Below are 144,179 nucleotides of genomic sequence, written 5' to 3'. Positions count from 1 at the left end.
AGCTTCAACCAACATAAGAGTCGAAATCAGCGCTGTCATGATGACCTTCCAACAAACTTTTCTCAGACAAAGTTGAATACCTTCTCCTTAGAAATATCAAACATGACTATCGCTCTACTTGAACTTCTCGCACAAATATTTATTAGCAAGATTCAAATTACCTTTGATCGTACAGGAGCTCGAGAGATTTCAAAAGAAAAACAAGATAAATGAAAATGTGTTGATATTTCCTTATTTGTCCTTTGAGATTTATCTGCGTTACAATACAACAGTTAGTTTTGAAAGTTCCAACTTAAAGTACATTGATTTTACTTTACCGATTCTTTGTTACCGATACCAATACACAAATAACTAACTCACAAGACATTCTTCAACCAAGGACTTTTAGACTAGCTTTTATGCATCACAACTATGCAGATAGACATATCCTTATATTTGTTAAGGGGATTCAAAAGTAATCTTACCATATGTGCTCCCCCTGAGCATCGATATGCCTAGTTAGAAGAGGAATTGTCATCACCGATGGATGATGACTTGGTTTCAAAATAACCTTCACTTTCTTTTCCTTCTTCCTTCTTGTTCCGTGTTTTTTTCATCTCATTTCTTGTTTCTTCAATTGTCTTCTTTCCTTTCAGGTCATTTTGCTCTTTCTTCTTGCTAAACCGGTTCTTGTCTTCAGACCAGTTGTAGGATCAGTTCCTGCACTCTCTGGCTAAGTGATCGATCTTATGGCAGTTGAAACATGCCATACCAGTTGTCCTCCATGGTCCTGAATTATTTCTCTGGCCCATTCTCATTCTACAACATGACTAAAATCACCACACATGGAACAGGTGGCATTGAACTGATTACTCCTTTTGTTAGGACTGACTGGTTTGAATGGTGATCTTGATACATTTGACTTGACCCTGCATTTTTAGATTTGTGTCCAAACTTATTGCATGTGAAGCAATGTCCATTAAATATTTTTCTATTTGACATACTGCTAGATTGATATCTACACTCATAAGCAGTATGGCCATACTTATGAAAATTATGGCAGTAACCATCAAAGGTGAAAATCTTCTTTTGACTAACTAGTTTGTTTCTATAGTCATTAGTTTTATGACCCAATTTACCACAATGATTGCAAAAGGATTTGGAAAACTTCATACCTTTCACTTCTGAATGGTTCCTTTTATCATCCTTCATATTTTTGGATTTGGATGATTCTCCAGTTTCCACAGGACCTGAACCGGGGTAACCAAGACCAGTTGTATCTGTAGACACCTAAATTTGTCATGTCTAATTAAATAAATATTTTATTTATTTAATTATCTAAGCCTAATTCTTCTATTAATTAAATAAATCTTTATTTATTTAATTAATTCATTTATCCTCTTCTAGCCTTATTTCTCATTTAAATAAATACATTTATTTATTTAAATTATCCCTTTCCTAAATTAAATAAATATTTTATTTATTTAATTGTCCTACTTCTTCTATTAATTAAATAAATCTTTATTTATTTAATTAATTCATTATCTTTTTCTACACATGACACATGTCATTCATCTCTTAATTCCTACACTACCTACCTCTTTCATTATTTTGGTATTTCTTATACCTACCCTCTAATCCTAGCCGACCTCTCTTTTTACACCTCTCAATCTTAACCCTCCATTTCATATTGTGTCTTCTATTTAAGGAGATGCTTTCTTCATTTTCAAACCCTAATGACTGATTTTGGAGTACTTGGCTACACTACAATTCCACTTGCAACCACATTCCGTTCTTTGTTGAGCTCTTGTGCATACAAAAATCCGAGAGCAAGTATATCAAGCAAGATCAATGGAGATAGGAAGAATGGAGATCAAAACCCTATTGGACATGTGATGGTATAATCTTTGTGATTTTTTTGAGTTATTTGCATTGTCTTAGGTTATCTTCATATGTTATGGTGGATCTTTTGTTCATTGTTAGGCTAGGGTTTAGTGGTTGAATCCATTTTAGTCTTTCAATATTGTTGTTTATTGTTATCCATTTTCACCATATACATTTTGGCACGCCCGGTGGGACTCTTGTCCCTTTGCATTTAACATTTTTGTTGCAGATTTTGCATTTTTGAAGTTGCAGATCGGACGATTTCGACGACATTTTAGGTTTTTTCCGCGTCTGCGAGTGTTCGGATCGCGTTTTTGTATTTCAGAGGCGTCTGCGATATCTTGGATCGCGTCTGTGTTTCTGTCATTTTCTATTTTTGCAGGTTTTCGAAAGTCGCGTCTGTGATTCCGAATCGCGTCTGTGCATCATCTTATCGCGTCTGTAGCTGAAAGAAGCGTCTGTGTTCTGTGGCCGCGTCTGTGAACTACAGAACCGCGTCTGTGTCGGACAGATGCGTCTGTGTCTGGTATAACAGCGTCTGTGCATTCTGTTTTGCAAATTTTTCAAGTTTTTCGATTCGGATTTTCGGATTTTGTACTTAGGGTTTCAGATCTGGTTTATTTTTGGCTAACCTTTGCAGATCTAGCTAACCTGGTTTGTGCAGCTTGCTTTGGAGACAAATACGTTTTTGTTGAAGGCCCCTTTTCACAAAGTCTTTTTGGGTTTTCTAAAAATTTACCTAACTTGTGTGCTTGCAGGAAGGGGTTATCATTTGAAACAACCCAAACTACTAACAATTTTGTTGCAGGGCCTTAGCTAGGGTTTTGTAATTTTTATTGTGTGCCTTGTTTCATAACTTAGCAAACACTTCAATTGGTGCACTAAAATTGAATCATTGTCTTTTGTGTCTTGAGCAATAGGCTCTTTTTGTTTACTCTTTAGAGGGCCTGTCTTCCCGTGTGGTCATTAGGACTACTAGTGAGAAGAGAACGACCCAAGTGGTAGCGAGGAAAACCCACCTCATCCAAACCACTATAATCAAATGTATTCATGGTGAAAACTATGAATAACGTGTGCTGATTAGTTCATACCGACACTATGTCTCCCCATAAACCCGTTTGATCAAATTTATTTGATCATTTGTAGGGCGTAACCCCTACCGGCTGGGAGCCTTCTGTATTTACAGAGCTGAAAGTGCCGCATGTATGGCCACACGAGCGGATGCCCTTACTAGCACCATTTTGTTTTAGAGGCCCAAATCCTTCTAGTTGTTGGGGCAGGAGGTCGGACCTCTGGTAGCGGCCCACACACATACGGTTCTTAGTAGAGATACAAAGTTCGCCATGGGGAGTTTTCATGGGGACTGATGCTTGGCTGACCCGAGAAGTGAGTGCCGAGGGTGGAGCCAGTGAGGTCAAGCATCTAAGTATCCGCTCTGAATAGCGTAGCCTCGGGGGTAAAACCCCATGTGGGATCAACAACTATTGTCTTGGCCAGCCATAAGAATTGTGCTTGACTTATGATAAACATTCAAACACTCAAAGACAAAACAGCAAAACATTGTGTCTTTTGTGTCTTCAAGTGTATGCAAAAACTTTTTACATCAAACAACACACTTTCTTGGAGTCATTTTGGAGTCTAAACACTAGCAAACATTGAGTCATCAACACTGTGTCCTCTTGTCATGAAAAACAGTCGAACAATCAGATTTGGTCACAACAAAACAACTTCACAGATAGGAAAGATTGCACGAAGGTTACAAAAACGCGTCTGTGTCTGTTCAAACCGCGTCTGTGTCAGATAAACGCGTCTGTGAAGTACAGAATAGCGTCTGTGTTTTTATCTGCGTCTATGTCTGGGAATCGCGTCTGTGAAGTATACAGGCGCGTCTGTGTCCACAATTGCAAAAAAACTGTTACAGTCCCGGCAAACATCAACAGGAAAATCTCAGAATCACGTCTGCGTTAAACAGAGTAGCGTCTGTGTCTTAAAACCGCGTCTGTGAAGTATACAGAGGCGTCTGTGTCAGGATTTGAAAATTTTAACAGTCAAACAAACAAAAGAAATCAGTTTCGGCATACTTGAGCTTCCTAGGTTGTCTCTTCAGATTTCATCTAGCCTTCAACCTGTCTTTGGGTCTCACATAGTCCATCATTGCTTCACATCTCATTTTACATTCATACTTGTCTAAACTTGAGTCAAAAGGTCACTTGCTTGTCCTCATCATACTTTGTCAACACACTACATACAACAACACTTTGCTAAGTGGTCCCTCATCAAGGTTTCTTACCTTTGGGTCTCATTTGGTCTTACTTAGAGTCAAGGTCAGCTTACCTCATCAAGAGAAACTATCCTCTCTTTGGAAGTCACACCTACTCTACTACTTACATACTTGGTCTTATACTTTGGGCATTGCAAGTACACCTCAAGATTGATTTACACTCCATACAACTCTTGGTCTTCCATACTCTTGTCATTTTCCGTCTAGTCTCTCACATATTGCCAAACACCTAGTTCATGGTTGAAACCCGTCTTCAAAAATCTAGGAGAATAGTCAAAGAAGCTCAAGAATCCGTAAACATGAGTTCTTATGAGTATGACAATGATGTCTTCTACAATCCAGAGCACACTACATTACTAGACATGAATGTTTATAGACACAATCCAAATGTGGAAAGCGCAAACGCTATAAACAACAATGCTACACACAATGACAATGTTGACAATTCTTCAATACTATCAGCAGACATACAAGAATCTATAATGGATCCTCAATTCAATAGATTGGTTGAAGAGATAATGAGGAGAGATCGTCAATATTTCCTAAATATGATGGCACAAAGTGGAGCTAAAATACCACATGATTTTGACTTATCTCAACTTATGGAAAGTAGACCTTCACAACAAACTCAACCTAATAGTGGAGGACCAAATAATATGATGCCGGAGTCACCATCAGCTTTGCTTCAGAAACCAGCAATCCCACATACACAAGCTCAAATGCATGATACTTACACTCAAAGACCATCATGGAGGCCCTATGCCCAAACACATACTCAAGATATGGGTCAACCAAGACAAATGGATACTCAAGGACTTCCTCAAAATTTTGACACAAGGAGACCTCATGCCAAAATTGGGGGCAACACAATGGAAAATGAAAGGCCTATTGAATATGGTTTATATACACAAAACAGATATGGGGTCCCTCAACAAGAAGTTATGCCAAGTGCTCCATACATGTCGCAACAATATAGACCTCCATATGGACATGTTTACAATCAGTATCATCCATACATGCAACAAGCTCCTCCTCAAATGGGTGTTTCAAACATGGGGTATGCTACAAGAAATCAATCTCCTCCCAAAAATAATTTGGAGCAACAAATTAGAGATCTACAAAAGAAAGTGGAAGACATGGGCACATCAAAACCCACATATACTATGAGAGATATATGCCCTTATCCATTTGATAAGAGCATTCCAATGCCTCCGTTTCCTCCGCACTTTGTAACACCAAAATTCGACAAATATAGAGGGAGAGGAGACCCCAAGGCACACATAAGACAATTCTTCACAGCTTGCATTGAGGTAGCGGCAGAAGAAACATACTTGATGAGGTTGTTCCCACAGAGCTTAGGAGATCAAGCTATGGAGTGGTTTTCTCAATTACCTCCCGGTATTAAGTCATGGGGCGACTTGGCAGAAGCATTCATTCAGCATTTTTCTTACAACATTGAAACAGATGTCTCAGTTACTACCTTGTGCAATACGAAACAAAAAGAAGGAGAATCTTTCGCAACATTTTTACAGAGATGGAGAAACTTAGCTAGCAGATGCTCTTGTGAGATCCCGCAAAAACAAATGGTGGAGATGTTCACACAAAATGTTAACAAGGCTATTGGCTATGATCTCAGGAAAGCTTGTTTGTCTACATTCAAGGATGTCATTGAAAAGGGCCTAGCAACAGAAAAGGTCTTAATTGAACAAGGAGTTATCAAACTATTCAAAGAAAACAAAGAGGACTTCAAAGGAAAGGACAAACCAAAATTTTGGAACAAGAACAAGAACACAGTTAATGATGGTGTTGTTGATGCCAACACAGTAAGACCAAAATTCGTCTTTTCTGGATCAAGTTCTACCAACAATCAAGTGAACAATCAAACGGCTGCTAAACCACGAAGGAATTACACTCCATTGGGAGAACCACTTGAATCAGTATTCAAAAAGCTTGTAGCAAACAAAGTGATCACAGTCCCAGATTTTCCTCCATATGAACCAAAGGTCAAACCAAATTGGTGGAATGATGATGAATTTTGCGAGTTTCATAAGAGCAAGGGTCACAAGACAAGTAATTGCCATCGATTGAAAAACATTGTACAAGATCTCATTGACAGAGGAGATATTGAGATTGAGGGACATTCATCTAACCAAGAGCATGAGGTGTTTAAGGAACCATTCCCAAAACATGACAAGGGAAAAGGCAAAGTCACAGATGATCAAGCCAATTACACTAGAGCATCTTACAATTATGATTCCACTATTAATCACATCTCAATGGACAATCATATTTCTACCATTACTATCAAAAATAAAAATCCTGAGAATTCTTCTCCAAGACCCAAAATTGTCCTAAAAGGTGTGGGATCTTTGTCCACATCTACCTCTAAATGTCATGTTACAACCCGTCGAGGTAAGATCACATTGCCAGGTACCTCTACTAAGAATACCAATCTTCCGTCAACTAAGCCTGAGTACGACCTTGTAGAGCAATTAGGGAAAACACCTGCACTCATCTCTATTCTTGAGCTCTTACGTATATCTCCTGCACATAAAGCTGTCCTTGACAAAACCTTGAGAGATACTGCTGTCCCTACTGATCTAAACGTGGACCAGTTTCAAGCCATGGTGGGATATTTATCCGTTCCACACTCCCTCACATTCACAGAAGCCGATGACGCCTCCATAAGTCAGCCTCATAATGCACCTCTACATATTGAAGCCTTCATACGTAAACACCGAATAAAGCGAGTCCTGATAGATGGAGGAGCAGGTCTTAATATTTGTACATTGAGCACCATCAGACAATTGGGATATTCTGACAAAGCTGTAAATTCTACAAACCAAATCACTATTAAGGCTTATGATGATGAAGAGCGTTCGTCCAAGGGCACGGTCATCTTACCACTAAGAATAGGGCCAGTCACAAAGGATGTGGTTTGTCAAGTCCTGGATTTAGACCTTACGTATAACATATTGCTAGGACGTTCGTGGATTCATGAAATGAGGGCAGTCCCATCAACATACCATCAGTGCATTAAGTTTCCTCATAATGGAGTCGAGGTAACGGTCAATGGTGATCCAAATCCATTCATATATTGCAATAACTTGAGATCACATACTGAGACTATCATTCCTAGCAATCGTGAAGCTACTCCTTCTTCAGCATATATTGATCCTGAGTCATTAAAGCCCTCGACATCCAAACAAGGTGAACTTAGAGCCAAGTTTCAAGACAAAGGCATGGGAGAATACACTCTGAATCAAACAATGTTCTTATGACAAGTCATGACCTCTCCCAAGGAATATGGGAGGCCACATCCTAATAAGCAAATCTCCATCATGCTACTCAAATGGGATCCTACCGTCTTTCAAAAATGGGGCGAACTAGAGGAAGAAAATTTATATAAAATGCTATATAAGGACGCTAAAGAGGATACACATGATCAAATTATAATACCCTGTGAGAACTATGGCAAAGGTTTCAAAATTCTACAAAGATTCGGGTATGATGGAAAAAGTCCTCTTGGACTACGCAAAGAAGGTGTCATGGAGCCTTTACAACCTGAGCTAACTACAAGAAGGGAACGCTCCAAGGGGCTTGGTTTTCTAAATCCCAAGATTCACAATAAAAGAACAAAACAGATATGGCAAGTCAAAGTGGCTGAAGTCCAACAAGAAGATGACTATTCTACAGATTCCAACGAATGGGAATGGGGTTCAGACAAATCCTTCAGCGACTATGAGCTCAACGAGACGTTTAGAGAGCCAGAGGAACCTACAGAGGAGGAGGAGTTTTACAAGAAATTCAGAGTTGGTCAAGAACTGACCCATAAGGATCCCGCACAAGCGTCGTTTCAAGGCCCTAGGTCAAGATCACATAGGATGAGGACACCTGTCCCTGAGGGTGCTACTAGTGATGATAATTTGGGCTCACTCACGATCGAAACTGATGAGGAGAGTGCCATTGACGACCTCGATGACTATCTTGACATACCTGAATATAACCACATCTTCACTATTAGCCTTGCGAACTCTGAAAACACTAAAGACCTTCCCCTCGTTCACCCCCAACTCATTGACTGGGATCATGACGGACCAGCACAGTTTGATACATTTCAAAATGACGAAGCTATTGTCGATTATCTTGGCATTCGCGATGATCTTCCTCCCGGAGACCACAAAGCAGGATACGCCATAGAGCTTAATAACATGGCATACTTTGGTGAGGGTGTCGGGCCTTCTAGTCGCAAAAATGTGAAAATAAAAACAAAACAAGGGTCTTATGGCGAAAACCACACTGTGGCGCTATCTGACTCTAAAAAAGTAAAAAGAAAGGACGTATCTGAGGGTGAAAACCTCTCTGAGGCGCCCGAAGATGGAAGGCTTGACATTCTCCCAGCATCATACGAGGAAAAATCATCCATGTTGGTAGAGGAGACTATAAAGACAAACATTGGTACAACAGAGGTTCCACATAACATATTTTTGGCTCAATCATTGACAGAGGCCGAGAAAGCAAGGTTCATAAGCTTCTTTAAGGAACGACAAGTCAACTTCGCATGGTCTTATGCTGATATGCCTGGACTAGACCCCGATTTAGTAATGCATCATTTAACAGTCAAACCGGGGGCAAAACCAGTAAAACAGAAATTGAGGAAAATGCATCCACAAGTGGCATTATTAGTCAAGGCAGAGCTGGAGAAATTACTGGATGTCGGATTCATACGCCCAATTGATTATCCTGAATGGATTTCCAACTTAGTACCTGTTAGCAAACCAGATCACAGCATCTGAATATGTACAGACTTCAGGGATATCAACAAGGCTTGTCCAAAGGACGATTTCCCATTACCAAATATTGATTTAATTGTTGATCTCACAACAGGCCATGAGATGTTATCTTTAATGGACGGATTCTCGGGATATAATCAGATCAGGATTGCACCTGAAGATCAACATAAAACATCATTTACTTGTCCATGGGGAACCTTCTGCTGGAATGTCATGCCCTTTGGGCTGAAAAATGCAGGTGCCACGTATCAACGAGCTATGACTACTATCTTCCATGATCTCATGCATGTAACGGTGGAAGATTATGTTGACGACCTTTTGGTTAAATCAATAGACAGAAATACACACTTGGACATACTTTCAGTTGCTTTTGATCGCTTGGAAAAGTACAAGGTAAGGCTAAATCCTAAGAAATGTGTCTTTGGAGTAACCTCCGGGAAGCTCCTAGGATTCATTGTGTCTAAAAGAGGAATAGAAGCTGATCCAGCAAAAGTCAAGGCTATCTTGGACATGCCGCCACCCAAGAATATCAGTCAACTTCAGTCTTTACAAGGGAGACTCCAGTCCATACGAAGATTCATAGCACAACTTGCAGATAAGTGCAATCCTTTCCAGCACCTGCTACACAAAAACATCAAGTTCAAATGGGATGAGAACTGTCAACAGGCTTTTCAGGCACTCAAAGACTATCTTTTGAACCCGCCAGTTTTGATGCCACCAATTCCAGATCAACCATTGCTACTTTACATATCAGCTACTCCAACAACACTGGGGGCACTCCTAGCACAGCAAATACCTGACGGCAAGGAAAAAGCAGTCTATTATATCAGTCGCACATTGGTGGGATATGAGCTAAACTACACACCAATCGAGCGTGCATGTCTCGTTGTGGTCTTTGCTTCACAAAAATTACGACATTATATGCTCACTCACAAGACTAAGTTGATTGCCAGAATTGATCCACTAAAATACCTTCTCAACAAAGCTACACTTACTGGGCGACTGACCAAGTGGGTAATGATTTTGAGTGAATTCGACATTGAATACGTGGACAGAAAAGCCATAAAAGGACAAGCCATCGCAGATCAACTGGCAGATGCTCCCATGATAGATGATGTTCCTCTACAGTCAGAATTTCCAGATGAGTCCATTCTAACAATATCACCTGCAAAGCCATGGCAACTATACTTTGATGGCTCATACACACAGCATGGGGCAGGAGCGGGTATACTCTTTATAACTCCCCAAGGCGATTCTATACCAAAGTCATACCGCTTATCATTTCCTTGCACCAACAATATAGCGGAATACGAGGCATTAACAACTGGGTTAAGAATTGCAATTCAGTGGAAGATCCAAGAACTTCGTGTTTTTGGGGATTCTCAACTTGTCATCCGTCAAGCAACTGATGATTATCAAACAAAAGATGAAAAGCTAATGCCTTACAAACAACTGGTAGATGATCTGAAACAGCACTTTGCAAAGATAGAGTTTGAGCAGATACCAAGAGAACAGAATCGCGCTGCTGATGCCATGGCTACAATTGCTTCGCTCATTGATCTGCCGCAAAATGAGACCTGCTATGAGTTCCTGGTTGACAACCTGCTGATTCCGTCATATGAGATCACTCCTACGGAAATGATATGTGTTGTTGGTCCCGAATCCCAGTTATATGGTTCCATATTCACATACCTTCGCGACAATATCTTACCTCTCGATCTATCGAACAACCAACGCCGCACTTTCATTCGCCAATCCTCCCGATACGTTATCCTAGCTGATATCCTATACCGACGAGGTCTAGATGGCACCCTTCTTAGATGTTTAGAGAGTGACGAAGCTCAGATTGCGTTACGAGAAGTGCACGAAGGGATATGTGGTCCACATACTAGTGGTCCTACCTTGGCCAAGAAACTCATCAGGACTGGATACTACTGGCCTACTATGGAAAAAGATGCATATCAGTTTGTCAAGAAGTGTAAGCAGTGTCAAATTCATGGAGACCTTATACATGCACCAGCACAAGAACTACAGCCACTTGCATCTCCTTGGCCCTTTTGTCAGTGGGGACTCGATCTCATAGGCAAGATTCACCCTCCTTCTTCCAATGGACATAAATTCATTATCACAGCCACAGAGTATTTCACAAAGTGGATTGAAGCTGTGCCTCTCACACAAGTTACTGGGAAACAAATCGCTACTTTCATCTTGAACTACATCATTTGCCGATACGGGATTCCTACTTCCATTATCACCGACAACGGGCGTCCTTTCAAGAACCAGGATGTTCGTGAACTTTGTGAGCGCTTCCATATCTCTCACCGTTTCTCCACACCATACTACCCCCAAGGTAATGGCCAAGCTGAGGCGTCTAACAAAATAATTCTCAAAATCCTTAAAAAGACAGTCGACGACGCTGGCCGTAACTGGCATGTCCAACTCAATCCCGCACTTTGGGCCTATCGTACCAGTGTCCGCACACCTACAGGAGCTACACCCTACTCACTTGTCTACGGCGCTGAAGCCATCTTGCCTATTGAGGTCGAGCTACCTTCTTTACGGGTCTCCTTGAGAAACATAATCAACGATGAAGACTACAGGGTCTCTCGCTTACAAGAACTAGAACTGCTGGAGGAACGACGACACACTGCTTTTAATCATCTCAAGGCTTACCAACAAAGAATGAGTCGCAGTTACAATCACAAGGTCAAGCCTCGCACATTTGAGGTAGGTGACTTAGTCCTCAGAGAGAACCCCAAAAATCAGCAAGACAGAGATAAGAAGGGCAAATTTGAACCCAACTGGCTTGGTCCTTACATCATCACAGCAGCATATGGATCTGGGGCATATTAGCTCTCAACTACAGAAGGTGAATCCTTGGAGGATCCTATCAACAGCATTCACCTTCGCAGGTTCTACACATAAGCTCTTTTTAAATATCCTAATGCAAAAATACAAAAAAATCAAAAAAGTTCAAAAATACAAAAAAATCAAAAAATTTCAAAAATACAAAAAAATTATAAAAAAAAAAAAAAATCGTTACTTGGTGAAAACCTGGCAAACAGGCGCCTTGTGACAACAAAAAAATTGAAAAATCGAGAAAAGTAAAGAGAAATAATTTCGTCCAACGGTGAAAACCACTTCGGTGGCGCCCTGGGCAAGTACCATGGTGAAAACTGGGTCACCAGCGCCATGCGCAGGGACTTTGCTCCTCCCTCTTTCGGGATTCATTTTCATCCTTTCACTTTGCACACACTCACAACCTATTCATTCACAATAAACTTACCCATTCCCATCATGGCTTGTTATTGATCTACCTAAGATTGGTTAGCCATCCATAACCCTCCCTTTTCACTCCCTTTTCCATCCATAATAAATCAGATCCTATCTGTGACTACGGCCAATTCCTACGTCTAGTGATGGGTGTGGAACTGAGAACATCACATGTCTCGAGGAGTACAGTTTCTTTCAAGCTTTCTTCAGTCTATCTGCGCCAATCCGTAATAAAGCAGCATTTGCATCGCCAGTCCGCAATAAATTTTCATCTTCTCCGCAATAAAGTATCAGTTTCATGGATTCAGTCAGTTTCAAATGAGACACAGCAACAACAATGGGCTTCAATAAATCAAATCTTTCAACAGACTCAGACAACATATGGTTCAGTGCTATCTATCCTTTTTGTGAAACTGAACATTGTGACCACAATCAAATAAGACTTAAATAAGTGACAAGAGACACTAAACTTGAGGACTACAGTGGATGTTGGTGTCGAGTCTTGGTTTTCTTTTGATTTTATCTTTTTGGTGACATGTCTTTTAGCTTTTCCAGGATGTCTTTGACTAGAGATTCTATCTCCAGGATGTCTTTGACTAGAAAGGCGAGGATGGGGTATCGTCACCTATTTGCATTTACTGTCTGTGGATTGTCTTTTAGTAATGCTATGACTTGTCCAAGGATATGAGGACACTGTGAGTCTAGTATGAACTGGGGCATTCCTTGTTTGTGACTGTCTTATCTCCATGCAAACAGGTACAATGACTTTCTGGGTCGAACAAATGCCTCGATTGTCATAACCTATTCTGCCATAATAAAGCTCAATGATGATAACGCACAAGAAGCTCTTTCACGTTCATATCTTCTGTCTTCCATCCCCCTTTCTTGATTGACTTCCATTGTCCTTCTCGACTCCGCGTAGCCCGCTATCACATGACTGAGTATAATGACACCACAAAAAAAAAACATTTGCATTTCATATAGTCGCATCTGCATCACCACATATAAGCATTTCATACATACATATAGGTATCACAATTACATCACATCCTGCATACAACACATGTTAGCACATCTCACATTTTCATTATGTAAATAATCATTTGCATTATCATATTCATTTGCATTACATACATTCACATTTGCATCATGCATCACATATACAACATAAAAGAACAAAAATATATTGCATTGCATCATATAAGCATCCATATCATAAAACATGTATCACATAAGAACATTTCATCACATAAGGTACGCATGCATATAGCTGCCGTAAAAATGGATCATCTCATATATAATCAAAATGTGTCATGATACAATGATGTCAAAAGAATCATATGGCTACAAAAGAATCACCCGCAGGTGTCTACAATACAACAATGGTACATCTACTGATACAATGGGAGCCCACTATAGCTATGAGGAACTCCCTCCCTCGGAGCCGCCTCGCCTCGACGGAGTCTGAGCTATAGATGGACCCGCCCCTGGATCCCCCTGTCTCTCTGGTGGTGGTGGAGGCCCCATGACCCCACCGCTGGATGCCTGTCTCTTGCGGCTCCCTCCTGTAGCTGTCGCTGTGCGCGACGATCTATGGAAACTACTAGCCCGCTGATCTGCTGGCACGGCTGCATAGTATAGATCCCTCCAGTAGGCGATCTCCTCTCCGGCTCGCAAAACATATGCGTAGCCTGCCCCTGCATCCTCTGCTGCCCGCCTACCTGCCCTCAGAGCTGTCTCGGCCTCTGTGTATCTCTGGATGGCCTGATCCCTCTCCCGCTCTGTGTCTCGGACCCTGATCCTGAAGTGGTTCCTCTCTCGAACCAAATCCTCAATCTCATCTGCCTGGCCCTGGCAGATCTCCCGCAGCCTCACCACCTCATCCTTCTCAGAGTCTCCGCTCTCCGCCTCCGCCTATGGCTCCTCCTCTACAGGTGCCTGTCCCTCAACCTCTGCCTGCACCTGTCCCTATGCCTGTATAGGTACCTGTGGCTGTACCTGTCTCTGTCCCTCTGCCTGCACCTGTCTCGATCCCTGTCTAGGACCCTGTGCTGCTGGTACCTGTAGGGGCAGTCCACCTTAACCCCTCACCACTAGAGCTGCCCTCTCCTGTCCTCCCTCCCTCCGAGGTGCCACCCGCCTCTCTCCCACCACTCCCCTCCGCCTTCGCCGACCCCTACCTCCATCCCCTCCTCCATCATCATCATCTCCTCCACCCTCTCCATCCAGTGGCTTTGCCGGATCTATCAACCTGGGAAACGGATGCTCTGCCCAATACGCAGAGTACTCTGCGTCCATCCTTGCATCGTCTACCTCTGGCCACATGTCCCATGGCATCGGCATCATCTCCACTAGCTGCGTCACCGCCTGATCATATGATAGCAGTGGGCCAAACTGCACCTGATCTCTGACCGTCCGGGCATACATGCCCGAGCCTCGTGGCATCCGCTGAATCCGCCCGAACTGCCTGCACACCCTATCAATCAGCTGCCTCTCTAGAATATAGGGCGTCCGCCCCATCAGATACCTGCTCCTAAACACATATGGTAGCTCCAAGGCATCGTCCTCCCACTCCTCGCACCCCAGGTACGGCCTCCAGATCACCATGTCAATATCATCAATGACTCGCCTCCAATGCTCCAATCTCCCAATCCGAGGCTGGGATGTGATCATGTCATACAGGTGCACAAAACTCTGTCCCTGTCCTCTGCCTCTGAAATGAATGGGCCGTGTGATGGGAAGGTGCTCATAGGCCCACACCTGCAAGAGAGTCACGCCGCAGCCCAAACCCACTGATCCGTGGTAGACAAACTGATGCAGCTCATAATACAAATGTGCCAGGACACATGGCCCCCATGCATATCTCGTGTGCTCTGCCATCAGCGTCTCCAATGCCCCTCCCCAGCCCACTGCCAATCCTCGTGTGGCCCTGTCTGGACACAAATATCCACTGATGACTCCCCCAACAACTGCCGGCAATGCTAATCCTGTGGCAGTCATGGTGTCCCAGACTACATGACTTGCTCGCATCTCCAACTCAGGATCCTGAAAAACCCGTCTCAATGCCTCCCTGTCACCGTCACGGTCGTAGGGAATCAACTCTCCATCAATAGGAACATGCAGAATCCTATATACATCCTCTAATGTCACTGTCATCTCACCCATCGGCAGGTGAAACGTGCATGTCTCTGAGTGCCATCTCTCGGCCAACGCAGTCAGCAACCCCATGTTTGCCCGAAACTCGGGCACATAGAGCATATGTGTGAGACCCATCTCCTCAATGGAAATCATGTCCTGAATCGACAACTCTGGTCGCAGTCTCTGATTCGACGGGAATCTCTCCCGTGACTCCAACATCGGCAAATACTCCTGCAGTCAAGCACAATCAATCTTGTCAGTTATCGTGGCATTCACTGTTTATCACAAAATGCTACTTGCTACCTAAATGCATCTGGTTATCTATCCTAGTGACACTCACTATTCATCACAAAGTGTTGCTATCTACCCTAAGTAGTGCTCCCTGTTCATCACAAAGTACTACGTGTATGACATTCCCTGTTCATCACAAAGTGTCACTCACATTCGCACTCCCTGTTCATCACAAAGTGCTGCCTATCTTGGTGCTCCCTGTTCATCACAAAGTGCCTGGATCTATCCTAATCTTTCTAGAGGACCTGCTTGAGTATATCCTCTCAGCAGCTTATCCAATCGACAGCGTATGTTCATCACAGAACTGCCGATTTGACCTAAAAGACTAAAACCATGCATTTAAACACACAAACGCACTTTTACAACACACATGCGCTTTTAACTCATAAACGCGCTTATAGACTGCACAAACGCGCTTCTGAAACACAGACGTGTTTTATGAACACAAACGTGCCTATGCCAGACACAAACGCGACCAAGGAACACAGACGTCCCTACATGACATAAACGCTCCTATAAATCACAAACGCTGCTACATTTCACAAACGCGTCCGCATTCAACACAAACGCGGTTCCAGGCACAGACGCGCCTGGACCCGACACAGACGCGCCTGTCCGACACAGACGCGCCTGGCACTGACACAGACGCGGTTGCACGTTTTTGCATATTTAAACTATCCTATTCCTAGCGCATTTATTGCTCCTAAACATGCATTTATGACAAAACTCGAAATGCGTGAAAGTACGAGGAGGTTTTCGGGTACTTACTGGCTCTCCTGCATCGGCTGGTCGCTGGAATCGGCGGACACGGTCAAATCTATGAATGAATGCCATCGCTGCTGACTGCTGCTGCTCTTTTCTCGCTCTGCACTGTGATCTTCTAAGGGTGTGGATGACAATGAGGATGTCTTTTGCCCGTGGTCTATCTTATAGCCTAGCCTAGCCCTTGTCTTCATTTCCCGAGTCAGTATTCTTCATCCTGTGACTTTGTCACTTTATCCAATCAGTCCATTCTATCTCGTCTTTCTTATCAAGAGATTGTCTGCACTCTTTCCAGACTTTTTCATCCAATCTCTCGAGGGGGCATATAATTCCTTATTCTGGGGCAACTCTGTATCAGTTCATCTTATTTTCTTTGAAACAACGCGACAAGCCGCATTGTCTCAAAGAGGGGCAAAATGTAGACACCTAAATTTGTCATGTCTAATTAAATAAATATTTTATTTATTTAATTATCTAAGCCTAATTCTTCTATTAATTAAATAAATCTTTATTTATTTAATTAATTCATTTATCCTCTTCTAGCCTTATTTCTCATTTAAATAAATACATTTATTTATTTAAATTATCCCTTTCCTAAATTAAATAAATATTTTATTTATTTAATTGTCCTACTTCTTCTATTAATTAAATAAATCTTTATTTATTTAATTAATTCATTATCTTTTTCTACACATGACACATGTCATTCATCTCTTAATTCCTACACTACCTACCTCTTTCATTATTTTGGTATTTCTTATACCTACCCTCTAATCCTAGCCGACCTCTCTTTTTACACCTCTCAATCTTAACCCTCCATTTCATATTGTGTCTTCTATTTAAGGAGATGCTTTCTTCATTTTCAAACCCTAATGACTAATTTTGGAGTACTTGGCTACACTACAATTCCACTTGCAACCACATTCCGTTCTTTGTTGAGCTCTTGTGCATACAAAAATCTGAGAGCAAGTATATCAAGCAAGATCAATGGAGATAGGAAGAATGGAGATCAAAACCCTATTGGAGATGTGATGGTATAATCTTTGTGATTTTTTTGAGTTATTTGCATTGTCTTAGGTTATCTTCATATGTTATGGTGGATCTTTTGTTCATTGTTAGGCTAGGGTTTAGTGGTTGAATCCATTTTAGTCTTTCAATATTGTTGTTTATTGTTATCCATTTTCACCATATACAGTATCTTTTGTTCTTTTCTGAGCCTTCAACTGTTTATCTACCTTCACAGATTTTTCATTTAATTTCCTCAACTTCTCATTTCTCTCATTCTCAATTTTCAACTCACTCTTGAGTTGTTCAATCTCTTTCATCATCTTCTCTTTTTTTTTCTTTTTTTTTTGTGTTGTCATGCAGATGCTTATGTATATATTCATTCTCCTGAGTGAGAATTATGATTTCTTCATCTTTCTCAATCATGATTGCATCATTTTCTCTCAGGGCATCTTCAACAAGTCTCCTAGATCTTTCAGCTTTTGACAGATCTTCTTCTTCCTCCCTCTTTCTTTCATCAACACTTCTGCTAGCTTCCAGTATCTCAATCATTCTCAGGGCCTGACTTTCATGTTCTCTTTTGAGATGTGTGACTTCTTCGATTAGCTTCTTGTTCTTTTCCATGAGTTTTGAGACTGCTTCTTTAGATCCACTCTATTGAGAGAGTTGATCTATGATGTCCCGACTCTCATTTAGCTGTTGAGATAATTCCTTTCTTTTTGCAAGAGATTTTCTCAGTCTCTCTTTCAGTTGAGCAATAATTTCGTTTGCTTCATCAATCTGCTTCTGATACCAGTATTCTTCCATGATCTTTATCCTCAAGATTTCAAGCTTCACTCCAGAGGAATATGGCTCTGATACCAATTGTTAGTCCCAACTGGTGCTGAGAGGGGAGGGGTGAATCAACACTTTACCGGTTTTGCTCGATTAATTTTTTTTAACTTAGGTTATCACTAACTTAACATTCATCAATATAAATAACTATTGCAGAAGAATAACCACGCATGAAAATAAACACAGTGATGCTAAGATTTATCACGTGGAAACCGAAATGGGAGAAAACCACGGTGTGAGTAGGAACTCACAATTTTTTTACTCTTTTGGAGTATGCCCGATGAAGAGCCATCCTTGTTAGGAGATTACAAATAAATTGTTAGGTGCCACCCGGTTAAGAGATTTTGTCTAAGGCATGTTAGTGCCTTATCAAAAGGTCTTAAAATCATCAATTAAGATGACACCCAGTTAAGGGATTTTTACAATGGGACCTATTAAAATCCACCTTGTTAAAGGGTTTTAGTTGCAATGGTTAGAGAGCAACACAATGATGATTTGCTAGAGTGGCTATTGATTAGCTTGATCAGATCACATTGACGAATCACACTATGTTTGCATCAGTTGTGTTTGTTCTGTACAACACTGATTTCCTAAATGCACCTTCAACTCTACCCTCTGTCGGTTTGTTGATCCTTGGATTCCACACTGTCAGTCCTCTATCACTTGGGTCACCACTCTATTGAACTCCACTCTGTTGGTCCTTTGTCACTCGACTCTGCACTCTCTTAAACTCCCCCTATGTACACTTTCACATTATCTCAAATTACCTTAACAACAACCATCTCAAGAATGAATTATGTGAATTTCGTGACCCTACAGTCTGTCGCCAACTTTCCCTCCAAAACATCCCATTGAAAATTTCATTACCATGCCTTAAATCACACCCCTGAAATCATTGCAGGAATCTCTGTCAAGACAGTCGAACATGTCGATAAGTCCGTTGGTTGACTGGAGAAGACTCCTAACTTAACTGAATGTTAACTAAACATTACCAGTCTGTCGGTTACAGGCTCTTTCGATGTATCAATCAAAATATGTCTAGTCGGTTTCCTCATGTATACCAGTTTGTTCTTTGCTTAGCCGGTGTACCTCTTCTATGCCGGTCTACTCACCGCTACCTGATCTACTTACTACTTGTCGGTCTACTCACTGCTTATCGGTCTACTTACTTCTTGCCGGTCTACTTATTGCTTGTTATTCTACTTGTTGTTTGTTGTTCTACTCACTGATTATCAGGTTTACTTATTACTGATAGACTGTGAAGACTTAAGAGATGATGTTGCCAACAATGACAACCATATCATTCACTGTTCATACAAAACTGCATCAGAATGCCAACATAAGAGGTACCCTAAGAGGCTGAGATACAAGAGCCAAGGAAGAAAGACGAGCAAGAGGTGAGTGCCTATCTTTTTGAAGCAGTCATCGGTGAGGAGGGACCTCAAGGAGATCATTCCAAACCTGCCAACAAGAGTTAACACAACGGAATCATACAGATATGATGGAGACAATGCATAACATATAGTTTTATTGCATGAAAGTCAATTACATCCAACCGATAACAACTGGGTTACAACATACTGGCACACAGGCTTGGTAGAATAGATCACACCGGTACCTTGAATCGAAAGATCTATCTTCTAGGCAGAGTCTATCTATATGATACTCCTTGATTCTCTCATTATTACATTCTAAAACACGATCACACACACACGCGCGCGCACTCACAAATATATATATGGTTCCCAAAGGATCTGGTCGGCCCAAAATGATTAAAACCCTAACGTGCAAAAATGAATGAGGTCAACCTCCACCAAGAGATTCCTCTGGAAAATCCAAAGGATGAAACGTAGAAGGTTGGTCACATGCCAAGCAACATCAAGATCAATGTCCAAGGCTCCACAAGCTTCGGAATGGGTTCTGGTAGATCATTATAATAGGTCCAAGGCAACTGGTAACAAGAAACTATCAAGGAAACCCATAGCGATATCTTGTCAGAAATTGATCCAAATGAGATGCGGTTAGAAAGCAAGCAGGATGATCAAGTCTTCAAGTAGAATCCAACTCCATGGGAATCGGTGAGCCAAAACTAGGACACACAAAAATAAAAAACTGAAACTGCAAAAAGAAAACAAATAGAAAAGGAAATGTTTTTGGTTGATGCAAGATTGTTGTGAACCGGGGATGCTCCTGCATTAGACATCTAGGGTTAATAAAAAGTGAGCCTCTCACTTTGTTGGGTTTAGAGGGAAACCAAGGCGGTCTACCTCTGCCTGAGAAATCCAAGATGAATCTTTCACTGGTCTGTTCTTCCAGTTCACAAGATATTCTTTGTCCCGACTGCTTCGGGTACTACGCCCAATCCTACTATCCAAAATCTCTTCAATTTGATCTGGTTCCTTCCAGGGCAATTGTTTCTCCAAGTCTGCAATATTGTCCTCACTGGATTCTGGTTCATGGTACTCATGAAGATCTGTAATATTGAATATAGGTGAAATACTTAGACTATCTTGTAGCTCGACCTCATATGCATTTCCAGAATTGAACTTTCTCTTACAAGGTCCAAACTTCTTCATCTGCAACTTATTATATGTTCCAACCGAGAATCTCTCTTTTCTCAAATAGACCATCATGTCATTGCCAACTTCAAATTCCTTATGTCTCTTCCTCTCATTTTCCTTCTCCTTGTATTTGTTATTCATGTATTCTAAATGTTGTCTAACCTGAATATGCAATGTTTCCATGTGATCTGCAAATTCTTTTGCTTTTGAACTCTTTCGGTCTTCACTGCTAATGTCTCTTAATTCTACTATTCCTTTAGGATGCACTCCGGTAACAATCTCAAAAGGTGTTTTTCTGGTACTTATATTCACTGAATTGTCATAGGCAATCTCTACTTGTGCAAGGATCAAATCCCAACTTCCGATTTTATCTCCCACTAAACATCTCAACAAGTTTCCCAAACTCCGGTTATCTACTTTTGTCTGTCCATCAGTCCGTGGATGAAAAGTAGAACTGAACTTCAAATCTATCTTCATCTTCTTCCAAAGTGTTCTATAAAAATAGCCAACAAACTTAGTGTCTCTGTCTGAAACTATGCTCTTAGGTAATCCATGCAATCTTACCACTTCCTTGAAAAATAGGTCTGCTACATGTAATGCATCTGATGTCTTCTTACAAGGTATGAAATCAACCATTTTTGAAAATCTATCCACTACCACAAATATAGAATCATTCCCTCTTGGTGTCTTAGGTAAGCCAGGTACAAAATCCATACTTATATCCTCCCAAGGTCTTACCGGTAATGTCAAAGGTTTATACAATCCCACATTCTAACTACTACCTTTTGCAACTTGACAAACTCTACAACTCTGCACATATCTCTTAACATCCTTATGAATCTGGGGCCAAAATTACTGCTCACTCAACAATGCAACTATTTTATCAATGCTAAAATGTCCAGCTAAACCTCCACTATGCTTCTCTTTTACTAGGTTCTCTCTCATGGAACTTTTAGGTATGCACAACTAAACTCCCTTAAATAACATCCCATCCTGAATGAAGTAATCCAACCATTTTCTACTATCAACCATAACCGGTTCTCTACATGTTTTCCAAGGTTCTACAAAATTCGGGTCTTCATCATACAAGGTCTTAAAATCTTCAAAACCTAATATTTTCACTCTCATCTTTGTTAGCAAATTCCTTCTCCTACTTAATGCATCAACAACTTTGTTAGATTTACCACTTCTATGTTTCAACACAAACGTGTAACTCTGCAAGAACTCTACCCATCTCATATTTCTCTAATTCAACTTACTCTAACTCTTCAAATATTGCAAAGCTTGATGATCTGTATACAACACAAACTCGTTAGGCAACAAGTAATGTCTCCATTTCTTCAAGGCTTGAATTATGGCATAAAATTCCTGATCATATACTGAATATCTCTTCTGGGCATCATTCAATTTCTCACTGAAATATGCTATTGCTCTCCCTTCTTGACTCAAAACTGCTCCTATTACTATTCCACTTGCATCACAATCCACTTGAAATACCTTATTGAAATCTGGTAAAGCCAACACAAGTTGCTTAGTCACTTTCAGTTTCAACAACTCAAAACTTTTGTTTGCTCCGATGACCCACTTGAATTCCTTTCGATCTCCCCTCATGGTTTCAATCATAGGATTACAAGCTGAACTGAAATTTCTTATAAACTTCCTGTAAAAACTAGCCAATCCATGAAATGATCTTACCTCTCCAATGCTTACTGGTGTAGGCCACTCAATAATGGCTTTCACTTTCTCAAGGTCCATCTTCAAACCATCCTCAGATATCACAAAGCCCAAATAGAATAGCTCATCCTTCATGAAAGTGCACTTCTTGATATTGATCAGTAACTTTTCTTCTCTCAACCTCTGCAAAACTTGTCTTAACTGCAACAAATGCTCCTCTTTTGTCTTACTGAAAATCATAATGTCATTGAAGTACACAATAACAAACTTACCCAAGAATTTCTTCAAAACCTCATTCATCAGCCTCATGAAAGCACTCGGTGCATTAGTCAGTCCAAAAGGCATCACCAACCATTCATCTAATCCTTCATTTGTCTTAAATGTGGTCTTCCATTCATCACCTTCTCTTATCCTGATCTGATGGTATCCACTCTTCAAATCTATCTTTGTAAAGTACTTTTCTCGACTCAAATAGTCCATTATTTCACCCATCATAGGCAAGGGAAACCGATATTTCACTGTGATCTTGTTTATTGCTCTTGAATTGGTACACATCCTCCATTCTCCATTCTTCTTATGTGCTAATATTGTTGGTACTGCACAAGGGCTCAGACTTTCCCTGATCAAATCTTTCTTCAAGAGCTCCTACACTTGTCTATTCAGTTATTCATTCTCTATCGGTGTTAACTGATGTGCAACTTTATTAGGCAAACTGGCTCTGGGAACTAAGTCCATGCAATGACTAATACTTCTAACAGGTGGCAATCCATTAGGTACATTATCTAAAATGATGTCCTCATATTCTGCCAACAAATCTCTTATCTCTGTCGGGTGTTCTCTTTCCCATTCCGGTCTCTCAGTCTTCTTAGGAATTAAGGCAAAACACACATTCTCATGTCTTAGTCCATCCACGAACTTCCTTCCATCTGCTAGACATATTCTGGTATTTGTACAAACTTCATTATTCAAAGGTTCCTCCAAAGGCAACAAGGTTTGCTTCATCCTATTGGCCACAATAGTGTATGTATTCTTCCTCCCATCATGCATTTCCTGTCTATCAAACTACCAAGGTCTTCCCAACAAAAGATGAAAAATGTCCATAGGCATAATGTCACGCAAAACTTCATCATGATAATTCCCAATTTTCAATTTTATTAAACACTATTCACTTACTAACAATTTATGCTCATCCCGAATCCATGCTATCTAGTAAGGCTTAAGGTATTTCAATCTCTCCAAATTCAACTTATTCACCATCTCTTATGAAACAAGATTATCCGAACTACCACTATTAATGACAACTTTACAACACTTACTGGATACCTTACATCTGGTCTCGAACAGGTTCTTCCTCTACAAGGGTTCTTTATCTTCTCCGGTATGACACAAAGGTCTCCTCATCATCAATAGTTCTCCATCTTCCAGTTCATTGTCTAATCCGGTGGGGTTCTCTTCCACCACTGCCGCACTTTCGGTAGCCTCTGACTTCTTACATTCAAATGTACAGTGTCCTTCTCCTCCACATTTAAAACAGGTTCCTCTAAATGTCCTTTTGTCTTGTCTTCCAAAGTTCTCATTCCGGTAACCATCTGGTTCTCTCCTCCCATGGAAATTTCTATCATCCTTCCGATATGAATTACCTTCCTTGCTCACTTTCTTGTCCTTGTTCTGATTCGTACTGGTTCCTCTTTCTCTAGTGTATCCTCTTCCTCCTTGAAATCTTCCTCCAGTAAACCTTCCACCTCTACCTCTCTGACTCTTCTCATGCCTTTTATTCAATTTCTCTTCAACCTTTATTGCATACTAGTAAGCCTCTTCAACACTCTCAAATTTGATCATACTGAGTTCATCTTGTATAGACATCTGCAATCCGTTCAAATATCTTGCAATTTGTTCAATTTCATCATCAACATGTTCGGATCTATTGTTCAACTTGTAGAATGCTTCGGTGAACTCCTTCATACTAGATTCCTTTTGTCTTAGATTCTACAACTTTCATAACAAATCTACTTGATAATTTGTCGGGACAAACTTTGATTTTAACTTAGCAATCATCCTATCCCATGTCTTAATCTTTTCTTTACCTCTTCTTTGCCTATCAACTTGCAGGGGCTCCCACCAAAGAGATGCATCACCCTTCAACCAGGTATAGGCATACTTGACCTTCCTCTCTTCTACAGTGTTTTCAAAGTCAAAATGCTTCTCCATCTCCGAGATCCAATCCATCAATTAATCTGAATCTGACTTCCCATCATATTCCAGTGGGGTAAAATGAGGTTTAGTGTTCGCCCTACTCGAAACCCTTAAAAACCTTTCCTCCTTTGGATCAACTACCGGTAGGTTCACTTGTTTTGTCGGGGCTTCATCTCCTTCATCTTTGCTCACGTCCTCAACATGCCGGCCTCTTCTTTGGGTTGTCTCCACAGCTTCTAACAGGCTGCTATTCCTCGCAACATCTCCATTACAACAGGGTTTGCATTCCCACGTGCTCCACCATTCCTAGTTCCTCTTCGCATCATTGATCCACGCTAGTCCTCTGCAATCGTAGGTCAGATCCGCAATCCACCACCCTACAACAAGATTTAGGACATGCAACCTCTAAAATGAACTTCGCTCTAATACCACTTGAAGCAGTCACCAGTGAGGAGGGACCTTGAGGAGATTTGTCCAAACCGACTAGCAAGAGTTAACACAACAAAAACATACATATATGATGGAGACAATGCATAAAGGATAGTTTTATTGCATGAAAGCCAATTACATCCAACCGGTAACAATCGGGTTACAACACATCGACGCACAGGCTTGGTAGAATAGGTCACATCGGGACCTTGAATCGAAAGATCTATCTTCTAGGCACAGTCTATCTATATGATACTCCTTGATTCTGTCATTGTTTCATTCTAAGGAATGATTACTATATATATATATATATATATATATATATATATATATATATATATATATATATATATATATATATATATATATATATATATATATATATATATATATATATATATATATATATATATATATATATATATATATATATATATATATATATATATGTATATATGTAGCATCCTAAAATTGCGACACTTGCAATTTCGACTGCATTTCGGTCTTCACGATGGCGACGCAACACGCAACCTGAATGGAGACCCCAAAACTCGCTCACGACACTGAAAACTGCATTTTTCAAGCACCCTGGCCCGAACCTCCTTGCACCCTGATGTCCCGGGAGGTGGGACCAGGGCGCCCAGCGCCCTGGTCCCTGGGTCCTATTTTGGGCCCGGTTTCCTAAGTGATATCGGGTCTTTTTTATTGCAATTTGGAAATATACTTCCCTGGTCGGCCTAAGGTCGGGAAAATCAGTCTATCAGCCCTAATTGACAAGTATATAAATGACATTTTCCTCTTTCGTTCGATATGATGGAAAAGGCGTGGAAACTATACTCAAGCATTCAAGCATTCAAGCATTCCTTCAAGCAATTGATCATTTCAAGTCTCCATTCAAGGCTAAGTGTTGCATTCAAGTCAAGGATTCAACCATTGAAGAGGAGATCACTTATTACATGCTACAACATACAACATACAACATCTAAACCTTCGCACATAAGGATACAAACATCCTTAGAACAAGATATTAGTACTTGTTTTACAGTCATTTACATTTACAGCTCTTGCTCATTTCTTGGTTAATTTCAAAACCGGGGTTTGACCTAAAGGCAAACCCCTAATCCCTAACCCCCCAATCGTCTTCGCTTTTCTGTGTGTAGGTTGCAGGTACGCGGCTGAAATTGAAGATCTGGAATCCTTGTGCAGAGACGAACAGATCCCCCTTCGTTTCGCGGATTTTTCGGAGGACCGTGGCGCCGGGCGCCATCGTCCCGACAACTTTTGCTCAAATTTGCAGGACAGCGCCGTATCGACATTTTACTGCTAATTCCAGGTCCGCAGCTTCATCCTATAACCCGAACTCAGTTTATAAGCGAATCTTTATGACTTTCTATGCATTCTTAGCTTAATTTCCTTAATCAACATTCTTTACAAAAGAGGGTAGCCTTGCTTTCCGAACCCTTGAAACTCATTTAGCATCCAATCTTGCATTGCGTGGGATTGGATCTTGTGGGTTTCAACCCCTCTTTTGAATGTAAAGTCTTCCCCCTAAGTGAAAACCCATCGAATCCTAGCGAACCTCCCTTCTCTCTCCTCGGAGTTAGAAGAGGGGAGACCAACTAGGGTTCGACCGCGATTTTCCGCTTTACAATATATATATATATATATATATATATATATATATATATATCGATCCAAAATGATCTGGTCGGCCCAAAAGGATCAAAACCGTAACGTGCAAAAATGAATGAGGTCAGCCTCCGCCAAGAGACTCCTCCGAAAAAATCCAAAGGATGAAACATAGAAGGTTGGTCACATGCCAAGCAACATCGAGATCAACATCCAAGGCTCCACAAGCTTCATAATGGGTTTCGGTAGATCATTAGAATAGGTCTCAGACAACCGGTAACAAAGGAACAACTAGTAACAAGAAACTATCAAGGAAACCGATAGCGATATCTTGCTGAAAATTGATGCAAATGAGATGCAGCTAGAAAGAAAGCAGGATGATCAAGTCTTCAAGTAGAATCCAACTCCACAGGAACCGGTGAGCCAAAACCGGGACACGCAGAAAGGAAAACTGAAACTGCAAACAAAAAACAAACAAAAAAGGAATTTTTTTTGGTTGATGCAAGATTGTTGTGAACAGAGGATGCTCCTGCATCACTTTTCCATTGCGAGCAGGGCAAGGGATAATTGCGAGGATTAGTAGATCAAATAGAGGGTGGTTCTTAGATTTCAATAACATAGATTCCTTTCCCTTGTTTGTGCCAAGTGCAGTCGTAAGAATAGAAGACATCGCCAAAGGTTGCATAGTCCTTAGTGGACAAGGAGGTCTACCTCGAGGAATGGGTTTGTCGTTAACCCTCAATGAAGGAGTGGAGGGAACATCACATTGCAATACAGGAGTAGACAATGATGAAGTAGAGACAAATGCAGGAGGAGCCAGAGATACAACAAGTTGGATCAATTTAGGCGCTAGCTCCTGCGTCTTATATTTATAAAATGTGTTATACAATATATCACCACAGGGAAGCATAGGCCCAATCAGAGCAAGCAAAAAATGATCAAGAAAAAATCCCCTAGGGCCACTAGTGGTTGGTATCTAGTATCTTGGACAACATGCACAATACTCTTGTGAGGAAATTTCAAACTTTGGTGTACCAATGGAGGGACTGCATCCATAGAAACTAGCCAGGGAATACCTAGATTTATCCAGAATAGATCTGACTCAAGGATAATAACAAACGTGCTAGATACCACCTTGGATCCCACAAGGACCATTAAGGTGGTGCACCCCAAAGGTAGAAAAAATAGCCCATCATGTGTTTAGATGGTAGCATGCCACTCATCATATCCTACCCGATGAAGTCTATTGATGAATAGAGCTCGTTCTGTAATTACACCAACTCTACACAAAGGGTCAACCATCCAACCTATGACAATGCTACCATTGATCTTCATAGGTATGTAAAGAGGAGTGGGCTTCCCATAATACAAAGCATCCAAAGGTGTGAAAGATATATCAGAACATTAGTACTCTTGTTTGGGGGCAAAATAGGAGTGATAGTGATCATGTTTACTTAAGGCTCATCATTCGATGCAAGATTAGATGAGCAAAAATGAAATTCAATGAATGCAACAAAAATGGATCGGTGTAGATTTGAAGCTCACTATTTGCCTTATTAACAAACTTATTAGATTTTTGCTTTTTATCGTTGACCCGGATGACATCACTATATGTATGGTCCTAAATTATATGTTGTTGATGCATACAACACTCAATGTCATGGCCAAGCACATGATGATATTGGTGAAAATTTGATCCATCTTACCAATAAGGGTAGGTCTATTGTTAGGAAGTGGTCTAATATTGGGGACGATAGCCATATTATCTTTTAATAATGTAATGGATGGAAACAGGGTTCACAAGTTTATGCATGCAAACCAGGGACAAGACCTATATTCATAGTGATTAGTAGTGGTTGTAAGGTTGGTAAGTTGTTGCTAGAGTTGTCACATGTTATATAAAATGGTATTGGAGATATGATTAAAAAGTGGAGTGTGCTAGCAATGGAAACATGGGGACCAAAACCAACACCAACACCAACACCAACATGAACACCGATATTAGGACTAGTGCCAACACCAGGGCCAATTCTAGTTCTAGAGCCGATATCAACACCCACACCAACACTGACAAAAGCAACCTAAGCAATGGAAGTGACAATAAAAGAGACAATGGTTGGATGCTAATGCACCCTAAGGGAGTTTGAGAGACATTGAGAGTTGGAATAATACCACCAATCAAAGGGTCAACCGTAGGACTCTATTCACCATGTGAATTGATACCTCGTGAATAGTGACACCAACACAAGGATTAGTGGTATTAGACTGATTATCTTAGGGGTTAGCTTCACCAAGAAGAACACGAGTCTCACAATCATAGTCAATGCCCTTAATACATCCAAGACCCTACAATATGAAATAAGCATTTCCCTCGGATTGTTAATGATAGAGGGAGCTCGAGGAAGGAGATTTTCTCGATTCAAGAATCCTTCAAAATACCTCAGGTTCTCCTTGAGACATTGAATCCAATAGGGTGGAACTGTTAGAGTAAATTCGTGGTCCACAACAAGAGAAGACCTTAGAGGGGTATTCATTAGGGTATTGTTTTGGGAGTTAGGATTTGAACTAAATGCAATAGAGCCTCCTAGAATAATACCTAAAGGAAGAGTTTGGGAAGTGAAAGGATCATTAAGGTCTGCTGTCCTAGAGAACATCAAACTGGGTCTACTAGGACTATAGCGATCTGGTGGGATGCTAGGTCCAGAAGTCCTCCTCACTACAACTCTAAAAGTAGTTCGGGTCATAAAGATCATGGACAAGCTCCATAACATTGACAACCTCAAGAATGCACAAGAGAGAGACTCAACACAAACATTGATTGTTTAAGTTTGTGAATTTTTTTTACAAGATTTTCAAATAAATTCCACATAAGAGCACGTTCACGTCAGGTTCATCAAATGTAGAGTAGAAAAATTGAACCATTGTGAATGGCGATCAAACCCCTCGAGGACTCAATTACCTCCTCTCCACTTAGAGAAAACCTTTGGGGTCCTTGGAACTCTAAGTTTACTCACTAATGATATGAATGCATACAAAACTCTTTGATGCTGAAATATTAAAATGTTTTAACTCTGGAAATTGAAAGTGTAGGTTACTAAGTCCGTCTAACAAGCTCTGTGTGCTCTCTATCCAGGATGCATGCGTAGGTCGAGGACAATAGTGTGACTTGCAAGTGTCCTGTATGGACGAAACATAATAGATCATACCAAAAAGTACAAAAACAACTAGACAATTTTTAAGCACTAAATGTATAAAAACAAAGACAAAGACAAAGCTTTAATTGAAATGAACCAATACAAAGACAAAGATGGGAGAGAGGATTTCACAAGAGGTTCAACAAATTAAGCTTCCAACCAGGGCTATTCCACTCTTCTCCAAACGTGTACATAAAATGAGCAAGGATGAAAATGTTGGGGTTGTAATTAAGAGGTTTGCCATAGTCACACCCTTATTTTAGTGTTTCCATTTCCATGGACAACCAAGATAGATGGATTGATAAATGATAATGAAAGAATGATAAAAGAGAATACAATATGGTATCCTAAAATGGAGATGAATAAATAGACAATGAAACGGGTGAGAGAGAAAGAACTCCACTTCAACACCAAAAAGCTGAAGCTTGCTGGAGGAAAGACAAACACAAATCCCTCAAGTGTGTGAAGCTTTGGCAATGGTGATAATGCAATGAAAGAGTGTGACAATGGTGAACAAGATACAAAAAAATTAATTGTGAGAGCACAATAAAGTTGCATAGGTTGTTTTGAGCCAAGAGAGCAATTTGATCGATTAGAAAGCAAAATGAAGGCCCGAAAGGCAAGATAAAGGGCCCAGTGAGGCATCCCAACATTGGTGGGTGCAAAAGGAGGTGTTACACTACCAAAATTAGTAGGTGTAACATCTGAACGACCACCTTCGGTTTAAATATTCATAGGATGAATGCACAATGTTTGAACGTCTCCATGATGCACATGTGTATTAGGATAAAACAATCCACATAGTCGAGAAACCAAACAAAAAGGATGACAAAGAAAGCTTAGCAAGTGGATGAGGTGGAAGCTTAGTCATCATTTTTGATTCAACTTAAAGCAAAGATGCCATGTGATATGAAATTTCATGAGGTGCAATTTACGACATTACAAAGACTATGTAGTTGACAATAGCCTTCAACCATTTTGGAGAACACATTGCCTTTTACAAGTCATGCCAATGTTTCAACTTTAAACTAAACGTTCTTGTATTTATTATTTTTTTAATCTTCTTTTTGCATCATCTTATTCTAAGCTTAGACTCAAAATTAAAAGCAATATGCGAATATTGAACAACAACATATGTCGACAAGGCTACTTCCATGTTGTGAATTATGACTGCACTCATTGGAAATGTATGCAATCAACGAAAGCCCAAGCCCACCCCACCATCAACATTTAGGCTAACATATAATTTACCCTAAAAAACCTTTTCTGTAAGATAAAATCCTGTTTTTCATAATTAATAGATTTACATAAAAAATATTGTATGCATTTTAAGATTGTATTTCAAAATTTAGATAAAAATACTATTTTATATATAAAATATTGTAAATAAAATTAAGACGTCTTCTAGACACTTAATAAATTATACTTTCTAACATATAAATAACCCTTACAAATGATAATCTATAATGTAACTATCTTAGTTGAAATCTCTAGATTACAATGTTTTCATTTTCATTTGAATCTCTTTTGCACGATGATGACTTTTGATACCTATATAATGTAACTAGATTACAATGTTTTCATTTGAATTTCATTTCCATGATGTTGACTTGTGATAGGTAACATATAATAGAGTTAACTAAGTCTATTATATAAGAGAAATTTCCCTAACTTAAAAGGATTTCTTTACAAAAGTGTACAAGAAAGATTATGTGATAAAATCACCCTTTAGAAAATGTAACAAAGCTTAAAAGTTAATGTATGGCAGGAGTAGGAAAAGCAAGGAAGCTCCCAATTATCCATCCAGAACGTGTATTTATTTAAAGGACGGCACGATCTTGCAAGGCCTCTGCAAAAATACAGGACCAGCTCGGTGCAGAGCTTCCGTATAAACATAAGTAAACAGGAAACCCCACACCGCGCACCGTCAAAACAAAACAAAACAAAAGCACCCACCATGGACACGACGGCCGCGGCCGAGCTTGGGGCCGTCAATAACAACTACTGGGCAGTTGCTCCGCAACAAGAACCGGACGACGATGAAGACGAAGATTTTGATGACGGCCGTGTGGAATGGACGACCCCGGATTACAGGCAGGCGAGCAACAGTAACCGCTCCAATGGCGGAGAGCCACCCCTGAAGAAAACGAGAAATGTGTCCGTGACGGCCTTCACACCGCCGCAACAAGGCTTCGATGCTTTCGAGCCTTCAACTGTGGGCGGAGGGGCGTCAGCGAACTCGGAGACGACGGGGCAGGGGGCGAGCTCGGGAACGCCGCCACCGCCAGAAGCTTCGGGCGCCTCTTCTGGTGGTGGCGGCAAGAGCAACAGCAATGGCAGGCCGAGCTTCGGAAAGATGTTCTTTAAGACGAAGTTGTGTTGCAAGTTCAGGGCAGGCACTTGCCCTTATCTCAACAACTGTAACTTTGCCCATGGGATGGAGGAGCTGCGGAAGCCGCCTCCCAACTGGCAAGAAATCGTTGCCCAGCAGGAGGAGTTGAGTCTGCGGGCTGAGCGGTGGAGTGGTGACAGCAGTAATCACCACCATCACCATCGTCAGCAATCCCAGATGGCTACGGTTGTACCGTCGCTTAGCCCGTCTGAAGCCGTTGTCCTCGGTGGCGGCGGCGGAGACGGAAACGGGGGTGGGTCTGGTTCGTCGCACAGGTTTCACAAGACTAGGTTCTGTAAGAAGTATTATACGGAAGATGGTTGCCCATATGGGGATAGCTGTAATTTTCTCCATGATGATCAGGGGAGGTCTAGAGAGAGCGTGGCTATCAGCCTGGGGCCCACCAGTAGCAATGGCGCTGTGAATGAGTTTGTTGTTGCGAATGGTGGGGGAAGTAGCAACGGTGGTGGTGCAAATGGGACGTCTCAGAGGCCCATGTATTGGAAGACCCGGATTTGCAACAAATGGGAGACCACAGGGCATTGCCCCTTTGGTGACAAGTGTCATTTTGCTCACGGTGTTGCAGGTAAGAATGGGTTTAGTTGGATTTTGTGATTGGAATTGGAATGCGTTTGTAGACTGTTGGAAGAGTGAGGATATTGGGTCTTTTTGCTTCCTATTTCATCTTTTTTGGGTGATTTGTTGATAAATGTGATATCTTAGGGTTTTGGGTTTTTGCTTCCATTTTTATGTGTAATTAAATAACAGAACTACAGAATAAACGAAGTCGTTTGACAATCAAATCCGTCATTTCTTAAGAGCAAAATTACATCAGCAAAAATATTTCAGATTAGAAAATGCCACGTCTTTTATTCTTCAATTTTTTGTATATAAAATGCTCAAGTATGCTCAAGTTATTAGAGTCAGCCAATGTTACTTTGCTCTCCTCCCCTGACAATTCCTCTCTTAATGTAATCTTGGGCAACACTCAATTGGAAATTTGAAAGGAAGGAAACCCTACATGTAATGGAATGTCTGCTAGAAAACAGATCATATTTTTGAGCCCTCTTGTAGTTTGTGTTCCTACAAATGCCGCTACCATCACGCTAAGAAAACTGATTTGATATGATATTGATTTCCTCTAGGAGACCACATACAGTCTATAGGACCCCCAAGAGCGTTTTGAACCACATGCAATCTATAATATCCTCATCACAATGCAGTTTGTACGTGCTAAAGTACATAAGTGCAACAGTGAACCAAAGATAGCTCCAAGTAAATGATCAGTTATAAGTTGATCCCGCTTTTTGAATGTGCAATATTCTATTAATAGCTATTAATAGGAAGTCCCTTGTCTTTCTCTTCTCGCCCGCACAAAATCAATGTATTTATGGACAGGTCTTCCTTGCATTTTGTCTATAGGTGTTGCAAGCAAATTTAGAATCCTCTAATGCTTCTGTTGTCATATTTCTGCTTCACTTGGGAAGGGAGTCAATAATTGTGTAAAGACCAGTGTTTGTGAATCATCAAGGAGTGAGATCAGTGTTTGTGAATCATCAAGGAGTGTTTGTTGTCATATGTTACTGCTTGCCTATTTTTGACATTTCTGTCCCCTAGGTTTGACTATCTTTAATTTCTTGATTATTTCTAATTTCTTTAGAAGTATCCAATTTGCTCACATTTGATAATTTTTCATGATTCTGAAACAAAAGTGCATCGAGTTAGAAATTTTAATTCTTTAAGATAGAGACATACCATGCTATTGTGTATAACAAACCTGGGTCCTAATCGCCCCAGTATATAAGGGGCCATTTTTATTTTAATGCTCGCCCTATTTGAACTTCTTTGTTTAAAATTTATATATTGAGAGGAAATTTAGATGTTGAATCACCATTCAAGTTATATACTATAATTAATCGGAAATTTTAGTCTTTAAATTGCAAAAGGAATGGTGCATAAAAAAGATATTGCCATCCACTCTAAAATTTCATTTCCAATATGATAAAAATCTCCTAAGATATTACACTTATTTATAGAGGTTTTGCCAGGATTTCTATAGATATTTCAGCAGCACATTTTGTAAAGTATACCTAATTTGATAGAGCTTGAAGACAATTGAATGAGTTATGTAAGTACATAGTAGAATATTTTTTGACAACAATAAAAAGGATTTTCAACAATTGGATACCAGATTAAGTCACATAACAATAAAAAGGATTTTTAACAATTGGATTCCGAATTGGAAGTTTAGGACCAGCTTATTTTTTAATGGATTTCAAATGTCCTTCCTTAAATTAATTATAAAACCATTTTCACCTATTTTTAGGTGCTCCCCAAAAAGTTCCTTAGAGGCACTAATTTTTTTTGTTGCCCTTTTTCAGTAACATAATTTGTTCGGCATAGAACACATGTATTTAGATCCAAACACGGGTCTCTGCTGTACACTTCTCTCATGCCATTCACTAATTCTATTTTATGAGTAAAAATCTTCAGTGTTGCCATATGTTAATAATTAATAAATTCCTTGAGCAGATGTTATAAATTTTGCTTGTAAGTTTTCTGCAGTTTTTGGAAATCCTATTTTGCAAATGTAGCCTCCCGACGTCTCTGAAGTGTTTTTTTTTTCTTTTACATTTGTGGAATGACATTCCATGGAACCATTTTGGGCTTTATAAAAATGGAATGTAGCCCCATCCATTGGGCAATCCTATAAGTGACAAAGAGTAGGTGTGGTTTATGATTGGAGGGCCGAGCAACAAACATATGTCTAGAATCTAAATTACATTCCTAGACATTGAATGATCCTGTGTCATTGGGTTCCAAAGTCTATTTTAATTAAATCAACATCTCTTAGGCCATTTATGGCATGCAACAAATAACCACTTTTAAGTAACATAAAACATGATTTTTGTAATTCTATCCATTATTTAGTAACTATGGAAACATTGATAATGTTGGTTTGAATTAGTATAGTACCTTACTAGTTCACATTTTAGGTCCTTTTTGTTAGATAGTTCAAATAACCGGAAGACAACTGAGAGTGGAGGGGTGAACCAGTTGACACAGATTACCGGAACCTTAAGCAATTAAATCTTTAATACCGGAACCCAAAAGATCAATACCGGAATGCATAAACCAAATATCGAAATAGCAGATAAACCAATTAAGCATGAACAACAATCAGAGAATAAATACCATCCACATGACACCAAGATTTGTACGTGGAAAACCCAGTAAAGGGGAAAACCACGGTGGGAAGCCTACCCACAGTCAGATAATACTTCTGCAGTAAGTATGTGAATTAGAATTGAGGGGCCTACACTTGCAGGAAGGCCAACAACCTAGAGCACACTGCTCATCACAAAAGGAGTTTCACTGACTACATAGAAATCCAGACTACAATCCGGCAGAAGGAATGAACTGCAAAGATAGCATCTCCTATGCTTGAATACAGTTCTGGTTAAGCTCAATACCGGAGGACTAAATCCTCCTACATAAACCCAACTCGATCACCAATGATCGACCAAAACCTCTGCCTGAATGATTATTACATTATTCGCTCATACACACCCTCACATATCCCATAATGATCTACAATGAGATCTTACATCATATATATACAAACCCTCGATCATAAACAATAAGGTCGACCACCAGACAATGAAACAATTACATAATTACAAAACATGTCGGCCAGAGACCAAACAAACAATATCCAACTCATAAGACATCTCAGAAATACATCGAGAGGTCCAATCCACACGTTACATTAAGCCGGTCCATAACCTAGGTAATATCGGGGCCCAATATAGGTCCATACACGCCAAAGCAATAATCCCATTCAACTAAGTCTTGAACACTATCACCATCAGCATCCTGAATCTTCACTAGAAGCCGCACCAACACCACTAATGCATAACATCAAAGATCTTCATCAAAGCTCCGTCGGTGAAACCCTCGCCGGAACAACAAACCAAGCTTTCTAGCAAATAGGATAGCATCCGATCACCAAATCCAAAACCAACTGACTGAACATGAATCTGAGTAGCATGAATAAGCCAATTTCATAACCCAAACATACTAGAGCATACTGGAGCATAATAATCCAATCCAACCAGAAACCAAACAACCTACCAGGACTAGAAGGATACCGGTAAAGCATCCAAAACAACTAGTGTTGACATCAATGACAACACATCAATGCAACACATAATCAATTCCTCCAAATGGCCAACACTTTTTACACCCCAACCAGAAACCAAACAACCTACTGGGACCAGAAGGATACCGGTAAAGCATCCAAAACAACTAGTGTTGACATCAATGACAACACATCAATGCAACACATAATCAATTCCTCCAAATGGCCAACACTTTTTACACCTTGTTACATAAGTTTACTTAGGGCATTTATAGGACGTTTACTTTTTATGACCCAATTTATAATGTCAAGACATATGTCATAATCTTATGTTGCCCTGTGTCTCACCCTTGCCTATATATACAAAGATTTCTCATTGTAAATCATGTATCATATTGCATACTTGAATGCTTTTATAGAATAGGATTATTCTCTTATGTTGGGGTTCTCTTGTGCTTTCATTGAAGCTAATTGATCTTGGGTGGCTATCTCTATGGACAAATCTTACTTGGTATTAGAATATTCTATTTTGAATCTTACATTCTATTAGAACTTGTGGATTATTTCTTGTTAGTATTCTAAGAGAACTAGGTTGCAAATCTTGGTTGCTTTTGAAAAGTCAAAGTATGATTTTCTTTTGTATTAAATGATAACATACCTATAGAATTAGGAAAAATTTATGGGGGTTCATTTTTGTGGCCTTTTATTGTAAGTTCATTTTTGGAGCTTGATGGAGCAAATTTGGGTACACCATTGAGTCTACAACATTCAAGAAAGTTAGTTTCACCTTTTGTTGCATTTAGTTTGGATACAAGAGGCTAGAACTATGAGGGTTTGAAGTTGGTAGGTGCATGCCAAATCTTGTAGGTACGTGATTCTTTGGAGCATTTTGGGTCTAATTTGACCTTGTCATTCTGTTTAAAAGGTCCAAGAATTTATAAAATGAGAGTCATTTTGTCAAAATTGGATACTTTGCTTCGATTCTTCAGAGAAATTTTGCTCCTTTGACCATACACATCACCTTGCAAACAATATTCTTTGGGTAGACAAGTGTTAGTAGAATCATTTAGGCACTTTTTTAACCATTGGTTATTTATTTTGCCTTTTGTTTTTCTGATTTATTTTGTGAATTATTTGTGCTTGGTATAATGTAGGGTATGGTGGCACAAATATGTGCGTAGGCGTTAGCAAATCGAAATCTCCAATATGCAGTGTATGGTGGAATTTCTGTGGCTAATATTCATGTGGGTTTATTTAATTCACGAGGGGAGCCCAAAGGACTTAGGCCCATGAGGAACTTGTCACACCCCTATGATATTGGATTTGTATGGCTATTCTATAAACTAGGAACCTTGCCATATAGACATGAAGGATTCCCTAGCAGAAGAACCTTTTGATGTGTTTTTCATGCACATGCGAACACAAAATAAAATACCCAAAAGTATCTTATCCTCTCTTGAACAAAGTTACTCAAATGCTGAAGATTAGCTTAAGGATCACTTGAGATAACTCCAAGGTTCTGGTATGTCAGGTCTTGATGTGTGAATAAGCACAGTTGGTTGATGTGATTGCTGGTATCACAAAGGGACACACGTTGAATTGTCTAATGCTTGAATCGCTGGAACTTAGATCATTAGATGTTGCAATCTTGTGATGCTCTTTTGTCCTAAATTAGCTTGAGTTGAAAAAAGAGCAAAAGAAAAGGGTTGAGAAAGTCTATTTAGAATGTAAGAAGATGAGTGAATGATTAGATGGAATCCTAGTGGGCGAGGTCTCACCATCAACTTGAACAATTTGACACAAGCTCAGTGCAATCTTCTAAGGACATTTCAAAGATGTTCAAATCACTATCATCAAACATTGCTCACCATTCAAGTTAATGCATAACAATGGATGCATAACAATTTGAGGTTAGGTTCTGTAGCGTCCTAAAATTGCGACACTTGCAATTTCGACCGCATTTGGGTCTTCACGATGGCGACGCAACACTGAACCTGAATGGAGACCCCGAAACTTGTTCATGACATCAAAAACTGCATTTTTCCAGCACCCTGCCTGATCCTCCTTGCACCCTGCTGTCCCGGGAGGTGGGACCAGAGCGCCCAGCGCCCTGGTCCCTGGCCCTATTTTGGGCCCGGTCTCCTATGGGACTTCGGGTCTTTTTGTTTGCAAATTGGAAAATAACATTTCCTGGTCGGCCTAAGGTTGGAAAAATAAGTCTATCAACCCTAATTGACAAGTATATAAACTACTTTTCCTCTCTCATTTTGGTATGAGGGAAAAAGGCGTGGAAACGATACTCAAACATTCAAGCATTCAAGCATTCCTTCAAGCAATTGATCATTCTAAGTCTCCATTCAAGGCTAAGTGTTGCATTCAAGACAAGGATTCAACCATTGAAGAGGAGATCACATACTACAACATACAACATACAACATACAACAACATCTATACCTTCGCATATAAGGATACAAACATCCTTACAACAAGGTATTAGTACTTGTTTTACATTACATTTACAGCATTTCTCATTTCTTGGTTAATTCCAAAACCGGGGTTTGACCTAAGGGCAAACCCCTAATCCCTAACCCCCCAATCGTCTTCGCTTTTCTGTGTGTAGGTTGTAGGTACGCGGCTGAAATTGAAGATCTGGAATCCTTGTGCAGAGACGAACAGATCCCCCTTCGTTTCGCGGATTTTTCGGAGGACCGTGTGCACGCCGGGCGCCATCGTCCCGTCAACTTTTGCTCAAATTTGCAGGACAGCGCCGTCTCGACATTTTACTGCTAATTCCAGGTCCGCAGCTTCATATCATATCCCTATCTCTGTTTATAAGCGAATATTTCCCACTTTACATGCATTCCTAGTTCAATCTTTCTATCTACATTCTTTACAAGAGAGGGTATCCTTGCTATCACAACCCTTGAAACTCATATAGAATCCAATCTTGCATTGCGTGGGATTGGATCTTGTGGGTTTCAACCCCTCTTTTGAATGTAAAGTCTCTCCTAAGTGAAAACCATCAACCCTAGTGACTCTCCCTTCTCTCTCCTTGGAGTTGGGGAGGGGAGAACAACTAGGGTTCGATTTTTCCGCTTTACAGGTTCATATCATTCCAATTGACCACGCAAGGCATACTTACAATCAGCAAGAGGATAGTGGTATGGACTAAACGGATTCCACACAAATGCATTCAACAAATTCTTCCATTCAATCTAAACAACATGAAAACAAATTGAGAAGTAAAGATCACGCAAGTTGTTGAAGTAACAAATCAAATTCATCTTAACTTCAATGAAATCAGTTGTTCTTTACAACAAGATTTGGCAACAATCTTTACCTTTTCCTAATCTAACTTCTATTCTAATCCAGCTATTCTTCTAAAACTAACTATTTGCTATTCACTATTAACCTTTACAAAACGAGGTGCTTGAGCTTTATATTGAGAGCTCATTATAATGAATGGTCAGGATCAAATCTCCATCAACGACCAAGATTTTACAATGAAAACCCTAGTTAGGGTTTGTTACAACAAACTCAATTTGGCCAATAAAATAATTACAACACTTTAGCATAACTAATAGATAATAAGGGTAGGTGCCCCGAAGTTTGTGACTTCATGGGCGAGTCAGGTACATTGAATCAAGATGTGTTGATGTGGAACTCTTTTGATTGATAGAGATAGTGACTGGGATGATGACTAGGAATCCACCTTTTAACTTGTACTTGTAGGCTTGATAGATCATCATGAAGGAATATTTCTTGATACTCAACATTATCCAGCTTCAGCGATGATGATGATGATCTTCTTACTTTGATTAACTCTTCTGAAACTATCCTCTTGAGGGCTTCAATCATGGAGGTGCAAGGTATAGATCTTGTCTTCCTCTTAGTTTTGAAGTATTAATGTTGCCTTGGAATGAATTCTTGATGGCACGAGTGCTTCTCTGCTTTGGAATTCCTTCCTTGTGACTCCTTTCATGTTGTTGGTGTTGTGGATCATGTCTTTGTGTAAGTGAATGCTTCTTGTGTAATCACCCTCTTGTGCTTGTTTATGAAGTTCCCTTGAGGATATCTTCCTTGTATCTTGATCTTGATCTTGAAATTTGATCTTTGAGAGACTTGTTTCTATCCTCCTTCAATGTGATCCCCTTGATTTCTTTCTTCATCTCTTGCGAAACAAACAAATGAGCAACAAGCACACATGATATATATCCTCTACATAACCTCCTAATTTGATATAATTATGTGATTTTATGTGATTTGCAGGTATAATAAGAGTATTTAGAGAGAATTCGCTTTAATGAAGGAGCACTTGAAGTTGTGGTTGCTCTAAGGAAGGGGCACTTGAAGTTCGCTCTCACCTTGATGCACATGAATTCTTGCTCTCACCTTGATGTATATGAAGTTCGTTCTCACCTGGCTGCTCATGAAGTGATCTTTGAATTTGCTCTCATTCATTTTTCTTCATTCATTGGGTTTCAGCATTGATGCAAACATGATGAACTGTCCTTAGGGAAGGCCACTAGAGGAAAGTCGCTCCCCCTGCCCAGTTTATGAAGTTCGCTCGCTTCCCTCAGTTCATGAAGTTACCTTCTATCTTGCCTATTCTCCTTTGATTCATGAAGTTTGCTCCCCTCCTTCAATTTGTGAAGTTCGCTTTGCTTCCTTAGTTCATGAAGTTCGCTCCAGGGGGCTTGAAGATGAAGTTCGCTCCAGGGGGCTTGATTCATGAAGTTCGCTCCCCTCCTTCAATTTGTGAAGTTCGCTTTGCTTCCTCAGTTCATGAAGTTCGCTTGAAGATGAAGTTCGCACTTATGTGTTTGAAGGTGAAGTTCTTATTAACACCAAAATTACTCTTTCCAGACATCAAATCAGCTCAAGGTAGTGGTCTTGTGAGCAATCTTGCAAGTTCGCCTTCAATTAGGGGCTCATTAAATTCGCTCTACTTAGCTCCACATGAAGTTCGCTCCCCTCCTTGTGTTCATGAAGTTCGCTCTCCTCCTTGAGTTCATGAAGTTGGCTCCCCTATTCTCAAACATGAAGTTCGCTCCTCGTGGGCTGGGAGATGAAGTTTGCTACATGAAGTAACCTTCTATCTTGCTTATTCATCTTCTTAGCTCAAAATCACTCCTCTCAAGCGTTAAATCGGTTGAAAGCAATGTTCTCATAAACAATCTTGCAAATTCGCTCCCCTTGGCCCGAACATGAAGTTCGCTCCCCTCTGTCAATTCATGAAGTTCGCTCCCCTCTGTCAATTCATGAAGTTCGCTCCCCTCTGTCCATCCCTGAAGTTCGCTCCCCTCTCTCCATTCATGAAGCTTGCTCTTGTATGCTTCAAGATGAAGTTCGCTCCACAAGAGGTGCACATGAAGTGGTTTGAAACTCAACACTTAGTGTTTACTCGCTCACCTTGATTCACTCCATCCACTCAAACTTGCAGAATAAGGCTCATGGAACAACTTCGCTCTCAACTAAGGGCCCTTGAAGTATCCCCAATCAGCAGTTTCTCACACTCTTCGGTTGAACTCATGACGGACTTAACTTCTCATGTGATCTGGATGCTATGAAGGCTAACAAACTCACTCATTTCACACCTCACACAAGGCTATCCACCTAACTCTTGGCTTCTTGACCTTCTATACCCTTCTAATGCAAAGGCTAATAGCTAAGGACTCAAACGCCATCCTAGAAAGCGGGAAAAAAAGTGGGGGTCCCCATTTGCAATGGGGTGATGTGTGAATACCTCACAACAGAACCCTTGAGAGTCACAAATCCTTTGATCAAAGCTTTCTAGACCCTTGTAACTGGTGGCGATTTTCGACTTAATCTGCCCATGTGGCAAATTCCTATGCTCTCTTATATCTAGTGGTGATTTTTGACAAAGCTACAATTTGTTGGACACTAAACTCCCAATAGTTGTTTCAAACAAAACCATGGTTTTGTAGAGTCATTTCTTGCCTAAAGATAATGGTTTTGACATGTGCGATGATGGTTTTATACTCATTAGATGGTTTTGTGCTCAGGGAGGTATACTCCATCCATGGAGCGTATCCTTTTGTTTGGCATATGATGGTTTTATACATTAGCACTTTCTACTCCAATTCTTACCCTCTCACCATTAGAGTTTTTACTTTTGCATATGATATTTAGATGCTGACATCTTAGGCATATGAGATCCTTTTTTATGAGTTAATGGCTAGTTACTTATGATCATATTGAGTATTTTGTTCTTATTGAAGACTATTGGGGCTATCTCCATCGAAGTAGATTATGAAGTTGCCCCTCCGAAGTGGCATATTATTATCAAGTATTTGTAGAATATTTTCTATTATATTTTTCTATTGTGCAAGTTGTTTCATTACAAGCTCATCTACCATCAAGCTTTTGCTCCATATGTTGACATGGAGAAAACTAGTCATGCCCTTTGCAAGGTTTGTAGTTGTGGAATGGTGTATTTGGGTACTATTTCCAATCTTTCCACTAGGGTTTGAAACTCTCACTCCAACTTTATGTATCATTTTTGTAGGAATAGATTCAACAATAATATGGAAGTATTCATAATCTTGATTGGTGGGTTTTTGTCATGTAGCCTTTCAAATTAATTCAATTTAAGCAATTAATAGCCTGATTTCACATGTTTCTTGGGCTCAGGTAAATTAATAAGAAAACAATAATTTTAATATATATTTATGCCATAGATGGAGTTTAATATCTTAAATTATTTTCAGTACATCTGAATATTAAAATTTAGTAATTGTTTTTCTCCAAATGAGGCATGCTAGAATTGAAAAAAAAACAAATAACCAAGATTTTTCGATGAGAGGAAACTGTAAATGAAATAACACAATAACAGACCTGTGATTCCAAGAGATGTGCAAATGTCAAGATGACAAGATTGCATTAGGAGCTCAAAGAGAAGTTGCAGAAGAATGACTGCATGCATCAATATACATGTATGTCAATATATGCGAAAAGAATGCTAAATACAAGTTAGGTAGTGAGTTTATATAGAACTAAGGAGAGAATGGAGGTGGCAAATCCAACCAATAGGGAGTGACCACCGATATTAAATTAAGCAATTGAAATAGTAAATGCTTTCTCCCTTTTAGGATGATGACACCTCCGCACCTTATCTTGTAGTTATTAATTAATTAAACTTACTTTGTTAACTTAAGCAAACTGAAGAAAAGTCTAGGGAAAAGCTATGCCTAAGCGAAATTAAATATCCCTCTATGAAAATAAAAACCTACACTAACAAGGTGTTGGATTTCTTGAGAGGCTCAATAATGTGGTCAGATGCCAAAAGTAGCAGATTCTATGATGGTTATGACAAAGTTGTAAGAGCAATTTTATTTTGGGTATGCAGTTGTGAATGGGATTTAAAATATAATTTTAATTTTATTTTCATCCCAAGATAGGCATTGTATTTTGGGGGCCAAGTTTGGTATAATTAATACTTTGTTTTTCATTTGGAGTTTTTCCGTTCATCTTCTACAACAAAATATCTTTGTATGAGCTTTTGGCTTTTACATTTTCTTCTTGGTTGAAAATCCGACGAAGGCTGGAGACTCTGGACAAAATCTCATTGGTTTCTTGGAGGTGATTTTATTCAGGAGTTGTATTGGTGCATACATATTTTCAGTTACTTTCAGTATTTTGTGGGTTGTGTGGTCCAGGTTGCAGGTGACGTTTTGGAGAGAAGTTGCTATGGTTTTGGTGTTGTGTGTTGTAGCTTATTTTGTTGTTGTAGAGCAGTTTGCTGTTTTTCATTTTGTTATATTAGATCAGCCAAAGGAGTTGGAGATAGTCTATTTCAGTTTGTAGCAAAATATTGAAGATTTGGTGTGTTTTATGCAATCTTTTCAATTAGTGTTTGTAAGTGTGTTTCCAGATTTTGTTGCTGTTGTAGTATATGCTGTTATTACTGTATATTTACATAAAAAAGTCTGTCTACATCAATAGAGGAAGAGCCAGAAATTTTTGTGCAAAGTTTGTTGAAATAGGGTGCAAGATTGATTAAGAAATTAGCAAGATTTTGTGCGTTTTTCTCAATATTTTCTAAAATGATTTGGGAACCTTTTTGGGATATTACGGTTTGTACTTCAAGTTGGCATTAGGCCAAGAAATAAGAATTTTGGTGGTCCTTGAGAAAAGATTTGGAAAGGTTTAATGCCTTTGTTATAAATTTTCAAAGTATGGACCCAAAAAACCTTAGCAAGAGGTACCAAATGTATTGTTGATTGATAAATAACTTATTTTGGAAATCATTTCCATTCCATGGAAGCTAAGGTTAATGGATTCCTAGGACTTCAGTATGCTTTTTCACCAAAATGTGCCCTAGATCTAAATAGGTTCCTCAATAATTAGAAGAGAAGGAAAGTGAGATATCTCCAACCTATATGATATTAGTGTAATATCCCCAACAATTTTTTTTGATTTTTTTAATAGTTTTACAAGCACACCAATAATCGTTAGGGATAGAATAATGAAATCTAAACCAGCTGAAAGGAACCCTACACCTTTTGATCATCGAGAGCCCAAGTTGGGAGGGTGAGAGCATACGGTGGCAAGGGATCGTTAGATGCAAACTTCTGAAAATGCTTAATACTATCGGCAAGCCAACCCCTTCCACATTCCAGCGGGTAAAACAAGGAAACTTGGTGGTAAACCAGCCAAGTAAACAAGAACACACTCAGCACAAATCACTCTACCGCGATATTTCAGTGGGAGGACTTATTACTAAACAAACTCAACTCGACTGCTTATGCAGCGGGAGGACAGTATTACAGAGCCAAATGTAGGCGGCAAGCCAGCGTCTTCCACTTTTCAGCGGGGGTTTGCTTTACAATCTAGAAATGGCTATTAGTACTACTATCCAGCCTTGCAATAAAGAGATACAATGCATAGAATAGAGAGATTATATTGTCCAATACTATTGAATACTTCCAAGCTTAACACACTTAGCAAACTCAAACATACCCATAGAGAAATAACACACCGTTGATCACTAAACTGAAAAAGCAATCTGTAGTATGCATAACATGCAAAAAACAACCACTACCAAAATCACTGTTATGCTCATAACTCGCCTAAAACTTCATTGAATGACATTAGAAAAGAAGCAAATGAAAGCCAAGACTGAGGTGATGCAACAAAAACCTCAAACTTGTACCACAAACACCACCAACAATCGGCAGACAAACCGAGGTAGCCAAGGAATGGTACGGCCAACAGCAGAAAATCAATTTGCAACCAAAAATCAGATTGAACACCAAAACACACGCCAAAACAGGAGAATGGTCGTCTCTCTGATACGCTGCCAACAAGCCAATACCCAAAATGATGGGTCGCATAGGCAGGGAGATACGATCAAATCTTCACTTCAGCCACACCAAACCAACAACACTGGAAAACCATTCCACACACTGAAAATCTGAAAATGCACACTGACTGAAAACTTCACCAACGATCCACCACTCAGGTAGGTACTATGTCTCAAATACGAAATTGGCAAAACTAGGGAGCCAAAACTCCGAAGCTCAAGTTCACCCACCATTCCGGCAGCATAACAATATGATTTCTTCAAGATAATCAAATGAGGAACCCATCCCTTGTATTTATAGATTTCTCGATTTGAAATTCAAATGCAAATGGCTCCCAAACTCATTTGAAATTCACTTCATTTCATTTCATGCCCCCCTCCAAGTATGGCGTTTACCCTCCAATCTCTCTAGTCGCACTTTTCCCAAGGAAATTGCCATGATATAACATTAACATTACAAGGCATAAAACACATTCATTTTTGATGCCATCAACTTAGGGAAATAAAAATTTGACTTAGGATAAATAATATAATATTCTCCTTCCTAAGTCATTCCTCCAAAATAATTAGTGAAATAATTAAATATTAAACTGTAGAATAAAGTGATAATCTTTAATTAATCAATTATAAATCGCCCACTGATCACTGCCAAATCAACCATATGAATTGGAGTGCAGAAAATACTAATTCTGGACTCGATTGGAGCTCTGCTCAAGATTGCCACAAATAGCTCTCCCTGGATTGATACTTACTAAAAATAGTAAGTCATGAAAACATCTTCGAAAGACATGCTCGTAGAACCCTGTGAGAGAGCTCGAAAAACCTAGAAAAACCTCAAAATCCTGTCAGTTGCCACCAACTTACTAAAAATAAGTTCAGAAATCACTTCGGAACAAAATGCATATTTTACCACTGTGAAGCTCTCGAAAAACCCAAAAGGAATCCTTAATCAGAATTGCAGAAGCCCTACTAGAAAAACATCAATTGGATCACACAAAGCTCCACGAAAATAGGAAACCCTAATTCCTCATTCCAATCAGCCTACGGGTCTTTGGAATAGGCCAATGGACCACTGATTATTCCTTACTGAGAAGGGGACATTACAGTCAGCCCTCCACAAGATTGCTTGTCCACAAGCAATCGTAAACCCGGATGCTGTAGAATCTCCTCATTTTCCCAAGTAGCATCCTCAATAGATAAGTTCTTCCATTTAATGAGGTATTCCTTGATCACCCTTCTTCTCAAAGAACGCTCCTTGAAGTCAATGATAGCGTCAGGAATCAAAACCAACTCTTTGTCCTCATCAAGTGGAGGCAACTCTACTGAAGCTATAATATTATGTCCAAGAACCTTCTTAAGTTGAGACACATGAAATACATTATGAATCCTGCTGCTTGCTGGAATTTCCAACTCATACGCCACTTCCCCAATTCTCTTGCTGACTCTGAAAGGCCCGTAGAAGCGTGGCTTCAATTTCTCAACTCCACTCTTCTTGAGAGTAGATTGTCTGTAAGGTTGGAGCCTCAAGTAAACCATGTCACCCACCTCAAAGGTGCGCTCAATCTGCTGTTGATCAGCATACAACTTTTGTTGATTCTGTGCATGTTGGAGATTGTCCCTCAAAGACCTCAAAATATCCCGACTCTATTGCATCATATCCTTCGCTAGGGGTTCTGCTATCACCAAATATCAAATCATCGAAGCTAGGACCTTCATAGCCATATAATGCCATGAATGGTGACATTCTGATGGACATGTGATAGGAGTAGTTGTAACAATATTCCCCTAGGTGCAACCATCTCACCCATGCGTTCTGCTGCTCTGAGACATAGTTTTTGAGCCACTTATTCACAATCTCGGTCTGCCCATCAGTCTATGGATGATAACTTGTGCTTGGAGTAAGCACAGTACCACATAATCTGAAAATCTCCTGCCAAAAGGTATTAAGTAACTTGCTGTCCCTATCACTTACAATGTTCTTCGGCAATCCATGCAATCTGAACACCTCTTGAAAGAACACATCAACAACTTGAGCTGCTGTAAATGAGCTGGTGATGGCAAAAAAGAAAGCAAATTTGGTCAATCTGTCCACCACGACATATATACAATCCTTCCCCATGGCCCGTGGCAACCCTGTGATGAAATCCATGGATATACTTTCCCATTTCTGACTTGGAATGGGCAAAGGTTGTAACAAACCAACCAGTAAAGTATTCTCGTCCTTGTTCTTTTGGCATGTATGACAGATGTAGTTCAAGACATCATTTTTCAATCCTTTCCAAGAAAATCTTTCTCGGATCTGCCTGTATGTCTTGAAATAACTTTGGTGACCAGCAAGAGGAATGTCATGGAAGGTCTGCAAAATCTTCTCCTTGAGCTTAGATTCAGGCACAATGAAGATGCTTCCCTAGTATAAAATCAACTCACCAACCAATTTGTACTTTTCATCATGAAAAGTACCCTCAATGATGCTGGTTGCAAACTGATTTTTGGCATAATCAGCAAGCAACAAGTCCGTCCAATCTGCAGTAAGCTCACACAAAGAGCTCAAGTGGGGTCTTCTAGACAAAGCATTGGCCACTATGTTATTCCTCCCCTTGACATACTCAATGTCAAAGTCATAAGCCTGTAGCTTACTCACCTATTTTTGCTGTCTCTCATTCAAGTCCCTCTAATGCATGAAGTGCTTAAGACTGTTATAATCAGTCATATCAACAAACTTACTCCCCACAAGATACTGCCTAAACTTCGCAAGAGCATGCATTATGGCAAGCATTACTTTGTCATATATGGAATATAACCTTTAAGCTCCTCTCAACTTCCTGCTTTCAAAGGCAATGTGATGCTTGTCTTGCATGAGAACCATACCAACACCTTCTCCCGATGCATCACATTTTAGCTCGAAGGACTTGGTGAAATCTGGTAAAGCCAAAACAGGGCACGAGCTCATAATCTCCTTAAACTGATCAAACACTGCTTGTGCCTTTTTTGACCATTCAAAGGCCCCTTTCCTAGTGAGATCCGTGAGGGGGGCAGCCAATTGAGAGTAACCCTTCACAAACCTGTTGATGTGTATTTTGTACACTACCAAACACAGAATAAAATACCCAGAGGTATCTTATCCTCTCTTGAATAAAGTTTCCGAATGCTGAAGATATCGCAAAAAGGATCAATCGGAGAAACTTCAAGGTTCTGTTATGTAGGTTCTCTACTCGTGGATAAGCTCTTTGCGGTACGATGTGATTTTGCTGGAATCACAAGGGGACTTACACTTGATGACTGAATGTCTGATTCGCTTTGAATATTACTGGAACACAGGATTTCACTAGTCTAGATTTTGAAAAAAAAAGGAAAAGGATGAGGGCGAGGAAAGGATCTAATTCTGACACTAAGAATGTAGGAGCAATGAATGACCTTTGATGAAATTCTAACTAAGTCTTGTTTTGACATACTGGGACCATCTCCATAAGGTTAGTGCGATCTTCGGAGGAAAACTTTATGATGTTCAGACCATTGCTACAGGCATAGACACCATCAGGCTAATGCATGTCAATGAAGAAGCGACAATTGAAGTTAAGCTTAAGTTGAATGATTCCAGTTGACTACACAAGGCAAGTCTGCAATCAACAAACTGCTAGTAGTATGGATATACAAATTTCACCATCAATCAAACACATTTCTTCCACTCATCTAATAACATGAAATCAAATCTGAGAAGTATAGAGACCATGCAAATTGTTGAATCGACCCATAGATTTCACCATTTCTTCAATGAAGTTCACAAGTCTTTTACAACAACATCTTGGCAACAATCTTTGCCTTCTCTTTCTATTCTACTTTAATTGTTATTCTATCAACTGACTATTCACTATTTCTAACTATTCACCTTCTAACTACTGACTAACTATTCACCTTTACAAATGAGGAGCCAGGGCTTATATAGCGCTCTCAATACAATTCAATCGCTTAGATCAATTTTAGATCAATGGCCGAGATTTTACAATGAAAACCCTAATTAGGGTTTGTTACAACCAACTCAATTCTGACCAATGAAATAATTGCATTATTTGGACACATGTCTTCTCTAGAATATTTGACCAATGGATAACTGGGGTAGGTACATCGAACTTTGTGCCATCTTTGATGAGTCAGGTACATTGAATCTAGACACGCTGAGGTGGACCAATCCGACTGGAGGAGTGATGACTAGGATGCCACCTTGTCTGACACTTGCAACTTGGTAGATATTCAATTTGATGATGCTGAGAAGCTAACTTTAGTTAACACTTCTGGAACTGTCTGCTTCTTCAATGAACCCTTGCTTTAACCTCCTTTGTCTTTGATGTGCAGGATGGATGGTGTACCTTTCCTTCGAATGCTGGATTGGAAGAGGCCGTCCCTGATGATGCTGGACCGGAGAAGGTCGTCCTTGTTGATGCTGGACTGGAGAAGGCCGTCCTTGTTGATGCTGGATTGGAGAAGGTCGTCCTTGTCTTGGCTTGATCTTCTTTCATCTGCAAGAACAAATCAAAAGATGATTAAGGACATAATAAATTCATTTCAACATAGTATTTCACACCTTAAATCATCAACAAAAGATATTAAAATGAAGTTAGTTCAAGACTCTTTTCAAGGACAGGCCCTATAAGAATTTCGCCCTGGACCCTCTGGATGGGTCAGGAGCGAAATTAGCATTCCTGGCTCAAATTGTTCTCACTTTGCAACCGTACTTGCTTAGATACATGCCCAAGGACGCCCTCATATTGAATCCACTTCTCAACTTGGCAACATTGGTTTGATCTTCACAAGGTCCAAAAAGGAGAATTCGCTCAAAAAACTAGCCAAGGACAGGGCCTATCCAAAATTTCGCTCTGGACCCTTTGGAAGGGTCAAGAGTGAAATTCTAATTCTAGCTCAAAATTCACACTTTTGATGGTCAAACATCTTTCCAAGGCATTCCAAATAGCTTCTCTCACCCTAGTCTAGGCCTGACTTAGCACAAAATTTGGAGAAAAGGATAGTTTTAGTGCTTTTCGCTTTGGACCCTTTGGAAGGGTTAGGAGCGATTTTCAAGTTTTGAGCATGTTCCTCCATCCTTTCAACTTCAATTCACCTCCAAGACTAAGGACACATTGCCTCACTCCTATCTAGGCCATAAAAATCAAAATTTTAACTTGTCTTGCAAAGAAAGTAGGTGATCCTAGGATTTTCGCTCTGGACCCTTTGGAACGGTCAGGAGTGAAATCCTTGGTTTGGGCTAATTTCCATCATTTTTCAACACCAATTAACTTCAAAAGGCAAGAACATGTCTCCTCGCACCCATCCAAGCCATGAAAACCTAACGTTTGACTAGACTTGCAAGGAAAATTTAAATAGGTGGTTTTAAGATTTTCGCTTTGGACCCTTTGGAAGGGTCAGGAGCGAAAATCACTTTTTGGCTCAATTCCTTCAAGTTTGATAATCATTGCTGAGGCAAAGTCATTCCTGAGGACCTCTCCCATTAAAACTCGCCCTAGTCAGCACTTGGCTTGACACAAAATTGGGAAAAAAGGTGATTTAGAGAAAACTCGCTCTGGACCCTTTGGAAGGGTCAGGAGCGAATTCTTAATTTAGGCTTATTCCTCCATCATTTCAAGTTGAATTCACCTCAAAAGGCTAGAAAACACTTCTCTCCAATCCAACCCAAGTTTGACATGATTTTGCAAGGGGAAATAGGTGATTTTAAGATTTTCGCTCTGGACCCTTTGGAAGGGTCAGAAGCGAAAATCTTGTTTTGGTTCAATTCCTTTAGTTTCAATGCTTTCTAGCAACTTGAAGTCACTCTTAGGGACATCTCCTTCTTGATTTTACCTTAGCCCTCACTCATCTAGCACAAAATTGATAGCAAAGAGAGGTTTTGAGAAAATTCGCTCTGGACCCTTTGGAAGGGTGAGGAGCGAAAATCTCATTCTTGACCAAAAATCATCATTCTTTCAACTTGAAACTTCATTGCAAGGTAGAATCTCACTTTTCTTCGCCCTAGGAACAAGGTTTTAAGCCTAAGAAAGGTCAAAAGGTAGGCTTGTAAGGAATTTCGGTCTGGACCCTTTGGAAGGGTCAGGAGCGAAATTTCCTTTCTTGGCTAAAATCCTTCAGTTTCATAGCTACCAAACACTCTTAAAGGCAAGATCATGTTCATTCTCCTTCTCATCATGCCTTGGACATCAAATTTTAGTCAAATAAGGAAGGAAATGCATCTTAGAGAGATTTTCGCTCTGGACCCTTTAGAAGGGTCAGGAGCGAAAATCAAGATTTTGGGCTAAATTCCTCATTTCTCCAATTCAAAACAACCTCAAGAGGCAAAGACATGCTATCTGACTTCCATCCATGCCATAAAAAAACCAAGGACTAAACCTCCTTCAATGGAAAAATATGTGTTTTTAGGAATTTCGCTCTGGACCCTTTGGAAGGGTTAGGAGCGAAATTCATCTTTTGGTCCAAAATCCTTTACATTTCAACACTTTCAAACATTTCCAAAGGTCACAAGATGTCCATCCTTCCCTTCAAGATGCCCTGCAAATCAAAATTTGGTCAAACTTAGGAGGAAATGAGCTTTAAGAGGATTTTCGCTCTGGACCCTTTGGAAGGGTCAGGAGCGAAAATCTCATTCTAGGCTAGATTACTCACTTTTCAAACTTCAAACCACTTCAAGAAGCAAACTTAGATCATTTTCCACCAGAGGAAGAAGGTTTCAAGGTCAAACAAGGTAGCAAATGAAGTTTATGATGAATTTCGCTCTGGACCCTTTGGAAGGGTCAGGAGTGAAATTCTCTTTTAGGCTAAAATCTTGCTCTTCAAAATCATCCAACTCCATCTGAAGGCAAGAACATACCAATTCATTCCCCAACATGTCCTAGAAACCAACACTTAGTCAAAATTTGAAAGGAAATGAGAGCTACAAAGATTTTCGCTCTGGACCTTTGACTTTTCCTATTCTCATCCTCTTTGGGAGGCAAACATAGATCCTTCCTCATGCATCTCCACCTTGGTCCTGACTCTTGCTAAAGGAAAAATGAGTGTTTTCAAGGATTTCGCTCTGGACCCTTTGGAAGGGTCAGGAGCGAAATTCACATTCTTGGCTAAAATCTTCACCTCATCCACCTTTACTCACCTCCTAAGGTTAGAACATGTCAAGACACCCCCAAACATGCCCAAGGAACTATGAAATTGGTCTTGACAAGTGATAAATTGAGGTGTAAAAGGATTTTTGCTTTGGACCCTTTGGAAGGGTTAGGAGCGAAATTCCTAATCTTGGCCAAGATCCTGACTTCATTTTCACATTTCTTCATTCAAACAAGTGTTTTTACCTTCATTCAAGCCTGGGAATGCGTTAGTTCTAGGTTTTGGTCAAAGTAGAATGTCTTATGGAGAATTTCGCTCTGGACCCTTTGGAAGGGTCAAGAGCGAAATTTGCTTTGGACCCTTTGGAAGGGTCAGGAGCGAAATTTGACATTTTGGTCTCTTCGTTAGGATCATTTTATGGAATATAACATTTAAGTATAAGTTCTTATACTTTAAGTTATATTCCATATATACTATCAGGATGTTTGAGAGTGGTTTCGGACCTCTAGGAGTTATACTGCAAAATCTAGTTTTTGCAGGATTCTTCAGTTTTCCAAACTTAGTCAAATTTCAGGATCAGGACATTCCAGACAGCCAAATTTCAGGATCAGGACATTCCACACTTAGCCAAATTTCAGGGCATTTGAAGATCAGGATGACATTCCAGACTTCATCACTCACCGACTTGACCTAGCTCAAGCAGAGCTTGCTATCCAGGGATCCCCCTGACAACACTCATCACACAAAGGCTAACAGACAAAACCCTAAAGCCTAGGAAAACAAACCCTAGAAAGCAAAAAGTAGGGGTCCCCATTTGCAATGGGGCGATCTGTGAATACATGACAACAAAACCTTCGGTAGAAACCACATAGACCCAAAAATCCCTTTAAATGTGTTATGTTTTCAGGTGGAGGCCAATCAATGATAGCCCTTAACTTTTCAGGATCAACCTTCACACCCTTTGCACTGATAATGTGACCAAGATAGAGCAGTTCTTTCATCCCAAATTCACATTTGGACTCCTTAGCAAACAGGGATTCAGACTCCAGTATATTGAGCACTTCATCCAAGTGCTCCTTCCAAGACTTGCTGAAGATGAGGATGTCATCAAAAAATCTGAGCACAAACTTCCTTAACTGCTTCTGGAAGATCTTATTCATGCAAGACTGGAATGTGGCAGCAGAATTAGTCAAACCAAAAGGCATGACTAAAAATTCAAAATGCCCAAAGTGGCATCGGAAACCAGTCTTCTCAACATTTGATGCCCTCATTTTGAATTGATGGTAGCCTGATCTAAGGTCAATCTTTGAGAAGAACACAACACCATGTAGCTCATCGATCCTCGGAATGGGGTACCGATTTTTGATGGTTTTCTGATTGAGTGCCCGGTAATCCACACACATGCGCATGGTCCCATCCTTCTTAACCAAAACTACAGCCAAAGGAAAAGGGCTCTTGCTTGGCCTAATATATTCCATGTCATGAAGCTCGTTAATGGCTTTCTCAATCTCATTCTTTTGCCTCTTTGGGTATCGATAAGGAGTTGTCATAACAGACTTAGTTCCCACTCCTAACTCAATGATTTGTTCAGTACCTTGCTCGGGAGGTCTACCAGGAGGTGGATTCTCAAACACCTTACTCCTTTTTGTAATCAAAGCTTGAATGCCATCAGGATAACTTCTTTTCTCTTCAAGTGATTTAGATGGCATGATCATACACTCGGGAAATCTACCAAGAGGTAGATTCCCAAAGACCTTACTCTTTTTTGTGATTAATGCTTGAACGTTTGCAGAGTAGTTCCCCTTTTCTTCAAGTGGACTTGATGGCATTATCAAACACTCTGCTGCCCATTCCACTTGGTCATGGCGAATCAGCCGCTCCATTCTCTTCAGTGATACAATTTTGAGACCACCATTAGACATTCCTCGCAACACTACCCTCTTCCCATCCGACATAAATTTCAATTCCATGGTTTGTAGATTTAGAGTGATCTCACCAGGAGATCTTAGCCATTGAATGCCAAGGACTGCATCATCAGTCCCTCCTATGCTCACCACAAAGAAATCATCTTGAATCTCATGATTTCCCAACTTCAAAGACATGTTGGAAATCATCCGATTGCATGATATGGTGGAGCCATCAGCTACCATGACTTTGAATCCTTCAACTTCTTCGGTCACTAGCCCTCTCTTTGCAACAATTCTTTCATCAATGAAGTTATGAGTTGTTCCTGTGTCAATAAGAGCCATGACATGGTGCTCTCCCAACACTCCCCTAACTCTAAAGGACTCATTCTTGTGAAGGCTCGAGAGTTGAGCAACCACACCTCTATCAACTTGTTCACTTTTAGGCCCTTCAGGAACCTCTTCATACTCACTGTCCTCAATTTCAGTCTGCTGTGAGGAGATTTCAGAATCTGATCCATCAGCTGAATAGGACTCCATTTGATGTAAATTTCCTTTCCCATGACACTTATGTCCTAGGGCCCAAGGTCCTCTGCAAGAATAGCACAAATTCTTCCTTCAGAGCTCTTGGCGGAGCTCGTCATCCATTCGAGAGGGAAACTTCTTGGTCTGATTTGAAAACTTCTTTTTATCCTTTCGGAAAGGAAAACGCTTGGACTGAAATTTAGTTTTAGGAGCAGCCAACTCCATACTCCTTGATTTCTTGATTGCTTCAGCTAGGGTCGGCAGATCAAAAGATTTAAGCTAACTTTTCAAGGGCTCTTAAAGTCCCTTCGGTGAATAAGACCACTAGCCTCTTCTCAGAAATACTATTGACCGTAACTGAAAGATTGTGGAATTCAGTTATGTAGTTGTCCAAGGAGCCTTGCTGTTTGAATTGTGCAAGCTCTCTAAATTTAACCTTTGGGTCCTTAGAATCAAACCTTCCAATCAACTTGTTTGTGAACTCAACATATGTAGTTATCAAATTGTGCCCAAGGGTGATCAACCCATGGTACCACCATTCGTGAACAACACCATCCAATTGTAGGGTAGCAAACTTAATGGTGTCTTCTTCGGGCATTGGCCTTAAGGACAAATAATTGTCCAACTTTTGGACCCAAGCTCTAGCTGTGCACTTATTGCTCCCATCAAAATGTGCTAGAGTGACTGTCCCAAGAGCTTGTTGATAATCTCTTGAAGTGGAATATCTGTTATTAAACCTCCCTTCCCTTCTCTTCTTCTCATTCATGAATTGATCAAGGGACAAAATGTCACGGATCTCCATGGGAAGTGATGCATACTACATGTAACATGCCCGTATCTCATCAGCTACTAGGATTTCTACCACAGGTGGCGGTGCTTCCTTTGGAAGGAAAACAGGTTGCAAGGGTCTTGACACCGAACCAACTAGTACTCCACCATTGTTACTACTATGGTTGCTGCCATTCCCATTACCTCCTGAATTGTTAGAAGTACTGGCATGGTGTCCATTGGTGTCTTGATTTTGACTTTGTCCCCCACCAGTATTTTGATTCAATGTGGCTAGCAACTGGGACATCATGTCCATCATGGTATCAAACTTTTTCTCAACTCTCTCCGCAGCCCCATTGGCACCATTCTGATCTGATGTTTTCTCTGCCATTGAATCCACTGAATCGACTGAATCAACCTCCTCTCTGTTTCTCAAGACCTCTGAAAAGGTCTCTTCCATTGGCACTGACGGTATCTGAAACTGCTGCCTTCTTTGTTCTCTATTGTAGTATCTAATATCTCTATCACTCATGGAGAACCCCTAACACACAGGCTGGCAGGAAGAGTGGCTCTGATACCACTGTAATATCCCCAACAATTAATTTTGATTTTTTTAACAGTTTTACAAGCACACAAACAACCTTTAGGGTTAGAATAATGAAATCTAAACCAGCTGAAAGGAACCCTACACCTTTTGATCATCGAGAGCCCAAGCTGGGAGGGTGCGAGCATATGGTGGTAGGGGATTGTTAGATGCAAACTTCTCAAAATGCTTATTACAATAATGGGTGGCAAGCCAACCCCTTCCACATTCCAGCGGGTAAAACAAGGAAATTTGGCGGTAAACCAGCCAAGTAAACAAGAACACACTCATCCCAAATCACTCTACTGCGATATTTCTGTGGGAGGACTTATTACTAAACAAACTCAACTCGACCGCTTATGCAGTGTGAGGACAATACAAAGAACTTACAAATCAACTCTACCACTTATGCAGTGGGAGGACATGAATGGAAATTAGAATCACTCTACTGCTTGTGCAGCGGGAGGACAGTATTACAGAGCCAAATGTAGGTGGCAAGCCAACCTCTTCCGCTTTTCAGCGGGGGTTTTCTTTACAATCCAGAAATGGCTGTTAGTACTACTATCCAGCCTTACAATAAAGAGATACAATGCATAGAATAGAGAGATTATATTGACCAATATTGTTGAATACTTCCAAGCTTAACACACTTAGCAAACTCAAACACACCCATAGAGAAATAACACACCATTGATCACTAAACTGAAAAAGCAATCTGCTGTGTGCATAACACGCAGAAAACAACCACTACCAAAATCACTGTTATGCTCATAGCTCGCCTAAAACTTCACTGAATGACACAAGAAAAGAAGCAAATGAAAGCTAAGATTGAGGCGATGCAACAAGAACCTCAAACCTGCACCGAGAACACCACCAATAACCGACACACAGCCCGAGGCAGCCAAGGAATGGTACGGCCAGCAGCAGACAATCGATTTGCAACCAAAAATCAGATTGAACACCAAAACACACGCCAAAACAAGAGAATGATTGTCTTCCTGCTACGCTTCCTACGAGCCAATACCCAGAATGATGGGTCGCACAGGCAGGGAGATACAATCAAATCTTTGCTAAAGCCACACCAAACCAGCAACACTGAAAAACCACACCATACTGAAAATCTGAAAATGCACATTGAAAACTTCACCAATGATCCACCACTTTGGTAGGTACTATGTCTCAAGTACGAAACTGGCAAAACTAGGGAGCCAAAACTCTGAAGCTCAAGTTCACTCACCATTCCGGCAACATAACAATATGATTTCTTCAAGATAATCAAATGAGGAGCCCATTCCTTGTATTTATAGATTTCTCCATCTGAAATTCAAATGCAAATGGTGCCCAAACTCATTTGAAATTCACTTCATTTCATTTCATGCCCCCCTCAAAGTATGGCATCCACCCTCCAATTTCCCTAGTTGCACTTTTCCCAAGGAAATCGCCATGATATAACATTAACATTTGAAGGCATAAAACACATTTATTTTTGATGCCATCAACTTAGGAAAATAAAAATGTGACTTAGGATAAATAATATAATATTCTCCTTCCTAAGTCATTCCTCCAAAATAATTACTGAAATAAGTAAATATTAAACTTTAGAATAAACTGATAACATTTATTAATCAATTATAAATCGCCCATTGATCACTGCCAAATCAACCATATGAACTGGAGTGTAGAAAATACTAATTCTGGACTGGATTGGAACTCTACTCAAGACTGCCACAAATAGCTCTGCCTGAATTGATACTTACTAAAAATAGTAAGTCATGAAAACATCTCTGAAAGACATGCTCGTCGAACCTTGTGAGAAAGCTCGGAAACCCAGAAAAACCTCAAAATCCAGTTAGCTACCACCAACTTACTAAAAATAGTATGTTCAGAAATCAGTCCGGAACAGAATGCATGTTATACCACTGTGAAGCTCTCGAAAAACCCAGAAGGAATCCTTAATCGGAATTGCAGAAGCTTTTCCAAAAAAACATCAATTGGATCACTCAAAGCTCCACAAAAATAGGAAACCCTAATTCCTCATTCCAATCAGCCTACAGGTCTCTGGAATAGGCCAATGGACCACTGATTACTCCTTACTGAGAAGGGGACATTACAATTAGGCTCATCAATAGAAATGTAGTGTCTTTGCAAAATTTTCTAGGCGTTTCCCTTAAGAGCTCTAATAATCTATTTGGCACATATGGTGATACCTTGGTGATGAATGTTAGTAAGCTCGAGCCTATTAGAGTCATGAGGGAGACAACAAAACTCAAGTTTGTGAAAACCTTTTTCTAGTTTTGAAGAAGTCCATGAGAAATCTCTTATGATTTTTTCAAGCATTTGACAATAAGCTTTGGAAGACACCCAATAGGATGACATTAGACATGGGTAGTAGCAAGAACTTAGAATAGACCTAAAATTTTCCTTAAAAGTGATAGTGGTTCAATGATCTAATAGGCCAAGATTTTTTCCACATAGGTAATAATAACCTACCACAAAGAGGAGGAATAAGCTTGAAAGGCAAAGAGGATGCCTAGGAATCAAAAAACCTTTCCATGATCCATCCATTTCTAGCCAAAAGAATCGAGTCTATTAGGTTTAGATAAAAAGACAACTTTTAGCATTTGAGTATTTTCCTATTGAGAGCTTGAATTAGAGGCTAAACAAAAAGTATCTAGACACCAAAGAGCCTATTGTCATTATCTTCATCTTCTAGAAGTCTATGAAAAAGTTTCATTAGCAAAATGAGCATTGGGAAGGGTGATGAAGGTAACTAAGTTCTATGAAACAACATGAACCAAGAGGTAACTAAATCCTTAATGTAGCTAGAATGAAAAATGTAGGAACAAGAGAGCATCCTTGTCATATGGAGCACAAAGCCCAATGGTGATCAACCACCAATTACAAACATCCTTTGGATTTCTAGCCTTAGGTATGAGTTATAAGAATTGCCGGGAATACTGGGCAAATCAAAGCAACAAAAGAGAGAGAATTGCAAAACAAAATGAAGGTAATGTATTGAGTGAGGCGAGTAAAATGTATAGGAAGGGACACATATATAGGAGAAATATTCTACCTACTACCTTGCCTACCATGCCACATAGGCAAGTCACCTAAGCAACCATCCTAAGTAGGATTAACATAGGTGAGGAGAAAAGTGGGTCCCAACATAAAGCCTAATAAGCTACCCAAGTACAACACACAAGTGCAATGCACCTCATAAAGAAGAGAAAACAATGTGTGAAAAAAATCCCTCCTTAACAAGGGTAAGAAAGATGTTCTCTAGAGTATGAGAAGTACAAAACCCCATGTGAGGAAAAAATACTTCCCATAAGAGAGGAGGAGAGAAACCATGAACCCTCTCTCAACCTAGAATCTTTTGTAGTGATGGTAGATGCCCGACATTCAATACTGTTAGTTAACAGATTTTGTTATCTCTAAAACTTGACGATATTGACTCCTAGCCCAGACGTGAGAACAATCTACTAACAACAGTTGGAGAAATTGTGACTGTTTCTACAATTTTGCTCTGAATTTGAGAGGTACAACTCCCTCTTATGATGTAATTTTGAATTTTCAGGGTATATTTTTAACCAGAAAGCAGGAAAGGCAAGCTTTACAAACTTTATAAAGAAAAGTAAGATGATATTATTCCCACATGATCTTCACAACAAAGTATGAAGAACAACTCTCACTAAATTTAAATATAAATCATCTACCAACATCCATACAAAGATCGCTACAAACAACAACATACACAATATCTACCTTGAATTCAATGTAACACAAGAAACTATTTTCCATCATAACACAAAGTTTACGACCAAAGAACAGGTATCCAAGCATTTGATGAATCATTCAGATCTAGATATAAGATGATAGAATCAGATATAAACTGAAATTTCTTTCGAAATAGCACAAAGTCTGTTCCAAACAAAATTCAAGTAAACTTTTCCAAGTCTGCAATGCTATTGTAAACTTAAAAACCAGATTGATAAAAAATTGGAACCCTTTCTACTGGTTACTTATCCCTTAAATAGTTCAACATCTAACTAATTAAGAATAACAGCTTCTTTAGGATAACCGACTAAAGAGAGTTTTAAAACATAACTTAAAAATAGAAAGGGTCCACTAGGACCAATAGTTTTTGAGCAAGGAAATTTGAAAATTAAACAAACTAACTAAAGGACAACCAAAGAGCCACGTCCTCATTTGCCTCTTCATCTTCTAGCTCTGCCACATCATCTACCGCCTCTTGGTGTTTTGCTGTTGCATCCGTTTCACCACCTTGGGATTCTTGTGCCACCTATGGGTTCATCCTTTTTCTGTATGCTCTAAAGTTGGAGAGAAGTGGTGATAACTCCTTGGTTGTAGGTTCAACTGTAGCTCCAATTCTGATCTTCCACTTGGCAACCCTTTGGCTAGCCTCGATAATCTTCCCTGGGACATCCTTGACTTCTTCCTTGATAGAATTCAACACCACGATTGCATCCTTTAGATGCTCCAGAGAATTGGATCCAACATTATTTGTAGAAAAGCTATCTTCCACTTTCTAGCGAAATGTTCTCTTCACTAACTCTCCTAACAGTTATTTTCCATCATCTCCAAATATGTTTATACCAATTGTGAAGTGGCTCTTCAGGCCTTGTTGGAGAGTGATATTCTAAACAATGGAGGTCGTGAGATAGGATTGTAATTCCTTTGTGACATGATGCTTCCAATCTAGCATTTCTTTCTAGACAATGATCTTATTTGTATCGGGATCCTCGATGATGTGTTCTGATGTCAAGACATTAGGAGGCAGCTTGGTTATTTCTTGTATTTCCAGGAAGGCAGTAGATATCCTACCAGATACTCTTTTTGACCTTTGCAGCTCAACTCGATGCATAGTGATCATTTCCTTAAGAGTATCATAGTTTCTCAAACCATGCTCGATAAAGACAACCCTTTTAAGACTACCATGCTAGCCCAATCATTGACTGCTTTGGTAATAGCTTGTGATCTCTTAACAAACTCTAACTTATCAGAATTGATAAATTCTGTGATAGACACTTCCGAGGATGAGCTGGTTGCAAAAATTTCAGGAGACCAAGCAGATTGAATGATAGAAGTGAGGGCGTCTACATATTGCGTGAGCTCTTGGCTCTTTTGGATAGAACAACAATAGAGAGTTTGGGATGGTAAATGTCACCTTCGGTTGTTGAGAGACCCATGTCGATTATGCTTATATTGTAACTCTCCTTCTGTGATTTTCTGTCCACATTAGGATCAACTATCTCTTACATATGGTGTTCTGTTTGTGGTTCTATGATCATCCCGACCATTTGTTTGGCTCTTTTGGGCTTAGGTGTTTCCCCCAATAGTCGTGTTCCCGTGTCTACACATATTTCCTTGATTGGCGAGTATTACTTTTTCTACTTTTCAATCGCTCCATGAAGTTTTTGTTGAACTTTTAATTGTCAAAGTATTAGTGGCAGCATTAGATGGCAGCACGAAAACATTAGACATAGGTGTCTGTGGTTCCATATCATCAGTTAGGGAGACTAGAGGATTTTGCTCCCCTAACTGATCAAGAAACTGAGCATCCTCTTCAGTAGAGCTTATTTGCATGGATGTTCTCCTCTTTTTTGATGGTGTCATGACACTTGTTTAATAGATAGATTTCAACTTCTAGTTTTTCTCAAGGGGATCATTATTTCCACTAGATTGTGAATCTGTTTGAGATACATAAGTCTCCAATGTTACTTTCCCTATAATTCTTTGAGAGGTCTGAACAGTAGCATCAGTTTCTCTAGGTGTTCCCTTATGTGATGAAGAGCCAAAATGAGTTTTGAGCTTATGATCTAACCAGGCATGTGATCTGCTCAGAATCTGAGAAGTTCTGACATTAACATCTGTCTCTTCTTCATTCTCTGACCATTGGAAAGGAGGTAAAACGACATCTTGATACAAATCATCTATCATATTTGAACCATCGTCTACAACATTTTCTGGGATCGAAGGGATAACATTGAAAACAACCATCTGACTTAAAGTCAGTCTCATAAAATTTCTCTTGAAAACTTCTTTCTCATTAGCACAGTCCTTCCAAAAGTCTTCTAGCTTTGGTACATGAACATATTGGGCAGCCACATAAAATTTTTGTCGGACATAACCTTTGCTATTAAAATTAGCTCTCATGGGCAGAGAGCAAAGACCAAACTCAGCTAGCAACTTATCAGAAAATTTAACAGATTCATTGTTTTTACAGGAAAAATGAGATAAACTCATGGGAAAAGAGTATCCTTTCTTTCTCATTTGAGCATATTTAATGTTCACAAATGTTATTTGGTGGCAAAGCTCCAAGAAAACAAGATAGTCGGAGGCATACCTGGGTAATTTCAAAGGTGCCTTTTCATAACCTCCGACTCTCAAATATGAGAAGCTTTTGAACTGACTATAGAAGCTGCCATAATTTTGAATCAGGATCATAACTTCCTCTGAAATTCTCTTCTCAGGATTTCCCTCAATATGTAAAATTCCCTAACAAGGGCTGTTCAATATAAAAATCGATACTTGTTTACACATGATAATGAACGTGTTATACAACTTAAATTATTTTTTTGCAAACATTGAAACATTGTAGATGTGGACAATCATAATTTTTTAGACATCAAATATTCCATCAAGAGCAAGGAAGGGAATTACTATTATGGTGCACCTTTTGTTTAAATTGTTGCTGCCGTTGGAAGTTCACTCGTGAAATGATAGCCTTGGATGCAAATAGTCCGCTGGTGTTTGAACTACCAGCGTATCCATACACATTCCGTATAACTTTCCGAGTTTCTATGGTGCGCGAAATGTGGTGAACAACCTCTGATTCCTTCACGTGTTCCCCACACACTCTGCTCCGTCCATTGTTCTGCGCAGTTCCTCCGACTTGTCACCCCACTGCGGAGAGAGCCGTTCCACCATTCAACCCGCGTCGAGTTCCTTAGCACTGAGAACGATGTCACTGCTGCTGAGCGGATTTTACACGCGCGGGAGGGTAATGTGCCTTAGCCTCGTCGTGCAAGCCTTTACTGCTTCACGTGAATGAACACGCATACTTGTTTCACAACCGTGAACTCTCCTTTACGCTACACTTTGCACATTCATTATTCCGTGAGACCAATAGGCCAGCCAATGGTTGACGAAAGGTTTGATTGCTTCGATATGTGTAATTACACACACACACACAGGTTTCAACTTTTTTTCTCGGGCATGATTCTTCAACTCACGCCATGCCTTTTTATTCATCGACAAATTAGTTTTATGAACTACCTTTTATTCATCAATGCGTTAACAATGTGTTAACAATATTAATTATTTATATTAATCCAAGTTAGAATATTAATATAAAGTAATTAATATTATGTCATTTATTTTCATGATTTAATTATTGGGGAACATTATAGTTTCCCCTGCCCAATGTTGCTTGCCCACAAGCAACTGCAATCCAGGATACTGAAGAACTTGCTCATTTTCCCAAGTAGCATCTAATGAGATATTCCTTGATTGTCCTATTTCGCAAATGCCTGTCTCGAGTTTCCAAAATCACTTCGGGTATCATCTCTATTTTCCCTTCTTCATCCAGTGGTGGTAGGTTTCCTGATACTGTCACTTGCTGACCCAAAGCTTTTTTGAGACAAGATACATGGAATACATTATGTATTCTGCTTCCTTCAGGTAAACCCAATTCATATGCCACTGCACCAACTTTCCGAACCACCGGGTACGACCCAGAAAATCAAGGCTTCAATTTCTCAAGCCCGCTACGCTTGAGGGATGACTGCCTATAGGGTTGTAGTTTGAGGTACACCAATTCCCCAATTTCAAAATGTCGTTCAACATGCTTCTTGTCTGCATAAATTTTCTGTTGATTCTGAGCACATTGCAAATTTTCCTTAAGTGCTTTCAATATATCTTGGCATTCCTGAAGCACGTCACGAGATTTGGGAACATTACTCTGATCAAAAGCAAGATCAATAAAAGAGAGTGCATCATACCCATATAGTGCTCTGAAAGGAGTCATACCGATAGATATATGATATGTAGTATTGTAACAGTATTCACCCAAATGTAGCCAACGAAGCCAAGCTTTCTGATGTCCAGATACATAATTACGAAGGTATCCCTCAACCCACTTATTTACTATTTCTGTCTATCCATCGGTTGTGGATGATAACTCGTACTGTGATTCAACTCCGTATCTGTCAGCCTGAACAGTTCCCCCTAAAATATGCTCAAAAATCTGCTATCGCGATCGCTGATTATATTTTTTGGTAAACCATGTAAGCGGAACACCTCTCGAAAGAATAGTTCGGCGAGCTGAACAACTGTGAACTCTGTAGTGTTAGATAAGAAACGTGCAAATTTGGTTAATCTATCGACCACAACAAAAATGCAATCCTTACCTTGAGATCGTGGGAGGACTATAATAAAATCCATTGATATACTTTCCCATTTCTGTTCTGGTATGGGTAATGGCTGCAATAGACCCGCAGGATAAGTGTGCTCTATTTCATTTTGTTGACAAGTGATGTATTCTTTGACATAACGAAGGGCATCATTCTTTAGACCTTTCCAAGTGAATCTTTCCCTTATCTGCCGGTAAGTTTTGAAGTAGCCGAGATGCCCTGCTAAAGGAACATCATGCACTGATTGGAGGATTTTCTCTTTCAACCTCGATCCTGGAATCAAGTAAATTCTGTCTTTGTACTAGATAATATCATTTACAATCTTATATTTATCATCTTGTGTATTACCATCTAGCAAATCACAGGCAAAAGAATCCTTAGAATATTCAACCAGCAATAAAGATTTCCAATCAGCTGTTACTACAGATAATGCATTTATTTCAGGCCTTCTAGATAGTGCATCTGCAACAACATTGTTTTTACCTTTCACATATTCAATTTCGAAATCATAAGCTTGGATTTTACTGATCCATTTTTGCTGCCTATCATTCAAATCTTTCTGTCCCAAGAAATATCTCAAACTGTTATGGTCAGTTCTGACTACAAATTTGCCACCAACCAAATATTGTCTAAATTTTGCCAATGCATGCATGATAGCCAACATTTCTTTATCATAAATAGAATACAATCTCTCTAGATTATTAAGTTTCCTGCTTTCATATGCTATAGGATGTTTATTTTGCATTAAGATTGCTCCTATTCCTTCACCAGATGCATCACATTCCAAGACAAAAGGCTGATTAAAATCTGGAAGTGCAAGTACTGGGCAAGAACTCATTACCTCTTTCAATTTCTCAAAAACTGTCATGTCCCTCCCTTGATCGTTATATATATACTAAATGAAGCAATTATTATTATTAACTAATATAATAACTATCAACGAATGATTATTTGAAATCTATTTATTTATTAGATATTATTATTTAATTGATATTTTTACTAATAATAATATTTTTTAAATATTCAAATAAAAAAAAGAAGAATTAATATTATATTATAAACATAATTTAAGTATTCTTAATTGTAAATACAATTCATATATTTAAAATAATAAATATATAATTGTGAAAATTAGGGATGATAACTGACCAATATAATTGTTGAGCGCATTCATTATGGTGAAATATGTAACATCGTAAGGGAACAATACAATATATTACGATAATACTGAGAAGAACAGATCGACCAAGTCTAAAGAAGTTGTCAAATACAAATAAACACCATAATCACAAAGGGTATAAATTATTAATACTTCGTAAAGAAGCCAAAATATCATACATGTTAAGGGAGGTGCTTAAGATCAATCTCCCCAAATCCGTTAAAGGGAATGGAGCATGTTTATCGAAAATGATGGTACATATCAAAGTTATTGAAACGTCTATAATCCAGTCATCACATTGTTGGGAAAGGAATAGAACGATCAATAAGTCATCATCGATTAATGATAAAGATTAGCGACTTTATCTATAAGACTAATCGAGTAGAACTAAATAGATATCCATCAAGGAATATCGACTAAGGATGAAATAACAAATGTAGTAGAATTATTAGTTAAGACTTCATATAAATTCTTAATCATGAAGAGACACCATTCGTATATTATTTGGAAATGCGCTTCATAACTAAGAAGTAATAAATAAGTGTGCTTAGTTTATAAACTACACTTGGTTTTAAGAAGCTGTCCGATTAAGGAATAAGGATGCTTAATGAATAGAAGAGATTTACATGGAAGGGTGTGACTGAAGAAGGATACCGTTCAATAAAGTATTAAGGGAGAACACTGAGAGGAAGATCATATACAAGGGGGAGAGATGAAAAACAGATTGTGAATCAAGAGCAGATTGAAAAGAGGAATATATATATATATATGATGGGAGAGCCATCGATCATATTAGAACTATTAAGTTTCAGGTGGTAGCATCCTTGACCGTGATGGTATACATGGGAATGTATGTTTTATATATATGAAGTTCGATAATGTTTCTATGCAGAATTTAATATTAATAGAAATATTAACATAGAGTGCAATATAAGGATACCCAATAACATGACAGTGGCAGACCAGATCTGACATGCGTCAGATCTGTCTGCCATTACCAGCCAGTAAACAAATTACTAACTAGGATTGTTTTAAGTTGTAATAATATCAGTAAATTATGTAAAAGGATTTAGCTGATACATAATTAATATTAGTAAATTATATAAAAGGATTTAGCTGATACATAAACAATTGGTAATATTACACTATATATATATAGACTCAAATCAGAGTACGGGATAAAATAAGGATTGTAAATATAGATATGGATAATAATAAATATTAATATAATAATTATAATAATATTTTTAGAAATTAGTAATAATTCATATAATTAGTAATTAATAAATACGCTAAGGCTTTGTAAATGGATCTGAGCAAAGATTAATTATTTATTATGATAAGATAGTAAGTACTTGATAGAGTATAGAAGGATAGAACATTACAGATTTGATTCATGCTAAGGTAGTCTTGACACTTAATCAAGTTAGTTTAAGCCATAAGTAATTTGAAATGATTAATTATGGTTAAAATAGACCAAACCCGAGTAGGGGACATTACAAACTTCTTGTGCCTCCTCCGTCCAACGGAATGCCCCCTTTTTGGTAAGATCTGTCAATGGTGCCTCGAGCTGCGAAAAGCCTCTGACAAACCTTCTGCAATAACTGCATAATCCAAAGAATCCTCGTAAATCTGTAATATTTCGTGGCGGTGGCCAATCCAAAATGGCTTTTATTTTTTTCTGATGAACTTGTACTCCTGTAGCATTGATCATATGCCCTAAATACAAAATTTATGTCATTCCAAATTCACATTTAGAGGCCTTTGCATAAAGTGATTGAGACTCCATAATACCAAGAACAATATCAATATGTTTCAAGTGATCTTCCCAAGTTTTGCTGTAAATCAATATATCATCAAAGAAAACTAGCAGATATTTCCTCAACTGTTTGTTAAAAGTATGATTCATGCAAGACTGAAATGTTGCCGGGGCATTTGTTAATCCAAACGGCATAACCAAGAATTCATAATGACCATAATGACAACGGAAAGCAGTTTTATGGATATCTTGATTTCTTAACTTAATTTGATGATACCCTGACCTCAAATCAATTTTAGAAAAATGAACAGTACCATGTAATTCATCTAACAACTCATCAATTCGAGGAATTGGATACCTGTTTTTTATTGTCTTTTTGTTAAGAGCACGGTAATCTATACACATGCGAAGAGTTCCATCCTTCTTTTTGACCAGTACTACTGAAGATGCAAAAGGACTAGAACTGGGCCTGATATGCCCCATATCCAACAATTCCTTAATTGCCTTTTCTATTTCATCTTTGAATGTTTTAGGATGTCTGTAAGGAGTTGTGTTAACGGATTTTGCACCTTCCTCTAATTCAATGGTATGTTCAAATCCTCTGTCAGGCGGAACTCTTGGAGGTATATCACTGAAAACCAGATTATGTGAATCTAATACTTTCAACAAATCATCTTGATAATTTTTAGATTCAAATCCTGATACCTTGTTGGAAATTAAACATTGTGACGACCATGCCACATCACCATGTTTGAAAATAACCTCCATTCTTTTAGCACTAACGATCTTGGGACCACCATTAGACATACCCTGAAGCACTACTTTCTTATCATCAATCTTAAAAGAAAATTCCAATCTTTTAAAACTCTGAGTGTACTCATCTAATGTTTCCATCCATTGAATGTCCAAAACAACATTTGTATCAGCCAAGTCAATCACATAAAAATCATCAGTAACAGTATAATTGCCAAGAGTAATACTCAATTTAGGGACTTTATGAGTACTGGACAAATTAGTTCCACTTGCTACTCTAACATCAAAACCCTCGTGTTTTTCAGTTTGCAGTCCACGTTTTTCCACGAGCTGCATCTATAAAATTATGAGTAGAGCCACTATCAAGCATGACAACCACACGCTACCCATTCAAAACACCTCTTACTCTAAAAATATTATAATGAGGTGTCCTGTCATAAATGCTATTAATCCTTCTCCACATTTAGTGCCCGTTTCTGATTCTATGTTCTGTGATGCAGGTGCTATATTAGGTTCAACATTCTCTTCATCGTCACTATCTGACATAACCTCAATGTAATGAATTTTTCCTTTTCCCAAACACCTATGTCCTGGCTGCCATGATTCCCTACAGCTGAAACATAGTTTTTTCCTTTTGAGTTCTTCTCTCTCTTTATCTAATTTGTTTTTGGGGTAATTGTCTTTATTGAAAGATTGTTTGTCATTTTTAGGTTTAGGTGGTGTTTTAAAAAATTTCCCCTTTGAAGATGGTTCCAATTCTCTTGCTCTTTTAATAGCTGTTTGTAAAGTAGGAGGGTTCAAGGACTTAACCCAACCTTTTGAGTGAATCAGACAACCCATCTATGAATGAATATCACAATTTTGTCTCTCTGAAATTTCAGTTACTAAAACTGCCAATTTTTCAAATTCAGAAATGTATTGTTCAACAGTTCCAGATTGCTTAAGCCGAGTTAAATCTTTAAGATGAAGTTCAGGATCTTTAGAGTCAAATCTGTCAACAAGTTTCTCAGTGAATTCAACATATGTAATAATCTGGTTATGACCCAAGGTTAGTTGCCCATGGTGCCACCATTCATGTGCTACACCGTCAAGATGTAATGCTGTATATTTGATTGCTTCATCTTCCAACATAGGATTTAATTGGAAGTAGGTGTCAAGTTTCTGCACCCAAGCTCTAGCTACTGTTTTCCGTGACCCATCAAAATAAGGGATAGACATTTTACCCATTTTCCTCTGTAATTCACTGTTATTCCCTCGCTGTCCTCTTGCCCCATGTTTCATTTTGACATCCAAGTACTCTCTAAATGTCATTGTTGACCTAAAATCATCCCCTGATAATAACCAATCTTGGTGTATCTCATCCTGTAATTCTCTAATTGTTGGTTCGTTTTCTGGTTGCACATTCCTAACAGTGAAAGTTGGCATAAAAGGTCTGGCTGTTCCTGTTCTTTCCGGCTTATTATTATTGACAGAATGCTCATCTCTACCCCCATTGTTTGCCCCAACATTATGGTGTTGATTATTTCCATTATTTTGATGCTGATTAATAAATTGAGTCATTTTGTTGATATTGTCTTGCATATCTTGTTGACTTCTAATTAAGGCTGTTATGAGATCCCTATTATTTTTTGGTTCCCCCATACTGTTTGTTTCAAAAATAATTTCTTCGTCAGTTTCAGTATGGGTATCCTCAATCTCAAACTGAATAGAAGAGCTATTGTGTGCTAAAGGAGAGTTTTGATATCTGTCTTGTTGGACCCTAGTATTCCGGAAATTATAATTTCCCTGGTGCATACTTAGCTGTGCATAAATTTTACATGAATTTCCAACACCGTACAAGTTGGCAAGATTTCTAGGCTCTGATACCACTGTAAAATTCCCTAACAAGGGCTGTTCAATATAAAAATCGATACTTGTTTTCACATGATAATGAACGTGTTATACAACTTAAAATTTTTTTTTGCAAACATTTAAATTATTTTTTTGCAAACATTGAAACATTGTAGACTTGTACAATCATAATTTTTTAGACATCAAATATTCCATCAATAGCAAGGAAGGGAATAACTGTTATGGTGCACCTTTTGTTTGAACTGTTACTGGCGTTGGAAGTCCACTCGTGAAATGATAGCCCTGGATGCAAATAGTTCGCTGGTGTTTGAACTACCAGCGTATCCATACACATTTGATATAACTTTCCGAGTTTCTATGGTGCGCGAAATGTGGTGAACAACCTCCAATTACTTCACCCGTTCCCGACACACTATGCTTCGTCCATTGTTCTACGCAGTTCCTCCGACTTGTCACCCCACTGCGGAGAGAACCGTTCCACCATTCAACCCGCGTCGAGTTCCTTAGCACTAAGAGCGATGTCACTACTGCTAAGCGGATTTTACATGCGCGGGAGGGTAATGTGCCTTAGCCCTGTCGTGCAAGCCTTTACTGCTTCGCGTGAATGAACACGCATACTTGTTTCACAACCGCGAACTCTCCTTTACGCTACACCTTGCACATTCATTATTCCCCGAGACCAATAGGCCAGCCAATGGCTGACGAAAGGTTTGATTGCTTCGATATGTGTAATTACACACACACATAGGTTTCAACTTTTCTTCTCGGGCATGATTCTTCAACTCGTGCCATGCCTTTTTATTCATCGACAAATTAGTTTTATGAACTACCTTTTATTCATCAATGCGTTAACAATATGTGTTAACAATATTAATTATTTATATTAATCCAAGTTAGAATATTAATATAAAATAATTAATATTATGTCATATTTATTTTCATGATTTAATTATTGGGGAACATTACACAATATCTCTTATGAGTGTCATAAAGAAAGCATCATAGACGTAGGAAAAATTCCTCATGCCTTCTTTCTGTAATTGAGGAAAACAATTATATATGGGAGCACCATCTGCAAAGTTACCCACCTGTCTCAAACCCGGCCAAGACATCTTCCCAATAGCTAGCACAGAGCATAAGTGAAATTGCTCTCTTATCGTTTAATTTTATAAGCTGTTCATGGAGCGAGTCACTTATCAACTTTGTCCAATCAACTTGATTCTTATCATCACAAACAATGAGAATAAACTGACACGTCCACACTTCAAAGTATTCCGTCCCAGGTCTACCAACCATGCGGCACAACAAAACAATAATATCTGCAATGTCATCTTTGAACAATTTTGTTTTGATCTGGGAGGGTGTTTTAGATTTGCCTGGTCGAGGGGTTTTCAACCAACCCTGAGCAATAGTATTAAGGCACCGATCTATTCGGTTATGAAAGAATTCCCATCCCAACTGTAGAGACAAATTCACTTCATCTTCTCTCTCAGGAATATGCAGTGGAAGAGCGACATTATTTGTGTCAATTTTAGCTATTAAAGCTTGATTTATGCTTTGAATTTCATGGGAGTTGGGATGATAATGCTGCATACAGGTGAAGACTAATTCCAGACATGCAAAGGTGGAAGGATAACCTCCGGCTTGAGACAAGACGGATTCTACAACTTTTTGTGTAATGGGGGATCTTTTTGGGTTATACAACCTCCTATGGATGTCATGCATTACAAGTGGCCCTGCCTCAGTATCCTTAATATTGTCCACCTTACTCTCAATTGGCTTGAGAGATTTTGGGTGCCATAGGAACCAAAGAGAGAAAAGCTAGGGTTTCTAGCAAAGGATGAAAACTCAAATTGGGATAAAATAGAGGAAGATTACAGGAAGAACAGATGTTCATGAATGCTAGATCAGCAAACTTCCTCTATCTTTTCAATGGAAGCAAGGGAAATTTCAAATTTCTATAAATTTGAAATGAGAAAAACCTTACGTCTCAACCTTGGTTTCCGTGCCTTCGCTTGAGTGCTCCTTTGAATTCGCTAGAAGTTTCAAATGCAAATGATCAGAACCAAGGTGACATACATATGTGTGCTTGGAGCAATTAATTAATTCATTTTCAGCAGCTGCCCTATTGCTTCGATATTTGAAATGAAACATTTAATTAATGGTTCTTCTAATGCACATTACAAATTGGTATTGTGTTGACGTCACTGCTCAAGTTGCCGATCATGGGGCTGCTGCCGTCGGAGCATTGTGCTATCGCGTTCTTTAAGAACCATGGAACAATAGAACGTGTTTGCAAAAAGATCCTTGAAGTGCGATAGGGCGATATGAGACTTGTGAGGGGCCAATTGACACAACGGTATCAGGGATCGGAGATTGGGTGGAATGAGGTTTGATGACAATGAGAACTAATGAGTTACACTTCCATCAGATGGCGATAGGCTGATAAAGCAAGAGTAGGGCCCCTTTAGACATTAGTGAGACTTGATGCCTAAAATAAGGTTGATCAGCCGATCGGGCATTTTTGAAACTAAGGAATGCGAAGTGCGACCGAAAGAGAGAGAGGCTTAACGACCCAAAGGAATTATTTTAACTTGGTAAAAATGACGGGTAACAAATACTAAAGATAGTCTATGCTCGACGAACATCATTCCTCCCCTTAGGAAGAAATAGAACCACAAAAGTGTGCAAGTTATCTTTCCACTCTTGAAAGGAATACGAGGAAAGGAAACTTGAGATGAAGGAAGCCTTTGAATTCTGCTCAAGTGTCTCTATGTCAATGTCGAAAGGCACCATAGTTAAATCAAGTGTTCTAGGCCACAATGATGAGGGTGGATATCTAGAATTTGATGAAGACCAATGGAAATCATAGCCCAAAGACAATGATGACCCCTCCAAATGCTGCTCAAATGTCTCTAAGCCAATGCCGAAGTGTGACAATTGTTGATAAGATGAATCAATTAGCATAGAAGATTCAGGTATAGTGACCATGGATGTATGTTGATAGCTGGACCAATGAGAATCTGGTACTTCCACGATAGAAGCAAATGTAGGCAAAGAAAGAACAAGAGGGTCTGAAGATGTGCCCATAACATTGAAAGATGATGCCACTCCATTGTAGCTATCATGAAAGAGGATATGAATGTCCTTAATGGTGTTCTCCAAGTTTGCAATGTGGGAAGTAGAATTATGTCCCAAGTAGCTATCTTTGGAAGATCAATGTGAACTTATTGTGTCGAACCACTAGAATCCATGGATGAAGCAATAGTAAATGAAGTGTCCTCAACTGAAGGAGATGAAGTGTCCTCAATTGTGGATGCAACATGATGTGGAGGATTAAGGTGTGTTAACTGATCATTCTTGGAGGGTGTGTCCAACAAGCTTGGGGTAGTAGGTGTCTTGGTGAAGGGAACGTCAAGATTAGATGAAGATTTAAGATCTCCAAACAAGTGTTGGATGATGGCCCGATGGATCAAGTACTAAAAGGGCACTCATTGTACTCAATGTGATGAATATATCCCTCATAAATTGTAATGCCTATTAGTCCATAAACCTTATCATTTTCGTTAAATCATTTGTTTTTCTGATAGTTGTCATGTGGTTTGGAATGAGTCCAAGTAGATAGGTGGTAGGCCACACTCATGATAGTGATTCAACATCCCTAGTTTCCAAGACACACATTTCTCTGAATTAAGCCTGGCAACAGAAGGATGAAATTTTGGTTTTGACATGATGGACCCCCTCAAAAGCAGAACTTTATCTCAGTTCATGATTACATGCATAATTCTTATAATATCTCAATTAGTCTCAAACTGAAGAAATGTAAGAAGTGTGGAGGCATACAAGATACAACACACATCATCCCCCCCAGATTAAGTTTTAGAGACCCTCCTTTACAATAGGTACTTTATAAGTGTAGTGCATAGGCTAGACCAAAACAGAGTGAAAATGACAATAGATGTATTGTGAAATCGTCTTTTGCAAATTTGAAAGGGGAAAATATGAGACAGCATTTGGGATCCACCAGCTTGTATTTCTTTGCAGCACAATGCTTCAGGTTGTCAGAAATTGTTCACCAATGAAATATTATGAGAACCTTAAAACTAATTTCGTCTCTCGTTAAGATGATCATAAGTCTATATCTTCAGGAGACAACCCACAGAGGATGTCAGAAAGGTTTAAATAAAGAACAGCAAAGACAATGATTGGTTTAAAGAGAGTTTATAAACTAAAGGTGTCCTTTGAAAGGGTTGTCACTCTTCAAAGAGATGCCTCTCTTCAAGAAGGCTTGAGGATATAAAAAGAGATCAGTAAGGGGGGAATCAGAGGAAGAAATTCAGGTTGTCTTAACTAATAAATAGAAATTAGAATAGATATACATAAAAGGGAATCATTTGAGCAAGTCTAATTCTGAGTATATTATCAAGAGACCGAACAAGGACAGATCATATATAAGTGAATCAGATTCAGGCATACAGCCATTGTACATTACATCAGTGATTTGGTATTAAGTCTAAGTATTTTATACAATCAATCTTCCTATGTACATTTATAAATATCGATTTCTAAGTATTTTATGCAATCAATCTTCCTATATGCATTTATAGATATTGATTCTAATAAGATAGATACTTATATTATATTTCTACTTTGTATTTATCCCATAATCAATCAAATGTAAAGTTGGAGGAAATAAAATTAGGAGATGCGGATTACCAGCTCCCCCAAACTAAGTAGACCACCCCAAGGGATGGCTGGTCATAGTTGGATGTTCTTGCCGCTTGTGGGACAAGAGGCGAGTTGTCATGATTGAATGTTGCGTGCTCTCGGGCTTAGTTGGGTTGGGCAGTTTACTGGCGCCCTTTCGAGTTTTCCTACAAAACTAAGCTATGATTGGTTATAGGATAGTTAGCTAGTCATAATATACTTATTCACTAATCTATGCATTTGTTCATTATCTCTTGAATTATTAATGATTAAATCAATTTACTTTAGTATTTTTTTGTTAAAGGATAAATTATATTGTTGGAATTATTAATTTTGGGCACAAACTTGTTAATCCCAATTTGGGGACATTACATTGAAATGCAAATTTCAAGTCAGATTGGTTGCCACATAATTGGACATTACACTGAAATGGAAATTTCAAGTCTGATTGCTTGCCACATAATTGCTTACCTTACTGCAAATGCTTGAAAGCTCACCTTGCTCTAGATTCATGGCACAAACTTGTTGAACTCTTTTGGAGGCTAAGGGAGGTGACGGGGTGAGGCAGCATGTATTAAAACTTGACCAATTTAACCATTCATTCCATTTGCCTCTTGTGCAGAAGAAAAGATTTGTAACACAAAAGAGCAATCACACATGAACACCAAGATTTTACGTGCAAAACCCAATGAGGGAAAAACGATGGTGAGAACTATCCCACTATATGAAAATATGTTACAAAGTTTTAGGCTCACTGCCCTTGATCTTGACTTGCAAGACTAAGGCGCACAACCTTAGGGAAAGATACAATGGACTTGCAAACCCTGAAGATTATTTCTCCAGTGCAAGATACAATAGATTTGAATACAATGAATCAATATTGTTGAACTACAGAGAAACACATCCTCTGAAATGCTAATTATAGTTTACTGTTGTTACGCATCTGAGACTGACTTCATCATTGCTCAACTGCACTTGCAAACCTTCACACTTACAAGATACACCATACACAACTTCACATCTCACTCATACAACATTTGTAATCCTCCAAATAGATTTCATCTTTATATATTATTTGTAATCAATTAGGTTGACCTAGTTAGATGTAACGTGTAGGATATAAATAGTTGCCCAAAAACAGTCTCCAAAACAATGCAAAAGGAGAATAAAATATGTGAAGTATCACACCATGTCGTCACACCTTCCAACCCATCCCAAATCAACGCTTACAACTCTGCACGCTATCGCATGGACCAAAACTGCACATGTTGGCTCCAAAGGATAGAACCTTTAAAGCACATCAGCCAAACTTACTCAAAGCATGATGTGGAACACCGAGACTCTTGGGGATGCACAACATAGCATCACTTGACACCAACATAGCTAAATTATTGAGCCACACCACCAAAACTACCGAAGGTGGAGGAATGCAACGCATTCTTGCAAACTGTCACACTGTCACTGTACAAGCCGATGCTCAAACCATCACAACTTCAATTGTAGAGACAGAGAAAATGATAACATACAAACTGGGATATATCAAGCATTTTCATCCACCAAGATCATACTACAACCACAAGCAATGATGAAGCAATGCGCCACAATGTGGACCATAAAACTATACCCTAGTCTAACAGATTGTTCACCGGGACAGTCACCTTTAGCCAACTTCATTTGCGGATCACAGAGTACACCTCCAAATTTTTGGAAAAGTTCCAAGACATTTGGATATACCATCTAAAACAACCATAATCAATCTCCACACATCCCCATGAACTCAACCTATTTGCTATTACTGCATTACTACGGAACACAACTAATCAACCTCCTGGACCAAAGTTATCATCAATGACAACACAAACTCATATTTGTAACAAGACCAGCAGACCAAGGTCAAATATCATCCAGATCAAGGCAGTGCTAGAGTGAAAGCCATCCAAAAGTCCTCATACACAAGTCGATAAATTGGAGATTGATTGCCAATTTTGATGCCAAAATGTGAAGAGAAGTCCAAAATAGCTGCCATAGCACATCAAAATTGCAAATCCAAGAATGAATTATTGATCTGCTTACCACAGATGCAAATTACGGGTTTAGAGGGACACAAAGGCCACCAAATTTTAACAAATTTCAGAGGTTGACTATTTAAGCTCAAAGTGCCAAGGTTCACTTCACCACAACCATAGACTTTTAAACTGTCGGATATGAAGTCCAGCACCAAAAAGGAGGATTTGCAGGTTAACGCCAAAAAGGGCAGAATATAAATCATTTTTGCCTTAACACATTTCCTTTCAAACCGCTTTTGTGACTGGACCAAGAATAAAAACTTCACGCCAAGGCTCCTTTCCTCAGTCAAAGCTAAGCTTGAAAGTTGCAGATCGATGTAAATAATTGCAAATCTACATCACAAACAGGCAAATTAACGCCAAAAACAAGGGTTGTTAGTGCATCAACTTGCCAGGTTAATCAAATATTTTCCAAATGAGCCAAGTGACTGCAGATCTGCCTGAAGTTTGCCAAAAAACTCCAAATACAAATGTGAATTTGCTACAGATAGTAGTAGATTGATTGCATTATGTAATGTCCCCTCTTTCCCAGTGATCACTTAGGAGCATAGGTGAAATTTAGTGGATAGGAGATGTTAGTGCTACCAAGAGGGATTCATACTTAGCCATTTTTGGCCTTGGATAGCTTATTTCATATGTACTTTATTCTAAAAATAGAAATATTTAATAAAAGTAACTTTATAAAGGAAGAATATTTAATTTCAACTTAAAAATCATAAAGTCACCTTGGCACACCTACCTAGGCAAGATTGTTTTAAAAAGGTGGGCAAAATTCAATGATAAATTAACCCCTTCATGATAGGTGTCTAAGTGGAAGGAATATTCCCTTGGAATTTGGGAATAAGAGAACCCTAATTTGGGCATTGGAATTTGGGAATAAGAGAAAACCCTAATTTGGGCGTTGGAATTTGAGAGACAGAGAAGTTGTACGGCAGCTTTTGACATTCTTTTCATCATTTTTTATTGAGTCTTTTGAGATTTGGAGCTCTACAAATCTGAACAGCAGCAGATCATCTTTGGGGAACGAAAACTTCTCAGAGATGGGTGAGCTTGGACGAAACCCCAAGTCACAAAACTGAGGAATTCATCCAGAATTCTTGTTTGGACTACCAAATCAGCCTTTATCAGCAATTGCAGACCTGTAGCAGCAAGGAAACCAGTTTTAGGAAGCAATCAAAGGCAGCCACAACCATTTCCAGCTCCCACGTGGCCATTCCTAGATAGCCGTACCACCTTGGGGGCACCTGTGGTGTCAATTTCACCAATCAGCAGCAGTTTTGGTGGCCGCTGCCCTCGGCTTCTCGCAGGTTTGGAAAGTGTAGGGAATTCATTGTTAGGAGTAGCAATCAGCAAATAAACCTTTCCTTCAGGTTTAGATTGGCATATGTGATGGCTATCAGCAATTCAGTGTGGAAATTTGATCAAATTCAGTGATCTTGCCTGGGAGCCTGAAAGAAACTGTAGCAGTTTTGTCATTTCTTTCAATAATTGTTTTGATAATGATAGTGGATGCAAATAAATCTCATTGGAGGCATTGAATCTATTGGGGTGCCATTATATTGCAATTTATCAGGATTCTTCAATAAAACATTCAACCCCAAGCTTAGCGTTGGACTCCTGGTAGGGCTATTTGTCATTCTGATGAAATAATTCTTTCAAATTGAAATTATTGTTTTGCTGTTACGAATAATCAGAATTATAAAATTGTTTATCAGTCAATTATTTCTTTATATTTGGCATTCAAAACGTTCTATCATTGGCATTGAAACAAGCAAATACCCCTAAATACCTTCTGAGAATCAAACACATAAAAAAACCTGCCAAAGCATTCATAAAAACCCTTCAATCAGCAAGGTGGAAGTTCAGAAAAATCAGAGCAGCCTGGGTTGGGGATCTTTCACATTAAAGCTGTTTGATTCAAATGATTGGCCAAACACCAAAACTTGGCAAATCGTGCCAAACAGAGGTTAACGATATAAATTGACCCAAATAGTGTGCAAAATTTTATGCCGGATGCAACAAATCTTCCAGAATATGCAAATATTAAACTTCAGCAACAAATTGTGTGTAAATTGTGACAAATTTTGCAAATTGAACATTATTTTGTCGATCTAGCCAAATTTGCAAGAATCAAGCCAAATTCGCTCACTTCGATCTTCATATGAATTTGTTTGCAAAATCATTTGCATCTCCGTTGCACTAAAGATGCTCTGATACCATGTGAAAATTGCTAGGAATACTAGGCAAATGAAATCAAGAAAAGAGAGAGAATCGCAAAACAAACTGAATGTAGATATATTGAGTGAGGCGAGTAAAATGTGTAGAAAGGGGGTACATATATAGGAGAGATGTTCTACCTACCAGCCTACCTACTATGCCACATAGGCAAGCCATCTATGCAGCCACAAGTAGGATCAACACACAAACATGGATGTCATATTACTGAAGGAATTTGAATTGTGAACTTCTTGGTAGGCTTTGTACAAATCATTGCCAACCATATCCCATAAAGCTTTGTTGTTTGCAATGCAAAATGCTACCTCATGAAGATTTGCTAGGGTAAGAAGTTACTCACATAGACCTCTTTGAGAGGGGTTGACATGGCAAGGAACCACATTCATGCATATTCTTGAAGGGCATTAGCTTGCTTAGGGGTGGAATCTTGAGCTTTGAAAACCTACTCATAATGGTAGACAAAAGCTTGATTAATGGCAGGAAGCTTTATTATGAGTTGTGTCCTTTTGATACTTTGATAGTCTGACAATTTTGTGAGCACTAAAAGCTTGGAAAATTTCGTAGAAACTTCATTCCCAATTTGAGGTCCCTTGGTAGTGATTGAAAAATAAATTGAATGAATGATTCAATAATCGGATAATGTATATATAGAGATTACAAGACGACGTTCTAAATTAAGAACAAGTTGTTTAAAGTGAACTACCAAAAAGCTAAACACTAAATAAAGCTTGAAAGCTAATTAACTAAAAAGAAAAAGCTAAATGCTAAATAAAGCTTAAAAGCTAATTAAGTAAAAAGCTAAATGACCATTAAACAAGGAACTAAATATAGGTGACTAAAATATAATTAAATATTCTAATACCCTCCCTTAATGGTCATTCTATCTACTAACTACCCTACAGAAGACACTGCATGTCTTTTGATCACAAATGAAAAGAACACTCTGCTGCGGTGGAGACCCTCCCTGGATCTGAAAAGTGTTAATGACCAAGAAATACCAAATCCATCCAACCTGACGTTGGGTAACCAAACTGAAACTTGAAACCATGACTTTGAGGAAAATCGGCAAACCCTTTTGCAGAAGAGTATCAACTCCAAAACTGACTGCAAGATACCACAGTTGCAGATCGCCCTGGCAGGTGCGACCCAAACTAATTGCAACAAAGCACGATTTTGAGGAAAAAATCGTCAAACCATGAAATAGGAACCCTCAAAAAGAGAATTTACAATTTTGAGGAGAAAATAAAAAAACCAAGAAATCTGAGGGGTTACAAATCATCGTTTTTGTGGAAAAAAAGGGTAAAACCCAGATGACTAAAATCTTACGCGAACATCGTGGATTATAGATGAGATAATTTTTAAGGGAAAATTATAAACCTTGCGAACAATTTTTGAGGAAAAAATCGTGAAAACCCTCCCATGATTTTTTGTGGAAAAAATCAGAAAACCGACAGACAATTTTTCAGGAAAAAATCGTGAAAACCCTGGGACCTGTAAGATGAGGTCTGGCCTAAATCAATCTGATCAAGGCAACGATATTCAGATATCGTGAACATGCGTTGTTTCCAGGTGTTGTGGCAGTTGAACTTTTGACTGTGTTCCAACATGATGTTGGTCAAAGATGCCATCATGAAAATGGAAGTTGAACGAGGTCAACCTAGTGAAAGCATGAGACAAAAGAATCTGATTCAAAAATTAGAATAGAAGCAGCTGCACAAAAAATCTGAAACCCTGGAGGAGAATTCTGGCACGAATTCTAAGGTGCGAATTTCGAGGTTTTGAAGAAACCCAGAAATTAAAATTTTCTGCAAACTTAGAACCTAGATTTTTTCCTGAAAATTAATCAGAAAAAAATAATAATTCGCAGAAAATAAAAAATACCTCTGATTTTTGTGTAAAAAAACCAGAAAAATATTGACGAACGATTTTTTTTCAAAAAAACGCAAAACAAATAGGGGCAGAAACCCTAGGTCGGATGTACAACATAAACGGGGCTCAGAAGACACCAAAATTCTCGACGTCCACAAAATTAGCAGAAATTGTTGTCTGTTATAAAATTCCAAGGCAAATTTGCTGGCACAAAATTCGAGGCACCCAGAAAAATTTGAGACCAACCTAGAAAAGATCTCAAAAAACCCACCAAGAATCTGAAATCAGAATGCAAATCTGACAGCTCAAAAATCAAGGCACGAAAAATGATGCACCCAGAAAAATATGACGATGACCCAATTGAGGTCTCAAAAAACCCACCAAGAATCTGTAACCAGAATAAAATTTCGACTTGAACTGAAGAGTCAAAACCCTAGTTGAAAATTGTAGAAACCCTAGGAAAATTTTCAATTTGCAAAAAAAACTCCAAGTTGCAGGCCTGAAAATCTCCAGAACTTTAAAAAAACCATGAACTGCTGCCCAACACAAAAATTCGCCCACAAACCAGAAACCCTCAAAAAGCCTTCTAAAAAGCAAAATCTTTTTTTTTTATAAAAAAACAACAAAAAAAAAATCTGGGAAATATTCCAGAAAGAAGGCCATGAATTTTTATTAAAAAATTGGCCTAACTTTAAAGAATCCCATCGACCCGCTTTGATACCATGAAAAATAAATTGAATGAATGATTCAATAATCGGATAATGTATATATAGAGATTACAAGACAACGTTCTAAATTAAGAACAAGTCGTTTAAAGTGAACTACTAAAAAGCTAAACACTAAATAAAACTTAAAAGCTAATTAACTAAAAAGAAAAAGCTAAATGCTAAATAAAGCTTAAAAGCTAATTAACTAAAAAACTAAATGACCATTAAACAAGGAACTAAATATAGGTGACTAAAATATAATTAAATATTCTAATAGTGATAAGATCCATTCATAGTGATAGAATGATAGAATTAAGAGAATGTAGACGATGTATCTTACACAACACGAGGTGTGTATGGGCTAAGATGCCCTAATATCCAATATATGCAGAAATAGAATAAACTCATAAGGTAGGGTAATGCTGTACAGTAATCATTATGGAAGAAGCCACTCCATGCTATATCTCTAAGAGATCCCAAATACAATATCATGCTTACCTCATATCCTTATGATGATATTCACCCTCTTAATATAGACCCCCTCCTAATAATATAACTAATGGAGGTGTAAAACCAAAAACCTTGTAGGCCTCCTTGTTACCTAATATAATTCACAACTTAATTTAACTAATGTAAGGGATGTGTGCCCCATGTTGGCATATCCATCTGCTTATAATGTCATATCCCTAGGTACATAACATGCCTTCCCTCCTTGACATGTTTCGTCCTTGAAATATGAGCAAAAGATAAATAGTATGACTGTTGTAAGCTATTACAAATATGATGCTTTGACCAATCATCCGACCATCCATGATTGATTGTTATAGTGGCTTTTGACTGAATATGCCAATATCCCATCCTTAGCCACATTTTGTTGCACCCATTTGATTCCATTCCTTATCATAGTAAGTCCTTTGTTTCCATGGGTAGCCATTACTTGATGGAACCACTGATTGTTGTAATTGTTGCTTTGATTCCATGTCAGCCCATAGTGATTGGATTGTTGATTCTCTATACCATCCTTCCTCCATGATGGTTTCCTCCAAAATGATGTGGATGCATATATACTGTACCCTTTGCTATCACTGGAACTCCATATTAAAAATTACCCCAAAGAAATGATTATCAATATTAAAAACGACTCATAAGGCATTGTTGGTGGATCACATCCCTGGTCTGCTAATTAGGGTCACTGTTTGGTTGAAAGAAATCTAACAACACCTTAAATTATCTTGTGGTTGCTGCACAAAAAATGACTAGCTAGCCATATGACCAGACATCCAACAGAAATTAAAACTTGAAATTTTTTTCTTTGGCAAAGATGGAATGTCTAGGTTTGCATATCTTTGTTGAATGTTCTGTATTGTATATTTTCTTTTGATGCCTATCAGAAATTGGTGTGAAATTACTATGCTTAACTGGAACATATTCTTTATTATCTAAGTTGAAGTGAGGTTGTGAGAATGCCTCAAAAGTGCCAGCCAACTTTTTGTTCAAGAGGGCAGCATGATGGTCAGAAGTTGTGTTCTAACAAATCTAGGTTTATTCATTTCTTTGGATGACTACCTGTTGTGACCATTTCACACATCGCCCCATCGCAAATGGGGACCCCCTCTTTGCTCGCCTTTTGCTTCGTTCTTTAGGATTTTGTTAGTCAGTTAGTTGTCTGGATTTAGGGTCAAGCCTTAGGGTTTTTATTTTTGTCTTTTCAGGCCAAAATCCAGTCGTTTTTGAGAGCTTTTGAGCTTCCTTTTCTAGGATGCAAATTTTGAATGCAATGAATTCGCCAGAATGGTTTAATGTTCAATTGGAATGTTGATGCAGAGCTTAAATTTGTCTAGTGTTGAGAGTGAAGTGTGAATTTTTGTCCGATTGAATATTTTGACTAAATTTTGACCTTTTTGATTTTTGGTCCTGGGCTTTGGAAATGATTTGTTTTTGCCTTGTGAAGTGTTAAAATGTGAAAAATCATGTTATTTTGGCCTGTAGGAGCAAAATTGCTCCTGTCCCTCAGTGAAGGACGGGAGCTCATTTTCAAATATCTCACTATTCCTGCAGAGTCAAGACGAATTTCAAATTGGAAGTGATGGAGAACGGCGAAATCTTTCCATTGAATATAAATTGAAGATTTTCATGAGCACCGAAACGCCTCTAGGAGGAAAATCGCTCCTGTCCCTCAGTGAAGGACCGGAGCTACAAATCAAATTTTGCCTTGTCCTTGCAAGATTTCGTTGACTTGATGATTTGAAGAGGTCCAAAGGAAGATGCTTTACCAAATGAATATAATTTGAAGTGCTAACACAAAGGAGAATGGTCCATAATGCAAAGTTCGCTCCTGTCCCTCTCCAAGGGACCAGGGCGAAGTACCTTATAGCTCCCGTCCCTCTCCCAGGGACCAGAGCGATGTCCTTCATTGGGCAAAATCCAGGCAAAAATCAAGACAAGTTTACGTCCAAAGGCAAGGAAGAGCGTGAGATGAACTCATTGAATACAAATTGAAGATTTTTTAAACGTCCACAAAGATCCCAAAATGCCCAGTTCGCTCCTGACTCTCTCCAAGGGACCAGAGCGATTTTTGTTATAATTGATTTTCTTGCCAAGTTGCAAACGATATCAAGGCATGGATGAATGGAGTAGAGCATGACGAATCCGTTGAATATAAATTTGAACCTGACAAAATGAAATGAAGGCCACAAGAGATGGATCGCTCCTGTCCCTCTCCAAGGGACCAGGGCGATACAATGGTTATATTGCCTTTTACTTAAGTTTGAAATCGATCTAAGTCAGGACGAAGGGTGGCAAGAACATTTCAAGACATCTTCATCGAGCACAAGCACTTAAAGGTCATCACAATGAAGAGATTTACACTCTAAGACCCAGATCGCTCCTGTCCCTCAGGAAGGGACCAGAGCGATATCTCTATTATGGCGTAAATTTCAAAAGGCAAACAAGTTTCGAGCAACCAAGAGGGTCGAAAGGACATCATTTCACGTAATGAAGATGATTGCAAGTTGGTAAAAACAAGAACAAGCACATAATGATGAACTTCGCTCCTGTCCCTCAGGAAGGGACCAGGGCGATGTTGGATATATTGGCCATTTCATGCAAGGTTTACGTAAGATCAAGGGTTTGCAAGGTCTTAGAAGGTCCATGGCATGATTAGAGGGTGATACACAAAGATTTTGAACGTAAAATGATCACCAAGATGTACATAGGGACCATATCGCTCCTGTCCCTCTCCAAGGGACCAGGGCGATTTGCCTTGGACTCTCTATTTTGCTTCAAATGCGTGCTAAGTCAAGACTTCATAAGATTATACATGGTCCAAGGCGTTCTTTGAAGAGGACATGCAAGTGTTTTGAACGTCCAAACGTTGCTAATCAAGCTAAAGAGCTCATATCGCTCCTGTCCTTTGGACAAGGACCAAGGCGATCCCATCAAAAACACTCATATTCCTTCAAAGTTGAGGCAAGGCGAAGATGAACAAGGTAAAGGACGGCGTTTGGAAGACATCACCACAAAGATCGAAGTTTAAAGTTGCTAAGATTAAAGAGAAAGACATGGATCGCTCCTGTCCCTCTCCAAGGGACAAGGGCGATGATCCTCTCAAATGTCCGAACACTTCATGAAAACAAATGGAACAAGCGTAGAAGAAACAAGCAATGAAGTTATTCGCCCTACAATGAAAGTTCGAAGATCAAAGATGCATATTGAACGTGGAAACATGGAGATCGCTCCTGTCCTTTAGACAAGGACCAGGGCGATGAACACCCAAAGGCACTTATGCGCACATGCAAGGCAATCAAATTCGAAGGACCCATCAAAATGATCGATATTGAACATGGAAAGGAAGGAAATGAACGTTGAAGTTGCAAGAATCAAGACAAAAATCATGAATCGCTCCTGTCTCTCTCTAAGGGACCAGGGCGATGAGGTACGTCCCTTTCATTTTCATAATTTTGGCGCCAAATAAACATTTCAAATTTTCCTTAAATGCTAAGTTCGATAAAATTGAAAATCCTATTTAAATTAGCATTTAATATGGTGTTGATCATTTATTAATTATTTTGCCTTTATTTAAAAATCGAAATTTATAAATTAAAACGAAAGGCATTTAATTAATCATCAATTAATTAATAAAAATCGAATTTGAGCGCTCATATATGGAGGTCGGCCTTGCTATTTAATTAAAAATCATTTTTAAAAAATTGTTTTATCTCCAAAGTCGGCCTAAGGGCATGGAGAGGTGCAAGCGCTATATATGGAGGGTAAAAACTATTGTTTTCACATCATCATTTTTATCCCTCTACATGCGAATTAAGGAGAAGGAAGTGCGAAGTGTGGGGTGCGAATTCCATTCAAATCCAAGGTGGCGCTATTACATCAAAGATGGTGCGATACTTCATTTGAGCGAATTTGAAGACCACGCCAAAGGTGAACTTGAAGATCACGTTCAATCCAAAGGTGGCGAAGTTGATCTTTTGAGGAGATAACTTTGAAGATCATTTATACATCAATTTTGCCTAGGCGATCTTTTGTCTTTTTGCATTCTAGAGTTAGCTCTCTATTGAGGTATGGCGATTTGATTTTATTGCTTTATTCATTCATCGTCATATTTTAAGTTTTGAATTTTGAATTTCATTGCTCAATCTTTTGTTTTTAGGAAATGATAACTCTAGAGACTTATCATGAGGTTTCCTAAAAACTTTATCTCTCTAATCTATGTTATTTATTGCAAAATCAAGTTCTTATAATGAAATGGTGTGTAGGTATGGCGACCCCAAAGGCGGGAGCATCCACCAGTCGCTCAGCTCTCATGAAAGAAGATCAGAAGACCGAAGAAGTGGAGACCAAGATCGTGTCGAAGTGGAGCAGCATTGGAGATACAAACTTGGGGAACTTTAGCACGAAGAAGTTTCGAGAGGTCCCTTACATTGGCAAGCCATCACCTGTCGCCCGAAGAATAATAGAAAGTGGCATCATCAAGGCGGCCGGATTTCCTCCAGCTATTCAGTGCCACGAGTTGATGATCGAGTGTGCCCGCCACTACAATCCACAGTCCAGGACAATTGTGTCCAATGAGGGAAACACTTTAGCGTACCTTTCAGAGGAAGCTATAAGTGAAGCTTTCCATCTTCCAGAGCACAGGGACATGATATACAAGAGCATTGAAGGAGCCAGATCAGTGTACGATGATGATCCAGATGCTTGCTTAAGCATAATCAATAAGAACTGGCTACTCAAGAGTCGTCCCCGTCTAAGCAAGGTACCGAACACACCGCACAGGATTGATTTCCAGGAGGAGTACAGAGATTTGATTACTATGCTCAACAGAGTTACAGGAGCACCTCATGCCTTCTATTTTGAGAAGTGGATGTTTTACTTCATCCAGGTGATTGTTCAAGGAAAGGGTACAATACATTGGGCTAGGATAATTAGCCATTGCTTAGACGTACAGTTGAGGAGACTCAGGGCTACTAAGTCCTTCCACATGAGTTCATACGTCATCTATGCTTTGATCAGGAGTGTTGAGTACGCAGGACTACCTCACAGACGAGTGATTGGAAGAGGACCCGGCGAGGTCAGAGCTTGTGAATCCTATGCCTACTTGCATCATCCGCCAGGGAAAAACTATAAGTTAGTTAATGATACTTTCACGATGAACATCACAAGGACGTTGCAAGGAGGGATTCACAATAGATTATCTCAGGATGCCCAGGAATTCATCAAGAGGTACGGTGCTTGGTTCATTCAGTTTCCCAAGTTCACTTACATTAGAGTGCATGGATGTCCTTTACCACCATACATGTTGCCGAGGTATCCGACAGACAGAATTGTGTTACTTGAGGTAACAAGGCAGTTGGCAGCATATGTGAAGGCATTCAGACACAGACATCAGAATGGAGTCCAAGTACCTATTATTTTGGGTAATTCAGTCGAGGTATGTCCTAATGTCTTAGCCATGGATGACGCAGAGAAGGAGTTAGCCTTGTATTCTTTTTCATCTTTTGCTTGGAGAAATAGTTTTGATCCACATGGACATTTAGAGGAGACGGTCGGTAGAAGATTTAGACATGAGCATCAACTTGAAGATTTTATGATGAACCTCCTAGATGATCTTGAAGTGAAACGAAAGATACATTCTAGATTGCCTTTGGATTTCATCAGGAAATGCAGGATTTACAGAGTGGCCGACCAAGCTCAGGACAATGGCAGGCACATCCAGTCTTCCTATGATAGAGAAAGCAAAACAATAAGGTTGGATTGGAATGAGCCCGAGGTCGTGGATTTAGATGCTTTGATGGCACCAGTCTTGTCTTGTACTCGCAGATGGGTAGACGTTCAGCATCAGAAGTTGAGAGAACAAGGCATAGCTATGTCTTTTACTTTGGAAGAGAAACCAGCCGAAGGTGGAGCAAGTGTGAGTGAAGGCAATCCTAATCCTAGGAATTCAGGTGAAGGTAACCTTCGATGTGCCAGTGAGGGCAATCTCCATCCGAGAGGTTCGAAGAGAAAGGAAAGATCAGAAAAGAAAGGGCATTCCAAGAAAAAGCAAGGTGCCAACAAAGATCAAACACCAGGTACTTCTTCCAGACCAGAGGATAGAACAATTCGAGTGGAAGAGTCCATGGAGTCGATGGTACAGAATGACAGGCAGGAAAAAGGACAGGCACAGCATGTTTCATCGGATGGATCTCTCCAAGACTATGATTTAGAAGAAGATAATGAAATAACATCTCCTCCCAGACAAGAAGAAATAGTACATAAAGAAATTCAAGTTCAAGAGACAAGATCGAATATCCCAGATTGGTTGAAGGAAAGATTGACTAGGGTGATCGTAGTTGAAGACGAGGACAATGCAATTGATTTAGAGAGCCTTGTTGGATGTTCACATGTGATAACAGAGAAGAAGAAGGCTACAAAGATGTCCAAGATGATTCGAGATGAGACTGGATCTAGAAAACTGCAGATAGCTACACCGGCAGCAGATAATATGAGGGTGAGATCCTAGCAGAAGATTATGATATACAGACTATTGAGTTAGGACCATCCACAGCAGAGCAGACAATGGATGATGCTACCGACACATTTGAGGCATTGAAGGACAAGCTTAGAGAAGAAGTGGAAAGGAATAGAAAGCTTGAGAGAGAGGTCGGTGCATGGAGGACATATTTCAGTCACATCAATGAACCTTTGGGACGTCAGGATCCAGTTAGATCACCAGTGCAGGCATTGCCCCTTCAATCGATCAATGAAGCAGAAAGATTCAAGATCCTGGTCCAGCGTACATGTAGTTGGATGGATAGATCTCATACAGTGGCCATTGAGTTTGTTGCAAGGATGACGAAGATTATTCATCAGGCTATCCAAGTTCTTGAGATAATCCACAAATTGATGGTAACAGTAGCTGCATTTGCCCATACCAAGGACGTTATCATCCCTGTCTTGAAAGTAATAAGACATACATCCAGAAGAATTTTAGCGCAGGAGAGGATCTTGGAAGGTGATTCTCACAGTTTATTTCAGTGGTCAACCTTACTCCATATAAAGAGTGTTCTCTTCGAGGACATCAGTGTTAGATGTGGTCAAGTTGAGGAGGTGATCAATCCGATCCAGGACAGAGTATTTGAGGTACTTCGTACCATTCTTGGCAGAGGGATCGAGGTCGAGACAGATGTGGATATGCAAGAATTTGAGGATAGAATCAAGATCATCTTTCGCAAGGACGCAGATGTTACAGATGAGCAGTATGATCAGATGTTTGCCACCATGCTCTTGATTGATAGAACGAAGGAACTTGAACCTACTTGGGACGCAGCTCTTCTAGATGCATTCGATCAGGTCATCCACTTAGAAGAGAGTATCAAGAATCTTCCCGAGATTCCAATCACAGAAATCGAAGGAATCGTGACAAAATTCATTGCATATGCTAAGAAAGAGAATTGGAAAGGGAATAAGATTCTAGATGAAAGGTTGTTACAGATGACATGACATCTTATTTCTCATTGGTTAATACCTCCTAGGTTTTTGTGCCGAATTTAATATTTGGCTATGTATTTAATATCGTTCAGTAAAAAGGAGGTCATTTGTAACAAACCCTAATTAGGGTTTAGGTGTCATGATCTTGTCCATTGATTTACTTTCAATCTGGACCTTTCATTGTAACTGGGGATGCTATTTATACCCCCATTTTTCATTTCATTGGGTAATAGATAATAGAGTAATAGTCAGATAATAGTCAATAGTTGATGTAAGAGAGATTAGAGTTAGAAGCAATTTTATTTTGTAGCAAGATTGAGTCTCGAAGAGAGAAATTCAAGCAATTGTTGTACATGATGACTTGGAAATCAATAAAATATTGAAGTTATGGTGCTTTGTTGCAAATTTCTTGAGTTATCTTCATGGTTGTTTGATACACTTGAATCGTGCTCAATCGAAGTAGTTTGTTAATTTGAAAGACTAAGTGTGAGATCTGATATTTGGTAGGATTCGTAATCCAAACCACTAGCTTCTTGCTGATTGTAGGAACGCCTTGAGTGGTCGACTGGAGAACACTTTGAGTCCTTAATCTTCAATTATCATTGTGTCTTGGATATGTACCTTCGTAGTAGTGTCCTTGATCTTTGATGCATTGAATACCATTATATTACCTTAGAAGATCGCACTAATTTCAATCGAGTTGTTATCTTTTTGCAAAATTGAAGTTGGTTGAGTCTTGCCAAATCTCGTCCATACTAAGTCATTCATAGGGTTAGGCTAGATTAGACCTCTTTAAACCCTATCTTTTGCTATTTTTGAAAGTTCCTTTTAGTTTAGTAAAATCTTCGAGCTTTAGAATGCGTAAGACCCCTTGGAGGAAACAGCAAATCACATCATACCACTAAAAAAGCTTGTCCACACGTAGAGACCCTACTAAAAGAACCTTGGAGTCTACCTAACTGATCCTTTTTGCAGATCTTCAGCAGTTAGAGACTATTTTCTCAAGAGAGGATAAGATGCCTATTGGTATTTTATTCTGTGTATGATTGTGTATAAAATACACGTCAACACTACCCATGGGGTGAAGAGATACTAAGCTCTTCTCCATTGTTTATAGAGGTTTTGAATCTGAGACATTCGGAGTCTTTGGTGGCATACCACTATTAGCATGTTATTTTTTGGGCCCATAGTTCTGGTTGTTCTTGTGGCTCCTCACCAATCCTTACTCCGTTTTTTGGTTAGGAGTGTCATTGGCTTGGCTCTAGGAGTAACAAGGAGACAATCCTTCATCTTGTTCTCAGAGGATTGGCACCTATAGCAGGTGTCAAGCAAGTCGAGATAAATGACTTTTTTTTGTGAATTTGAATGTCAACCTAGTCCTTCAGATCTTTAAGAAGATTTTGTTAAGATACAAACATATACTTGGGGGGGTGAGTGAATCAGTATATGCCAAATATCAACTTTAAATATATATCATTAGGATCATTACCGGATCTTAACTTTAACATCAAAGCAACTAAGCAAATGATAAACACAATCACACATCAACACATGAGAACACTAGATATAGGTGAAAACCCAGAAGGGAAAAACCATGGTGAGAACAACTGCTTGGATCTACTGCCCAAATCCAGCCTCACAAAGGTAATAAAGATCTCATGATATTTTGTAGGCACCAACCTACAGGACAACCTCAAATGAAGACATCAATCCCCAATTACATTTGTAGGCACCAACCTACAGCATATATCAATTCTCTAATTCAAGAATTATTGAGCACCGACTCAGATAATGACGCATCAACCTCAAATACAACAAAATATATGAATGATATGTCATGCAGACCTTCAAAGCTTAGCCTGCATTTCTCTGATCTGATCTACTTCAGATACTCTCACAGTGTGCATGATATTGGCATTTCAATTTGCACGTTTTAACACAAATTGAGTAGACAACTTGCACAACTTTTGCCACAGTTATCAGTCTGACTCACACACACTTGGAATGAATCTAATCAGCATTGTATGTGCATTCCAACATTAATTACATGCTTAAGTCGGCCAAGAATGTATTTTCAACATCTGCAATTCAGCCAAAAGAATAAGCCTTAAACCAATCATGTAATAGGTCCGGTCCAAAAAGTCAACATGTTACACCAGGAGAGGGATCATGCTAGGCATTACCCAACATGAACTCAACTGGTCCCAAACAACCTTCGCATGCTTCCTCCAGTTGGTGTACATTGCAATACTATGGTGCATTCATCAGGAACATCAGCACAAACAAAGAACTAGTGCAATGCACACTCTGTCAACTCTAACATTCTTTCTTGAGCTCCACCTCTGAAACTTGGATGGATTTGTCTTCAAGAGTAGCCTTATTTGTCGTCCAAACCACAAGTCATAAAACATCATTGCAGTAGAATGCGGTACAAAACACTATGCCAGTGCCACTAGGTGCACATACAGTCTCTGAGCAACAAACGTCAGAAATATACCACAGAGGCTTCTGGACTACCGCAAATGACTATAATAGGTTCATGATGATAGCATTAAACTTTCTGCAAGATAGCTCTCCAACATAATTGAGATCTGTTCTTCGTTGTACTCAAATATTCTGACGCGACATGACAGAAGTAATTAAAATTAGAGCAACCTTCCGGATACCTTGACATTGAGGAGAACACAATGATATTATTTGCAGTACCCATGACATATACCTTTGACATCAATGACAACACGTTAAACAGATTTTTAATTATTCCCCAATGATGAATCTGTTATGTGAGAGCTCAGTTGATTTTAGCCTCTGGCTTTGGCTATTTGTGAATTGTTCTTTTAGTGTCTTGCCACTTAAGCATGGTAGCTAGGTGTGAAGGGTGCTAGGCAGTGTGGAAAGGACCATTTATTTTCTTTTTACAAGCACTCTTATAGTTATCATTGTTTAAATTGAAATTGGAGCATGTGGCTCAGCTTAGTGTGTGCTAGGTAAAATAATTGGTAGATATTTCCATCCATTACCTAGTTTCTGTGAAATTTAATACCACAATATTACACATCATTTCCTATTCCAAGCTGCTGTATATGTTTGTGTATTAAAGAATATAGAGTGCGAGGAAGATTTGAAATTGTGGTGAAAGCCTGTTTAATATCAGGATTTGGAAGATACAGGTTTATTCATGGAGAGTTTCAATGCAATATAATAGACTGAAAATCTGAGTTGGCGAGTTTATCCTGCTTTTACAAGATGGTTAGCCTTAACATATCATACAAATCACGAAACTATATCCATGCCGATATGCTGGGGTATTTTGAACATGTGATGATAAGATTTTCATATAAACTGGCACTACAATCAGTAAGGAATCAGGGCTGTTGATAAACATACATCGTCTGGTGTAATAAGGCAATTTTTAATATATGGTTTCTTATATGTTCTACTGATGTCTATGTATCTTTGTGGATGCCATACGGTTAAATCAATTCCTTATTTGTCTCATATTCATTTGTCTATGTAACTGATTTTCATTTGGCTTGCTTGGTACAATCCTATTACATGTGATTCTTATTTTAACCAGGTAGACTACTGAGTAGGTTTATTAAAAACCTCTCAATTTGCACTTTAATTGTATGCATTATTTAATTCAGATTTCAAGATGTTTATCTTTTTTTTTACGATTTGATCTAGGGTGTGCTACTGTCGTGCCAAATTTTTTTAAGTATTGCTTTATCATCACCTTGTTGAGCTGCAAAGCTTTCTAAATGACAAAGTCAGGCCAGATTAGTTCTCTAATTTTATTATTTATTCTGCTTTATTTGACAGAACTCCAGAAATATGGTGGAGGTTTATTAGATTCAGAAAATGGGGCTACATCTGCTGGGCTTCGTAATGATTTTAAGCAAATTGCTTCATCCATGAAACCTCACACAGAACCGGGAGTAGGACCTCAATATTCTGTGTTTAACACTGACAACTATACCATGGGAATCTCAAACCAAAGATCTATTGGTAACATTCAAGGTCAGAGGCAAGGTCAAAGGGCTTTTCCAAAATGGAAAGGACCAGACAAAATCAGTCAAATTTATGGTGATTGGATTGATGACAATGAATGGGAATATACAAATCTTTCAACTGTGTTGCAGCCTGAGGAAGCAAGCCAGATTAATGAAGAAGAACCTCAAGATGCTCGAATAAAAAAGATTGAAAAGTTGCAAAATAAATCTCAGGGTCAAACAAACATTCCATTTTTCAAGGGTATAGCTGAACAACATAATAATCGAAATCGATTTTCAAAAGGTGGAAGTAAAGGCAGAGACATGACATCTTTAGGTGCAAACTTTGATCAAGTTTATGAAGATGATACATTGGTGGGGGAGCTCTGACTTGTGCATTTACAAGTTGAGCAACTTGTTTGTTTTTTGGGTGCCGGAGCAAGCAAAACAATCACTTAAGGCAAGTTTTGTGATTTAACATTACCTGAATGTTCAGCCAGGGCAAGTTTGGCTGAATATAAATTAGTTGAATTTATTGTAATGCAAAACTAAAGGATCATTCTCATCTTGTTCCTGTTTTGCGTATCTTTATTTTAGCCTTCATTCTTGGCTTTGGAGAGTTGTGTTTCCTACCATGTAGTATTTTAAAATTTTGTCTTCCACAACAAACAAATTTGAATATGGCTATTCTTGTACCATAAATACTCAAACAGGAGTTTGGCTGTTGTTGCACCCTTCATGGGTAGAAAAGTGGACATTTATTTATTTTCCTGCACAAGGCAGGATTAGGGTACTAATTTTTCAATACAGTAACAGGTTCTTTGATCAATGGCCGTGATTTGTGTGTTTTTGGGTAATTTGCTGCTTGCAAAGTTCTGAATAGCATTAGATCCAAATGCATTACTTATATTTTAATTGCGCTTCTTTATTGGTAGGTTCCCCTTGTTGGGGTGTCCCTTTAGTTTAGATGACCAAAGGGCAATTCTTTTGTCAAATTTATCTAGGACTTGCACCTGGTTATGTATGTTGGGGCATGCCAAACTCAGAATAGAGTGTGGTAGTATATATTATTCAAAATATAATATTTGTTCACTGATGTATGTAAATGTCACTTGGGGATTTTGAACACATACCCCTGCTATGAATGCCCCGATGATATACTGGTTTAGCTCATCCCATTTGACAATCATTTGTAGAACTTAACATAATTTCATTTACGTTTTTGGATTTTAGTTTATTATCCAAATGATTTAGTTTGTGATACTTGTTATGCAGTAAATTGTTCAAAACGTTAATGCAAACAAAACACTTTTTTCCAGAAGCTTGTTTCCCTCAGTCACATGAACTGTTCATGATTATATTAAATTGTTCTTTTGCATTCGGGTAAAAAGTAAAACTTGTGCTGACAAATACAAATATCTATTTTTTTCTGAATTTCATAAATTTTTCATATGTAAAGAATATTTGTTCCCTAATTTTAATTTCATGGTGCACCATCTCAATCAATGCAGAATTCTGATTTTAGCATTGTTGATGTTTTGAGTTCTCAAGGGGTTCTTCACAAGGATGTCAACATTTGATCCAAAACCTTCATCTAATAGGGTCAGATCTGCAAAATCTATGTCTGAGATATTCTATTACATTCTGTTATTTTAAAATCCAATTCAGATTAGCTGGGATTGCATAAAGGTTTAACTATATAGTGTTTTTCCCCTTAACATCAAGTGCAAGTTCGTAGAATGACAAATATAGAGTTGGTAGTTCTGGAAATCTCATTGCATTTTCTATTGTTGAAGCAAGGAAGAGCTGAATATAGTTTCAGATCTGTACTTGTGATATCAGTCATTAATTTATACATTTGTTGTGAATTATGTATTCCTTTATAATATTCCATATGAGTGCCCGCCTAGCACCTGAAATTTATTCATTTATAAAACCATCCTCCTGTATTTAAACTTCATTTTTAATCTACAATCCTTTTTGTTAATCTCATTTTCTAGAACCCTGGTGCGCTCTGGCTGTCCTTTCTTTCAAAATATTAACTCCGTCAGGCTTGCCCTTGTCTGATTGTTTTTCGTCATTCCTTGTTTCCTTGATCCACTTATCCATGTCCTTTTGTAGAACTAGTTTCTCTAGCTAACGCATGGCCCTCATTTTTGGTGAAATCGGCATAATTAAGAGTTTCAAATTTGGAATCTTGTTTCCGCAGCATTCACTTTCTAGTTGAGTGCATATTGTTGTTTGTAACTAGGGCTATATAGGGTTCGGATTGCCTTAAGGCAACATCTGAACCCTTTTAGGTCTGGGCCCTAAAGGGTAACGTGCCCCAAGTCTAGGCCCTGCCCTATTCCTCATGCTACCCTAAATACACACAGCATAATAATATTGGCGCCAAAACTTAAAGGAGGCCGACTTGCAAATAAGGGTTAAAGGTGCATATAAATAAAAGACATTTCACAAGTCAAATACAATCATTCATTCTCAAGCATTCAGCAAATCAGCTCTGCATGAAAAGTGTGAATTTACACTAGGAGGGTGCGAACTTGTCTAGACTTATGCGAATTTGTCCAAGAGGACAAAGGCAATCTTTGGCGCAGACTTGAAGAGCTTAGAAGTGCAGATCTGTCATACAAGAAGGGATCAAATCTAACAAAGAAGATAAGTATTGTACTTGTGATATTAAGGGAGAATATATAATTTGACCTGTGGGTCTTTAATGCTGGGTTTTTCCTCTTTGGAGGTTTTCTCAGGGTATTTGTGTTTGTCTCTTGTTTACTTCCTTCATTTTTGAGTTTATTGAATTATGATTTACTAAAATGTTACAAATCTGATTAACAAACTAGGGCATAATTAAAGGACATAAATCTGATTACTAATCTAGGGCACAAAATTACATGGTATCAGAGCTAAGGTTATGCTAACATTCAGATTTCAGTAAGCTTTTACTTTTGGTTGATGTTCGTTTTTCAGATTAAGATAATGGCAGGGTTGAAGTAGAGGATAGAGTTGATGGGGCACTCAATTTTGCCTCCTGGAAAGTTTGTACCCTTTGAGGGGAATGACTTACTAAATGTTTGGGAATCAGATTGAAGAATAAGGACATTGACAGGTCCACATCAAAGGTATGAAGGATTCAATCAAATAAGTGTCTTCATTCCCCTGCGCTCAAGAAGGGTTCACTTCTCTTGAGCATTTGCATCGGTGTGCCTTGCTGTTATAACACTAGTTGGGGTCTTATCTAAAAGCTAAGGATGTTCTCACTTATTTTCTATCACATCAAGAGTATTATCGAGGGTTTGCATATTTTCTAGGTTTTGTAATTACTTAAATTTCTGTGTGTCAAGTATTTTGGTCTAAACCCTACATTGATATATATTTCATGATTTTTAACCCTTGATGTGATCTGATCCAATATTAATGATGATTGGAGTTTTTTTATTGAATGGTAGATTTATTTTGCTACTAGACATGCAACACTCTATTATTGGACCTAGTTGTTGTTGCTAGGCATGAAATGCCAAGCTTCCCTTGTCCCATTGTTGTTGTTTTGTGTTACTTGATGGCACAAAAGGTAACTCTTCCGATTGGTTGTGATCATTCCAACACCTTGGCAAGGTATGCCTCTTATTGCTGGATGATTGGATCTGTGTCTTCGTAGGGCTTCTCTAGACAATGATACATCATTGTTAATTGGTTATGATGATGCTTTGATGTTCTGTCTTACATAGTAGAGGTTAGTATGTGCTGCAGTAAATAGCATATGTAGGAAGAATGAAGATGAATGATTCAAAAAGACAGTGGCTTCCTCTTGTGATTAGCATTGAGGTTACTACAGGTTGAGGTAAACATTTCACTTGTTAGTTTATTCTACTTCCATCAAAGCTGAATATAATTAGGATCTTGTTCAGCTAGTCTGAAGATTCCGTTCCATTTGATATTTATCAAACATATGTATGTGGCCAACTATATATTGTGATTGAGTCACTAAGGTTTATCAATTTCATTGTTCAAATAACTTGGTTATGTACATCGCTTGCCTGAAACTGACATTTGTTCTTCTGATCAGCATATAAGGTTCCTTTCAGGCATGGCTATTCAGATGTTGACTAGTTTGTACATCAACCTCTCATTTAACTCTCAGGGTCAAAAGTGAAGGGGAAGGTTGGCCTCTCAGCTTTCAGAGATTCTTGGGCTTGAATAGCTTAAGGATGCTGGAGGATTAATAGCCAATGAAAAGATAAGCCTTCTTTTATGATTAATTATATTTGATTTTAATTTGATTGTTCTCTTCAAGTTAATATTTGATTCAAGTTTCAGAGGGAGCTTGAAATAGCTATGAAATCCTATACAAACCTTCAGCTCATCTCCTTACTGAAAAGATGACTAAAGGTATGTCATAGGGACCTTTCATAGAAAGTGAAAATAAGGGAAATGAAAATTTAGTATCTTCAGATTTATATGATGAGTGCTTTCTTTATTGATTCTTATATTTGATTGTCAAATGTTAAGGATTAAGAGGGAGTCCTATAATGATTACTTGGTATGAAAGAATTGACAATCATTTGACAAGTCTAGGGTTTTGTAAAGGTCTAAAGTATTTGAAATGATAATACTGATTTCATATATGGATGAGTGTACTCTAACTAATGTCAACAGTCTAAACATTGGATATAAGTTAGGATTATGTCAAGGATCCAACAAAATTATTTTAAATCAATTATATTTTGAGACTTAGAATGATAGATTGCAAACTTATATGGAAACTAACTTGAAGAAGTTGAGGATGTCTGTAGCTAAAGTTGATTTTGCAGATTCATTTGAAGACAGGCTGTTGATTGGCGAGTGCTTCATGAACAAGGCTAAGCATGATTGTTGCTAAGCATGCCCCGAAATACTTTTCAAAGCACAGATGATTGTGAGTTGAAGCTGTAATCACCTTAGAAGATTATCTCAGGTTCTGATTGAACAAGAAATGCTACAGATAAGGAAGACAGATCAAACATTTCCTTCAACTTGGATACTCTATGATCCATTGGGCCTACAATGAACAGTCATTAGTTGCATTGAGTACTGTTGAAGCTAATTCACTGTTGCAAGTGTTGCCTTAAGAGAAGCAGTGTGGCTTCTCAAAATTCTTGTTAAAGTTATTTGATTTATTATCAAAATTGTATATAAATATTTGACAATTCAATGTTTTATGGCAGGACAATTCTGTGTTGCAAATGTTCTCACCAAGTCTCTTGAAGCTTGAGATAGACTTGGAGCTGTGAAGAACACCGCCTTGGTTGAGAGGGAGTCTCAACCTCAGTGATACATTGTGTTGTATCAAACCACCCTCTGCGGGCAATGTAAGGTGTTATTGTAATCTTCTCAGGGAGAAAAGTAATTGTTAACCATCCTCTGTGGGCAATGTAAGATGGTATTGTAATCTTCTCAAGGAGAAGAGTAATTGTTAACCATCCTCTGTGGGCAATGTAAGATGGTAGAAAAGATCCTCTCCACCCTTTGCTAGCAATATAAGGTGGATCCAGTCTATGCTTGTGTGTGAGCTGGAAGACTATATTATGTAGTTCCATTGTATGCATGTGTGCAAGATGGAAGACTACAATATTCTGATTATGTTTATTCCATTCTTTGCTTGTGTGCAAGATGGAAGATTATGATGTTACATTATTCTCTGGGAGAAGATTGAGGTAAAGGTATTGCATTCCTTTTTGGGAGAAGATTAAGGAGGATACTTATGTGCAAAATGGAAATAAAGATGGTGTTGCAATCTTCTCTGAGAGAAGATTAAAATTGAAAGTTCTCCTTCATCCTTAGTAGGCAATGAATGATGGATATCATGGAAAGAGTCCACAATGTGCATGAATATACTTATGTATGAATTCATGACTTGCAGGCGTGCATGTTAAGGTTTGGATTCATCCTCTACAGGGAATGCAAGATGGATACTATGGGCTATTATTATGTGATGTTATTACAAGCTACTTATTGTGATCCTCTCTAAGGAGTATTGAATTTGATAGCTAAGTTCGGATTACAAATTGAACATTGAATGTATTACTTAGGCTTGGGCACTAGTCACGTAACTTGGTTGTAAGATTATTTTTCTCCCTAGTTAAGAGGGAGTGTTGATTCGGGACATGATGCAAAGAGGCGCCATTCATCTAAAGTACATTAGCACAGATGAACAGATTGCGGACATCCTTACCAAACATTTATCCAGAGTGAAGTTCGAATACTTCAGAGACAGACTTGGTGTTGTGGAAAACGAAACCCTGATTGAGAGGAAGCTTCAATCTGAGTGACTCTATCTGCAACACTTTGAATCATCATTTGCTTGTGTGCAAGAATGATTTATATCCAATCTATGCTTGTGTGCTAGATGGATAATTGTAATTCTGTAAAGACCCACTTGTGTATTACACTTTCTATGCTTGTGTGCTAGAACCATCCTATGCTTGTGTGCTAGGTGGAAGATGTAATTCTATGCTTGTGTGCTAGATCCATTCTATGCTTGTGTGCTAGATGGAACTCTAAAGGTTCAGATTATGTATTCTCCTCTTCCCTAGTTAAGAGGGAGTGTTGTTTGTAACTAGGGCTATATAGGGTTCGGATTGCCTTAAGGCAACATCCGAACCCTTTTAGGTCTGGGCCCTAAAGGGTAACGTGCCCCAAGTCTAGGCCCTGCCCTATTCCCTGCCCTATTCCTCACACTATCCTAAATACACACGCCATAATAATATTGGCGCCAAAACTTAAAGGAGGCCGACTTGCAAATAAAGGTTAAAGGTGCATATAAATAAAAGACATTTCACAAGTCAAATACAATCATTCATTCTCAAGCATTCAACAAATCAGCTCTGCATGAGAAGTGTGAATTTACACTAGGAGGGTGCGACTTGTGCGAACTTGTCTAGACTTATGCGAACTTGTCCAAGAGGACAAAGGCAATCTTTGGTGCAGACTTGAAGAGCTTAGAAGTGCAGATCTGTCATACAAGAAGGGATCAGATCTAACAAGGAAGATAAGTATTGTACTTGTGATATTAAGGGAGAATATATAATCTGACCTGTGGGTCTTTAATGCTGGGTTTTTCCTCCTTGGAGGTTTTCCCAGGGTATTTGTGTTTGTCTCTTGTTTACTTCCTTCATTTCTGAGTTTACTGAATTATGATTTACTAAAATGTTACAAATTTGATTAGCAAACTAGGGCATAATTAAAGGACATAAATCCGATTACTAATCTAGGGCACAAAATTACACATATTGTTAAAGGATCCTTGCACTTTTGACTATAGGCATACTGATAACCAAGAAGTCCAGTCCAATACCCATTAAAGTTACCTTGTAATTACATTATCAGACCATATAAACAAAAACAAAATGATCAGCCCCAGAGATGTTATTGTGTAATTATGTGGGCATTATACTTGTATGGTAATAGCATGGCAATCTGAAAATGTTAACTGGAATTCAATTACATGCTATTTCCAATCCTTCTATCAAAACTTTCTCTTTAGTATTATCAGGAAGTACATCAAGACAATTATATTTGGAGACTGCTGATGCAGAGCTTCCGTTCCTTCCACGAGAACTGTTAATTCTGTGTTCGATTTTATTCCACATGTAGGTTGTGCTTGTGCTCTATTCACCATACTCCTATTTGAATGTGGTATAATCTAGGTGGATGGGTCTAACAAACACCAAAGAATAATCACACGCCAGATGGATTAACAATCAAATTTATTTCCATCAAAATTGAAATGTGCTCTCAACTGTTGACAATCATGTTGCAAATTAAAATGCCCCAACTATTATAAAAACAGGAAATTACATGACTATTCTATTTTTCTATCATGGATGAACTATTTGGTTAATCTTTTTTTATTGGTTATTCTTTTTTCTTCCTTTGTTTTTCCCAATGTTTCTCTGCTTCAAATTGAGTGGGGTCCCATGGAAGGGGGATTCCTAAAATATTTTAGTGGATGCTGTTAAGGTTTTTTAAAATTATTTTTGCTGCCCCCCAATTTTTAGGATCATTTACCCATTTGAATGAAATTGTACTAAGTCCCTAGAAGTCTTATTGAGTTTTTGCATGCCTCTAAAAATCTACAAAGTCTTCTCAGATAATTAAACACTTAAAAGTCATGCAAAGTTTCAGCCTATTAGGATTGTCGTTGAGCCTTGATAGGGTTCTCACAACTCGTTTGTACCTAACAAAGCCTTTAGCATTCCCTTTTAGTCCACCTTGGAAGTCTTTAAAAAGTGTTTTGAGGCTCTTTAAGTATCAAGTTGTGTTTGGTTCTCACCACATTGGGAGCGGACAAGGTTTCCAGTTCTTTTGAAATGTCTCTCTCAAAGTCTTCAAAAGATATGGATTTCAATTCTTTCGTTGGCGGCTTGAAGACTTGGTTTCAAAATCATTGTTGGGCGGAAAACCTTGTCGGATGTTGATCCCTAACTCTTTTATGAATCTTTCACCTTTCGAAGAGAGAGAAGTTTATTGAAGACTTGGCTAGAAGATAAAGTGAGTTTAGAAACCTTGACATGGTTTTGATAACCTTTCAAAAAGTTGCTCCTCTTTTTTTCAAATGTTTTGAATGGTGGTGCCAAAGGAGCTCACCTACCCAACATTGAATATTGTCAAAGTTGAGGGGAGTAATAAATGTTGCAATATTCAAGAGGAAATATAACAAAGATCAAAACATTTTTCAGAACGTGATCACAAGAAAACATCGTAGAAGGTTTGAATGCACAAAAGTTGGATTACAAAACAAAAGAAATTTGTCATGATTGAGCAAAGTTGCACACAAAAGGTTCTAAATGATAGTAAATTGGTAAGTTTATAGTTTTCCCAACTTTATAGTACAATCTCTACTCACAAGGAGTATTTTTCATACTAATTTAGTGATGAAAGTTGTGCTCCCTTGTCACTACCAAAATTTTCACAAATTCTAAAGGCATGATTTTGAGCTAAATTCAGTCAAAATGAAGTACAAATATCTTGGCTATGAACACCTTGTTGAACACATCCATAGGACTAAGAGGTGAATCCGTATGGACTTTGATGCATTTTACTTCTGATCTATCAAACATTAAACCACACTTAACTTATTACCGTAATTATGAATCATGGAAGCACAAAGCGCAACATACACATGAACACTAGAATTATGTGGAAAAACATAAAAAGGGAAAAGTGTGAGATTTTGCCAAGATCAAGAGCTCAATGAAAAGTACAAAATAGAGAGACAAAATATAGGACAAGAATAAACTGTATTCTCGTAAATAGATAAATGATCAAAAGAACAATAGTTGTTCATACAATGTAGAAGAACTTGTATATATAGGCAAGACAATATGGATATGTGAGCACACAAACATGACATGTAGCTCAATAAGAAACAATGGTAGGTAGGAAATATATGTGGTAGGTAGGAGAAACAATAAAATATTCCACATGAAGTGGATCACCCACCGAAGGTGGAATTATCATTCCACAATAAGTGGATATGATAGAGTAGTAACAAGATCAACACCATAAAAGGTGGAAATTCTCCTACACACACTATCCCAATGTGGCACAAACACCCAAGTGTCTCATACCCGAACTACTATGAAATGCATTTCCTAAGTAAACTTAAGTAAGGTGTAATAATATCCATGATGAATAACTATTTACACCAACACCCCCCCTTAAGTGCAACTTAGGGGAATGCACTTAAGTCTACAGTGCAACTAAGCAATGCAAGATGGGTCCTAGCTACGAGGCCATGTTAGGTACCCATGTACAAATGCAATGAAATCTCTCACAAAGCGGGGAAAGAGAGAAAAACCCAATGGGAAAAAACCCTCTCCCAAAAGAGAGATGAAAGTTATACAAGAGAACTCTCGTAGAAGTATGAGAGGAACAAAACCCCATGTGAGGAAAAAGTCCCTCCCATATGAGAGAAGAAGAGAAGCTAGGAAGCCCCCCCTCAATGCAGAATCTGCACCAATGATAGAAGCTCGATGATGTATGAAGAAACTGCTTCACGAATGTCGAACAACATTTCTTCCCTTAGGAAGAAACAAAACCAAAGGTGTATCCATGAAGTCTCCCCAATCATGAAGAGAAGATGTACGGAAAAAACTCATGATGAATGAAGTCTCTGAAAACTGCTCAAGTGTCCCCATGTCGATGCTTTAAGATACCCCCTCCAAAGGTAGTGAACTACTCCACACTGCTGAAAAAGACACTACAAGATCTAGTGGAGATGAATGTAGAACATGTCCCAAAGACTCACATGTCTCCTCTAAGCATAAAGAGACCTTCTCCAACTGTTGTACATAAGTATCCACAATCATATCAACCTCGAAAGAATGATCATGTAGAGAATGAACAAGAGGGTCAGAGTGTTCCCTCGCAACAATCCAAGAAGGATCATTTTCATCAAAGAGAAGATGAATATCAATAATGATGTCTCCCAAATCTGCAATGTAGGGTTCCACAAACAAACCTGCAATGTTTGTCAAGTAGTCATCCCATGAAACTAAAGCTGGAAGACAAGGTATATCCTGCTGCACTGAAACGCATGAAGACAAAACTGTCGCACTATCCACATCATCAAGTGCAATAGGTGATGTGATATCAATAGGAGGAGAAGAAACACAAGGCTCAAGAACGGAGTCACATGTGAAAATCCCCAAGTTCAAGTACCCAAATTTCTCCTCAAAATTTGAATCATCACAAGAAGTGTGATCATCATGTGTAGAATCATCATATGTGAAATCATCCTCATCAACAAAATCTGAAAAAAAAAAAAACCAAGATGCATGATCAACCACCCCAGTCACAATGATAGCTCCAATCTTCAAGTCTCTAATGAAAACTGACTCAGGTGTGAACTCCACAATTCTCTTAGTTGCGCCATGTGTGATTTGATAGATGGAAAGGAGATTGTTTGTCAAGTGGGGTACACACAATACATCATTGAAGGAGTTATCCCCAATGGCAATAGATCCTTTCCCAATCACATCCATGTATGTATGATTGCCCATCAAAATCTGCGGCATGGCACAAGGCTCAAATGTGCAAAACATAGACTGCGAAGATGCCATATGATGAGAAGCCTCTGAATTTAGAAGCCATCTCCTTGAATCATGACTTGTAGTAGCACAAAGAGATTTTCCTTTTGTTGTCCCAAAAGAGTGAGTCTTCCCACTTTTAGAAGCCATGAATGCTTGCCCTTTCCCTTTTGATTGTGAGGAAGTGGAAGTTGATGAATCATCCTTCTTGTAGACATTAGGCAAATCAATTTTATGCTTTTTGAGGATATGTGTAAGCTCATCAATCTTCTTAGAATGGCAACGACGCTCCTCATGACCAACCTTTTTACAATAGGCACAAGTAGGTCTCTCCCTCTTTGGTGAATTGTCCTTATTGGAAGAGGATGAATCTTCTTGTTGTGGAGAAGGTGGTGCTTTGTCCTTAGGCTTTGATTGCCATTTATTCTTGTTTGAGTTGTCCTTTCCTTGATTTCCTTTGTTCCCTTGATTTGCCACTAATGCTTGAGACTTAGAAGTCTTAAGAATGCCCATGCTTATCAACTTAGTTTGTTCCATCATCAACATTTCGGCGAAAACATCAAATGTAGGCATTGTGTAGCTTGAAACCATTGTCATCCTATGGGTTTGGAAACTAGAAACAAATGTTGCATATTCTTGTGGAAGCTTGCCCATAAAATTGAAGATCAATTGAGTATCCTTCTTATCAATGTCACAATCCTTGAGTTGTGCCCTCAACTCTTTTGCCTTTGTGACATAATCTTGTATAGTATCAAATTTCTTGGGATCTAGTGTGGTCAGATCACTATCAATCTGATATCCCCTAATCTCATCAATCTGACCATACAAGTCTTGAAACTTTTGCCAAGTATCCTTGATTAGAGTACATTTCTCAATATGAAAAATGAGATCCTTTGATACATACTTTCTTAAGGTACCAATTGATGCAAGTATTGTTATTGATGTCAAATTAATTGAAAGCAGGAAGCATCTAAAATGACATCACAGAAAGAATGAAAGTATCTAAAATATATCCTGGAGTCGGGTGTTGGTTTGGAAGTTTCCTGGCAAATCAGCACGATGAAGCAGAAGATTACAGTGAGCATGGTTCGTATCTATATCATTATCTGAAGGCAAAAATAGAAATCAAATGAAAACTATTAATGGAAAGACTTTATAAATAATCCGATATATTTATTACCCGATATATAATATGGAAAGACTTTATAATTATCGGCAAATTTATTAATATAGCGGCAAGTTTATTAAAGCGAAAAAATGTTTTAATGGCGGATGTATTAACCAAGTATTTTTTACGGCACCTCATGAGCGTTAATATATTGAACAATATTATCGGCGACACACTTTAAATTAATTAAAGCGGAGATAGATATGGAGCGGCAAAATTAAAAGTGAAAAATAAATCTCGACAACAAAAATTATTAAACTTTGTGTTTTGCGGAACTTACTTAATACCGGCTGGGAGAAAATAATATTGTAAATAAATTACATACCTTATTTTTACAATACATATTATCGGGCTTCATTAAGTTCGGTGGTTTGTTTATTATGAAAAGTATTGTCCAAGGTATAGTGGCATAAGAGTTTATTAATATAAACAAATGTGTTTGGCAAACAAATACTCCCGTAAAAAGTTTATTAATAGAATTTAACAAAAAGAAGTTATTGGAATATTGAAGGATATGACTTTTCAAACTAAAAGTCATGTTGGTTTGCAACCGGTGGAACTAGCAGATATATATATATATATATATATATATATATATGAATTTTTAAAAATGCTTTGAGAAGGATGTTTATATGCTGGATATATATACTTTGTATAAAACTGTGGATTTTTGAAAGTATACCTCACGTAGGTGAAGTAAGAGGTGTGCAAAGAGAAACATGAACAATCAGTCCTAAAAGAGCATGAGTTTAGAATATAATAGCAGACATATAAACTTAGCACATGTAGATTTGAAATGAAGAGTAAGGCAGATTTATGATCAACTTACAACAAATTTAAGAAAGAAATTATGACGTATTTGTGTGAAGATGTGTATGCAGATTTAAAGAGTGTTACCATTGTCCATCATCCATTGTTACAACAACATGTTCAAGATGGAAAATTAGATTTGTGAAGAGTGAGTTGGTGCTCACAATTTCAGTAGAGAGAGTTGGTGCTTCCAGTGGGTTGGTGCTCACAAAACAGAGTTCGTGGGTTGGTGCTTCTAGTGGGTTGGTGCTCGCAAAACAAAGTTCGGGGGTTGGTGCTTCTAGTGGGTTGGTGCTCACAAAACAGAGTTAGGGAGTTGGTGCTTCCAGTGGGTTGGTGCTCACAAAATTGTAAAAGAACATAAATATATAGCATTCATTTTCAGTGGTTTTCTCTCGCATTGGGTTTCCACTTAAATCTTTGTGTTATTGTGTTCATATGCAAAATTATTTTTAGTGATTGATTCTATCATATAAAATATTGAATTGAAAAGTTTCATTATACTGATTCACCCCCCCTCTCAGTATAATTGTGTGCTCTTCACCAATTGCCATGATATTTTTAGTGAGCCAATCCAAGTGACCAACAGGATTAGCGGGAGCAACAATAGTTCCATCAATATAATGAGTTAGTCTTTTTTCCTTAAGTTTACTCCATGCATCAATTTTCCAAGTAGTATAATTATGAGGAGTTAAGAGAGGAAACTTAGAAGAACCCATAGCAGCAAAAATGAAGGAACACGAGCACAAAAGCACAAGAGACACCTCCCCTCGAATTCAATCAATCAAAGTACCCCCCCCTCCAAAAAAAAAATAAAAAAAAAATGATGATTTTGGCACTTAATATGTAGTGCGTGTACAATAGGCCACTTGCAAACAATGGCAAGGTGGACTTCTGATTTTGTTTTACCACTGCCCCAATAGGCTAAGAACTACAATGCAAAAGACCAGCAAGATAGATCTATGCAATACAAGTGCCAAATTGGCCAAAAAACACCATATGTTGAAAGTAAAATTTCTACTCAAAATCACTGCAAACTGATAGCAGATTATGAAAGTAGACGAAAAATTATGCACTTAAAAAAAAACGACACCTGAAAAGGAGTTCGTATGAGCCCAAACAAAGTCCTAAAAGTTGTAGAAACAGGGATTGGACAGGTACAGTCACCAAAAACTGAAATTAAATCTGTCCAACAAAATTAGAAAATAATGCCACCACGAGAAAGTACACAAAATTCTAGCCCATTTAAAATAATAATGCACCAAAAAAGGAGCAAAAATGAGCAAGATATGGCGATATGAAGTTGAATTGCAAAATAAAAAAGCTCAATGGAGGGGGGCATCCAAATTTTCAAAAAATGATGATGTCAACAAAACATGATGTTAAATTTGATAGCCCTATGACCGTCGTGAAAACTTCACCTCCTTTCTGATTGGTCGTTCATACTCTACAGACTGATGACGTGGCAAAAATTGATTCGCTGAAAAGGCTGACGTGGCAGTACGGTCAAGTGACGTGGCGTACGAAATGACTGAGGTGGAGTTGACGTGTTCAAGTGATTTGGTAGCCACCTGGGCTGCTGACATGGCAGTGTGCCCACATGGCGTGCTGACTACAATCCTGCGTGGTGTTGACTGGTGGATGCGTTGCCCGGTGACTGGGCTAAGGGCTAACTAGTTGATAAGTGCCACGTAGCGCCTATGTGTTGGAGGAGGTTGGATAGGCGGCAAGAGGGGCCACCAGTGAAGTACAGTCAGCAGGCAGGGAAGCCTGTGCCGGCGGGTGGCGAGGCCGGAAAGTGGGGCTAGTGGCTGGGGTCGGGACTAGTGTCGGCAGGAGTGTTGCAGGTACACGGGGGGCGAGGCAGGTACAGGACGTGGCTGTCGAGGGTCCCAGATAGTCTGGAAGAGACGGCGGGGTCAGAGGTGGTAGCGTCGTTGAAACAGTAGCCGACAGTCGTTGTCGTGCAGCGACAGCGGGGAGAACGTCGGGGGAAGGGTCGTCGACAGCACAGTCGGTGACACATGACACAAAGGACAGGAGTACGACGTCTACAACAACCACGACAGGTGCAGAGAACCTACAAAGTATGGCAGTCGGCGGGGAACCCCCGTAAACAATAATAATTTTTTATTATTCTTTTCAAAAGATTTCTACGAAAAATGATTTTGCAGAAAATTAAATTTTTTTTTTTTTTTTTTTTTTGAATTGTTTTTTCGAAATCCTTACCGTACTGTCCAAATTGGGTAAAATTTTTCTCCAAGCCCCAATTTGATTCTCAACAAAATAGGCCAAATTTATACTGAAAATTCATGGAAACGGCCATCCGGACGCAATGGGGAGGTCGGATCTGGTCTAGGACACCTCCAAAAAATGATGCTCCTCAGCTCTACCTCTTGACGTCGCAATAATGCCTCTCAAAGACGAATTAATGATGCTCTAATGACTCTGATACCATGTGAGATTTTGCCAAGATCAAGAGCTCAATGAAAAGTACAAAATAGAGAGACAAAATATAGGACAAGAATAAACTGTATTCTCATCAATAGATAGATGATCAAAAGATCAATAGTTGTTCATACAATAAAGAGCCTGCATATATATATGCAAGACAATATGGATATGTGAGCACACAAACATGACATGTGGCTCAATAAGAAACAAGGGTAGGTAGGAAATAGGTGTGGTAGGTAGGAGAAACAATAAAATATTCCACATGAGGTGGATCACCCACCGAAGGTGGAATTATCACTCCATAATAAGTGGATATGATAGAGTAGTAACAAGATCAACACCATAAAAGGTGAAAATTCTCCTACACACACTATCCCAATGTGGCACAAACACCCAAGTGTCTCATACCCAAACTACTATGAAATGCATTTCCTAAGTAAACTTAAGTAAGATGTAATAATATCCATGATGAATAATTATTTACACCAACAAAAAGCCATGGTGAGAATCACACTCACTATATGAATAATTAAATACAATGTTTAGGACAGAGGTCAAGGAGCTTACTGCCCCTGAGAGGACTTGCAGACCAAGGAGCACTACCTTAGAGAAAGATACAAAGGATTTGTAGTATCGAGACTCACTATCTTAGGGCAAGATACAACGGGCTAGCAGTATTGAGACTCACTGTCTCAGGGCAAGATACAAATGAATGCATTGGTTGTGAAAAGAAACAAACCTTCTATCAAGTGTAAAGGATCTTAGAATTGAAATGAACAAGATGTCGTGATCATGAAATTACCCTTGAACTACTGTGTCAAGCGACCAATATCATGGAAAACATATCGAACATCAAACTCTATCTCAAAGCTCTTCACACTTGTCTTTCACACTTTTGCTATACGAAATTGCTCATCATTCAATTCTACTTCACATCAATTCACATCCATCCCATACTCAAACTCATACATCCACACTCCTATCAATACAAGATAATTGATTGAACCCTAAACTTACAAAATTATATAAATTCGGCCACCTGGACCTATAGCATCCATTTTGGTCCACTTGAGGAGGTAGAGGGGATCTAAACACATTGTAACAAAACCTTATCAAATAATTCCAACAAACCAAGCATGTTAACACGTCCTCCAATGTTGGCACCAAGTGAAATGTATAGATGAACAATGTAGCATGCCAACTGGTTGACCCAAAAACATTTTCCAAAGCACAAAACTTAAGGAAAATCTACACATGCTATGGTGAAACCCATATCAATACCCCCACACAATCAATAAAGCATGTCTAAACCAAAAAGTAATGATCCAGATAGTATGCATTATCACAGTCAACCGAAAATCAATCCCGATGACATCATTGAACTCACCATTACTAGAAAACTGAACTAAAACATTGCACTAACCAAATAAATATGTCCTCAAAGCCATAATACTTGAATTTACAAATTAGAGAATCAAAAAATATTCTCTAAACTAGTTCTAACAGACTACCACTATCAGAAACAACAAATAACTCCATTTCAGCAACAAAGGACTTGCAAACTTGGTAGTATAACATACACATATCATGAACATTATATCTAGAACCACATTTGAAATCTTCACATACCAGAGGAATGCAAAGCATTCTTCCATTGAGACATTAAATACTTTTTCTTGCATATTGAACCTTCCACTTCACCAACCTTTCAAAAAAAGCTCATGCTTACTCAATATCATTACCAAACCACTCAACAACATTAGAACATGCTTTTTCAGACTATCTGCAACACATAGTGACATTAATGATAACACAAGATAGGTTGACATCAATGACAACATAACACAACTAAAATTTCCAACATTCTCCCCCTTTGTCATTGATGGCAACACTTGTGTACCACCAACAACAAAGACAACCAAATTTAACTCAAATTATATTTCTCTCCCTCTTTGACATTAAGGACAAAGGGCACTATGCTAAACTCTCTCCCCCTTTGACATTAAAGACAACGTACGCAAATTTTAATAACTCTTCTATTGAAACTCTTTCACCCATTGAGCACACCACTATAGACCCTAGGCTTACTTTGACGCTCTCTTTCCTTTCCAAAAATATAACTGCAATTACCCTCATGAGAGTAGCAACTACATCAATCTAGGAAGTAGGAGCAGAGCTTTAAAAGCCCCCCTTGGACAGATGCACCACTGGTTATACTCCTTCTATCATCTATATTTCTATCTTCTCACATCTCTTGAATCTTTTGGTCTCATCAAATTTATATTTGGTAACTTTCTTCTTTGCAGGATTTCATCAATATCAATGTTAGTCTTCTTCCTCTGACACATCTGCACCATCTTTCGGACCTGCTCCAACACACTAGCTTCTGGACAGCCTCTCCTACAATTTTAACTATATCTTCATCCATTTTCTTGATTAATTAGTCTTTCAGATTATGAGGTTGACTTATTCCTTTCATCTAGAACTTATATTGAGAGCACAAACAATCCCTATCCTTTTTGAGCAACATACATGTTTTACCAATTGTTCAAGCTTTAAGCCAAAGTTGCTACACTGCTCCATTAGACTGATCAATGTTGCCAACCAATATAACCATTTGAAAACCTCCAGAGACACTTTCAAAATTTCTGCCATGCTGAGAGCAACTCAACATCCAAATCCCATGGGGGGTGATAAGATCTTCATTTTTCTCTCCCCCTCAGGTAATGCATATTGTCTAGCTACTAGAAGAAGAATCAACACCACTAGAGGGTGCAAACCCATCATCACTCTTTTCTTCTAATTTCTTTACATGTCATCTCCATCTTCTCCTTTTCTTTGTTAGCATCAATCTTCTTTACCAGACCAACAAACATCTTTTTCTTTCCTTTGTAGAATCTAACAACGTGTCCAAGTTTATTGCAATTATAACAAGTTAGACCTTGTTTCAGACCATTTCCCTTCAATCTGACATTTCTATTTCTTCTGATGTTGATAATACTTCTACACTCAACAACCTTATGATCAAAATTATTGTAAACATAACATCCATTGAAAGATTGAACATTCCTATCATTCAAATTCCACATCATTCTTCTTCTGCACTCATTAGCCTTATGACCAACCTTGTTGCAAGCATAATTGTTATCACAAAAGTCCGCACCCTTGTTGAGCTATCAACTCAGCAACCTTGTGAAACATGGAGACAACCCCGAAGTGTGAGACCTTGTGCAAGGGGGTTGAATCTCCGGAGAAGGCCGATTTCCTTCTCAATCCAGGTGCAGGTGTTGAACCAACTCAACACTTGAAAACTAACTCCTAGGCCTATCCTAACTAATTGTGGAGGTAAAGGAAAGAGAGAAATGCTTAAAACAAAAGGAGGTGATGCACCAAGAAGAGATTGTTTCTCTCCCTACCCGAAATGACACAAAGAATCAACTAAAACACCCAGGAGATGCACAAACTTCAGTTGTATGAGTTACCCCAATGCATGTATGGAGGCTAGAATTTAGTGAATGTCAAGAGGGGAGAATGTTTCCCACAAGTCACACTCAGAAATAAATTTAACACATCATAAATGAGAGAAGAACCACAAAACATACACCTATGATGAAGGTAATAAACATACACAACATACATAAGTTGAAAGAAGGTGAGAATGGTGATTTCAATTAATTATAAGGCCAATGGCCAACTTACAGTTGCAAAATACAAAATAATACAAGAGAAGTGAGAGAACATAGAATAGATCAAGCCAGTAGGGAGAGAACCCTTTACAATGAGGCTTAGAAACCTTTATATAGAAAAAAGGTTACAAGAGTGATCATGACCCCTGTATGTCAGTCTGGGAGTGCAGTGAAGTGAATGCACTTGACTTCTGTACATGCAAGCAACCTAGGCATACCTTGAAAAGGAAACCCTGAGAAGGGTGGATTGACTGACCTTCCAAAGTCAGAGCATGCAGACACGACATACGTCACCACAACAAACATGTCCACGTACCTCTCTTGATGGAAATCCTGCCAAAAACAAAATAAGGTGCATAAGTCACAAAAGTTGTCAGAGCATTTAAAACTTTGAGTGTTGATCATGTCATCCAGAAGTGTTGCCAGCCGGAAAGAATTTTGGGGACTTCTGAAACTTGGGTTCTCGAAGTGGGGAAGACAAGGAAAAAACTTCGGAACCTCAGGATTCCGGGGAGGAGAAAGGAGAGCAGCAGGGAACTGAAAAAAGGGATAAGGAAGGAACTTCGGAACCTTGGGGTTCCGAAGTTCTGGGAAGGAGGAAGGGAAGAAAAGGAAGAGAACTTCAGAACCTTGGGGTTTCGGAGTTCTGGAGAGAAAGGGAAAGGAACTTCGGAACCTCGGGGTTTCGGAGTTCTAGGAAAGGGAAGAAGAAGAGAAAGGAACTTTGGAATCTCAAGGTTTCAGAGTTTCAGAGAACAAAAGAGGAGGGGAAAGAAAGGGGGGAACTTCAGAAAATCAGGTTTCTAGAGATCCAGGGAAAGAGAGGAGTGGTAGCAAAGGGAAGGAACTTCGGAACCTCGGGGTTCCAGAGTTCCGGGAAAGAATTGGCCGAGAGGGAAGTTTGGAACCTCGGGGTTCCGAAGTTACGGAGAATGAAAACAAAGAAGGCAAAGAGAAGGAACTTCAGAACCTCGAGGTTCTGGAATTCCAAGGAAGGAAGAAAAGACTAAGGGAGAAACTTCCTTCGAGCAAGGAAACACCTCACACTTCATGATTCTTCTGCTTTATCCTTGATCAACTAGGGTAGCGCTGGTCCATGGTTCGTATCTCTGATTGGTTCTCACTGATGGACCAAGGGTGTCATAAAATGACAAATTTTTTGGTGATTTTTTTGGGATGCTTGCCAGCTCAGCATGAAGTCCAGAAGCCTTGAACATCTATTGGGCACTGAGTCATTGAAAGACCCAAAACATGTGTGCGCCATCACTTGGAGGAAAACTAGAAACTAGAATGCACACCCTCTTAAGGAAAATGTGGTAGGTGCACAAGCACTTATGAAAACAAAACAACTTCTAGTCTAATGTTTACATAGTCATCAACACCCTCTTCAGAAGCAGGGTTTGAGATGAATCCCATTCACTGGGATTGGAAGAACCTCGCCATCAAGCCTAGAGAGATGAAATGCATTGGCCTCCTTGCAACTAGTGATGACATATGGGCCACTCTAGATAGCATCAAATTTAAAGTGTCACCCAGCTTTGGCTCTATTTGCATCCCACTTGAGAACTATATCTCCCTCTTTGAAGACCCTATTAGTTGCCTTTTTGCCAAAAACTTTCTTGACCTGCTCGTGATGAGTCTCAAGTGTATACATAGCTTGACTTCTAACTTCCTCTAGCTCCATCATCTTAGCTAGCCTTACTGTCATGACATCATTCTCTATTAATTCTAGTTGATGTGCTAGTTCAAGAGAGGGTAACTCTAGGGAAGTTCAGAGTCTTTCTTCCTTCCCATATACTAGCATGAAAGGGGAGTTACCAATCGCCCTCTTGGGTGTGATCTTGTCCGCCCATAAGGTTGTCCCGAACTTAGTATGCCATGCCCTCTGATTGTCTTCAATTGTGCTTTTAATTATCCTGATGAGGTTCTTGTTGGAAGATTCCGCTAAGCCGTTACCCTGAGGGTAATAGTTGGATGATGTCTTCAAGTATACACCATGCTTACCTACCCAAGAACTGCTTTGGGTTCCAACAAATGCCCTGGCATTGTCTGATATGATGGTGGAGGGGACACCAAATCTTGTCACAATTCCCTTAAGGAATTCCAACACTGAGGCCTTAGTGGGATCCCTCAATGCAATTGCCTCTATCCACCTAGTGAAGTAATATGTTGCAACCAAGATGAACTTATGACCAACACTAGAAGGTGGGTTTATCGTGCCAATGAAGTCTAAACCCCATTGGGCGAACGAATGATTTGCTTGGATGGGGTGAAGAGGTAGGGTAGCTAGTCTTTGCTTCCCAAAGAAGAGAGAACATTTCTTACAATTCTTCATCCATCTATGTGAGTCACCTAATAAGGATGGCCAGTAAGAACCAACCCTCATTATTTTGATAGTCGTAGTCCTTGCAGAAAAGTGCCCCCCTGAAGAGCCATCATGAAATTCTTCTAACAATCTGCTGACTTGGTTTTGCTCGATACATCTTAGTAAGACTCCATTGGAGTCTTTTTTGGAAAAGAGTGTCATTCACTAAGACATAGGGAATGGACTACAACGTTAAATGCTTTCTTTTGGTCCGGTCTAGACCTTAGGGGTATCTACCCTCCATCAAGAAGGTGGTCATGTCACTTACCCAACTGGATTGAGTGTCGTTGTCAGTTGGTTGATCCTCTTGTAATGCAAGGGCGACCTCTGAAGTAGTCTCATAAGATGATACAAGCTATTCACATAAGCGTCTGCCTCTTACAAGCTTGGTGATCTTGATGTTGATATCATATTCCATGACCTTGGTTATCCACTCAACCCTCTTCTCACTGATGTCCTTGTTTAGAAGGAAATATTTGACACTTGCATGTGGAACTAAGAGCTAGATCTTGTTGTTGGACAACATGTGTCTAAACTTTTTTAATGCCCTTAGAACAGTGAGGACTTGTTTTTCTACATAGCTATACTTAAGCTCATAGTCCTTTAGCCCCTCACTAAAGAAAGCAATGGGTTGCTCCAAATTGTCATTGTTTAGCTGTGTTAGGATAACTCAGATGTTGGATTCTCCTCTGAAGGTATAGAGGATAAAATCCCTTTCATAATTAGAATTGCCAAGGGTAGGGGCCTGAGGAATTGCTTATTTGATCTCTTCAAAACCGTCCCTTCCCTCTTTGGTCCAACTGAAAGCCACGTTTTTCTTTAACATGGAAGTGAGGGGTTTTACCATGGTGACAAGGTTGGGAATGAACCTCCTCACAAAGTTGATCGCACCAAGGAAACTTTGCAATCCTTTCTTGTGACTAGGGAGTGGAAGAGAAAGAATAGCCTCCACTCGTTCTAGATCAATGGTCAAGCCCTCCTTGGATACGATGTGTCCTAGCAATCTTCCTTGATTAGTAGCAAATACACACTTGCTAGGGTTCAAGGACACACCATACTCCTTGCATTTCATTAACACCTACTCAAGATGACCAAGATGGTCAGCTACATGCTTTGAATAAACAGTTATGTCATCAAGGTATACAAGCACAAATTTTGCTAATACCCCCTTGAAAGCCATGTCCATTCCTCTTTGAAACGTGGCACCTGCATTGGTTAGGCCAAAAGGCATTTTACAATAAGCATAGGTACGCTACTTAGTAGTAAATGAAGTCTTGTATTGGTCTGATTCTTGGACCAAGATCTGACTATAGCTTGAATACCCATCTAAGAATGAAAATGTTTTCGAGCCACTGATCTTTTGGAAAATCCGTTCCATAGAGGGAAGGGGATAGTGATATTTGAGGGAGGCTCTATTGAGATCCCTAAAGTCTACACATAGCCTGATTTCCCCATTCTTCTTCCTTACAGGGACAAGGTTGGCCACCCGGGAGGAGTGCTTGATAGCGAAGATTATATTGGGTTCTATGAGCTTGGTCAACTCCTTCCTCATTAGTGGTTCAATCTTGGGGATTATTGGCCTTTTCTTTTGTCTATCTGGCTTTGCATCCAGGTTTAGTTCTATAGTATGTCGGGCTAAGCTTGGGCCAAAACCCTTCAAGTCTTAATAGGTCCAATCAACTATGTCATCATACTTTTGGCAAAGCTCAACAAAGACCTCTTGTTCAGTTGAGGAACACACCTTGCCCAAGTTTAGAGACTTACCTTTGGTGACAACAACTGGCTTGTAATCCCCCCTCTTTGCAGCCAAGTTCATCTTCTTCTTCAATTGATCATCTGAGTTGAAAATACCTTCCAAGGTAACTAGACCTTTAAGAAACTTGTTGGAGTTGAGCTGTATGATTTGGTCTCCATACTGGTCTTGTAGCTTAGATTGATTTTTAGTAGAAAATTTTGCTTCATTTTGCAAGAAGTTGACGATTTGCTGATCGCTTTTGAACATTTGTCAATTTACATGATTGTTTGGGACAACAAGCCTCACAACAAAACTGATGTGTTTCTCCTCACTTGCTACATGTGCTGGTATGTCAAATTGAGCACCAACCGATGCAAGCCTATCAACGTGCTTGTTCTGATTTCTAGGAATGCTCTGGATATTGAAGGCCTCAAATCCTTCAATCAAATCCCAAATGTTGTGTTTGTATGATTTGAGTAGGTTGTTTTTTGTTAGACTTTGAGCTCGGATGTGATTAACAACCAACTAACTATCTCCAAATACTTGCAAAGATCTGATCTTTCTGCTTTGTGCAAGCTGGAGACCTTGGATCAAGGCTTCATACTCATCGACATTGTTGGTGAAACCAAATTGAAGCCTAAAAGAGAAGAAATATTTCTCCTTTTCATGAGAAACAAGCATCACACCAACACCTACACCGTTCTTGTTTCTTGAACCATCAAAAACATGCTCCATAACCCCTCTGAGTTTCCTTCTATCTTGATGAGGTTAGGGATAGGAGTATCCTCTTCATGGATACAATAGGTGCCAAGCCCAATCTCTTCAGTCTCAGCTAATAGATCAAACTGAAAAGCATTGGCCCATTCGTCCAACAAGCAATCATGGACTTCCTGCAAAAGAGTAGCGGGCTCATGGACAGTACACTCCTCCGCCTCTTCATGCAAAGTGAAGTTCATGTTTATAGGGATGGGGGTGTAGGGCTCAATGTGGTTTTGGGCAATGGGCTCTACCCTTATGGTGACCTTGGTACCGTACCTTGTTCAAAATAGCATGTGGGACTAATCAGAAGATAGGTACCCACCTATCTTGGCGGTGAAGTCTCTAGACAGGCAGATGGCAAATAAAGCAGGGAGGTCGATGATTGATACGTCTGGCAAGACAATACAACCAGGGCATGTGTGCAAGGTTAACTTCAAATTTTTTACAACCTCAACTGTCTTAATAGAAGTGCCATCCAATTGGACCACCCCTTTTGTCACAGGTTCGTATTCTATGCCAAGAAGATCAACTACCTTCTTAGGCATGAATGAGCTACTAGCTCCTAAGTTTATCATGTTGTTGTGAACTAAGTTATCTTCTATTATTAAGGAGAGATAGAAGGGGGGAGACTTGTTGATATTGCTTGAATCTTCCTCGTCCTTGGGTTGCACCAAACTGGTGGAGACTGCCTTTTTGCTGACTGCTACCTCATCACCTGACTGATCGACGTCCTTCAGTGCCTCTTTAAGCAAATACCTTTGAGATGGGATCGAAAGGGCCTCCCACATAGTGATATTGAGGTTGGCCTTCTTCATCTAATCAGCTATGTTGAAAGGAACACTAGTTGATTTTAGGGGCCCCTTTGAGGCTACAAGGACTACTTTTGCTATTTGGACGACTTGGGCCTCCTCCTGCCTCTTGCTCCCCTGCATGGTTTTTTGGCTTGTATCATGGACAACTACATTGGGCATTGGAGCTTGGGCTGATGTTGAAGGTGAGGCAGCCTCCATGGCTCTCTTCTTTGACCTCGTATTTTGCAGCATAGACTCACCATTTGTTTGGTTCAAATCATAGAATTCTGCCTCTTGCCAATTGACAAAGGTAGAATCCCCTTGAAAGTAAGCTTGAGTGCCAACACTAGGCTGATTTGGGTCATATTGTTGGCCAGAAGTGGTCGTCTCATCCTGCACCACTAAGGCTTGGACAAACCCTCTATTTTGGCATGCACCTTGGTTGTGTGGCTGATTGCATGGTTGAAACCAATCTTTCTCTTGGGAGAGGCTATTTTGCATTGGAACTATCACTTTTGAGTTGCTTGCAACTGTGGGTTTCACACTATTCAAAGGCCTAGCGTTGCTCCATTTGTTTTGCCCTTGAAAGGATGGCCTATTCTATTGATAGTTGTGATTTTGTGCCTGATAAGGTCAGCTATGCTGGGCTTGGTGCCTCTTTAGTGTCACCAACTCATTGCTAAAATTTTGCAATATAACCTTGATCTCATGTAGCTCATTGGAGGATGCAGAGGATGTGGATGGTTGTCCTGTAGAAGCCATGGGGATAGGAGCCAAGGTGGGATGTTGAATATGAGCTTTTGGGAATAGAGGCATCAGAGGCCTTGGAGCTATCTTCCCAGCCTGAATCAAACAATTTTCTGCCCTGATGGCTATGTCATATGCACTTGGTAAAGAGGCTCCACCCATTGATTGTACCATGACAGTTATATCATTGTTGAGATCTCTAAGATAATATAAGAATGCATGATTTGGAGATGACTTTGCTAGAGCAAGAATTCTATTCCATGTCTTATGGAATTTAAAATTGAAATCTCCCATGAACTCGTGGGGTGCCCTCTTGATCGTAGTCAACTATTCCACAAGTGATAGGTGATCACTTTTGTCTTCGAAATGGTTGCACAACCTCTCCCCCAATTCATCCCAGTTGTGAATGGAGCTAGACGACAAACCTCTATACTATTGCAAATCTTTGCCTTTCAAAGATGTGGCTAAGACTTTGACAACAACATCATCCTGAGTGATATTATGGACGAAGTAGATGTTTGCAATGTCTTGAATGTACTCAATGGGCGTAGTAGTTGTTTCACTAGTGAAGTATGGTATACTCTTCAATGCAACCACTGGTATATCATTCCATTGAGTCAAAATAAGGGGGCTCCCCCCCATTGAAGGTAACAAAAACCTATTTTCTTGCCATGCGAAACAATGGTCTATTGATATGAGTGGTGGGAGCCCTTGATAGTAGTTGTCTTGTAAATAGAGGGGTAGAATGAGACCTGGGAGATGAAGTGTTTACAACCCTGACCTCCCTAACTGGTGATAATGAAGGTCTACCTCTCTTCCTTCTAGAGCCTGAAGATGAGAGTTCTTTGAACTGGAATTTACCTCTAGAAGACGCCCTTGTATGAATTCTGGGCATGAAATTTGAAGCTGCAACAAGTCATGAGCAAGCAGTGGACCTGTTGAGCAACGACCTCGGAACCCCAAGGTTTTGGACCTTCGGAGTAGCGAACTTCAAAACTTGGGGGTTCCAGACTTCCAGAGTTGTGAGAGTTGCGATGACTTGGGAACCTAGGGGTTCCGAGGTCCCAAAGTTATGAACTTCGTGTGAACAAGAATTGAACCTTGAATAGAGTCGACAAGTGCTTGAAAGGTGAATGCCTTTAAAGGCTAAAACACTAAGAATTAACACTGAATCCTTATCATGTATGTCGAACTAAGTCCCACCGGGCGTGCCACAAACTATTATCACAAAATCTTGCACCCTTGCTGAGATATCAACTCAACAACCTTGTGAAACATGGAAACAACCCGAAAGTGTGTGACCTTGCGCAAGGGGGTTGAATCTCTAGAGAAGGTCAACTTCCTTCTCAATCAAGGTGCAGGTGTTGAACCAACTCAACACTTCAAAACTAACTCCTAGGCCTATCCTAAATACAGAGGTAAAGGGAATAGATAAATGCTTAAAACAAAAGGAGGTGATGCACCAAGAAGATATTGTTTCTATCCCTACCCGAAATGACACAAAGAATCAACTAAAACACCCAGGAGATGCACAAAATTCAGTTGTATGAGTGATCCCAATGCATGTATGGAGGTTATAATTCGTTGAATGTCAAGAGGGGAGAAGGTTTCCCACAAGTTACACTCAAAAATAAATTTAATACAACATATATGAGATAAGAACCACAAAACATACACCTATGATGAAGGTAAGAAACATACACAACATACATAAGTTGAAAGAAGGCAAGAATGGTGATTTAAATTAATTATAAGGCCAATGACCAACTTACAGTTACAAAATACAGAATAATACAAGAGAAGTGAGAGAGCATAGAACAACTCAAGCCACTAGGGACAAAACCCTTTACAATAAGGCTTAGCAGCCTTTATATAGAAAAAAGGTTAATACAAGAGAAGTGAGAGAGCATAGAACAGCTCAAGCCACTAGGGACAAAACCCTTTACAATAAGGCTTAGCAACCTTTATATAGAAAAAAGGTTACAAGAGTGATCATGACCCCTATATGTCAGTCTGGGAGTGCAGGGAAGTGCACACACTTGACTTCTGTACATGCAAGCAACCTAGCCATACCCTGAAAAGGCAACCTTGAGAAGGGTGGATTGACTGACCTTCCAAAGTCAGAGCATGCAGACATGACGTAAGTCACCACAACAAGCATGGCCCCGTACCTCTCTTGATGGAAAGCCTGCCAAAAACATTAAATGCGCCCCTGTGGCTCCACAAAATAAGGTGCATAAGTCACAAAAGTTGGCAGCACGTTTAAAGCTTTGAGTGTTGATCACGCCATCCGGAAATAAGTTTGGGGACTTCGGAAACTTGGGTTCTTGGAGTGGGTAAGACAAGGAAAGAACTTCGGAACCTCGAGGTTTCGGGAAGAAGAAGGGAGAGTAGTAGGGAACTTCATAAGCTTGGGGTTCCAGAGTTCTAAGGAACTTCGTAACGTTGGGGTTTCGGAGTTCCGAGGAACTGAAAAAAGGGCTAAGGAAGGAACTTTGAAACCTCAGGGTTCCAGAGTTCTGGGAAGGAAGAAGGGAAGCAAAGGAAGAGAACTTCGGAACCTCAGAGTTCCGGAGAAAGGAAGGAAGAAAGGCTAGAAGGGAACTTCAAAACCTCGGGGTTTTGGGGTTCTGGAGAAGGCAAGGGAAAGGAACTTCAGAACCTCGGGTTTCCGGAGTTTTAGGGAACAAAAGAGGAGGGGAAAGAAAGGGGGGAACTTTGGAAACTCAGGTTTCCAAAGTTCTGGGAAAAGAATGGATAGGTAGCAAAGGGAAGTAACTTCGGAACCTCGGGGTTCCGGGAAAGAAGAAAAAGAAGAGGGAACTTCCAAACCTTGGGGTTCCGGAGTTCCAGAGAAGGAAAATGAGAGAAGGCAAAGAGAAGGAACTGAGGTTCTGAAATTCTGAGGAAGGAAGAAAAGGCTAAGGGAGGAACTTTGTCCAGGCAGGGCAACACCTCACACTTCATGATTATTCTGCTTTCTCCTTGATCAACTAGGGTAGCGTTGGTCCATGGATCATATCTCTGATCGGTTGTTACTGATGGACCAAGGGTGTCATAAAATGGCAACAATAACATTGTCCACTAAATGAGTGAGATCTCTTCTGATTTTTATATTCATTTATTGTATGTCTAAACTTATTGTATTGAAAGCAATTACAGTTGAAAAATGGGAAATACCTGATTTGAGTAGGAGTAGGAGATCTCCTTAAAACTTTCTTGTTTCGAACCCGATGGAAGCCATTTTGATTAGAGTTCTTTACTTCATCCTTGACCTTTTCTTTACCATATTTATTCAATTTGTCCATGAATGCCCATTTGTGTTTAGCCATACTCTTGTCTATTGTACTAGCTAATGGTTCCAATTCCCAACTTTTCTTTGTTAGATTCAACTCTTCTTCCACCATCTTTATCAAGATTTAATCTTTCAGAGCATCCTTCTCTTATACAACAACAAAGATAACCTCAGTCATAGCTACAACTTCAATCAGATTGCATTCTTCACAAACTTGCCTCCATTGTTATTCTTCACATAGTAAACATCGCCATTAGTCCTTGTACCTTTTGCAACTAATCTTTTGAAACTTCCTTTTCCGATTTCACGTCCTCACCCATAAAATATGACCTTGTAGCCTTTTTGTACATTTAACTTACACTCAAAAGATTATGTCTCAAACCTTTAACATAATATACATCATCAATTCTATGCTTATCATTAATTGAAATGGCACCTTTACCACAAATAGGTATAGCTTTCTCATCTGTGAATTTTATAGATCCACCATCATAATTATCAAGATGAATGAACTTTCTTTTATCTCTTGTCATATAATTTGAACATCTGGAATCAATTATCCATGCCTTAGGCTCAACTTTCACATGAAGTGCAGTCTTCACTAGTTTTTCACTGCCTTTCACTTCTCCTGGGTTATCAAATCTTATATCATTCTTATCTTCTATAGCTAGAAAAAATGCTTCTTCACTTGAGTCACTTCAGTCATTACCATGTTGAAATGAATAGGTCTCCTTTGAGCATAAATTATTTTGTTTGTCTATGTTATTTATTTTCTTATTTCTATCATTGCATTTGTGATTATCTCTTCCTTTGTTACCATCTTCCTATAATATTTTCTATAAGAACATCTAGAAGCATAATGACCATTTTTTCCACAATTGGAACATTAAAAGTGTAACTTACCTTTGTACCTTCTAAATCCTTTTTGCAGTCTTCTTACAAAGTTTGCTTTTATCTCATCTATGTCACTGCTTGACTCAGGTTCATCTTCAAATCTTTCAGCTAACCTTGAATGCAACATCTTTCTTTTGTTTCCGCAAATCATCTAGCTCAACAATCTTAAAGGCAGAGAGTGAGCCATGCAACTGATCCAAAGTGTACTTGTTCATATCATGACTTTTTTCAATAACATACTTCTTAGGCTTGTAACATTTTGTTAGTGCCAACATCACTTTTCTCACAACTTCACTTTCTTCCAACTTTCCACTAATACTTTTAGTTGCACTCACAATATCCTTTACTTGGTGTATATTGCTTTCAATGTTTTCATCATTAGACATTCTTAGGTTCTCAAACTTGTGCTTCAAATTTGTCAATTTGGATTTCTTTTTCTTCTCATCACCTTCATATGCACCACTCAGATTCTACCAAACTTCTTTAGTAAACTTCAACCCAACAACTTTAGAAAATACCTCATCAGTTAAACAACTGATAGTTGCAACTTCAACCTTCACATTGTTCTCATGTGTCTTAACCTCATCCAGAGTTTGATAACCACTTGTTGAAGCATTATACCCATTCTTGATACTTTTCCATATTTTGGTCGACAAATTCCAAATGATATTCCATTCTTTCCTTCCTTTAGGTTCCTTTCTTTTGTCCCAGAGTAAGATCTGATCCCCTTGTATGAGTTTTCTAGGTCTGGCTTTGTTGTCAAAAAAATTCTTGACACATAGTTGATGTTCTGTGATCCGATCAACAAGTTTATCCCTTTCTTCCTCTATTTTTGTCAAATGCATGATTCTTTTCTCTAAGGAATCCTGAAAATATGCATCCTCAACAACCGTCTGTAATTTTGAGGCCACTAGTTCCAGAGGAAGAGATAGTTGTGCTCCCACACCATACACTAATTCAAAAGGAGACATCCCTATTGCCCTTTTAGGAGACGTCCTATCCGCTCAAAGAGTTTCATACAATTTCTTCTGCCAGTCTTTTGAATTCTCAGTCACCAACTTTTTCATAATATTTATCAAGTTCTTATTGCTGGATTTCGCCTGACCATAACAAAACATAGAGATTCCATGATCATAACAAAACATAGAGATTTTTGTGGAAGACAAATTCATAGCATTATCAGTCACTATCTTCTAAGGGACTCGAAAGCAAACTAGAATGTTTTCTTTCAGGAAATTGCAAACCACTTCAGATGTAGTCTTTCATACAGGAACGACTTCTACCCATTTGGTAAATTGATTAATTGCAGTAAGTATATGTGTGTGTCCAACACTTGAGGCAGGTGACAATGGGCTTATGAAATCTAGCCCCCACTGCTTGAATGGTTCATCAATAACATGTCTGAAGGGTAATTGTAGCGTCCTAAAATTGTGACACTTGCAATTTCGACTGCATTTCGGTCTTCACGATGGCGACGCAACACGAAACCTGAATGGAGACCCCGAAACTTGCTCATGACACCAAAAACTGCATTTTCTTGCACCCTGGCCTGAACCTCCTTTGCACCCTGTTGTCCTGGGAGGTGGGACCAGAGCGCCCAGCGCCCTGGTCCCTGGGTCCTATTTTGGGCCCGGTCCCTTTTGGACTTCGGGTCTTTATGTTTGCAAATTGGAAAATTGTCTTTTCTGGTCGGCCTAAGGTCGGGAAAATCAGTCTGTCAGCCCTAATTGACAAGTATATAAACTACATTTTCCTCTTTCATTGGACATGATGGAAAAAGCGTGGAAACTATACTCAAGCATTCAAGCATTCAAGCATTCCTTCAAGCAATTGATCATTTCAAGTCTCCATTCAAGGCTAAGTGTTGCATTCAAGACAAGGATTCAACCATTGAAGAGGAGATCACTTACTACATACTACTACAACATACAACATACAACATCTATACCTTCGCACATAAGGATACAAACATCCTTACAACAAGGTATTAGTACTTGTTTTACATTACAGACATTTACATTTACAACATTGCTCATTTCTTGGTTAATTCCAAAACCGGGGTTTCACCTAAAGGCAAACCCCTAATCCCTAACCCCCCAATCATCTTCGCTTTTCTGTGTGTAGGTTGCAGGTACGGGGCTGAAATTGAAGATCTGGAATCCTTGTGCAGAGACGAACAGATCCCCCTTCGTTTCGCGGATTTTTCAGAGGACCGTGGCGCTTGGGCGCCATCGTCCTGACAACTTTCGCTCAAATTTGCAGGACAACGCCGTATTGACATTTTACTGCTAATTCCAGGTCCGCAGCTTCATACTGTATTCCTATCTCAGTTTATAAGCGAATCTTTCTCACTTTCTATACATTCCTAGCTTAATTCTTCTATGCACATTCTTTACAAAAGAGGGTAGCCTTGCTGTCATAACCCTTGAAACTCATTTAGCATCCAATCTTGCATTGCGTGGGATTGGATCTTGTGGGTTTCAACCCCTCTTTTGAATGTAAAGTCTCTCCCTTAAGAGAAAACCATCAACCCTAGTGAATCTCCCTTCTCTCTCCTTGGAGTTGGAAGAGGGGAGAGCAACTAGGGCTCGATCGCGATTTTCCGCTTTACATTTTGGTGAACCCGACGTGAACATCCTTCTGATTATTCATGGTTAGATCTGAAAATTGGATTCCTTGATTACATTTCCATGTTTGATCTTTTGCAAAATTTTAGAGGCTAATTGCATAAAAACCCTAAATTCTCTTTTTAGTAATTAAGCTTGTGAAATGTCTAAATGTTAATGCTTGTTTCAGATCTACCCTTCTATTACAAATTATCAATTCATATTTGTGCTTTAATTTTGAAAATTAAGTGGTTAAGTGTTAAAACCCTAATTTTAAAAACCCTCTTGATTCGACCTTTGTTCGACAATTTCGCTGATCAAAACATCTCTAAATCAGCTGTAACTTTGGATTCCGCAATAAAATCACAATATCTTTCATCCCTGAAAATTTGGAAAAAAGTTGCAAGGACCGTGTGCACTCCGAGCGCCATCGTCCCCAACATTTTTTCCGAAATTTCGGGAGCTAGATCTTACTGTATTTTCCTGCTAAAATCCAGAATTTTGGCTGATTTTATCAAATCTAACACTTTCAAAATTACAGTCAAAGTTGGTCTTGTGATTGCTTGGATTAAGGCTTCTAAACATTCAAAAATCATCGAAATTGAAATTTTGTGTCAAAATTGTGTTCTTACTGTCCTAAATCTGAAAAGTGTGTTTGCATTCATTCGAAATTTCAGTGCTTTATTCAAATTCTTACAATTTGTGACTTTTGAAATTAAGTGTTTAATTACAACAACTTTAATTTCCGCTTTCAAAATTGAATTTTGCGTGAAATTGAGTCAATTTCTAAATTTCAAAATTTGCATTGCTCTTGACATTCCCTCTAAAATCATAACATTCAAAATTTCAGTTTCCCTCTCTTTTTCAAAATTCAAATTTTTGCATTTTTCGACAATCTTGGTAGGGTTCAATTTCGAGATTGCAACTTTAATTTGGCCTATCTACAGATCGTAAAATCACTCAATTTTTTCAGATTAGCTCTAAAATCATCATAACTTTCATCCCTGCGAATTTCGAAAAAAGTTGCTGGGACCGTGTGCACTCCGAAGCGCCACGGTCCCTGACATTTTTTCTGAAATTTCGGGAGATTGTCCTGATTGTATTTAACAGCTTAAATCCAGAAGATTGGCCGATTTTACTGAAAATTGCTACCTCTAAATTCAAAACTTTCTCTCTCTCTCTAGTGCATGAGTTTTACAACAATAAGCCCTACTTACACTATTCCCGTTAGACGAAGCCGTAGAATTAAGTCTTTCCGAGGTTTAACTACTGAGGAGATGGAACCTAATTTGAATAGCCTTTTTAACGAGGACATGGGTAATTCCTCTAATCCTCCTAATGATGAAGAAGCTCTCCATGAGGTTTCTGAAGAACAACTTTCGAAATTGGATAACCAATTTGACGATTTTCGACAATGGATGTCTCAAGAATACCTTGATAGTCAAGCTCTTCCTTTAATTGAGGGTCTAAAACGTATGCTTCAAAGTGATAAGAATGAAATTGATATTTTGCGTGGTATTGCACACATTGTGGATTCGAATGTGATGCCTATGAAGAGTTGTGCTGAAAATTTGGGTTATACACAACCTCCTACTCAAGTCAATCATTCTATTCCTTTGATGACTTCTATTGCTAGCATACCTACCTTTACATCAAACATAATGGCTACTTCTACACAAGACATTCCTCCTGTGATCACCAGTCATGGGGGCAACCCTTCTTCTTCAATTAACCCTCTTCCTTCATTTAATCCGACTTCTTCATTCATTCCTTCGATGAGTGTCCCTATTATATCTCCACAAATGAACATGATGCAAGGGGGCAATTCGTTTAACCATTCCATTCCTCCTTGTAGTGTTCCTCCTGTCCAATCATCTCCTATGACTAATTATCATAGAGTCCCACCACCTTACTCTTTACCTTCTTTCAATAACATAACACCTCCATCTCAATCTAACACATCTAATATGAATTCTTCGACTAAAGCGACCATTAACAATCTTGCACAAACTGTCTCTTCTTTATAGCAACAAATTGCCTCTATGAATCAATCTAAGTTTAGTGTGCCCACATTTGATGTTGCGAGCCCACTTTCTCTTGACATTGTTCAAGCTATCCCTCCTAAACATGTTGAAATCCCGCATTTGGAGCTTTATAATGGTAAAGGTGATCCTCTAACACATGTTAAGACTTTTCAAACAATATGTACTGATTTTGCTTATGACCAAAGGTTGCTTGCAAAACTGTTCACTAGAACATTAAGAGACAAAGCCCTACAATGGTATTGCTCGTTGCCTTCTTATTCTATTACTTCTTTCGAACAACTTGCAAATGCTTTCATTCAACAATTTCAAAACAATATAAGTCCTAAAGTTACTTTGATTGATTTAATGCATTGTAAACAAGGTGTTAAAGAGAAAGTGACTGATTTCATTGGTAGATATAAGCATTTGTATGCTCAAATTTCTTTTCCGGTGCCTGACAATGATATTCAAAGAATCTTTATTTCTAATTTACAAAAAGATATTCGAGACAAACTTCTATTTTCTGAGTTTACTTCTTTCCAACAGTTGTGTGCAACTCTTAACAATTATCAACTGACTGTGAGTCAAATGGAACAATCACATCCTATGACTCCGAGTGATAAGGGTGATAGTAGTCAACAACCATTTGGGAAGTTTAAACCGAATAGAGATTCCATCAAATTCAATGAAAACATCATCAACAACAATGTGAATGCAACATCAGGTGTGCCTCCTATTTCTAAATTTTTCAAGAAAGAAAGAAAGTATACTCCTTTGAATGAATCATTGCATAGTATTATGAATAAGTTATTGGAACAAAATGTGCTTACTCTTCCTCCTATAAGACAAATTGATCCTGCAAAGATTACTTCACCTTATTTTGATAACAAAGCTTTTTGTCAATTTCATCGTCAGCCTGGGCATGATACTGAAAAATGTTTTTCTTTAAAGGGTAAAATTCAAGATTTGATTGATAATAATACTATTTCTGTTTCTGGAGTGAATGATAAAGGCATTACATCTGTAGCTACTCCTAATCAAAATCTTCAGATTTTCACTGATCCATTACCTTCTCATACCTCTAATGCAATTGAGGCTAATGATTCCTCTCTCTCATCTGATGGTCTTGTGTCTATGACTCCGAATGTGATTAACTTTGTAGAGCAGCAAGAAAACCCTAAAGAACCTTCCATCACATTTGATTCTAGTGAAACCATTAGGGCACCTGATGGTCCTTTATACATAGTTGCAAAAGTCAACAATACACCTTGTCGTGGAGTGCTTATTGATCCTTCGTGCATGATTAATGTTATTACTGAAGAATTTCTTTTTACTTTGCAATTGAATCAAGTGATATATGACAAAACAGATGTGATTGTGAAACTATTTGATGCATTTTCTTCTCCTGCAATTGGTTCTATTACATTGCCTATTGAGGTCCATAACAAATCCCTTGATGTGAACTTTGCTATTATTCCTTCATCCGAACAATTTCGTGTGAAGCTTGGCTATCCTTGGCTATCTTCCATGAAAGCTATTGCTTCTCCTATTCATAAGTGTTTGAAATTTCCCCATAATGGTGAAGTTGTTACTGTCAATCATAGTCTCTTTAAACCAGCTGAAAGAACTTCTAGCGTTCCTATTGATTACTTTTGGCCTAAACAATTCCAATCTCTTCCTCCGCGAAGTGATCATCTTTTCAAATCTTATCAAAAGTGGAAAACAGATATGATCCTATCTCTAAGTGAACCTAGAACACCTAAACTTGATATTCCTATCGTTCTTGAGAAGGAAGTTCTTCCTTTGAAAGATAAAACTAATGTCTTTCCTCAAGAAGATTCCCAACCCATTCCTATGGATGTGACTATGCCTATACCTAATAAACTTCCTAAAAGTAGACCTATCCCTCCTCGTCATGATGGACTTGGTCTCCTTCCTAAACCAAAAATTCCTCCTTTATATGGAGCAGTTCCTCCTCCTGCCTTTTATAGAGAGAAGAGACCTTCTTCTTCTCCTATTTTCCAGCCTAAGAGACCACAACCTAAACACCCAAGTGATAAGGATGAGAACATTCCTCCTCCTCAATCTTCTCCACTTCCTACTAAGACTAGACGAAATCGTTCTGCACGTGAACACCGAAAAAAGCTTCGTCTTAGAGCTCAAGCAGCTGCTTCTCAAACTTTGCAATCTCCAAAAACACCTTCAACAAACATTATTCCATTTTCTCCAAAATCTCCAAAACATAAGATGCATGATGGTCTTGATCCTGTGCGAATTAAAGATCCTATTCTTATAAATCTTGATGATGCTATAGATGAAAATGTTATTCATGATGAAAATGTTACTTCTGTTGCTTCTGATAGTGAATATGAACTTGTTGATATTGATAACCATTTATCTAATGAATTTTCTAAAGCACTTATCCTAGCTCCTAGACAAGAACAGCGTGGCTTGGAACATGAACATAGCCCTTGTTTGGATCTTGTGATAGCTCCATCTGCTGTGTTGAATGTTCCTCCTCTAGCGTGTTCCCTGCCTTCCCGAAACATTGATCAGCAAGATCGGGGGGTAGATGACGTGCTAGACTAGTTACATTAGCATAGCAGATTCTCTCCTCCTCTCTTGTGTTACTTCTTCTATATGTTATTCTCATTCTTCTATTTGTTGTCCTTAGTGTTGTCTACTTGAGGATGATGCAAAGCATTGAGATCTCTTTTGGTCTCTCTCATGTTGACTCAAAAGACACATGTGTTCCCTTCTTCTAGGTGACCTTCCTTGATTGGGGAATGAAGAACAATTATGCATACATACATATGATATATATACATGAATTATCATACAGCATACTGACCCCGAGGAAAGCGAAGTCACCTCGTGCTTTGTGTTTTGTGTCCATTATCCTTGGGCTTATCTCACACTTGGGGGCTAAATCCTTGCGATAACGTGCTCCTTTCCCTTCTCATTCTTATATGTATCACTACCTTAAAGCAATCACCCCCGGTGAGGCGTGTGCGATCGCTTTAATGTAGGGGGGCATACACCCTGTCTCTCCCTTCAGGATACATGAAAATTTCTTGGAGAACTCAGCTTTGCCTTGAAAATTTTTGTTATTTCTCTTGCATGACTCATAGTGAGGGAACCTTACTGCTGACAGTCATGGTTCTCCCTCGTGATCTTCCCTTTTACTTTGTCAATTGAAGTCGTCAGATCCTTAGTCCACTGGGGGCTTGGTGTGTCTTGCCTCCTTGACGTGGTGAAAGTCTTTCAATATTGTTTCCTTGTACTTTACCGGAAGTATGAGCATACATACTCCCGCTAAAGTGGGGGCTAAATGTAGCGTCCTAAAATTGCGACACTTGCAATTTTGACTGCATTTCGGTCTTCACGATGGCGACGCAACACAGAACCTGAATGGAGACCCCGAAACTTGCTCATGACACCAAAAACTGCATTTTCTTGCACCCTGGCCTGAACCTCCTTTGCACCCTGCTGTCCCGGGAGGTGGGACCAGAGCGCCCAGCGCCTTGGTCCTTCAGGACCAGGGCACCCAGCGCCTTGGTCCCCCAGGACCATGGCGCCCAGCGCCCTGGTCCCCCAGGACCATGGCGCCCAGCGCCCTGGTCCCTGGGTCCTATTTTGGGCCCGGTCTCTTTTGGACTTCAGGTCTTTATGTTTGCAAATTGGAAAATTGTCTTTCCTGGTCGGCCTAAGGTCGGGAAAATCAGTCTGTCAGCCCTAATTGACAAGTATATAAACTACATTTTCCTCTTTCATTGGACATGATGGAAAAAGCGTGGAAACTATACTCAAGCATTCAAGCATTCAAGCATTCCTTCAAGCAATTGATCATTTCAAGTCTCCATTCAAGGCTAAGTGTTGCATTCAAGACAAGGATTCAACCATTGAAGAGGAGATCACTTACTACATACTACTACAACATAAAACATACAACATCTATACCTTCGCACATAAGGATACAAACATCCTTACAACAAGGTATTAGTACTTGTTTTACATTACAGACATTACATTACAGACATTTACATTTACAGCATTGCTCATTTCTTAGTTAATTCCAAAACCGGGGTTTGACCTAAAAGCAAACCCCTAATCCCTAACCCCCCAATTGTCTTCGCTTTTCTGTGTGTAGGTTGTAGGTACGCGGCTGAAATTGAAGATCTGGAATCCTTGTGCAGAGATGAACAGATCCCCCTTCGTTTCACGGATTTTTCGGAGGACCGTGGCGCTCGGGCGCCATCGTCCCAACAACTTTCGCTCAAATTTGCAGGACAGCGCCATATCGACATTTTACTGCTAATTCCAGGTCCGCAGCTTCATACTGTATTCCTATCTCAGTTTATAAGCGAATCTTTCTCACTTTCTATGCATTCCTAGCTTAATTCTTCTATGCACATTCTTTACAAAAGAGGGTAGCCTTGCTGTCATAACCCTTGAAACTCATTTAGCATCCAATCTTGCATTGCGTGGGATTGGATCTTGTGGGTTTCAACCCCTCTTTTGAATGTAAAGTCTCTCCCTTAAGAGAAAACCATCAACCCTAGTGAATCTCCCTTCTCTCTCCTTGGAGTTGGAAGAGGGGAGAGCAACTAGGGTTCGATTGCGATTTTCCGCTTTACAGTAATGTTGCAAGTTGTGGCTTTCCTGTGAACATCTTACATTTTTCACAATTTGCTACCCAAGCATAAGCATCTTTGAACATGTTTGGCCAATAGTAACAGTTTCTCAAGATTTTATAAGCAGTCATTGTTGAAGAAAAATGTCCGCCACAAGCTTTATCATGAAATGTTTTTCAGAAGACCTTCTTGATGTTCCTTGTCCACACAATGTAAGAAAGTGTCGTCCAATACCTTCGTGTACAAAACATCCTCAAAGATGACATACTTAGCAACTTTCAGTCTCAAATTGCGTTTCTCCTTAGGTAAAAAATGTGCAGGACATTCTCCATAGGTTAGATAAAACACCACATCTGCAAACCAAAAATATTGAAGACCAACAAAAAAGACTAGGGGTAACTCCTCGTTCACTTCATTCTTACTCTCTGCGATCTATTTACATAAGCCTTGTCCCCTCACCAATTTAGTTGGTTTAATATCTAGATTGAACTCCTATATTTTTGATACCCATGTGGCTCTGCTATTCATTCCTATATCTTGCTGTGTCAAAATACTTTTAACAACTAAATGTGGCACATACACTATTGCATGAGAATGAAGAATGTAGTACCTGAAATTTTTAACAACTTTTACAACTGCAAATGCTTGCTTCTCCATTAATGAATATTTCAGTTCATGCTTCTTGAGCGGTACACTTGTGAAGGCAATTAGAACTTCCTCATTTTCTTTATTTTTTTGCAATAAAATTCCTGACATGGTATGCTCAGAGGCATAGTAGTGGATGATAAAATTCTTCTTAAAATCTGGATTAATGAGCGCAAGAGCCTGTGCTATAGCTTCTTTTCCTACCTAAAATGATTTCCTCCCCTCGTCACTCCATTTGAACGCCTATTTTTCACTCATCATATTCACTAAGTATCAGGTGATTTCTGCAAAATTAAGGACAAACCTTCTCAAAAAATTCACTTGACCAAAGAAGGATCTAACTCCATTTCTATTAGATGGTAAACTCAGTTGTTGGATTGCCTTCACCCTCTCAAGATCTACTTTGACGCATTCTTTGGAAACTATGTGACCAAGTAGTTTACCTTCAGTAACACCGAACACTGACTTCTTCGGATTCAAAGACACTCCATGCTCCCTGCACCTCTACAAAACTAGCCTTAAGTCTCTCAGGTGATGCTTTCTCCTCTTCGAGAAGACAACTAAATCATCAAGGTATATAACAATTATTTTATCTTTCAGGTGATCAAAAGACAAGTCCATAGCCCTCTGGAAGGTTGCTCCAACATTTATTAGACCAAACGCCATCCTATTGTATGCAAAGGTACCCCAAGGAGTGATGAAATTTGTTTTGTGCTAATCGTTTTCTGAGACACTAATATGGTTATAGCCTGAAAACCCATTAAACATTGACATCATTTCAGAACCAGAGACTGTTTGCAAGATATGATCCATAGCAGGCAGTGGGTAATTATCCTTCAGACTAGCTTGACTTATATTTCTAAAGTCCACACAAATCCTTATCTCTCCATTCTTTTTATGGACTGGAACTATATTAGCTATCCAGGTGGAATGATGGATAGGGTATATAATCCTTGCCTTCAACATTTTATCCACCTCCTTGAAGATGACTTCGACAACCTTGGGATTAAAATTTATCAATTTCTGCCTAAACGGACTTGTTCCTGGTTGCAAAATAATATGATGTTGAAATTGCCCTTCTTTGAAGTTTTTCAGATCATCATAGCACCAGGCAAACACATCTCTATATTCCATTAACAAACTAATGAATCTTATCTTTTCTTAGGGGGTACAACATTTTCGCAAATTGATGAACTTGGGATCCTCTCCATCCCCAATATTAATCCTCTCATAATCACCAGAATCATGAGTTGTTGGTAATTGTTCGTTCTTCCTCTTGATGAAAGCATCTTGACGATCAAAGAGGCGCTCTAAAGACACTATTCCTTTAGGAATCTTATTTCCTTTCAACTGAATAATTTCATTCCGCGGTTCCTCTCCTGGGTCTTGGGAGAATTCTTTACATCTAGTTTCAGATCCCTTAAAGAATGTAGTCATGAACATTTCAGCATAATGTAAAATTTTTTTTATTTTCTTATCATTTTCAAAAACTTGCCAAAATTATGAATTATCAGGAACACTTGGCCTATACATTAACTCCACTCGGTAAGTATCCCTTCTGAACTCAGGATGAGGACTTAAGAGGGAAGCTAACACTGCCAAAGAATCGGCTTTATAATTCAATTCTCATGGGATGACTTCAATAGAAAAAGCATCAAAACTTTCAATTTCATCCCATACATTGTTTCGGTAGTGCCTTAATCTTTCATTCTTTACAGTGAATATCCCTCTTACTTGTTTTACAATCAACTCTGCATCTCCTTTTACCCGTAATAGTTTCACCCCCAATTTGTTTGCTTCAACTATTCCCAACAACAGGGCCTCATATTCACCAATATTGTTTGTGTTCTTAAACTCCAACTTGAAAGAGAAAGGAATATGTTTGCCAGAGGGAGGAATAAGAACTACCTCAACTCCAGAGCTAGATGCTGAGCAAATTCCATCAAACTCCATCATCCATAGCTCCTTAGGTGCCCTAGGCTGAGACAAATTTCCTGCAACTTCATTGTCAGATAAGATCATATATTTCCCTAATTCACATTCAAGGTGCAATATTTGTGCATTCGAATCATCGAAAGGAAAAATAGTGAACTTGGACTTATCTTCTGGTTCTAATATGACCTATTGTTTCCCTATGGGGATAGTGGCTTGAGACCAATCCATTTTAATTTCTCCTCCTAGGTCTTTACAAAAAGTGCGGCTAAGCAACATGCCATAACTTATAGAAATGTTAGCCACTAGAATGGTCAACTTAACTCTTTTATCAGGATGAGCTGCAAGGGCTACTTTGGCATCTTTAATCTGCCCTAACAAGGGTATTTGCTTGGAGTCCATGGAGTAACATCTACCAAAGGTTTTAGTCAAGGATAATCCTAGAGCATTAGCTACAACAAATATCATGATGTTGTCTGAGGCACCAAAGTCTATAATGCAATTATTCAATTTATGTCCATTTATGAACATGGATATATAAAAAGGCTCAGATTTCGATTCAAGGACAAACACTATTTCATCAGTTTGATGAGCAACTATTTCAGGAGAAGTTTCATGAGTAGCAAGACTGTTGGAAAATGCACACTCCAATGAGAAATTGTAGGTGATTGAAGGTATTTTCATTGATGGCAACCTTACAATCATATGATACCGACAGGCACCGACACCAACAAACTCTACACTGACATATGTTCATCGACACCGAAAAGATTGATTGTCGGCACCTTGATTGACATGATTTTATTTATTGCAAAATGTAATTAATTGTAATATCTTTTTGTAAGCCGACAAGGCAAGTTGTAATATGACTCATATAAGTATGAGTTCATGTAAATAATTTTTAGATGCAGATATGTTTAGATTATTGATGTGAATATTAAGGCAAAATTTGGTATAAGGTTTTGGAAGTTGCAGAGCTTAAACTAGTACTGGATCTGGCATAGCAGATGCCCTTTTGTAGTAGTACATAACATTGGGTTTTCATAATCCACTTTTGTAAGTCAGTGAGACTTCTCTTTTTGTATGTAAGCAGTGAGCTTTAGGAAGTTGGCCTTCCTGCATGTGCAGGCCCCTATTGTAATAGTAATATTCTCTTATTGGCCAGTAAGCGAATATTGTGGGTCACAAATCCCACCAATGTTTTTCCCACATTGGGTTTCCTCATTAAAAATATTGTGTTATGGTGTGCTTTTCATGTTGTGCTTATTGTTCTTATTTACTACATTAATTTTAGTTTACCGACACACAGTTTTGGAATGCTTTTCATTTAATAAAGTAAGAAAATCACCTAACCGGTTAGATACTGATTCACCCCCCCTCTCAATATCTTTGGGAATCCTAACAATTGGTATCAGAGCCTGGTTCTCTATTTTCAAAAGCCTAACAACTTGAGGAAGATTCTGACACCGGTAGAGATGGAAAACTTGAGGAAGCAACTAGAAACATCTCTTGCAGATTATGATGAAAAAAAAGTGAAGAATATCAAACTTGAAGATGATCTGAAGGCTGGACGGGAAATCATTCAAGGACTTCAGAAGAATCTCACTATTGCTAGGAACAAAAGAAGAGAACTTTCTGAGAAGATGCAAAGTGATGATGATGAGAAAGAATGAGATGCAAGATATGACCATGAGATTTTGTAAAGACATTGAAGATAGAAAGAAGAATTAAGATGACTTGGTTAGAAGACTCAATGATGTTGGAAATGAAAACACAAGACTCAGTCATGAAAATGATATGTTAAAGACAAATTTGATGCATACACAAAATGACACAAATGAACTCATGAGACAGAAAGGAATCTTGGAGAATGAACTGGCTACTGCAAATCAACACAAGGAGAAATTCAAGAAAAGTTCAGAAGAACTTGATGACATGCTGAAGAATCAAAAACCTAATGCAGATACAAATGGCCTTGGCTTTGAAGTTGGTGAAAGCTCCGGTACTGTAAACAAACATGATCACAACAAATTGGTAAGACAACCTAATGCTTATAAATTCAATGGAAAATGCTTTAATTGTAACAAGTATGGTCATAGAGAAAATAAGTGTAGATCTAGAAACTATCAAAATAATAATGCACCCACCGGTCAATGCTCTAAATGTAATAAAGTTGGTCATAATGCAGAAAATTGTAGAATGAATGTAAGATGTTATATTTGTGGAAGAATTGGACACTTATCTAATCAATGCAGAACACATACCGACATAGGATATGGGAAAGTTATTCAGAAAAACAATGTGACTTGTTATGCTTGTAACAAAATTGGACATATTGCAAAATTCTGTAGAAGTAAGGCATCACCGACAAATAACAAAGGACCCAGCTTGAAAGGTAAAGAAAAGGTTGAAGAAGTAAAGAAAGAATTTTCAAAACAATTGATTAGAAAGTCTGACATGAATGGCAACTAATTGAAAACATGTTAATTAACCCTTGGTTGATGATGAGAAGTTGGATTACTTCTTTACCGACAGATGAGTTAAGTTTTGACTTAATCGGCAGACATCAAATGTGGCAGTTGAAAGAAATAGCATTATAAAGCAAGTGTTTTGGCTCTTTTTCCATTCACGGAGTATTCAAATCTCCAGAGAGTGCGAAAAACCCGAGCAAAGGCATCCATAGTGAAAAGTGAAGAAATTCATCCAAGCAAATCATCCTAAAGGCAGATTAAGGTATTTATAACTATGGCTTCTTCATCTGCACCTGAATTCATTACAAACCCTACTGTGATTGAAGTTATTAAGTGCCCTAGACCTGTGTTCAAACTTATTCCCGAAATTGCAAAGAAAGATGATACCCTAGGAGCATTCTCAAAAATACCTAAGTGAGCAGTTTATGCAGAGGATATGTATATACATTGTCATATTGAGGAACTAGGAGCTGAAGAAATAATGAACATGTATAGGACTGTAATTTGTGATGAACATGGTAATGTTAAACCGAAACACAAGATTGTGGAAACCCTAGGCTTTGTGGACATTCTTAGTATCCCTGATTTTCCTAAGGGTGTGATAAGAATTGTCTTGAGCAGAGTACATGGAGAGTTCTTTTGGTTGGATTCCATCCATAAGATTACTAAAGAGGCAGTTAGGGCAGTGACATGCTTACCTTCCACTGGTAGCAGGCCTGATAGAACTAAGAAGGTTTCAAATGACACTGTGATGACCCTAACCGACACAACTTTTGACAAAAGATCCCTAAGAATCAACGATGTGAAGGACATCAATGTTAGATTTGTTAGTATGATTCTTGGTTATAAGGCTACACATGCAAACAGACTAAACTCAGTCTCTAGCTTATGTATTAAAAGTGCATATGACATGGTGAATAACAATGCTATGATTGATGTATGTGAGTGGCTTAAAGATGAACTGATAGACAATTTGAAGAAAATTAAAGGTGATAAGAAAGGAACTTTCAGATCTGGCAACCTACTTGTATGTTTAACGTTGTACATTACGAAGCAAGTTTCTAGTATTGGTAGGAAAGACTTTGGTTTTGATATCCCGGTAGGAAAACAACTTCTTGATATACTGAACAACATGGGAGATGATAGAGAGAAAAATATAAATGAACATTTCCAAACCTTGAAAGCAAAGATGAAGACAAGAATGAGGCTATCTCAAGCAATTGTTGGTAAGTATCAAAAAGAGATATGCTTTGTGATCAAGAAAGGTGAAATTTGGATGGAGGCAGTTATCCCTAGGACTGTTTGGGTTACAAAGATGGGATATGAGGCAGATGACAACATAGTTGAAACTTATGCAAAAGCCCTCTTAGAAGCCCCTAAGGAACTGACAGAGAAAATATTTGGCAATGCTGAAACAATTGAAAGTGGCATTCAATCTCAGAAAAGAGTTAAGAAAACTAAGCAAATAGTTAGGAGAGGTTCAAGGCAAACAAAAGCAATAAAAGAAGATGTATTGAATAAAACTGGTATTAAGGAGAGTGAATTGGAATGACTACAACCAGAGACACATCTCTCACCGATTGCTACTTCCCCGGATAGTGAGATACCCGTTGAGTTCAAAAGGGTAGAAAGAAAAAGAAAACCCTCACCGGTATCCTCACCTACACCCAAAAGGACAAGACAAAAGCAATAGGCAGTTAGGCCTCCAGCTAAGAAATTGACAGCAAAGAAAATAAAAGAAAGACATGTTATTTCACCATTTGACAAACTTCTGAATGAAATAACAGAAGATGGGAAATTGAAAAACATCAGTAAGTTATATAACACACTATCAAATGATGAAAAGGAGAGCATAGAAAATAGTGTAATCTTACACTTAGACATCTATAAGAAATTTCCGATGGAAATTGTGGATGAGATACCAAATGATTTGTACAGAAGATTAGAAGCTAGAAGGGTAGCCATTGTGGAATTGGACAAAAAGATCAAAATAGAAAATCTACTTGCAGTTCACCCATTGAACTCCACACAAGAAATTGATGAGCTGATCAGTGAAGAAAACTAGATAGTATTTTCAACTGGTCACCGACATGTTGCACTAATGGCAGGCAGAGTAAATGAAATAACAGAAGAGACCATAGATCAGTGGGATATATTTTTTGTTGAAAAAGAAAAACAAGAAGAGCTAAAAAGACCAAAGACTATCAAAGTCTACCAAAAGGATGAGGGGAAAGGTAAGGTAGGTGGACATCCAAGCCTAAAAATAACAGATAACTTACCCCCACCAACCTCTGATACTCCACCGGTACAAACTGTTGACACACAACTGACAACAGAGAGTATGGATACTTCACATGAGGATACAAATCTTGACTCTGAGGTGTTGTACACAATGAACATTGACACAAAGGAAGTCAATATTGTGGTAGATAAGGAAACAACTGACAAGAGAGATATAGCAACAGAGCCACCGACAGGAACTATTGCAATTGAAAACATTGGAATTGGGGAACAATAACAAACTGAAGGATCAAATGAACCCCTCGACACCGGAAAGGCAGAGACCACAGGTATGCATACTGATGCATCTACTAAGCCACCGACAACTACTGAAACTCAAAAACCTACTGATTCACCGGCAGTAGACAACACAGAGGTAAACAAAGAAAAACTGACAGTGGACACTACAGTGAAATTCAGAGACACAAACAGAGACACCATCAAGAGATAACACTGAGAAACAGGTAGAGTAATAGGCTCCTTCATAGACAATACCACCAGATACATCTGACAAGTCTAAGCCTTTGGTAGTTGAAATGCAAACACAAACAAATCCTCCAGAAAAAGAGGAAAGCAAAGCTATCACAACCACTAGCAAATTATAGATTGCAAAATCAGTTGAACAGTCATCTGGTACATCTATGACTGAATTCAGGCCAACCAATGTAACTAAGGTACTCTTAGATTCAATAAAAAAAATAACAGAGTGTAATGCACAAGCGTATAAGGCTATATATGACACTTTACCAATTTTTAAGATGATAGCTCCAAAGTGTATCATAGAAAATAAAAATTCTTTGAGCCAATTAGACACATTGTCTAAGTACATTACCGACAATCTAATAACCCTGCATCAAATAAATGAAGACACCTTCCAAGAGAAAATGAATAAGGAGAAGGAAAAATTCTTTGAGGAGACAGTAAAGAATAATAAGGAACATATGGAAACCTTATTACCGGTATTAGGTAAAACAATTTTGGACTTCAAGAAATTGTATAGAGACGCATGTAAAACAAACATTTTGACTAAAGACATAGATAAAGAGATCGGCATAGCCCAGAAGGAAATAAATGATATTGCTGACAACTTGATAGGTTCATCAGACTCAATATCAACAATTGAACAAGAAATTGCAGGATTTGAAGAGAAAATAGAAAAGCTTGAGAAAGACAAGGATATAATAAAGTTTAAGGCAAAAGAACTTAAGTGTAGACTAAGTCCTAAACTGGATATCCTCATCTCTTTGAGAAAAGAGATTTCTGAGGCTCTTGTTCCAGGACTTAAGACCTTGGAAGAGAAAATGCACTTTCTCACCGATACAATTCAGAGAACTGAAGCAACACTAAAAGACAATGAGAGATTTTATAATAGTCTGAATGTTGCCTTAACAAAAAATTATTAGATTACAAGGAACTAGGTAGGAACCACACTCAAATTGACATTGAATGACAACCTTTGTCGTTGATGCCAAAGGGGGAGTAGTGGAGATGAGAAAAATGATCAACAGAGACATCATCAGCTCAGGGGGAGCACACATTTTGGTAACACAGTTTTGACAGTTTTGGTAGATTCTTTTGGACAACATTTTTGGACACTTTTTGGATTTTTCTCATGAGTGTTGCCATCAATGCCAAAGGGGGAGATTGTTGGAAAATGCACACTCCAATGAGAAATTGTAGGTGATTGAAGGTATTGTCATTGATGGAAACCTTACAATCATATGATACCGACATGCATTGGCACTAGCAGACTCTACACCGGCATACGTTCACCAGCACCGAAAATATTGATTACCGACACCTTGGCCGATAGGATTTTATTTATTGCAAAATGTAATTAATTGTAATATCTTTTTGTAAGCCAACAAGGCAAGTTGTAATATGACTCATATAAGAATGAGTTCATGTAAATCATTTTTAGATGCGGATATGTTTAGATTATTGATGAGAATATTAAGGCAAAGTTTGGTATAAGGTTTTGGAATTTGCAGAGCTTAAACTGGTACTAGATCTGGCATAGCAGATGCCCTTTTGTAGAAGTACATAACATTGGATTTTCATAATCCACTTTTGTAAGTTGGTGAGACTTCTCTTTTTGTATGTAAGCAGTGAGCTTTAGGTAGTTGGCCTTCTTGTATGTGCAGGCCCCTATTGTAATAGTAATATTCTCTTATTGGCCAGTAAGCGAATATTGTGGGTCACAAATCCCACCGAGGTTTTTCCCACACTGGGTTTCCTCATTAAAAATATTGTGTTATGGTGTGCTTTTCATGTTGTGCTTATTGTTCTTATTTACTACATTAATTTTAGTTTACCGGCACATCGTTTTGGAATGCTTTTCATTTAATAAAGTAAGAAAGTCACCTAACTGGTTAGATACTGATTCACCCCCCCCCCCCCCCGCTCTCAATATCTTTGGGAATCCTAACAAAGACAGGTTGACACATCTTCTTTGGAGGGAAAAGTGGCATTAGTTGATTGTTGTATCATATCAGCTTGTACATATGCATTATTTCATTTCACGAACTTAACCAACCTATCAAGTTCCTTAGGGTTTAATTTTAGATATTCAACTGGTGTAATTTGAATTCGAGAGGATTTACAATATTCAACAATATCAAACGAACTCTCTGTATCTACAGACCTCAACAACTGAGGTTCTTGAGCTCTGAAATCATTATTATGAAATCAAGGAATGATTTCCTTACCTTTGGGGTTCACAAGAGAGGATGAAGAAGTACCTTGATGTTTGACATTCTGCTGGTTTATAGTCAGCACAACATAGGAAGGGTCCTCTAAGGTAACCAAAATGTCACCTCCTCTTTCTGAATCAAACACATACTCCAGGAAGTGGATTCCAGAGTCACCAGGCTGCCAAGGGAATTCTTCTTCACTTGATTCCAACAACGTCTCCTTCAAACCAACCGTTTGAGTATAACATACCATCTTCGGACATGAACTGTCATCGTACTCATTAGTAAGATGATAAATACACATGTTGGCCTTAGGTGGGGGTGCCTCAATTACTAGCCTTTGTTGTGTGGGAGGCAATTGTAAATCTCTACTTCCGGTTTCCGTTGATTGATTAGGGACTTTCCTTGGGATATCTTGGTAAGTCTGCAGATAAGAAGTTTTTCATTTTGGATAATTGCCTCTTCAAAGTTATCATATCATTCATTAGTCTTTGAATCACAGGATCAGATGAGATTGATGCTTGTGCCGCATAAGTTTGAACTTCTCTCTTCCACTTTCTTGCACTGATTAAATCATCTTCTAATTATATGGCCAATGTTTTCACATCAGCTAGGGCTGCTACTCTTTGCCTGTGGATTAGGAAACCAACCTTAGAGGGCATATAATTAATGAAAAAGCATTTCAAATTATCATCATAAGGCTTTTGGTTTGTTGGAATCTTATGGACGATTTTTTCAAACTTAGCCACAAAGTCTCTCATGGATTCAAGGATTTCTTTCTTTAACTAGGCTAATTGGGCTAGAAGAAAATGTTCATCTTCGGAAAATTTGAACCTAGCCTCAAACCTAGTTTTAAGATCTTGCCAATTAGTAATTGCACCATTTGGTAGATGATAAAACCAATCTGCTTCTACCTCGGTCAATGTTTGTACAAACAATCTCACAACCA

At 38.8% G+C, this 144,179-nt stretch overlaps 1 protein-coding gene across 1 annotated transcript; it reads left to right on the top strand.

Annotated features, from left to right (window-relative positions):
* Positions 1-31,625: 31,625 nt before the first annotated feature.
* Positions 31,626-95,001, top strand: LOC131036653 (zinc finger CCCH domain-containing protein 56). Its single transcript, XM_057968590.2, has 2 exons — positions 31,626-32,898; positions 94,003-95,001. Exons 1-2 carry the CDS (start codon positions 31,878-31,880, stop codon positions 94,560-94,562), a joined length of 1,581 nt encoding a protein of 526 aa, XP_057824573.1. The 5' UTR covers positions 31,626-31,877; the 3' UTR covers positions 94,563-95,001.
* Positions 95,002-144,179: the final 49,178 nt, after the last annotated feature.

This window comes from Cryptomeria japonica, chromosome 1 (assembly GCF_030272615.1).
Source record: "Cryptomeria japonica chromosome 1, Sugi_1.0, whole genome shotgun sequence".
NCBI classification, from domain to species: Eukaryota; Viridiplantae; Streptophyta; class Pinopsida; order Cupressales; family Cupressaceae; genus Cryptomeria; species Cryptomeria japonica.
This window is presented reverse-complemented; position numbering and strand designations above follow the sequence as displayed.

What these genes read in the sequence shown, in the direction of transcription:
- LOC131036653 (XM_057968590.2), top strand. Translation starts at nt 31,878, where the DNA reads ATGGACACGACGGCCGCGGCCGAGCTTGGGGCCGTCAATAACAACTAC. An exon ending in TTTTGCTCACGGTGTTGCAG is followed by an intron (nt 32,899 to 94,002) that starts GTAAGAATGGGT and finishes TTTATTTGACAG; the next exon opens with AACTCCAGAAATATGGTGGA.